At 35.0% G+C, this 144179-nt stretch overlaps 5 protein-coding genes and 2 long non-coding RNA genes across 29 annotated transcripts; 6 read left to right on the top strand and 1 right to left on the bottom strand.

The window, feature by feature from the left end:
- Positions 1-666: 666 nt before the first annotated feature.
- Positions 667-4258, top strand: LOC130049425 (uncharacterized). Of its 2 annotated transcripts, none has more exons than XR_008797919.1 (2): positions 667-1387; positions 4050-4258. It is a non-coding gene; the product is annotated as an uncharacterized LOC130049425 (long non-coding RNA). The 2 variants fall into 2 exon arrangements; XR_008797918.1 differs by having other exon boundaries at positions 1989-4258.
- A 1752-nt stretch (positions 4259-6010) lies between these two features.
- On the bottom strand, positions 6011-9808 carry LOC130049423 (uncharacterized). The gene is made up of 3 exons (XM_056146952.1): positions 9456-9808; positions 8954-9075; positions 6011-8174 (listed from the first exon to the last, which is right to left on the bottom strand). Exons 1-3 carry the CDS (start codon positions 9569-9571, stop codon positions 8050-8052), a joined length of 363 nt encoding a protein of 120 aa, XP_056002927.1. The 5' UTR covers positions 9572-9808; the 3' UTR covers positions 6011-8049.
- On the top strand, positions 9689-10939 carry LOC130049607 (uncharacterized). Its single transcript, XM_056147450.1, has one exon. It carries the CDS (start codon positions 9689-9691, stop codon positions 10937-10939), a length of 1251 nt encoding a protein of 416 aa, XP_056003425.1.
- Positions 10940-12909: 1970 nt separating this feature from the next.
- On the top strand, positions 12910-13736 carry LOC130049424 (uncharacterized). The gene is made up of 2 exons (XR_008797916.1): positions 12910-13041; positions 13139-13736. It is a non-coding gene; the product is annotated as an uncharacterized LOC130049424 (long non-coding RNA).
- Positions 13737-14106: 370 nt separating this feature from the next.
- LOC125662866 (uncharacterized) lies at positions 14107-16402 on the top strand. Its single transcript, XM_048895218.2, has one exon. The coding sequence runs from the start codon at positions 14933-14935 to the stop codon at positions 16400-16402; it is 1470 nt and encodes a 489-aa protein (XP_048751175.2). The 5' UTR covers positions 14107-14932.
- A 3305-nt stretch (positions 16403-19707) lies between these two features.
- LOC125660688 (uncharacterized) lies at positions 19708-42270 on the top strand. 2 transcript variants are annotated; one of them, XM_056146951.1, is made up of 8 exons: positions 19708-19778; positions 20587-20649; positions 21986-22059; positions 22765-22892; positions 26291-26610; positions 35277-35474; positions 37303-37353; positions 38785-42270. In XM_056146951.1, the coding sequence occupies exons 5-8, from the start codon at positions 26349-26351 to the stop codon at positions 39048-39050; spliced, it is 777 nt and encodes a 258-aa protein (XP_056002926.1). In that variant the 5' UTR covers positions 19708-19778; positions 20587-20649; positions 21986-22059; positions 22765-22892; positions 26291-26348; the 3' UTR covers positions 39051-42270. The 2 variants fall into 2 exon arrangements, with proteins under 2 accessions (XP_056002926.1, XP_056002925.1); XM_056146950.1 differs by having other exon boundaries at positions 19709-19778; positions 37303-37359.
- Positions 42271-48982: 6712 nt separating this feature from the next.
- Positions 48983-123844, top strand: LOC125660681 (tight junction protein ZO-1-like). 21 transcript variants are annotated; one of them, XR_008797909.1, is made up of 38 exons: positions 48983-49281; positions 60505-60727; positions 61621-61711; positions 62160-62189; positions 77920-77967; positions 79668-79792; positions 82694-82796; positions 83716-83806; positions 84478-84581; positions 84751-84889; positions 86316-86555; positions 87655-87814; positions 88342-88371; positions 88553-88709; positions 89276-89378; positions 89601-89652; positions 90198-90368; positions 90778-90923; positions 93022-93072; positions 93539-93634; positions 93808-93893; positions 94615-94825; positions 95694-96025; positions 96519-96567; positions 96663-96809; positions 99291-99478; positions 99900-100138; positions 102495-102731; positions 105380-105760; positions 108549-108692; positions 110561-110725; positions 111194-111379; positions 111700-111786; positions 115204-115383; positions 116590-116690; positions 117476-117586; positions 118566-118838; positions 120237-123844. XR_008797909.1 is itself a non-coding variant. In XM_056146928.1 (38 exons), the coding sequence occupies exons 1-38, from the start codon at positions 49002-49004 to the stop codon at positions 120338-120340; spliced, it is 5529 nt and encodes a 1842-aa protein (XP_056002903.1). In that variant the 5' UTR covers positions 48983-49001; the 3' UTR covers positions 120341-123844. The 21 variants fall into 21 exon arrangements, 20 of the variants coding, with proteins under 20 accessions (XP_056002903.1, XP_056002902.1, XP_056002904.1 ...); XM_056146928.1 differs by having other exon boundaries at positions 102498-102731; positions 118566-118709; XM_056146927.1 differs by having other exon boundaries at positions 118566-118709.
- The last annotated feature ends 20335 nt before the right edge of the window (positions 123845-144179 follow it).

The raw sequence follows: 144179 nt of genomic DNA, 5'->3' as shown, positions 1-144179 counted from the left end.
CAATACAAGGAAGTGTATCATAGGGAAATGGGATTCTTTTTCTCTTGCCATTATTTTGACTTGCACAGCAATTTATATTTTTAGCCTAAATTTCAAATCATAATACTGTAACGGGAACCAGTCTGTTTCCGGCCGCAAAGTGTACTCAGTCTGCCCAAAGCATAAAAACTATCAAAGTACCCTTAAACTCTGTACTGAAGGGCGTAATACTAAGGAACAGACTAAGTCCACTGACAATGTCAATTTACAATGACTGGTCCTGTTTTTGTTCAACCCAGATTCAGATAATATAAGATTCCCAAATTATGATCAACACCTTGGACTAAGAAGAGAGTTTGAAAGTTTTAACAGATCATTTATTATAGTATAATACTGAATAATTTGATTGACAACAAATAACATATAAGTTTTCAAAATAATCTTCAAAAATGTAAATAAAATAGAAAGGTATATGAGTTAGAAAACGAAGATGAATTGACCACTGAGTAATTAATAACCAAAATGAATTTAAATAACAAAAATAAATAAGGGGAAAATGAAAATATTACGGCCTAAAAAATATCAAAGGAGAAGGGAATAGGCTTCCATACAACACCTAGCAAACCCTAAAGCACATGGTGGCTCGCTATACCAGCACAACTGTATGTAAATTCCTAAGTATCAAAAAGGCACTAAGCTCAGTAATTTCTCTACATAAAAAAATAACTACAATGCTATATAAAGTAAAGTTGTAAAGGGACATCTAATTCAACCCTGAACCAGTCTGACTCTATCCAGGGACTAAATTACATCTTAAAGAATTTAGACTATTTCCTAAACAGGTAAAAAATAAGACTGCACGAGCAGTCCGGGATTTAACCCAAGAGAAGAAGAGAAGAATAGAGAGAGCACGAACCTGTGGGTTCTTTAGCCCCTAGCAAAGTGACTTGAAACTGCCGCTGTCACTGTTTATATACTAACTCTAACCAATGAAAATGACTCTAACTAAGAGACTTTGAAAACTGCAGGGTGAAAATCTAAAACGATTTCTGGTGAGTTTAAGGCACTAGCTTTAAACCAATGAAAAGTTAGGAAACAAATTAACTTTGGAATGATTGACAAGATGGAGGCAAATTCAACAGTATAAACAGCACATGTGAGAAAAATAGTAAAGTGAACAATTTACATCTGATTCAGAGTTTACACAAAAATGATGATCTACAGTATGTATAGTAGCATAAACATAGGTAATGAATTAACAATTTAAATGTCAATTAAACCAAAACTGTCACAATATATATTTGTGCATGTGTCTGCTTTCAGTGTACTTTTTGGGGACTTTGAGTGATTCACCACCCTTTGAACAAATGTATTTTGAGATCCTCAAAGGAATCCTAGATTTGTCAAGGTATCGCATCTTCCTATATATAAATTGAATGTAATGATTATGTTTTCAAGATTTTAAAGGAGATTATTCTGTCTACAAAGCGAGATAATTTTATCTGTCCTTAAATTTTTAACCAAGCTATACACTGCATGCAGATAATTTTGTTTCTTAAAAAATTGTTATAGTATTTAAACATCTTTTTATGCATGGTTGTATATGTACATGTAACAGAACTTATGAAGTACATGTATATGTGTTCAGTGTTTTATTATATAAAATCTACTTAGGGGTACAACTACATTTACAAATTATGTACATGCATACAAAGGCACAAACACAATTTCTACCTCAAAACTTTCATCAGATACAAGTCAAAAAAATCAAGATTATAAGAATTAAGCTAATAATTATACATGTAGCAAATCTTAGAAATATTTTCATGAAGAGATACATTATTGCTTATGCTATCACTTTGCCTGTCTTGGTTGAGTATATAGTACACTTGCAGATGACACACACTGTTTCATGGAATACTGAATCTTAATTACTGACAAATCGTATAATTTCATAATATTACATTTTTTGTTACATACTAAATAAGTGCATGATTTTTTCCTTTTAGAAGCCATGTTTTAATTGCTATCCATCAAATAGCACTGTGTCTTGCATGTGTAAATTGCAAATATTATTCAGTGTCTTAGTATAAATCATTAGTATTTTGAAGCATGATGTTACAGTTAGTTTATTATGTCTCCCCTCTTCCAGGGGGATCGAGACATTGTTTTTGTATTTTCTGTCTGTCACAAATTCTTGTGAATGCTTCTCCTCCTACCGTATATGGCTTATCCGCTAGACTTGAAACTTTGTACAATGCTTCAATGCCATATGGAGATGTGCATATTGTTGGGACGGGAGGATCCAATTATTTTCCTAAAAGTTATAGTGGATCTAAGAGGGGTGGAAGATGTTTAAATAACTTGTGAATGCTTCTCCTCTGATATGGATTATCAGAGTTAGACTTAAATTTTTCACAATACTTCAATGCCATTTGCAGATTGGCATATATTGTAGGGATAGGAAGATCCAATTGTTTTCTTAAAATCTTAGGGGTGGAGGGTATAAAATAATTTGTGAACACTTCTATATGGCTTATCGGAGTTCATAAATGCTTATATGCTTCTGCTCATGCTTTCTCCTCAATACCATACAGTACAATAAGGGGCAGTTTCATTTGGAGAACTTCCAATTTGGGGAGCTCAGGGAGACATTTGTATTTCCTAATAAACAATCTTTAGTTTCAAATTGTGATTATGGTATTTTTGTTTCTCTTCTATAAAATGTTAATTATATTAAATATCTATTTTGAAAAAATATCATAAAATATATATGTAAAGTTATAATTAATTTTTTTCTTTCTGGTACAATAGGCATAGTGTATATGCAGTGTAGGTAGAGATAAATCACATAGCAAAGAAAAATTCCAAATTGATTTTAGCTCACATGAGCTGCATGAAAGCTTGAAAGAGCAATTCTGATCACTTTTTGCTGTCATCAGTCCATCTGTACAACCTTTTCAACTTCTTCTCCAGAACCATAGTGTTAATTTTAGCCTAACTTGCCACCCTTCACAGGGGAGATAATCACAAAATAGGGTGGGTTCATTAAAAGTCTTCTCAAGAACCACAGGGTCAGAAGAGCTGAAATTTACAAGCAAGCTTCCTGGCATAGTGTAGATTCAGGTTTATTAAAATCATGACCCCCTAGGGATAGGATGGGGCCACAATAGGGGATCAAAGTTTTACATGCAAAGGTATAGGGAAAATCTTTTAAAAATCTTCTTCTCAAGAACCACTGGGCCAGGAAAGCACAAATTTACAAGAAAGCTTCCTGACATAGTGCAGATTCAAGTTTGATAACATCATGGCCCCCGGGGGTAGGATGGGGCAACAATTGGGGATCAAAGTTTTACATACAAATATATAGGGAAAATATAACATATTCTCAAGAACCAATGGACCAGAAAGTAAGACAAAAGTTTATATTTACATGAAAGCTCCCTGACATAGTGCAGATTCAAATTTGTTAAAATCATAGCTCCCAGGGGTAGGATGGGGCCACAATAGGGGATCAAAATTTCACATACAGATATATAAGGAAAATCTTTTGATTTTTTTTTTTTTTAAAGAATCACTGGGCCAGAAAGTCTTACATTTATGTCAAAGCTTGCTGACATAGTGCAGATTTAAGTTTGTTAAAATTATGCCCCCCCCCCCCCCAGGGGAAGGGTGTGGCCACAATAGGGGATCAAAGTTTAACATACAAATATATAGGGAAAATCTTTTTCTCAAGAAGCCATTGGGACAACGAAATTTACATTCACATGAAAGCTTCCTGACATACTGCAGATTCAATTTTGTAATAATCATAGTTACGGGGGTAAGTTGGGGCCACAACAAGGATCAAAGCTTTACATGCAAATATACAAGAACAATATGTGCCAAGGTAACTCATGTGAGCAATGTGGTCCATGGGCCTCTTGTCTTTAATGCTATTGATACTAAATTGAAACAGAATAGATATCTAGAAGGAGTAATTAAGACAATCAATCAGTATTCATATTTCATACTGGAAAATAAAATTTAGATAGCTTATATTGATCATTGTGAATTTTTTTTTCTTTCAGAGATTCATTTTGAGGAAATAGGTGGTGTGCAGTGCACATTCCTAAATGAATTCATCAGTTTACATTAAGGATCTACCTTCAAATCCTGTAATCTGGGATGCTCTAAAGTGCATGTCACAGACTAAAGTTATAAAAATAACTTCCAAGAATTTTTAAGAAATTGTTATATACATGTATACTGATATTGAATTAAATTTTATAAAATTTCAGCATTTGATTTTATGTATATATAGACATATTGTAAAAATTTTCCACTCTAAAGGTTAAATTTCTTTAATACTTAAGACAAAAAATTTTTTTGCAGATACAGTGGTGTAACATTGTCTTACTTTCTGATCAATACATATAGATAAGAAAACTATGTATATTTCAATAAATGTGGAAAATTTTCAACCATTGAATTTTCATTTATGAGTAGTAACTTGTACATAGTACTTCTTAACCAACTTTGATACTGTATAACTATAACTACCTGCATGCATGCATTGCAGAGCACGTACAGCCGTAGTAATAATTCACATTTGCTGATGAATTGCTTTAACATAAAGAGTAAAATTAGTACGTTAAGTTTTAAATTTATGAAAATGCATTTTAGGCTTTTCACAGATATTTCTTAAGATATATAGAAAATATGTATACATTCATATAATTGTATAAATCCTGCTAATCTAGCTTCTTCCTAAGTGAGGTGTATAGCACGCCATATTTATACAATGTATCTACGGGGTATTCCTTTAAGGATTTCATACATAATTTATGAAATATCTTCTATTTCTGATAAGATATCTAACAAATCTTATAAGATATATATCTCATATAATATATAGTTTATAAAATATTTAAGATATAATAAATTATGAAAGATATCTCCTAAGCTTTATAAGATATCTTGTATATCAAATGATATAATGTTTAACAGATATCTTATAAAACATAAAATATCTTAAATGTTTTATAAGATTTCTCACAAGCTTTATAAGTTATCTTACATATCTTATAAGATATCTCATAAACAATTTTTAAAAAAATATAGCTCAAACTTTGATATATCTTATAATCTTATAAAAGTAAATTCATATGATACATTATAAAGTTAACAAGATGTCTTATAAAATTTCGTTTTTGAGATATCTTAAAAAATATCTTATTAAGTTTGAGATATCTTAAAAGACATAAGATATATGTTTTAGAAGATAACTTATAAACTATATACCATATTTTATCATCTTTTATCAGATATCCAATTATAAAGGATACAATTAATATATTTCATAAACTTTAGAAGATATCTTGTAAGTTTAATAAGATATCTTATAAAATTTATGAGATATCTTTAAAGAGGAATAAATCTAAAAATAGCATGCTATAGAAGTGTAGTAATAGAATCTAACAATAACATTAATTTCATTTTTTCTGTGACGTTGATGATTACCTTATAATGTGATATAGTATTTTGTGCAGTTTATATGAGTCGCAATTATACTATAAGGGAGGAATCGCACATTTTCTTCACCAATTCTATTTTCAATGCAAAATATTCTCTTTTTGTAACCAATGCTGAAGATAACTTAATTTGTTAAAAATCCTTGACAAGAGAAAAAAAAATTGTTTTGTCCTGTGACTTGCCCACTCTACAAAATCCTAAATCGGGGAGGGGGAACTTTTCTCCTAAGTTCGAAAAAATTCATGATTTCTTAATTCGGAGGGGGGAGGGGGTGTTAAAAACTTACTACCAAAGATAAATTTTTTTTATACAAATTCTCCATGAATACATGCATATATGTTTGCAGTTCTGTCTTTACCCTAAATACTACTATATAAATGAAAAATGGAAGAAATAAGTCTCCCCAATTTCTTTATTTGCATATGTTATAAACAATGGAATTATTACCGTTCCCCCCCCCCCCCCCCTCATGACACGACAATAAGACTAAATATCAGTTAAACTACAATCTAAATCTTTAAATGACTTTAACTTCCTGAGCTTTTCACTATTTCACAATAGTATGACAGTACTAAATTGAATTTTCTAATTTGCATTGATGATACATGTCTATTACAGTATATAGAAAATGACTATAGCTTTGGCAGATTTATTTCCGGTTTCCTTCACTGCGGAATTTGACCTCACCTCTAACCTTTTAATGGGTCAAAAACCCACGTGGTGTAAATTTAAATAACAATAACGTTAGTATGGGTGTACGTACTGATGCTCTGACACACGTCGATTGGTCTTTTGTTTACAAAACTGAACAAATTCGAGCTAGATCTTTGTTGTCAATATTCAGCGCATGCGCAATAGCGATTTCTAGTCAACTCGTACCCTGACCGACTCGTACCCAGGTCAACTCGTACCTAATAGGTCAACTCGTACCCAAAAAGCAAAAGTCAACTCGTACCCAAGAATCTGGCCATAATGCAATATATCTATACGCATATAAGTGACATATCGCTTAGGTACGAGTTATCATCATATTGAAGAGGAGGAGTCAACTCGTAACCAGATTCTTGGGTACGAGTTGGCTAGTCCTACAGATTCCTCAATCGTAACAACTCAGCTATTTCCGTAACCGACCGAGGTCTCAAACTACCAGAAAATGGAGGAAAATTCGCCTCCATGAGGCCATTTTTTTAATTTCATATTTTGTTACCATGGCAACCAATTTTTTCACATAATGTATATGCATCTTGAAAGTACACATATGAAAGATTTTGAAGGTCCATGATGACACCTACTGCTAGCCTGGTAATGGGTTGAAATACACTCAAGCACCTGTCATCCTGAGAGTAAAATGTCACCAAAAATGATGAGAATCGACCCATTTTCAAACCCTCGTGATTCCCCTCAAAAAATTTTCACAGTATAATGACAGGTTTCAACTTTTAGCAAAAATCCTAACATTTCCAACAAGGCCAAATTTGCAATAGGGTCCTTGATTCCTTTTCGAGATATTTTGCATCAAAGATGTATCATGCTGTTTTCAACTTACCGTTTAAAGTGAAAGTAGAAGTACCCATCTACAAGTCAAACTCTCCTACATCTCACAGTCAGTTTCGAATCCCATTAAAAGGCACCAGATCAATGTAGAATGGTCACCTCCCTATATTAATACAGATATCAACTACAATGGAACTATTTAAATTCTATAAAATACTCTTTTAACATATTTACATTTTAACCCTGGTCACTTTAGCTTCGTATTGGCAATTCGCCAGGTATATTGAGACTTTAAGGTCTCAAACTACCAGAAAATGGAGGAAAATTCGCCTCCATGAGGCCATTTTTTTAATTTCATATTTTGTTACCATGGCAACCAATTTTTTCACATAATGTATATGCATCTTGAAAGTACACATATGAAAGATTTTGAAGGTCCATGATGACACCTACTGCTAGCCTGGTAATGGGTTGAAATACACTCAAGCACCTGTCATCCTGAGAGTAAAATGTCACCAAAAATGATGAGAATTGACCCATTTTCAAACCCTCGTGATTCCCCTCAAAAAATTTTCACAGTATAATGACAGGTTTCAACTTTTAGCAAAAATCCTAACATTTCCAACAAGGCCAAATTTGCAATAGGGTCCTTGATTCCTTTTCGAGATATTTTGCATCAAAGATGTATCATGCTGTTTTCAACTTACCGTTTAAAGTGAAAGTAGAAGTACCCATCTGGACAAACACCACCAAATGTTTTCCCATAGACTTCCATACAAATTCCAATCACTGTCAATTATTTATTAAGCCAATTTTCAAAAAATCAGTCACCATTCAGCAAAGTTCATCATCTCCCCCTTCAAAATTCCACCAAAAAATATATGGCTTGCCGTTGCGTTTTTCCTTCAAATTTTGGCCTGTTTACAACTAGTGTAGATCCGCACTGAATGAAATTGTCCATCCAAATATCACCTCTCCACTCAGATCTTCCCTTTATAACTTCTGTATCTTTCTACATATTCTGTTATGTCACCTGTCATTTTTATCACTTATATTTCACTATTAAATTCCATCACAAAGATTTTCTGTTAATGACCAATCAGATCTCCTGTCAACTTTTCTTCTCCGCACAACTTTGGGTGTCCACAATGGCGGCGCCCTGTAGCTAGGCAATTCTGGTGTTTTTCCTATAACCAAATGGAAAACAAAGTGAAAAAGTGGCCAATTTGACATTTTTAGATAACATGCACATAGTACATGTAAAATATGTAACATGAAAAAATTACATGAAAAAACATGTAAATTATGACTATCTATATAATGTAACCCCTCACACATGATGAACTCAACTGTGATATGAAGCTGTGTTGAATGTCAACTTTATAATGACTTTTTACAGTGCTTATTGAAGTAAAAAATGTAAATAACAGTCTTATTGTCTTATTTTTTATGTTTTCAAGAGGATGTGAGGATTCACATGTAATTTACATATTCAGGGTACATTCTACCCGGTTTTTGAAAAAATGGCCAAAAAATCTTAATTTATCAAGGAAAAATGCTTTCAAAATGCATTTACTTTTCCAATTCAGAATAAATTCACTAAGCTGCTGACAGCCAATTAATAGAAGGTTATCAAAACATATGAGGGGTAATCTGATCTAGTAGTGTTGTTTCTCTGTAACAGTAAAACTGTCACTACCCTCTTTAACTCAGATACATTTTGAAGTGAGGGTTGCTATCATGATAATAAATTATTACACGATATCATTTAAACTTGACATGATGCTGATAGAGCACTGGAAAAAGCACATCACAAGTGAATTTCACTTCAGACAGAATAGTCCTAGCAGAATTATATGTCAGTTTTCAAAGATGGGAAAATTCAAAAAAGGGAATAATTATGGTTTTAAGCCAAAATATGTGCCTCACAACAAGGGGAAATTACATGAAAAAAAAGAAAACTCACCTGCACCATTCACGAGAGTTGACAGGGAAACCCTACAACTGGTGATGCATCCACCCTCTCTGTGCGAGGAGCAGGAAATGATGCTCAGGCCTGGGTGCCACCGACTGCTTCGGCCAAGACCCCTGAAAAAGGAAGGAAACCATGAGACTTTAAATCAGGCTGAATCCTCAGGGTAACGATTACAATTCTTCTAACTTTCTTAAATTATGAAACAAAACCTCTTTGAGTAGAAAATATTTTTTCTAATTCTCAGAATAGGCCCACATATGGCCAAATTGGCTGAAATAAGGGGTATCCCTAAGATCCTGTAAATTTAATTAGCTTAATTAATTTTATAATTAATAAACTCTCTAAATTATAGCAACATTACAATAATTGTTCATTCATATGAAGAGAAAGTTACAAAAAACAGTTGTTAGGGACTGTGATGAGCCTCTTGACTCAACTTTGAGAACAAGTATAGTCAAAGGGAAGTAACTCTAATTTCTGAAAATGAACTTGCCTGGTTAGGAAGTAATCAGGTACATAACTGATTTCGGCAGGTGTGAAAATGACTCCTACAGACTGCTGCATCTGGAAAAGACATGTGGCATGTTCAACGCAGAGTTCAAAGAACATGGGCGGGCCAATCCAGGCTGTAATGGTGACCTAACCTGGGACTTGGACTCTGAAGAGAGGCGTGGCCTGGGCACTAGGTTACGGCTTAAATGTAACACCTGCACCTACGTGTCCAAAATGTATAGCCTCTATGTCGAAGTAGAATCCGGTTCCAGGGGAAGGAAAGCAGCAGCAATAAATTATGGCCTACAAATAGGTCTCAGTCAAACCCCCATTGGCAGTTCTTCTCTTCGTAAAATCCTCATGTCAACCAACACCCCACCTCCAGCCGAGTCTTCTCTACAAAAAACAAGCAACACCATTATGCAAAAAGTAATCACCTTAAACAAGTCTGATATGAAAAAAAGATGTAAGAAATTAGTTGATATTAATAAATTGAGGGGGGCCAAAAGTCCAAAAACCATAGGAATTCAGTGCGACGGGATGTATAATAACCCCCTATATTCTGGGGTAGGGGAAACCCCCTTCCAGCCAGCTACACAAACCGTCTTCTCAATTGCAGAGAATGTGACCAGTAGTCACGAAATAATATCTTTAGTAACTAAAAACAAAATATGCCCCAAAGGACAACATCTCAAGAACAATCCCAGTCATGTGTGCACTGAGCAGACATGTGGGGCGAATATACCTATGGCCAAAAACATCGGTGATGAATTCACCTGGGCCAAGGAAGGCATGGAAGACCTTCTCAAGAATGATTTATGTGTCAAGGACATAACATCAGATCCTGACAGCACGATATACAAGGCCGCAGAGTCTTTGCATGCTGAAGGCAAGCTGCAGGACAAACCGAGACATTTTCTCGACACACGGCATCTTGCCGAAAATGTCAGAAAGGCCATCAAAAAAGACCAATCTGTACAGAAAATCATGCCCAGAAATTCAAAAGCAGAGATAAATAAACTACTACATAACTTTGCCATAGATTTTACAGACAGGTGCACTGGTGAAATAAACCAGGCACAAATAAAGTGTACAGGTCATGCGGGCAAAATTAAGAAGCAGCTCTCTTATGCAAGTTATGCTATAATTTGTTGCTACATGGGTGAACATGCCTTATGCAAAAAACACTCTTTAGTCTGCAAGGGTGGTAAGAAGAATTGGCTTAGTAAAAGTGCTTACCTTGATGAAAACTTCAGAATTCCTTACTCCAGGGCCAATGCAAGGATTCTTAGAGCCTGTGTCAATAAACGGCTTGCTCCGTCAGTGCTAGACAAATCCATTCTAAATAGCAATACACAGAAAGTGGAGAGCTTTAATCGACGTCTAAGGCGTTCACTACCCAAGAATGTCAGGCAATTCTGGTGTTTTTCCATCTACAAGTCAAACTCTCCTACATCTCACAGTCACAGTTTCGAATCCCATTAAAAGGCACCAGATCAATGTAGAATGGTCACCTCCCTATATTAATACAGATATCAACTACAATGAAACCATTTAAATTCTATAAAATACTCTTTTAACATATTTACATTTTAACCTGGTCACTTTAGCTTCGTATTGGCAATTCGCCAGGTATATTGAGACTCGAGTGTTTTACGTAACATGTGTTGTAGAATATCCATCACTAAAGGGACGTTCATGATCCGTTTGTTCAAAAATGCACTTTCAGTGAAAAAAAACACCAGTAACTAAAAGATAAACATTACTTACGAAAAACACTGTCAAACTTTGCGCCATGTTGGATGCAGAAGGTGAAGGTCAGAAATCCTGAAGAGTAAACATGGAGTCTTTATATCCACCGCTTCCTTACTGTAGCATCGACTAGGAACCTAAATAAACTACATGGCAGGGTTTTTCCAGTCTCATGTATGCAGCCGATCGCTTAACAATACACCAAATTACATATTGGCGCCGATTCTCTGTTACGACTTTATATATTCCACATTATACCCGGAAGTAATAAAACCGAAAGTGAACTTACAGACCCTATGAGTAGGTCAAGCAGGAAGTAAAATAATTCACGTTGGGAGGTTTTCGGATCACCTCGGTCTATTCCATCTAACATTACAGTAGAGTACCAGAATGTACCGAATGGGCCAGCTAGTTATAGTAGTTTAAAATACTATATAACGCCAGTCACGGAATTTATTACAAAGGAGAACGATATCAAGGTAATGACAACTTTTCTATGCAAATTGTTTTGACTTTTACATTTTATTTTTGTTTGTTGTTGATTTCTTTAAAAGAACATCAAATTAATGTATAGTATGCTTTAATTTGCACATCTTCGCAAGATAGCTTAAATTGCACTGAGTCGGAAATTCGGAAATAATTCGGAAATATATTCTGATCGTTTATATCAGAAGTGTTGACTGATTTACGATTTCCCTCAAAATTTTGCTTTGCTATAAATGATTTATTGAATATTGTTTTACGTCCCTCTCGAGAATATTTCACTCATATGGAGATGTCATCATTGCCAGTGAAGGGCTGCAAAATTTAGGCCTATGCTCGGCGCTTACGGCCTTTGAGCAGGGAGGGGTCTTTATCGTGCCACACTTGCTGCGACACGGGACCTCGGTTTTTGCGGTCTCATCCCTATTTAGTCGCCTGTTATGACAAGTAAGGGGGTACTGAGGACCTATTCTAACCCGGATCCCCAGGGAATGAAAGTTTACCCACCCACCCAAAATTAGATCTACATAGTACATGCCATTTTTCGTAACATGTAATAAAAAATTGACGAAAATATTTGTAAGCACGTGCTTACAGTGCTAAAATGTAGCTACCCATTGGATATAAGTTTATATATATATATATATATCCGACTTTCGTGACGTTGTAATTTTTGGTTCAATCGGCATAAAATTGGCAATTTTAAACTCACGATATTAAAAAAAATATGTTTAATTCTGTCATAATTTTTTTACAAAAATGATGAACAAGATTTGCTGTTTCGACCAGTACCATTTTTCTTATTGTGTGATTTTTCAGGGCCGTAAATTAACCTTCAATTTGGAGGAGGCAGGAAATTAGGCGGGGGTCTGGGCTGAGCACATTTTGTGCACACTGAACACGTTTCGTGCAAAATCCTTGATTCTAGGGCCTTCTAAGATGTTACTTGACAAACTCATTCTAAAAGAAAGATTTGGAATGCTTTTTATATAAGGGAGGTATCATGTTCTTAGTTATTGGAAACAACATAAATTCTAATGAACTTTAAATTTTAATTTTTTTTTTTGGCTCAAAAGTTGGAGGAGGCAGCTGCCTCCTCCGCCTCCATGTAATTTACGGCCCTGTTTTTATTTAATAAATTTCCTTAATGGCAATTGAAGCTATCTAATCCGTCTTTTACCGTCTGTGCGTAACTCGGGTTCACCTCGGGCTCTCCGCGAGCTATTTGTCAAATCGACCAATGAAAAGAAAGATTATAAATCGCAGATTGGAATGATACCTGATTTGCTACATTTCATAGTAAACAAAGCAGAGAATAAACGTTTCTTGGAATACAACGCATATTTTAAATGGTAAGCGGTATTTTAATGAAAAGAATTCACATATATTTTAAAAATTCAGTTTCTTTTCTATAGAAATCTTTATTTATTGGGCTGATATATTAAACAGGCCGCCCCGGATCCCCCGGTGGAAAACGACCTCGCCAGTGTCAGAGACTGTGAGGACGGCGACATCGGCGAGAAAACGACGTCGTCGAACATCATCATGACAAATAATGTTCAAGGCAAGATTTTTTATGCATTTTGTCACGTCTAAATGATTATGATACTGTCAAATTTATTTTATAAGAATGATGAAAATGTACATGTACATGATTGAATAAGAAAGTCTTTCGAATTTCCTCGACACATTAAAATATATTGAAAAGTGTTTTCCATGGGTAATAGTAGACAAAATTAAGCAGTGCGTTTTAAAATGATATAGTAATGGTTATAGTATTTCAAACTTCTGAATTCGCATTTCATGTACACAGATTTTTTTGCTGCACCTTATTTTTATATACTTTCAGAAGATTGTTTGCTGGTCAACATCTTGATGAGTGTCACTGCTGGTCAGTGGTCGGTGAGATAACTAAATGTAAAGAACTGTAGATCCATGTTGGCTGTGATATTTGCTGGCAAATATCAAACAACCACAAACCAGATTATATTGACTGCTGGACAGTGAACTGGTTTTAAATATTAAGGAATTAAATAATTGAATTTCATCGTTATGTCTTTGTTATGAAATTGTAGATGTGGATAGAAAATTTCCTACAAATGGAGATATCATCAGTTGTCTTTTTGATGGGAGGACATTTCCTGAAAACTTTAAAGTCCTTAAAACAAAGTATTCATCTTCCAAGTGGGAAAATTGTTCAGTGCGTGTGTTTCGCACAAAAATATTTAGGCTAAAGAACAAAGTCAAAGAGTTAAAGAGGAACAAAAATGCAGAGGCATTATCAGACCTTCTGAAACAAAATTTTGAATTCCCCATGCCAAAGGTTGAGATGCCCATATTTGACGATGACAGCAAATCTCAAAAGCTGAATTACCTCGTCAACGAAACAAAACATGTTGTATATGAAAATAGAAATCTGTAGCGGGAACTGCTTGATGAACAAGAGCATCAAAGGAATTTAAATTTACAAATTTATCATTCTGAAAAAAAGATTGATATGTTGAAAGTTTTAGATTCTTGCACAATGAAACACCAAAGTGCATTGTCTAAAACTAAAGATTTGAAAGTAATGGAGAAAGAGTGTGAGCAGTGGGAAAGAAAGTACAATGATCTGTCGGAGAAGCTGGATAAAACTTTAGAAAATTTTGTTGCTTTGAAAGAAAGGGCTAAGAAACTTGATGTTCGAAACTCAAACAAGAAATTGAAAAGAAGAGATGAGAAAATCAGAGAATTGAATTGAATGATAAGAATGAGTTGATAAGGGAGAAAGAATTAGTTATAGAACAAATGAGAGAAGAGAATGAAAGAAAGGATGAGCAAGTAGAGAACCTGAAAAAGGAAAAGAGAAATTTGTTAGTTAAGATTTGTAGACTGAACAAAAAGCAGAAAGAAAATTCTGAGTTTGACAAATTTATTGCAGAAAATGAAACAAAAATTATGAATTTTAAACAAGAAATACTGGCCAAAGAGGAAAAGATAATTGAATTAGAAGAGATTAACAATGTTTTGCGGGACTCTGAGATTACTTGCTTCCATGATGGTAAATATACCAATGAGATACGAGAAACAATCATGGCTTTGACAACAGAATGTGGTGTTAGTTGTAAGAAAGTTAATCAGGTTATTTAAACTGTTTTGAAAAATGTAACAGGTAAGACATTGTCAAGACTACCAAGTGCTGGTGTCAGGTCAAGGTTGCTTATTGAAGCAAAACGAATTGCCCAATGTCAGGTGGCAGAGGCTATGATCAATTCGTCAAATATTGGTGATCTGACAGGTCATTGCCTGCATCAAGATGGAACATCTAAGTTCCATCAGCATTTTCAGTCTTTCCAATTGACTACACCAGATCATAGGACATACTCAATTGGAATGACTGAAGTTGGTAGTGCTGATGCAGACACTTTAATGAAAGCTTTTGAAACTAACATATCTGATCTCTCAAAATGTTTGAGAAATGATGACAAATGTTTTTCAAAACTTGTCTCCAGCATCATATCCACCATGTCTGATCAAGGTGCAACCAACCCAGTTTTCAATAGACAACTGGAAGAACTACGAGAAAATCTTCTACCTGATGTCATTGAAAATTGGGATGAAATTTCAGAGGTGAACAGACTGGAAATAGGAAAAGTTTCCTCATTTTTTTGCAAAATGCATGTATTTGTGAATATGGCTAGTGAAGTAGACAAATGTTTAAATGTTTTTGAAAATAATGTTTGTTTGGGTAGAAATCCTTATAGTTTTGAGTGGAAGGAAAGTGGTGCCTCAAGACTGACTAGAACAGTCAGCAAAGCATTAACAATGCATGGCTGTGAAAAGTCAGGGGTGGGATCCCACTTTTCTACATACCTAAAAGATAAAGGTGCAAAAAACAAACTCATAACATTTCGAGGTCATCGGTTTAATCACCTTTTCTATGCAGCTGGGGCTACTTACCATCACCTTGAAGATATAAAAGTATATCTGGACAGTTGGTCAGATCCAAATGATTTACTAAAGAGCATTTCTTTTGACATCAATGAAAAAGCATACCTAAGCAGTCTCAGAGCTTTAGGCATTATTGACAAGGTCATAACAGGTCCCTTTTGGAGAATCATTGAGAGAACAGCAAATAACCTGGATTTAAATCCTGTGTTACTAAATTTGAAATTGAGTTTACAAGATTTATCCCATGATGCGACACCTCTCTTAGAAGGTCACCCAATTTTTCCAGATGAGAATGTCCATAAGGATGAGATTTATGAATCATTATTTGAAAACACAAATGATCCAGCATTTGAAATGTATACACAAATGGCTTTAGAGTTAGCTCTGGGTGGCATGTTGTTGATACTGGAGAGGCAAGCAAAAGATCAACTTCCAGGGGGAATATTTCATGAACCATCTGAAAATGATCAAAAAAGAGCCTCTGCTGTACCAACAACAAACACTTGTTCTGAAAGAGATTTTGCCCAATTGGATGTTTTAATGAGACTTAAGCCATCAGCATCAACAACAGCGTATGAGTCTGTGATCATGTGGACAAACAATAAAACAACCATTTGGCTAAATTCTCTCTCAGATAAACAAAGAAACTCAATTATTGATGATGCAAGAAAGTCTGCACCTGAAATGATGGAGATGACAAAACAGAGACAAAGGTGTTTGTATGAAAAGAAACTTGAGATATTAAGAACCAAACAGGAGAAAAAAAATTATGCAAGAAAATAAAATGTACAACCAAAAGGTGAAATTAACAAACAAACTGGCAGAGTTGGGTGGTTTATGGCAGAGTCAAGATGACATTCAATCCTACAAAGTAATGGTCTCCGAGAAGTCAAACAAAGACCAGCTCCTCGGAGAAGGGTTAGTGGCACAACTGCAGTTTAGGAAAAATGTACTTTCTAGCAAAGGTCAAAAAGAACAATTTCAACAAAGCAGTAAAGGTAGAATGTATTCCCTTGAAGATCTTGAGCATAATCTTATTGACATCATGAAGCTCAATGAACATTTGGAAGATGTTTCTGAAAATTCTAAACTTTCTTACTATCCCTTAAGTCAGGTAGAACAAAAATTTAATGAATCAAAATCAAATTTGGCTGACAAATTGAAAGGAAATAGGAGAAAAATTACAATCAAACAACAATCACATCTTCTTCCAAGTTTCATTGAGGATCCTTCTAAATTAGTTGGAAAGAGAATTCTGCATAAATTTAAAGAACAAAATTCAAATGAAGTTTGTTGGTATAAGGGAGAAGTGCTGCGTATCAAAAAAAAATGAATGGAAGACTTACAAAGTATGAGTGTTTGTATGAAGGGGAGGAAGAACCGTGTGAATTTCCATTGTTCATTGATATCCAAAAGGGTGAAATTGTAATTAATTAATGTCATATGCAGAAATAAATCAATATGACTGACAACTTCATATCTGTCTTTTATATGCACAGGTATATATATATATATATATATATATATATATATATATATATATATATATATAGTTTGCAATGATATGTCATAGGCATAATACATATCCAGTTGCAACAATATCCTTGGAAAAAAATTGAAATGCTTTCATTAATTTAATTAACAAATTAATTTGATAAATATTTTCTATTAATTTCATTCATTATTTGATTGTAAATTATAAAATTTTACAGATTTTCTTTAGTTTTATCATAACTTTTCATGCTTACTAAGGTTTAAATCATTCTCTACCCAGAGTTCCGTGCGCTCCTCGCACTACACCTCTGTCAACGGCTTTTTACAGAAATCTTGTAAAAGTTTCTTTGATCCAACATTTATGTTTTGGACTAAATATTTAGTCATATTATGATATGTTTTTGGTGCAATCAAATTGATGCTTACTGTAAATTGACTAAAATCCCCGTTTTCTGATCATAAATTTGGAACTACTTCGTAATATGCGTATGAATGTAGGATATACACGTGGTGGAGATTTAAATGTAAACATGGAATCAAAAGTAAGAAAGTCTGTAAAAATACGATAAAACTTGTAAAATAAGAGACAGACGCACTTATTAAAGTGTCAGTTGGCTATGAAAAGAGCCTGATGTATCACCTGTTGCCTGAACTTTTAAAGGGAAAGGAAACCGAGAATGATTGTTTATATCATGTGATTATATTGTCACGTGATTTCAAGCGTTGACAGAGGTGTATGTGATGCTTGTGTAATGCGCACTCTGGTGAGAGAATGAGGTTTAAATATGTGGATATTTGGTTGTGGTATTGTGTCGGCCATTTTGGATATATGCTAATTACCGCCATATTGGGCAGCCATTTTGAAATATGCAAATTAAGGTGCAATAAAATTTTAGCTTAATTAATAAAATTTCCAAAAATATAAAGTTTGCCTATGTTCTATTCATTTGTCCTAATTTAAATTGCTGATTTTACCAAATAATCCTGGGGTCTTTTTGATTTCGGTGCCATATACACTCCAGGCGCGTAGCCAGACAGAAAATGAAGTGTACGCAAAGTAAGGCAGGGGGTCTGGGGGCCGCCTTGAGGCCCCCAGTGGGTCCAGGGCAAAGCCCTGATAGGGGCCCAGGAGGCGAAGCCCCCGAAAGCTCCTGGGTTTTATTGATTACAATCACCAATTTTTTTAGTATACAACGGGTTTTTTGGCTGTCAATTTCCGAAACAAACGAATTCAAACAAGACAGAAAAAGAATCACAGATTTGTTTTAGGAAGCTTGATATTACCAAATCACCAAATGTTAAATTGACATTTGCTTTACGAACTGCGTTGATTTATTTATTAGTTGTTGCCGACAGGTGTATGAGTAGAGTATAGACACACATGGTATATATTGCTAATAACAAAGGGTATTCCAAATCCGTCTACTTAATGTACATAAATGGTGTACACTAAAATCAATTCGACATTTGCTGGACCAGGTATTAATAAGGGAATTATGGATACGTGTACAACACAGACATAATTTCCGGAAAGGGGGACCCACATATGAAATTGAAGTATTTCAGTCATTTTGGCCAAATCTGGATTTTTATTAACGCTATTTTGTAAATTTGTGGGAGGGGGGGGGGGGGGGCTCTCCTTGAATCCACCACTGATATCTCTTTATTTGGGATGGGAATTTCCAATTACATTCACTCTATTATTATTATAAGTATTTGGTAAGTTCTTACCTTTGAGGAAATCGGAAACCATCTAATTATTTCCACAACCCCTGTAATAAAGCATTTTTGACATTTGTGTCCCGGAGATCACTCACACTGAGTAAATCAATGCCCGGATAATCCGGTGTGTTGTTTGATTCATTTGAATTGGATTTTTCCGGAACTGCTGAACAGCTTTGTGTTGATGAAGACGGCGATGGTAGTGTTGATGATTTTAGGGATTTGAAATTCAAGAAGCTTTTTAAATTGGATTGAATAGACATGATGATTGGAGTTAATCATAAATCGGAAATACATAGTGCAAAGTTACATTTAAGGCAATGACACAAAAATGTAAAATAATTTCTCCGAATTGCTCTCTCTCTCCCTCCTTTTTTTTTTTTTTTTTTTTTTTTTTTTTTTAGCAAATAATGTGTACGCATAATTTGCGTACTTGCGTATAGGCAGCTACGCGCCTGCACTCTATATAATCTATACAGTATAAAATTTCAAATATGCCGCTCAATGCTTGACTTTAAAATGCTGTAACTTTCATTCTAGTAGGAATATTTTGATGAAATAAAGTTTTTTAGTTTTGTTTAAGTTTGCTCTTTCAATGTAAGTTAAAAATTAAAAAAATAGTCAATTAGAAAATTCACTTGAACTTTTGGTCTGTTAAAAATTAGGATGCTGTCCGTGAATAGTTCGGATACTCTACATTACAATATGAATAGTTTACTAATTTGTTTGTAATACAGAGTTAAGTCCAACAAAAATTAATTTTGTCAGAAATAAATGAGGAGGTCCCCCTTTATACCTCAAAACTCCCATTTCTCGGAACTTTAAATATAAAACTAGTAACTCCCGAGAGTTCCGAAAAGCAACTTTATCTAAGGCGTTTTATTTTCACCAAAAATGGCGACGACGAAGAAGCGTTTGAGGTCGACACGATCAGAAGACTGAAGTAAGTTTCTCTGATTTATTAACCCATTAATAGATGTCTTGCTTAGTTAGAATTGATTAAAATGTGTATCGTGTCAATATATATATTTTTTTAAGTAATTGTATACAAAATGAAGATAAATATTGGAACAAATAGACTTGTCTATATTTGGAATTATCCTCTGTTCTTATCAATTTTATATGGGGTAAGCTGCATGTAGAAAAGAAGAAAAAAAACCCCGGGTTTGATGGACACTAACGGGGTAACGGTGGGCTAGAGGTCCAAGACCACTAAAAAATCGGAAGGTTCACCTGAAAATTTGGTACCTGAGATTGCTGGCAAGTCCAATCAACAATCTTACAATGATGATATTGTTCAACTAAATTTGTAAATTGTTTATTCTCTTTAAAAAAAAAATTAAAAAGCCGCCTTGTCCGTAAATCCTCACCATATAAATCATTCGACAGCACTACTATCATAGTTTATTTTTTAAAACACTCCAAAAACATCGCCAACTTTTCCCATAAATTCGAATTTCCTCCATTGTTGAGTATGATTATGTACGTGTTATAATCACTTATTGTATCCACTTTCTAAATCAACTTGAGAGTTGTTTGGTAAGGATATGAAGTTATTTCATAAAGATAAAATATATTTTCAATGCATTTTGTGTTTATTAGGAAATAACTCTTTGAGGCTTGTACACTGTTTGGGGAATCTAATCACCAGAAGGGGGATAGTTAACTTTTATAATTTACCAATAATTACAATGAGATTAAAAAGCATTATTTTGTTAGTTGTGAATTTAAAGTTGTTCTATATTTTAAAGGAATTTCAGGTGTGAACATAACAGAAGATATGCTAGAAAATGTTCCATCGGAATTGGACAGTAGTAAGTAATCAATAAAAAACAAATCAAGAATAATATATATCAAACATAAGCATATCTAAATATACAGCAATAAGAACTCCTATGGCGGCATTTTTTACAGATTAAAATATGTGACGGTCCCACATATAAATTGTTAATTCCTATGTATTGGTTTGATAAATTTATGCTGATTTAAGTTTATTTTATTCATATTATAAATTGGAATCGAACGTAAGAAGTTTTTAAATGATTTGATGATCAACAAATATACTATTATTAAAAAGTAGGCAAAGCGTAACTATTTCCTGAAATCTCGTCGAGTTTGAGCCTCTTGAAACTTTCATTTTACTTTGAAGTGAAACATAGAAGTGTTGCATTTTGAATGTTTTCGTGATATGATTTGGACGGTTTGAACTTGACATCTTTCATTATTAAGATGTAATATGCAATTTAAATCAGTGTATGGATTTTTACTGAAAAACTTTGGAGACAATTTCTATCTTTAGAAATGAGTGAATAATAGGGGTGAAACGATACAGTACCTTTTCGATTCGATTTTCGATACTTTAGTCTCGATTCGATGATTTTCGATTCGATACAATTGCATGTACCAAATCCTTCATAATGCTAAGATTTTTTCATGTTTCGTTGTATTTATTGCTCTCTGCAAACAAATTCTATCTAATGTGAAAACGTTTAACATAGAGTAACACTCTCACTTGTCCTAAAGCCGAAATCAGTTTGTCGCCATACCCAGGATTTGTACATTGGGGGTGCATTTTTCAACTCAACTGCATCCATTTTGATACAGCAAAGTTTACTCGTATGTTGATTGGGCAATTTTCAATTCCTTTGGCTAATCAGAAACCGTGTTATCAAGAGCAATGTGTGCTATGATTTTAAAACCGTATCGAACCGAAACAGACCCTGAATAAATCGAACATCGAATCGAGGCCACTTCATCGCGATTGCCGCATCGCGATGTATCGTTTCACCCCTAGTGAATAACAGTAGAGCATGTACATAATGACTAGATAACCACCTTTTTTTTAGCTCGCCTGTTCTTAAATACAGAAGAGTTACTCCTTACGCTGTGCATCCGCATCAATACTTTTCTTTTCATAATCAGTATGATAACTTTTCTATGTAAATTTTTCCTAGTGTATACTAGCATTTTACTGCATACTGCTTGTTTGTTTGCACTATCTTATATTTTATATTCCTTTGATGTTGTTTGCTTCTGTCAAATATGAAACATTTGTCTTTAGGGTGCCTGGGGATTTGGTTCCTATAACTTAATAAATTGAAAAATAATCACATTTTAGTTATAACTATGTGAATATATCTTTCTTTTTAGTGGTAGAGGAAGCAGACCTACAGAAAGAGGAAGAAGAAGAGATATCACTTCGAAGGAAAAAACATGTTCATCTTGTAAGTGCATTTTTATTTCAAGATCACTACTTGTAATCTTCTCAGATCACAGTCATTTGTATTCTATTTGACTAACTTTTCTGATTTTCAACTTCTCTCTAGGTTGGTCAATTTCAACCAAACTTTGTGCAAAGCATCCTTTAATAAAAGTGGGAGGGGTCAAGTGTGTCTCTGTCCATGTAATATAATTAGAAAGTGATGATATATGTTTGGGTCATTTAACAATCTTCTCTAGTAGAACAGTTAGGGCATAAAAACAATATTTACATTGAATCTTTATCATGTAGTGTAGAGATGTTGCAGATTGTACTGTATTGTACTGATGAATTGACTTTAGAGATCCAATATTTCCAAATAATGATTGTAAAAATCTTGAAAATTCTCATTCTCAAGAATAAAAAACTACAAATTATTAGATTAGTATGCAGCATCTTTTTGTGTGTTGAATGTTGATTATACATTTTGCTCAAATCATGGCAGTTGGGGGTAGGGTGAAGCTGCAATAAGTATGCTAGACAATTATACATAAAAGAGAGAGCAAAGTTGATCAAATTGTGCATTTGCTATTTGAGAACTTTATCAATATATATTTGCGAGTTAGTAATGTACTTTCTTGGTGTAATTCACAGAAAGACTGATCTTGCTGTATACAATTAAGAGACATTTTATAAGGCATACAAATGTGTATTGTTTATCTACTTGTAGCATGAATAAAATGGACAGAGGCAGAACTGAATGAGGTGCATGAATATATCGAAGAATGTCTGAACACAAACACCACTCCAGGAAGAAAAAGATTGCAATATGGCAATAGAGAAGTTTTCCCAATAGAGGTGCCATACAGTTTAGGCCAAGGGAGACCCTGAACAAGAACGTATAGAACATAATCCTGAAACAAAAATAAAACCATTTTGACATTTTTTGTAATCTAGGATTAAAGCCCCACGTGTGAAGTTTTGTCATGTAATGATGTCTAACTCTTAACATTATTTTTTCCTCTATTCTAATTATCAGGGGTGTGATTTTTCCTCTTTTCAGAGGAAATCCTCTGATTTGCTCAATTTTCGGAAAAAAATTAAACACTGGATTTCATCTAAAGTGGCAAAAAATTACATTTTTCCAGGTAGGGTGAGGTGTTATCCTCCCTTTTTGACCAGTTTTCCTCTGATTTCTGAGGAATTCAGTCACATCCCTGAATTATGTACAGTGAATATCTGATCAAATATTTTGATCTAGCTTTGTGGAAAAGATTTTGACAGTGCATAAGTTTTGACACGAAGTAGTTCATTTCTTCACTTGAAGTAATGGTGAATATCACAAGTCATTGCTATTATGCATTGTATCTGTATTAAGGTATTCAATGTATAATGACCATATTTCATATGTAATAAATGAATGGTGGAAATTTTGTAATAATGGTATCATTTACCATAGGAATTTTCAAACTTTTGTTTACTGCTTGATTTATTTCACCTAGAATTTAACATTGAAGTATATGGGAAAAGCATGTTTTATTACAATATTTTAAAAAGAAATTATATTTTTATGCAAATCTCTTGGTAGAAAGTTACAAACACTTTCTCTTAATGAAAATATGAAATAAAATTAATCATTGACCACGCACATTTTTAGTAAATTAGATTTTTCTTATGTTTACAAAGGGCAGATAACTCTTCCAAAACGTTTTAAGTGCTAAAAGGCCAGCTTCTAATCATTTACCAGTCATGTGAATTTCATCTGCTTCACTTTCATCATTATATAACAAAAAACATTTATGTTGATCTAAATCCTTCAAAATTGTTCATTATCCTTTCATTATACATGGAATACCTTAAATGGGAAACTGAATAGTAGCATGTGATCAGTTTGAGAATTTTTTCGTACAATGGAAAACAATTTTCATTGACCTAAAAAATGATTGGTTTATGATGATATTAAGCAATTTCATGGATTTTCTATACATTTAATGTGAATTTCCTTAGATAGGAGCAACTCGTAACCAATATGTATGCAAGGATGCGATCTATTTAACAGTTTGATAAATATAGAATTATATAACAATATTATGGACTTTCTACTGTTGATGAGAATTCCTTTAATTATAGCAACTGATAGGAAATATGTACCCTGGAATCTGTTTTATTAAGGACTATGTGAGCCTTCTATCTTTAATCTATCTATGTGTCAATGCTTAGATAAATGTTGTTCTGTGTTTTAAAGTTAAAAATAAAAAAGAGACTATTTCTTAATCTTTTGGTACAGAGACTACAGTGTACATGATAGAATAATTTAATTCTTATTGTATCCTTGTCTCTGATTGGTCAAATTCCAATTGAGGAACGCAAGTTATTTTTGTATAACCTGGTCTGGTATGGGGACACACCCCCTTGACAACCAGATGTCGGAACTATTTTTCTCTCTCTCTCTAAATTTACATCGCAGCACTGTTTTCAGCCTTCTATGGAATAGAAAGTCGACGTGCACAATAAGATACTTCAGTTTGATACACATTTTGTTTTCTCGTTGTCAATATTAGCATCTAGGCCTATACTTGTACGCAAATCACTTTTGTAAAACATCTTTCTCTGTATGTATGGTCGAATAATACAATTAATAGATTAAAACAAAGATATTATATTTGAATTAATGATTTGCCAAGTAACCATTACCCTGTTCATTTTGAAATACATTTCTCACTGGGGAAAAGGAGGGGGGTGCGTTGTTTCATTCCTTGATCCGTCTTTCAACAAAGCAAACAAAAATTCATACGTCACATTTTATCACATGACGTCAGACACATTGACATGTGGATCGCTATTTGTTACTTGCTTACATATTTTCTTGTGTCGGATTTACTATTAGCGACAACATTGCAAACAAGGGTAAGTTTTCGTTTAGTAGAAGTTTTCACAGAGTTGAAAGCCGTAAATTATTGCATTTTCTGATATTTGAAGATTTATTTTGGGTAGGCCTAAACAATGCAATTTCCCGTATTTTCTCAATCTGTCGCAGATGAGCGACTTCAAAGTCGATCTCTATCTCTAAAGGGCAGCAAAATACTCATTACATGGATAGCCTACACATATTTTCCATCATGATAAACTTCACTTTCGATACAATATTTTGATAAATGGCTAGGCTCCGTAGAACTAAGATTAAAGATGGCGGCCTTTGGCTTCACAGCTAGACGCTTCGTGTCGCTGTTGCTAAGTAAATCATTGCGCGGCTTGGTTGACTTGTATTTTTCCGAGTTTATGTACATTTTGATAAACGAATGTTAGCATCTTTGTCTCTTGCATTAAATTATAAGGAATGACATTAATTCTGGGGCAAGTTATACGAGTATAACCTGGTTTGGGTCAGTTTACGCTTTTTTTATAATCCGCTTCGCGGAATATAAAGTGTAAACTGACCCAAACCAGGTTATACTCGTATAACTTGCCCCAGAATTAAAGTCATTCCTTAATAAAATAAAGGTCTGGGGAAGAAATATTTTCCTTATGTTGCTCTAGATTTATTGAGTTAATGCCAAGTTGCAATATTTAATTTTCAAAATTTGTTTCATTTGCATTAACAGCCAAATAGTGTACATGCAAAATGCTTATATGCTGTCCTATCATTTGTATGATTGATTGATTGTATATTGTTTTACGTCCCTCTTGAGAATATTTCACTCATATGGAGACATCACCACTGATAAGCAAATTTTGGTTGACCATTAGACAGCATTGTAAATAATAATTAAAGTACTGAAAAGCGCTAAGCTGACTTCATGAATTCTGTCTGTAATGTTAATGAGCAGGAACAACAATAATAAAAGCTCATGCATTATTCTTTATTTTCGCACAACTAAATAATACATTTTCTTTATTTTAATATAAAACTATTTTATATATCAATTTAAGGTTATACTCTGTATGACATCACGTCACAAGATGGTGATTTAAATGTTTTGTGAAAGTACTCTAGCATACTCTGTTTAGTAGTACCCTATTTTTTTATTTGAATATGACTGCGATTTTGAAAATATTTGATAGGTGTACTAAAGAGGACTGAAAGTAGCACAGATATATTATAGAACAATTATGAAACAAAACCAAAAGTGTTGTGTATCTTTTCAGCTTTTTTAATGGACAGATGAGTTATGTGATCTATGGGGATCTTCTTACTTGATCTCAGAAGCATGGACATTTGTTTAACATATTTATAAAATAATTTATATTATTTCTAGGTAGAAGATATCATAACAATTGTACTCCTGTTGGCTTTTTGTGGCAGCAGTTGCTATCATGGCAATAGTTTTCTGGAGCTCCCAGCAGTTTGGAAGAAGGCCATTTATTCGAGACATTGAAACAGGCAACTATAGAAATTACGATAATGATGCTCTCCCACATGAGACGTTTGGATTCCAAGTCTCTGAGTCTGAGAACAACGCCCCTCCATTTCTGGACGTCACTGAGGAAATGTCCCAACCTTATGTGCAGTCTTGCAAAAAGAAATATGCAGAAGCAAATGTGAAGACTGGAATAAGATACCTGAACTCTCTTGGCGGTAAATTAACTTAGCTTTTTATGTCACCTGAGTCACTCACGTGACCTATTGTTATTGTCTGCAGCTGTCGTCGTCCATCTTGCGTCATCCATTAACAACCTCTTCCCAGAAACTACTGGGCCAATCTTGGTATGTAGCATCTGTTGGTGAAGGAGACCGGAAATTGTAAATTTCATGATCCTCCCCCCGGGGCTTTAATTTTGGAGTAAAATTGATGTATTTCTTTAACCATTTTCTTCTCTACTCCTGGGCATCTAGCAGAGAAAGTGAATATATAGTGATGATGAGCAAGGAAGCTTCTACCAAAATTGTAAATTTCATAACTCCTGGGGTAGGTATTCTGAACCTTGGGATCAAACTTGTTATATAGTGTTTATGTATAAAACACTTAAATAACATCTTCTTTAGTGCTATTGATACTAAATTGAAACTAAATGGATATTTGGAAAGAGCAGATAGTCCTTTACTAAAATTGTAAAAATTGACCCATGGGGTAGGGAATTTGGTATCCGGGTGGGGTCAAAATGGGATGTTATTATATGTGTGAACAATAGAAATTTTAAACATTTTCTTGATAATTACTATTCCAATTCTTTCCAAATTTAATTTGAAGCATCTTTGGGACAAGGGGACATAAACTGTAAATTTCAGGATTCCTGCACCCCTGGGGACTTACAGGCAGGGCAAAAACTGCCAAAAATTTATCAATTTTCTAAAATCTTCCTCTCTACAACCGCACATGTTTAAGAAAAACTAAATAAATAGTGATGTAGAACAGGAAAGCCTCTACCAAAATCGTAAATTTGATGATCTCTGGGGTTGGGGTTCTAACCCCAGGACAGGGTCAAACTTACTACATAGTGTTTATGTGTAAAACAATTAAATACCATCTTGATTCAAGTTTGTAAAAATCATGTCCCCAGGGGGTTGGTTGGGACCACAATAGGGATAAAAGTTTTAAATATGCAAATATATGACTTACTTGACAGTGACTTGACTTAGTCCTCTTCGTCCCTTACGGAACATAGGGCTGAAACAATCCTCCATCTAACTCTGTTTTGAGCAATTTGTTTGGCTTCTCTCCAGGTGGTTCCAATGTTCTCTAGTTCTTTCAGCCTCGTTCTTCTCCAGCTGTGTGTTGGTCTCCCTTGTCTCCTGTGAATTCCAGTCCAACGCCTGTTTAGTTATGTTGTTCACAGGTTTTCTCAAAGTACATGTATGTCCAATCCACTGCCAAGATCGTTTTTTAATTTGTTCATTCACTGGGTCTTGCTTTGTTTGAATATAGAAGTTCTTGTTACTAATGGTTCGAGGCCACCATATTCTACATATATAACGAAGACATTTGTTGACAAACACCTGTATTTTGTGTTAGAGTCCTTTGGTAAGTCTCCAGGTTTCAGATCCATAGAGTAGAACAGATTTTACGTTTGTGTTGAATATTCTGATTTTTGTATTTCTAGTTAGTACATTGGATTTCCATACAGGCTTTAGCATGGCAAATGTCTATCTTCCTTTGGTTATCCTAGAATTATTGTCTTCTTCCATCCCACCTGTTTTGCTTTTCAAGTACAGTAAAATATCTCTATCTCGAAGTCCGAGGGACCTCGAAAAAACTTCGAGATATCTGGGGGTTCGAGATATCCAAAATCGATCTGGGATATTTTTTTTGAAGGAGGATATTTGATGCATAGTATGGGATTTGCATTATAAACAAAAACCCCGTTGCCGTTTCTTATAGTTTAATACAAGTTGATAAATTAATATTGTGGAATTTCAAAGACAAACATTTTGTTTTTTTTTAATATATATAAACATCCAATTGAATTCACAATGTGTTTCAAAATTAAGATGATTGTGCCTGTATGCTTACTTTAAGTTTACTGATGTCCAGGCTCGACTGGAATGTATAGTTATTGCGATGTAATGAAAGAACCTATCACGTAAGAAACAAAAAAGACGGATTTTTAAAAAAAATCAAACTTTTAAATGTTTATTAAATAAATTTTCGTGTTTTCTCTGTACTAGTTTTAATGATGAAGCGTGTACTATTAAATGCATTATCTATATTAAGAGCATTACCTTCAAGCGTACTTCGACGATTTCGTGCGTTTATCTAACCCACATGTTAATGATAGAGCGTGTGTCATTCAAAACACCATCCCTGGAATTGGGTGTGTTAGTTCATAATTGGCGGTGAACTTTAGCCGTAATTTTGGAAGGCTTCACTAATCATCCAAGCTGTTGAACCATTTATTGCGACCTGGGTCTACCCGGAAAAGGCGAGCGTGGATTAGCGGTCATTAATTATAATTGATGTAGCCGCGGGTGTGAATGTGTGACTTAACGACGCCAGGTATGGTAAGCAGAGCATAAAATTGACTGCACTTCGAGATAAACCAGGTGAATTTAGGGTATGGGACCTTGAAAATACTTTGACATAAGCGGAGTATTCAAGATTACCGTTTTCGAAATATCAAAAGTTTTTTTAATCATTTATATAGGGAAAACGGCCGGGACCGGCGGTTGACTTCGACTCAAGCGGGGTATTCGAGATAAACCATATTCGAGATACAGATATTTTACTGTATGTAAATTGGTCTACTTCCTCAATGTCTTCACCTTCAACTGATATTGTTCCCCCTTTCCTGGTCATAACTTTCTTTATTTTGGTCTTCTTGATGTTAACTTTCAATCCGATCTTTCTTCCCTTTTCATATAGTTTCTTGATTTTGTCTCTCATGTCTTTTATACGGTGGGATAGCAATGCTAGGTCGTCAGCAAAGTCTAGATCCTCAAGGTTGTTCACCATTGTCCATTGTATTCCTCTCTTTGAATCAAAGGCCTGTCTTGTAACCCAGTCAATTACTATAAAAAACAAGGTAGGTGATAGACGGTATCCTTGTTTAACTCCAGTTGTTACTTGAAATGGTTCAGTTAGGTTTGAATCATGTATTATTTGTACATTGAAATCTTCATATAATGCTTTTATCATGTTGACTATTTTAACTGGCAGACTGTAATGTCGTAGCGACTTCTACATTCCATATCTGTTTACACTATCAAAAGCTTTCTCAAAGTCTATAAATTTTATATATAGTGAGGACTGCCACTTTACAGACTGCTCGATGATGATTCTGAGTGTAGCAATTTGGTCTATGCAGCTTCTGTTTTGTCTAAAGCCAACTTGTTCTTCCCAGAGAATCTTGTCTAATGCATTTTTAATCCTGTTCAGTATTATACGACTCAGAACTTTGCTTGCTGTTGTAAGAAGGGTGATACCTCTCCAGTTTTCACAGTTACTATTAAAGATCACCTTTCTTTGCTAATTTGATTAGTAGGCCTTTTTTCCATTCTGATGGTAAACACTCTTGGTTCCATATTTTGTTCAGCAATTCGTATAAGTATTCGATAATTTCATTTCCACCTGCTTTCAATGCTTCTGATGGGATTTCATCTATGCAAATATATAGGGAAAATCTTTAAATATGGTCCAAGGTGACTTGGGTGAACGATTTGGCCCATGGGCCTCTTGTTGGTTATAGCCTAAGAGAATTCATTGCATTTCATACACTAAATTAATGACAAGCAGTTTAATTGACACAAGGCAAACTGCATGGTGCACGGGATATTCACAAAGAAATCTTGAGGAGTTTCTATAGTTGAATGTGTACTTGCTGTTCCATCAATCTGACAGCAAATTGTTGAGTAATTATGAAATGTTTTATGAGTAAATACTAATAAAATATAAATAGAAACACATCTATGCGAGCCAAGGGTTTTCACCCCTCTTCTATGGAGCAGAGTGAACCAAAAATTCTTGGTTAGGCCACAAAAAAAATGTTTGTTTCAGGTCACCTCCGATTTTAAAAAAGGGTCGGTAGGTAGGTTTTTTATTTCTTTTTTAAATATATATATTTTTATGCCCCCGAGATTGAAGATCGGGGGGCATATTGTTTTTGTCCTTTCTGTAAATCTGTAATTCTGTCATTCTGTCTGAAACTTTAACCTTGCTAATAACTTTTGAACAGTAAGTGATAGAGCTTTGATATTTCACACGAGTATTCCTTGTGACAAGACCTTTCCGTGGGTACCAACATTTTTGACCCCGTGACCTTGACCTTGGAGTTTGACCTACTTTTTGAAAACTTTAACCTTGCTAATAACTTTTGAACAGTAAGTGATAGAGCTTTGATATTTCACATGAGTGTTCCTTGTGACAAGACCTTTCCGTTGATATTAAACCTTTTGACCTTGACATTTAACTTACTTTTAATTTTTTTACATTGGTCATAACTTCTAAATGGTAAATATTAGAGCTTTCGTATTATACATGAGCATTTCTTTTGACAAGATCTTTCTACTGGTACCAAGATATGTGCCCTTGTGACTGGTCATCTTTGGAATTGGCCATTATCGAGGGCATTTGTGTTTCATAAACACATCTTGTTTAAAGTAGATATGTGTCGGAATTTTTTGGCATCATATTTTGGGGAAAACATCTACTTTTCAGCATTGCCCATGATTGGGAATGGGGCCGAATTTCGGCCCTCTACAGACCTTAAAAAAATCTCTGCACTGCACGGGCGTTTTGGGGTTGAAAAGAGTGGTGGGTCATTAAATTTTCTTCATATGTCGCAGGAACTGCTACTGGATCAAGTGTGAGATAAAAAATAAAAACGTTCGACTATGAACGGGGTCTCGTGTGGTGCTAGCCCTTACTTCAGGTCTGCATAGAAACTGTCCACCTTAAAATCTGCGAGTGATGCGCCTTGAATAGGTTGCTTAATATCGATTTGTGTAAGACAGTTGTCATAATATTTATGGGGTTTCTGATGCTGGCATTTATGTAACTTTATTGCCAACACCGAAGCAGCTTCTAAAAGATGTGCTGCCATTGTTGTCGTCGGTATTGTTAACTCGTACCAAAATGATTTCGGGTAATAGTTCGTACATCTTGAAATTGGAAAAGTGAAAAACAAATATATAGGGTCAGTGGATATATTTAGGGTCGGTCAGGCGACCGGAAACAAACATTTTTTTATTTTGGCCTTAGCAAAGATGACAGAAACAATTTAAAATGTTTCAAATGTTTTGTTTTATGGGAGATGAAATTTAAGATGGAAGTCTCAGGCCACAGTAGGCATTGAGAGAGAACCATCACTGCTAAAACAATGCATACAAATATAGGTCAAAATGTGAATTTGCTTTATCAATGGGACGCTAAACAAGCAATCCTGTTATTACTAACATATAGTGATGTATTTCTGTTTTTCTCAAGGATATAGCAATACATGACTGGCATTTAAGAAATGAACACCACTTTTTATACTATTACACTATTGCTATTGGTTGTCATTCGTCACCATGCGTCGTCCGTCATGCATTAACAAATGAACATTTTTAACTTCTTGATAACTACCTGTCCAGTTCTTTTCAAATTTGGTATGAAGCATCTTTGGTACAAGGGAGACATAAATTGTAAATTTCAGGATTCCTGCACCCCTGGGACCTTAGGGGCGGGGCAAAAACTGCCCAAAATTGACCAATTTTCAAAACTCTTCTCAAGAACCGCACATGTGCAAGAAAAACTGCATGGAGATGGAAAGCAGGAAGGCCTCTACCAAAATTGTAAATTTCATGATTCCCGGGGTAGGGGTTCAGTGTATGCACTTTTGAAGGCAGTGGAGTTTTAAGAACACATCTTGTTTTCAAAAACTTTAACCTTACCAATAACTTTATCAGTAAGAGCTAGAGCTTTGATATTTCAGATGAGCATTCCTTGTGACAAGATTTTTCCATATGTATCAACATTTTATACCCTGTGACTTTGACCTTGGGGTTTGACCTATATTTATATGCCCGAAGACGGGACGTATTATGGTATGGCGTCGTCCGTCTGTCTGTTTGGACCTTGTGGGCAGGATACAGACTGAACCATAAGCCCTAGGACTTTACAACTTGGTACATTTGATCACCATGATGAGAGGAAAATGCCTATTGTTTTTCAAGGTCAAAGGTCAAGGTTGTAGTATTATTAGGAAAACCTTGTGGGCAGGATACAAACCGAACTGTAAGCTCCAGGATATTATAACTTGGTATATTTGATCACCATGATGAGAGGAAGATGTCTATTGTTTTTCAAGGTCAAAGGTCAAGGTCATAGGTTTACTTAGTAGGAAAACCTTGTAGGTATACAAACTGAACCGTTGGGGCTAGGAGTGTCAAATTTAATACGCATATACCTTATTCCAAGTGGAGAAAGCCTATTGTTTCTCAAGGTCAAAGGTCAAGGTGGTTGTAGCAGGATACAAACAAAACTGTTGTGGCTAGGAATGACAATACTTTTCTTTTTCAAGTTTAAAAGGTCAAGAATGTTAGATGGCATGCTTCACTTGATAATTTGGTGCCAAGTATAGCTTGTCAACTTCCAAGTTATACTTTATTGAAGAGATATTTCTATATAATTTGAGATTCTCCTGCAAAAAAAATGGTGATCTGCCTCTACAAAAATAGTTATGTTCAATATTTTTGACCATTCTACAATTGACAATTTGACCATATTCTACAAGCATAATAATGAATTAGCTCACAGAGAACAGTGCTAACTTCACTAAGATATGAATCCCACTAAAATATGTTTTCCTTGAGCAAAATCTACGGGCGTATTACGCTACGTTGGCGTTGCTCTTGTTCAAAAACTTTAACCTTGCCAATAACTTTTGATCAGTAAGAGCTAGAGCTTTGATATTTCAGATGAGTATTTCTTGTGACAAGACGTTTTCGTGGGTACCAACATTTTTATATCCCCCGCAACAAGTTGTGGGGGGGTATACTGGAATCGGGTTGTCCGTCCGTCTGTAGACGCAATGGTTTCCGGGCTCTAAAGCATTATCCTTTCCACCTACCGTCACCATATCATATATATGGACTACCCATGGGATGAAGATGTTCCCTATCGATTTTGGGGTCAAAGGTCAAGCGCACTGGACATCAAAGTAGCAATATGGTTTCCGGGCTCTAAAGCGTTATCCTTTCCACCTACCATCACCATATCATATATATGGACTACCCATGGGATGAAGATGTTCCCTATTGGTTTTGGGGTCAAAGGTCAAGCGCACTGGACATCGAAGTAGCAATATGGTTTCCGGGCTCTAAAGCGTTATCCTTTCCACCTACCATCACCATATCATATATATGGACTACCCATGGGATGAAGATGTTCCCTATTGATTTTGGGGTCAAAAGGTCAAAGGTTAAGTGCACTGGACATCAAAGTAGCAATATGGTTTCCAGGCTCTAAAGCGTTATCCTTTCCACCTACAGTCACCATATCATACATATGGACTACCCATGGGATGAAGATGTTCCCTATCGATTTTGAGGTCAAAATGTCAAAGGTCAAGCACACTGGACATCGAAGTAGCAATATGGTTTCCGGGCTCTAAAGCGTTATCCTTTCCACCTACCGTCACCATATCATACATATGGACTACCCATGGGATGAAGATGTTCTCTATTGATTTTTGGGGTCAAAAGGTCAAAGGTCACGTGCACTGGACATCGAAGTAGCAATATGGTTTCCGGGCTCAAAAGCGTTATCCTTTCCACCTACAGTCACCATATCATACAAATGGACTACCCATGGGATGAAGATGTTCCCTATTGATTTTGGGGTCAAAAGGTCAAAGGTCACGTGCACTGGACATCGAAGTAGCAATATGGTTCGGTTTGTCATGCCATTTGTTTTTACACTCAGAAAAGAGGTATTTTATACCTATTACCAACACCCTTTGGGAGATTGGGGTAAGCGGGGGGTATTCTTAGTGAGCATTGCTCACAGTACCTCTTGTTTACTCTGTGACCTTGACCTTGGAGTTTGACCTACTTTTTGAAAAATTTTAACCTTGCTAATAACTTTTGAACAGTAAGTGATAGAGCTTTGATATTTCACATGAGTATTCCTTGTGACAAGACTTTTCCGTTGGTACTAAACCTTTTGACCTTGACATTTGACCTACTTTTTAAAAAGTTGACATTGGTCATAACTTCTAAATGGTAAATATTAGAGGTTTTATATTGCACATGAGTGTATCTTGTGACAATATATTTTTACTGGTACCAAGATATATATGTACTTGTGACCTTGGTCGTCTTTGGAATTGGCCATTATCGGGGGCATTTGTGTCTCAAATCTTGTTTCAAATCATTACGCTCTCTAAGTCGCGTGCTTTAAACTAGTTCATAATCCGTTCATATCATAGTCAATATGAACGGATTGTGTTGCATGCTGAAATTGGTTGGTTCATAGAGGAAAATGCAATTTGTAATATAAATAAGGGGATGAAGACAGGTTATACATCATCATGTATCATATTGTCTGAAGTTTCAACTATTACCTGTTATTCAAAATAATGCTAAATTATTAAGTGATTAGTTAATACTGTCCACAATCAACCTTTAGCAATCAGATTAATGCTAATAATGCTCTGACAGTGAAAAAGCAAGAAAAATATTAAGCCCAGACAGTCTAATTTAAAATTAACATTATCCTGGTAATGTTGCAACTGCAAAAAAGATGTAAGCTTTTCGACACATATCCCAGCTCGAGAAAAAATCTCAGAATGTCCATTATTACAAAATTTTATAATTTAATTTTCCAGGTATATCTCAACATAGGAACCACAAAAACCTTTCTAATGCAATAGAGCACGTTCTTCGGATGAGAGAAATAAAGCGTATCAATAGCTTTGGACTTCCGGATGACTTCTCTAAGGAAAGTCTTATTGAAATTCTTGTCAGAATGGGAAACCATGAATTGGCTGATGTGATTCATGCCGTAGATCAGTGCCGCTGTGAAGGTAGGGATTCATGAGGGCCCTATCTATAGGCGGGAACTGTATAGCGATCAGTCTGTGCCTCCGTAAATCGACAGTTTTTTGTACTTTTTTTTCAATCTATCCCAGCAGCTATTAAATTGAAAATAATCATAATATGAATTCATATCCATTTTTGGCAAATAATTCAATTCTGACACGTATGAACATCTATCAATGGTTTACAGATCAAGTTTGAGTTTGGGCTTTCGTGGCCTATTTTTGAATGAATTTATATGGACCTTAATTGAATATAGCTAATTTTTGAGGATTATTTTTTTTAACTCAAGTGAGCTTTTCAGATTGCCTATTGTCAGTCGTTTGTCCGTCCGTCTGTAAACATTTTTACATTTTCAACTTCTTCTCCAGAACAACTGGGCCAATTTCAACTAAAGTTGGCCAAAAGCATCCCTGGGTGAAGGGCTTTCAAGTTTGTTCAAATGAAGGGCCATGTCCCTTTCAAAGGGGAGATAATAACAAAAATGCAAAAATAGGGTGGGGTCATTTAAAAATCTTCATCTCAAGAACTACTGGGCCAGGGGGTTGGATGGGGCCACAATAGGGGATCGAAGTTTTACATGCAAATATGTAGGAAAAATCTTTAAAAATCTTCTCAAGAACCACTGAGCCAGAATGAGATTTACATGAAAGCTACCTGACATAATGCAGATTCAAGTTTGTTCAAATCATGGCCCCCGGGGGTATTAATGGGGCCACATTAGGGGATCAATGGTTTACATATAAATTTATATGGAAAATCTTTAAAAATCTTCTCAAGAACCACTCATTCCGTGTGTATCCGGGTTAGAATATGTCCTCAGTACCCCCTTGCTTGTTGTAAGAGGCGACAAAGTGGGACGGTCATTCAGATGAGACCGCAAAAACTGAAGTCCCGTGTCACAGCAGGTGTGGCTCGATAAAGATCCCTCCCTGCTCATTGGCCATAAGCGCCGAGCATATAGGCCTAAATTTTGCAGCCCTTCACTGGCAGTGGTGACGTCTCCATATGAGTGAAATATTCTTGAGAGGGACGTAAAACGATATTCAATCAATCAATCTCAAGAACCACTGAGCCAGAAAAGCTGATGTTTACATGAAAGCTTTCTGACATATTTCAGATTTAAAATTATTCAAATCATGGCCCCCGGGGGTAGGATGGGACCACAATAGGGAATCAAAGTTTTACATACAAATATATAGGGAAAGTCTTTAAAAATATTCTTCTCAAAAACTACTGGGCCAGGAAAGTGGAAATTTACATGAAAGCTTACTAACATAGTGCAGATTCAAGTGACAATAGGGGATCAATTTTTACATTAAAAAACCTATAGGGAAAATCATTAAAAATCTTCTGATTAAAAATCACTGGTCCAGAAAAGTTTACATTCACATGAAAGCTTCCTGACCTAGTCCAGATTCAATTTTGAAAAAATCATGGCCCCCAGGAGTAGGTTAGGGTCACAATAGGGAACAATTAAAGTTTTACATGAGAATATATAAGAAATTTTTTTAAATATGAGTCAAGGTGACTCAGGTGAGCGATGTGGCCCATGGGCCTCTTGTTTTGCTATCCCTGGAAACATAAACTTAGTATATCAATGGGATACAGATCAAGTTTTTTCTTCTTCATTAAATGGTGTCACAGAGCGTGACCCTTTTGTGGTGCATGCCATGGTGTTTAGTTTACCCTTCGTTTTTTAAACATTGGCATATAAACTTTCCAAAAATTAGAATTTGATGATTTTTGCTCTAGACAAATGATTCAGTAATTGTATTGTAATTGATTTCAACCTATCATTTATATGCTTATCAGGTTTCTTCCCTGAACCAGAGGAATGTGCTGAAAAGATTTTTACAATGAAAGGTATAGGTGAGAATACAATTCTACAATATAATTTGGAATTATTCATTGGGATATATCAGCCTACTTAAACTCCTTTGATTTTATATGTTAAATATAAATTGTGTTATGAAATACACTGTATATATATGTACATGTATATTAATACAGAACTGCTTTTTGGACTGGAAAAATCCGTGCTCTATATAACGATTCCGCTTCCAGAAATTTCTAGGTTCAGAAAATGTCTATGCATATTATTTTACGAAATATCTTGTTTTGACTTTGAATTTTACATAGCAGTCAGTATTACCTCATTGTATTCTTCTCGTTGATTGGTTGAATCATTACGATATCACCCAATCAGCAAAATGTACACTTATCATAAACCCGTGGGCCTTACTAAAATGTCTGTTAGTACAAAGTAATGTTTAAGGCCATTGACATGTTCCAACTTTTAAGGAACCTTTTAGCCAAGTGTTGGTAGATTGTAGAGGACCATTGTCTAAGACTACATGTGTAGGTTAGGGAACCAATACTTACCTACTATTGCTGGCATTTTTATGAAGATCTAAACCTCAAAATTGGTTCACAGAATTCATTTTCTGAAAAGCTTTTTAGCTCACATGAGCCAAAGGCTCAAGTGTGCTTTTCTGATCAAAATTTGTCCGTTGTCTGTCGGCGTCATTGTAAACTTTTCACATTTTTGACTTCTTCTCAAGAACCACTGGGCCAATTTCAACCAAACTTGCCACAAAGTATCCTTGGATAAAGGGCTTTCAAGTTTGTTCAAATGAAGGGCCATGTCCCCTTCAAAGGGGAGGTAATCACAAAAATAGGGTGGGGTATTTAAAAATCTTCTTCTCAAGAACCACTGGGCCAGAGGAGCTGAAATTTTCATGAAAGCTTCCTGACATGGTGCAGATTCAAGTTTGTTCAAATAGCTGGGAGCATATTGTAGGTTGGGGCCACAATAGGGGATCAAAGTTTTACATAGAAATAGGTATGGGAAATCTTTAAAAATCTTCTTCTGAAGAACCAATGAGCCAGAAGATTTACATGAAAGCTTCCCAACATAGTGCAAATTCAAATTTGTTCAAATCATGGCCCCCGGGGGTAGTTTGGCTCCACAATAAGGGATCAAAGTTTTACATGGGAAATTGGGAATAAATTTAAAAAAAACCTCTGGGGAGAACCACCAGACCCCCTTTCTGCTTTTTTTACATTTCTTTAGAATCATGTCTGATACAAATTATTCATAGAGATATACCATTCTACTTGAACTCCCTTGATTTTACATATAAAATTCCTTCTAGAGATTAGTACAATTGTATCAATATCAAAGAGTTTTAAAATACTTTTTGAGCACTTATATGCATAGTCAAGTAGCAAGTTAAAAAATGTTGGTAACATTTTTGGTATAGTTGATGTAGATGTGTCATTTCATTATTATAGAGGAGTTAAGGAATGAAGTGGAAGAGAGAAATACTGAAATCATCCATAACAGCGAGGTTTTTGCACAAAGTCAAAGTGAAACAATCCAAGAGCGGGCAGAATGTAATCTGATGATAAGAGATCTAAAGGCCAAACTTCAGGAGAAGGAATGCACCATTCAGGAGAAGGAACGCACCATTCAGGAGAAGGAACGCATCATTCAGGAGAAGGAACGCATCAGTAAGGAGCTGAAAATTAAGCTAAAATATTACGAAGATGAACAGTAAAAGCAAGAACAGTCTAGCGAGTTGAACTGTACAATACAAGATGTTATTGATGCTATAGATATGCATGTGACTAATTTTTTTTTAATTCTACATTTGATACATCATTTTTCCAGTATGTTTTGTACTGCTGTATCTATATGTTATAACATATTTCAAAGCAACGCAGGCATTTCTATTTTTTAATCAATTTTTTTTAGTTGATGATCTGTAAAAATGTAGTCTATATTTGTAGAAAGCAATGCACCAAAGATACTATACATGACAGAATCTTATACTTATAACATTGACCATGTTTGTCAATCTGAAGTGTGTACATCTCATTTTGCCAATAGCTCAAACTACATGTACAATCAAAGATTTTGTCAAAATGTTACGTACAGATGTATTAACTTTGTGTTTTTGTCATTGTTGTGTTTCGAGTGTTGTTACAAACTGTATGTGTATATATTAATAATAATATTTATGCATTTTAATTCTGACACTATGAATATTTTATTCACATGTATGTGCATATCAATTTTATATTATCTTTTCTTTCACATTTGTAAAGCGCTTTAGAGAACTAATGTTGATAGGGCGCTATATACCTTAAATCTTTTAATTACAATTACAATAATTACAATTACTTATTTTAGTGCATTTGAAATTTGGCGTGGTTGGATCCGATGCACTGTTTGGTGTAATCATGATTTAGACTTTCTTCTGTGTATGGTAATCGATAAGAGAATTTTATATTTTAGCACAGCTATGATTTAATACGCTTGCTTCACCACGAAATCCACCAAAATTCAAATCCCACATACTGTGTATATGATGGCTAAGGAATGGCTGTGATAATTATATACTGCTTTTATATGTAGAAATGATGTGCCATAATAATTTTTAGCTCACCTAAGCCGAAAGTGCAAATAAGCTTTTCTGATCAAGACTTTCCGTTGGCATTGTGTCGTCATGAACTTTTCATATTTTCATCTTCTTTATAAGCAATTGGTCAATTTCAACCAAACTTGGCAAAAATCATCCTTTGGTGAAGGGGATTCAATTTTGTTCAAATAATGGGTAATGCCCATATGTAAGGAGAGATAATGAAATAAACTGACAAATTTTAAAACTCTTCTCAAGAACCATCTGAACAATTTCGACCAAACTTCGTACAAATCATGCGTTAGTGAAGGGAATTCAAGTTTGTTCAAATGAAGATCCATGCCCACTTCTAAGGGGAGATAATGACAAAAAATTGCAAAATTAATGTGGGGTCATTTAAATTTTTTCTCAAGAACCACTGGGCCAAAAAGTTCAAATTTACATGGAAGTTTCCTGACATATTGCAGATTCAAGTTTGTTGAGGTGCACAATAGGGAATCAAGATTTTACATGCAAATATTTAAGGAAAATCTAAAAAAAAAAATTCAAGAACCATTGGGCCAAACAAGTTTAACTTTACATGAAAGCTTCCTGACATAGTGAATGGCCCCTGAGAGTAAGGTGCGGACACAAAAGGGAATCAGAATTTTACATGTGAATATATAGGGAATTTTTTTAAAACATGGTGACTCAGGTAAGCGATGTGGCCCATGGGCCTCTTGTTTAAGAGACTTGTTGTTAGTGCTTTAAGTTAGTACAAAACAGATGCATGAACAATTCCCGAAATTAAAGCCAAGTAAAGTTAATAAGTAGATTATCATTCAAACTTCACAAAAAAATGGGGCGGGTGGGAGGATTTTATTTTTTATTTTTCGCCATGGTATTCTTGACCTCGAAAATGCCTTCTCTCATTGAGAAAAGGCTTTATAAATCATAATTACATGTGTATTTGGGTTTCTAAAAGGCAAAGTGAAACAAAGTATGTTTACGATACCGGACCGGACATAAAAATATCCGGAAATCGTAATTTTGAAAAATAAAAAAATCGGGGCGGGGCGATTTTCGAGGGCAGGCGGGAATGATAATCTACTAATTAATTTTACTTGGCCTAAGCTTTGAATATTTTGTTTTGAGGAACAAAACCTCTTGCTGTGTATGGTATAAAAGAAATCTATCCAATTATCACTTTGTTTCTCCACATAGTTTTAAATAAAGTATCGAGCCTCAGTTAGAAAAGTGTGCCCTGTGTAAAAATTATCTGTAGAGATTTTATGAAAATTAATAATACTTTTTATTAAGCTGACCTATTTGTTACCAAACAAACTGATATATTTGTGTGCACCATGATGTACATTATAACATACGTGGCTCGTCAATAGCAAATCTTGCATGTAAAAATTCAAACTTTTAAAAAAGAATAATTTATAATGATACAGAAATTGATATATTTTAATATAAAGAAAATTCAACCTAGGATTTCTGATATTTTGGACTTATCAGAAAATTTGATTAGGAAAACATTGTCACATTTGGCAAATGACACCATAGTCATACACACACACACAAATATGTATATATATTTGTGTGTGTGTGACCTTGACCTTCATTTTGTAGCTTATATTTGTGACCTTAGGTCTCTACTTCCTACACAACAAAAGTTATGTTTCACTTTATGATAGACAGTTAATTGAGTTAAATCTCACAAAGATGAAGTAATTACACTCCCACACCCAAAATACCTGTATTGGATGTCTCCTATATTCAGAATATGCCAAATACAATTGTCATGGATTATATTAGTTTGTTCAGAACACCACTGAATATTATTATGCCAGAGATTTTATTTATCAAATTGATGAATTTAAGAAAACTGATTTACAGGTGTCTGGTACTACCTTAATTCCTTGTTTTTATTTCTGCTATTCTTTCGAAAATCTATTCTTTTCATTCTTTGAAGAAGTTTAATGTATAGGTGCATAAAAGTCATTCCATGCACCCTCATTTGAGGTCATGATTTTGCAAAATCATTGATTTATTATGGATTTATGCATGATGGGAACCTAAATTTTGATCGAGTTATTGTGCAAAAATCTTGTAAAGCATAAATATTTCAAAAGTTTATATGAATGATCGTAATAAGGTTTTATAAAAATATTAGATCCAAGAGCAATAACTCTGTTTTTATGGATTTCTTTATCAAGTCAGTTATGCAATAGATTTCCTATATTTTTCACAGACAATCTGTATATTTTTGTAAATAAACCCTTTCATGATATTGTTAAGAATACTGTTTTATTGTTTGATAATTATATATATATCATTTGATAATGTATTCCAATAAATGGAAATAAATACATTTTCTATACTTTTATCAGATAATAATGCAAGTATGGAGACATACGAGGGATGTTCGATATGTAATGTGTATTGTACCACAGCGTGATAACGCTTTGCACGATTCCGTGGATGATGATACTCTTGAATAGCTCTATCCAATACCTTTCCAACGGTATAAACATGAGCATTCAGCTCCATATAGTTTAAAACTTATAGTCATTTCAATAGAGCCAGTCGTTGACCACTGTTGTAAAAATGGTTGGGAAACAGAAAAAAAAATCGCGCAAAACTCAGTCATTCGGTAATGCGGATTTTTATTGAATTGGGGGAAGTTTATGGGTCTGACAAGGTATCTTATGAGACAGTTCGTAGGTGGAGAAAGACATTTCTGACTGGCGCATAGTCCGTCAAAGAAGCAGCAAACTCTGGCTGACCTGTGACTGTAACAGACAAGGCAAAAGTCGGAAATGATTGAAACTGATGGCAGATACACGATTCGTGATATTGCCAAAGCTGTTGGCATTTCATTTTGAAAGTACGAAAGATTTCTCCCAGATGGATATCGCATATATTGACAGATGACCAAAAACGGGTACGCGTACAAACCGCTAAGCAGTTGCTCAAAATGTTTCCCAAATTCAATCAAGGACAATTTACAAACATTGTTACTGGTGAAAAAACTTGGGTTCACTATTTCGAATCAGTAGGGAAAATTGGAAACAAAATATTACTAACTAAACACGGTAGAAGGCCTGTAGTTGTCAAAAGAACCATAAGCAAAAAGAAGGTTCTTTAATGCATATTCTTCTCATATGATGGTATAGCCGTATATAAATTCCGGTGCCGAAGGGTTACAGGTCGGTATTACCGAGATGTTATACTAAAAAAAAAAAAAAAAGCTCACGAAATATTATAAACGACGCCCCGTGTCAGGATTTAGGCATGTCCGTCTACTTCATGATATTGATAATGCTCCATCACATACATCTGAGCTTGTGAAACAATTTTTGAAGTTGGAGAAGGTTACCGTCTTGCCGCACCCACGATACTCTCCAGCTCTAGCCCCATGCGACTATTTCCGTTTTCCAAAACTTAAAAAGTTCTTATCTGGTCGTCGTTACAAGCCCTTGGCTCAGCCATCAGTCAGTGCCTCAGAGGTGTACCCGTGACGCATTTCAGAAATGGATTCCATAGGCGTAGCTTGGGTTCGAATATTACCGAGGCAGGGGGTCTGGGGGCGCAGCCCCCCAGAAGCTATCGACATTTTAACAACGTAAAAGGTTGGGTTTTTTTTTTTTTTACCGAGGCAGCTGCCTCGGTTGCCTCAATGGAAGCTACGCCACTGGATTCAGAGATTGAAATTATGCATTTCAAACCGCGGAAAATACTTTGAAGGGATGTAATATTCATTTCACTATTTGAGTCGAATGCTTTTGAGATATAAAATGTGTTTTTATCTACCCTGGGTCATGATAGGAAATGATACATCATTGTCGTGATTTTTTTCTTCAGAATTTTGACTTCTCCGGAATCATTGGTCTAATTTCAAGCAATATTGCCACAAAGATTTCTTTTGGTTTAGAGGATTCAAATTTGTTATAGGGAAATGCTGTGCTCCTTCCAAGGGGGAGAAAAATGGTGGAAATGTGATGTTTTGAAAGAAAATATTTTCAAATATGTCCAAACCAGAAAATTTTAAAAGCACCTTGTATAACTTTCTCGGTAGAAGCTTACAAGTTACAGTAGGTATATAATGAAGATTTGTTAAAACCATGATCTTCGGATCCAGGGTTCGAAGTTTTGTATAGGGGTAGATTGGAAAATTCTTTGAAACATCATTCGCGAAAAAATATTTCTCGCTTTTATTTTTATATTGCTAAAATAAATGCAAAAACCTTTGATCAACAGAGCATTCGCAAATTTGTTTTCTCGCGATTTGCCCGGACGTCCATGATCGAGTCATTTCGCGATAATAAGTACTCGCTTAAAATAAGAATCTACAGTATACGGACCGTGGATATCGGCCTGGTAAGTCTAGTGGTTAGAGCACCTGACAAGTAATGAAGGAGTCTCGGTTCGATTCACATTCCGGTCCAATCGTAACTACTCGGCTATTTCCGTAACCGCAAATGAACCTTCTTCTATCTTCTTACCGGTTACGGAAAAGGGCGAGCGCGTGATCCGATTGATTCCGGTCGGGTATGTTCTCTCCTATACTTCAATTGGTGCCGTTGACCGTTGACCACCCATGTACTGCAGGTTGTCCTGCCAGGGGCAAAAATAAAAATAAAAATCTGGGTTTGTCTTCAGAGGGTGAAGACAAATTAAAGAAGGGAGGAATGTAGTAGTTAGGACAATATCGGCCTGGATAGCTCAGTGGTTAGAGCACCTGAATAGTAATGCAGTGGTAACGCGTTCGATTCCCGGTACAGTCATAAAGTCTCTCCTTTCCTATACTACAGTGCAAAGGTCAACTTTTCAGTTTTACGAGTGAGTTTTCCCAGCAGTGGATATTTAGTTTTATTTGAACCATGTCTTTTGGGCCGTGTCAGCACCATATTCAATATGGGCCTAATGTTTTATTAGATCTCTCTCTCTCTCTCTCTCTCTCTCTCTCTCTCTCTCTCTCTCTCAAAAACTTACAATGTATGGATACAGTTAGTTAACTGATATGAAACTAGTGACTAGTGTTAAGAATGGGTCCACAGTATGGGTTTCAAATACAGGTCTTTGAATATCTTTAATTTATATGACCATTTGCCGATGTTTCTTTCTTAAATTCTTTTTTTTTTTTATATTCTTCCTTCTTTTTTTCTCTATTTTTTTGTTGTTTGATATGATTTATTTATTTGCTATTTGCTCAGAAATCCTTTCAAATTAAGGAGTACACGAATGATTTCTGAGGTTTCTCCACTGTTATAGGACTTTCCTTTAAATTTTTGTACTTGAGAGCATTTAATAGTTTTTCTATCAATGCATCAACTCAGAGGTGACAGGGGCAGATCCAGCAAATTTTCAAAAGGTGCAATTCAAGTTTGAACACCCCCTATGCATCAACACGGTGGTGACAGCAAATTTTTAAAGAGTGCGATCCAAGTTTGGACACCCCCCCCCCCCCGGGGGGGGGGAACGGTTAAAGACGCCAAACTGGCAGAAAATCACCTTTTTCAATCATGATTGACCAAAGGAGGAGGGGGTGTAATGATTTCAAACCAGTACATGTATGTCTATTTTTTAAATTAAAATTTTCAACAGACCGGAGAAAGTGGTGAAATTGAGCAAGGATTCTTGGCTTGAGAAAAAGAAAAACTGGGGTGGGTTGCAATTAGTTGTCATAATTTGGTTGTTTTTAAAATATTCAACCGAGCGCATTTTTGATCGTCTTTCAATACTAACCGTGATAACCATCTGGTATCATGCGTGTCTGATATCATTGTTACATGCGTGTAACAAGGTTGTGTTTTTTACGACTGAAGGTACTCTTCTTCATGAGATTTCATTCCACTGGGGCTCGGTTGTCAGACATTGAAGTTTTGTATTATTTGTTCCCGAATAATAAATTAAATTTTGCATTATTTGTGTCCGAATAAATTATATAAGTAAAATCCACCACCAAAATCCACACCCTTTTTAAAACGACGAAAAAAGCGAATTTTGGTAGTGGATTTTATGGGGGGGTGGGTGCTTCATAATTTTGCTCGGTTGGTGGAGCGCCAAGCTTGAGGTTTAGGGGGCTGGGCCTGGTCCGTTACATGTTCTCCCCTTTCTGTGTTACGTTTAGTGCAGTAGACCAGCCCCTAGCTGGAACTGACAGGTGAAAATTTTAAGGTAGCTCATTACACTAAAATTTTATTCAATGGCTCGTTAAAACACCTCTTATGAAGTATGATTTCACCATCGAAAGAGTGATACAAGCTTATAATTATTTGATATGAATGTTTGTGATTTATCCCGGAATGATTAAAAAGGTACTTTATTTGCAAATAAGATAACTCTAGAGACGAATTTCGCTGTGATTTGATGCATAATATGAATATCTAAGAAAACATGCCCGACTCAGATATTCTAATTTTTTAAATAAAAAATATTTATGAAAATTGAAAACGTTATTTGCTAATATTCTTTAAATCTACGGATAAAATTTTCAAAAACCATGTCCGTTAGAAAAAAGATACATCAGAAAAATAAATCTTATAAAGAAACTGAAATGAATTGGTCAAAATTCAGAAATATTACGATTTTTTAGAATTTGAACTTCATAAGATGCGTTTTAACGATCCATGAAATAAAAATGTATAGTGTAATGAGCTAATAAGGGATAAATGTGGTGGTCAGAGGGGTTCGATCGCAGTTGGCCATATGGCTTGGTAGGTGGAGCGCCTGACCGGGGGCCCCGGTCTGGGCCGTTACCCGTCTTCCCGTTATAGCACTAGTGTTCATCACGTGTGTGAGCTGAACTCAGTGGATAAAAATAGTCTGTAAATGTAAAAAAAAAAAAAAAAAAAAAATAACTACATGTATTTAATGCTTATGTTTACATGTTCTCAATGTTTCAATACTTTGATCATGTTCTGCTTACTCTGTGTATGTTGTACTGATAGCAATAATCACCTCCTGCCGTTGATCTACATGTATACCCGTTTTAAAGTATTTTGATAATACCGTGGAATGGGTATACATGTACATGAATATCATTTTAGATGTAGAAAAAGTATTTCGGTTTGTACAGCAGAAATACCAAGAGAAAGGTCTTATCACAAGGAATACTCAAGTGAAATATGAAAGCTCTAGCACGTACTGTTCAAAAGTTATTAGCAAGGTTAAAGTTTTCAAAAATAGGTCAAGGTCAAGGTCACAGGTTAAAAAATTTTGGTACCCACGGAAAGGTCTTGTCACAAGAAATACTCATATGAAATACCAATTAAAGCGCTAGCACTTACTGTTCAAAAGTTATTAGCAAGGTTAAAGTTTTCAAAAAGTAGGTCAAACTCCAAGGTCAAAGGATCAAAACTTTGGTACACACGGAATTTAAAGGCCTTGCCACAAGGAATACCCATGTGAAGTATCGAAGCTCTAGCACTTACTGTTCAAAAGTTGTTAGCAAGGTTAACGTTTCAGACAGAATGACAGCACAAAACAATATACCCCCCCCCCCCCCCCCCCCCCACATCTTCGATCTCAGGGGCTTAAAAACGTTTTTCAAATTTTACGGAAAAAGAAATACGCCCGTTCGTTCAAAAGATGTAAAATATGATTATAATTTTTGTTTTAAATTGTATTTACATCCTCGTGCACTATGCCTGCTGTAGGTCTGAAAAGTGAGCAGTCTTTTCACAAAGGAGAAAATAATGTGACTTAAAAAGAAAACTCCCTGTCATATTAAATTGGATTAAATTGCAGTTTACCAAAATAAAATATTAGATGTTGTCATAAGACAGTCATACAATGGACCCGCACGTAATTATTCTCCTTTAGCTTCGTAAATGGCTATAATTATCTTACTCTCACCACCTCTAGGAGACACTGCCAGTGAAATGATATGGATGAAAAGTGGAGAATATATACAACAATATTTTGAAATTTAAAACTTTCAAGTTTACCATTTTGTCAAAAAATGCAGTTTTAGCAAGAAACAATCCGGGGAAAAAAGAAAAGAAAAAAAAAACTCCTGCTGGACTCGTACTTACGATCTTCAGTTCAGCAGTCGACATACGTGCTAACCAAGCTGTGTATTTAATGAAAGTTTGCTCAAGCTTGTTTATTGTTCAGGTGAGCGATGTGACCCATGGGCCTCTTGTTTTATTTGTATTCTTTTAATGTTCAATCAAGTTTATGGTTTCTAATGAAGGAAGTCTTAGTTTTGGACCACCTCCCCTAAAAGATTGGCAAGAAGCACCACAGTTTCCCCACGGGCACTGGAAGTTAATGTAAATATATAGTATGTGCATGTATAAAAAGGAAGGGTAGGACACTCTTTTTGAGGCAAATTCGGGTTTGGGTTATTGTGGGCGTTTCTCAAACGGCCTGACGCGATGAATCGTTCACATATACCTTACTTTCAATATATGTACATACTATATATTTACATTAACTTCCAGTGCCCGTGAGTTTCCCCAAACTTTATACAGCATTTATGAAATGCGCTTCTCGCCGCTGCAACCCAAGAAAACAAAACCAAACTTACTTATCTGGGCTACATGGATTGTACCTAAACTGCAATAGGCTAAGGGTCATTTACATGTATATTACGTCTCATTATTAAATAAATAAATAAAAGAAACCAGAAATATTGGCTGTTGAACGAACGGAGGACAGATTCCACTGTTCATGTTATATAATTATATAACTTACTGAAATATTTATGCATTAAGAATAATGAAAATAACAAACATGACTGATGAAGAGCTTTATGAAACAGAAGAAAAATCACACAGCTGATTTATTCCTCTAATCACCCGTGTAATAAACATCAGCACATGGAACACGGTTTACTTTCTAGGTGTCGCTCCGTGTAGCGTCCACAACTTCGCATGGGGCGCCAGTGGGATTGAGAAATATAATTAATATATTTAATCACTATTTAATAAAAGACACCATATTTGGTTTAAGGGAGAGAAAAGATTGCTTGAATTAAAAGTAACATTTTTATAGTATGTTAATTTTAAGTGGAATAATTAATGCAGTTTTTCGTTTTGTTAGTTTGTTAGCAAATTTAATCGCAAATATAGATTTCCAATCAAAACTTTCAAGATGGCGGGGAAACAAGGAGTCTCGAGACTCCTAACCCGTCACAAAGCTTCCCTCGTCCGTGATTTGGACACGAATAAGATTTTACCCCATCTGGTAGCTAAAGAGGTTATATCTACATCCGAGGAGCGTCAGGTGCTCGAAGTTAGTGACCGAAGAGAACGGACAGAAGTCTTGTTGGACATTTTGGGGAAAAGGGGGTTAGGTGCTTTTCACGACTTCTGCTCTTGTTTGGAGAAAGTTTCTCCACACCTGCTGACTGGCTTTCTACTAGACAATCCAGGTAAGTTCTACGTTGGTTTTAAACGGAATACCAGATTCATTCTTTATCTGTGATGTGACTTTCAAAACTTGTTTATTTGCACTAAACTTCCTCAACGTATTGTATTGGTGAAAGTTTCAAACTTCATCTTGTGATAGTTTTGAGTTTTACGCGCTACCTGCACAGAGCTGGACTTTTGTAAGTTACACTGGAAACAAAAAGTAAACACTGAATGATTTAAACCAGATATTGTGTGTTGTTGTGTTCTTTCTGAAGTTTAAGCAAATTTTGTTTTAATCCGTTAGATGCAGATGCAGGATTTACCTCCCTTGCATTAATCTGATGAGCAGTTTAAAACTTTAATTTTATTGATGTAGTCTATAAACTAATAATTTTACCAGGAAATTTATTAGCATATGCAGTTGAATACATATTACACTGTATCACCAACTCATCTGAATTATATGATGTCAGAATTTTGAAATTTTTATTTTAAATCTATTAGTAATTATAAAGTACCAATAAGAAAGAGTTTATGAATTTCTGAATATGGGAAAGTTTGGGTTTTTTTTTTGCCACAGTCAAATATCTTAGAAATGGGGTACATAATGATTAATTAGTGTAGAATACATCTACTTATTTAATCCATATAAAGGACTTTCACAACAAAAAGGAGGAATTGATATGTCCAGAAAAAAAAGAGAAAGAAAATTTAGTAACTACAATCCAAGATCACCAATGACCCAAAACTTCATAAACCTTTCCACATAGTTTCTGTATCGTAAGAAATAACAGGTACTCCATGAATTGGTGCCAATATATTTAATGTTGGATCTTAGATCCTCCTCACATTTTAGCTGTATAGGGAGTGCGTAGGGAGATCAAACTTCTTTGAATATTTCTCACATTGGAATGGGGAACATTGTTCTTGCATACCAGAGTCTGTGGATCGAATGCCCTTTTCACATCAGAAACAGGACTTGAATTGCTTCACTCTGAAATATCAGACTTTGTATATGAATTTACCCTCAATTGACCCTCTTGATGAGTCTTGCTATTGGTTTCTGTTTCAGAAAAATGAATAGTCTTGCAGCGATTTTTTTCTACCCACTGGTACTGGTACCGGTACCCATTCGATTGGGAAAAATAGCGTCAAAATCGAACAAATTGGAAATTTTCTACAAATGTTTCAGCAAATGATTTTAACTAAAAGAAAAGAAAAAAAGAGAACAAAACAAGAACTATTCATCTCTTTACAAACTTTTTACGGTAATATTTGCTGTTGTGAGACATAAGGAATCGCTGTTGGATTGTTTAAGAATCGCTGTAGCTCTACAAAACATGCGCACTGCCATGATCTGTACTTTCCATTTAATACCAGAAGTGAACATTTTAGTTAACTTGTACAACGTTTCAGACTAAGTAAATTACGATGTCAACGGTCTATTTTTCGGAAAGTAAGTTGGGAATTTTTAGTCTCAAAATTGGGAAAAATCAACAGTTTTTGGCATTGGGAATGGTACCGTTTATCGGTACCAGTTATATAAGGAAAAAAATCGCTGTCTTGATTTCAATTTTTAGTGCCCAATTTGAAGCCCATTGTGCATGTGGTCAGTCTTATTGTTCTGATTTGTTCATGTAGATGGGGTCAATCTTATTGTTCATGTAGATGTGTTCGTAAAGTAACATTGATCCATTATGTCTGCATAATACATTTAACCATTTGTTGACCAAACCAATGCATCACATTCGCATGTTAACCAAAATCAGTGCTTTTTATGTATTATTTTTGTCCATTGGTCACTTGATTTTATAAGTCGTGCATCAAGCGCTGAGTGGGTGATCGATTATGATGGGCGTTTATTGCTACCATGATAGCCTATTCTCTGGTATTGTCAACTTGATGAATATATTTTGAGGAGAAAAACAGATTTATCATGGAGAGATTTGACAATATGATGTGGTTGGTACCAGAGTAAGAACTCCCATTGGCAGATTTTATAAACAATTTAAATTCTGAAATTTTAAATGAATAATTAGTTGTATGAGTTTGGATGGAAAATATTTTTTTATTAGTGATGTAAAATACAGTGTATTGTGGTTTACTTTTATTCTGAAAGTACAAGTTGTGTCATAGGCAGGCTGGTGAAGTTCTCACTGCAAGCAGACTGATAATAGAACTGTATGGTACTGATGACATCCTCACTGTAAGCAGACTGATAGTAGAACTGTATACTGATATCCTCACTGTAAGCAGACTGATAGTAGAGCTGTATGATACTGATATCCTCACTGTAAGCAGACTGATAGTAGAACCGTATACTGATATCCTCACTGTAAGCAGACTGATAGTAGAACTGTATACTGATATCCTCACTGTAAGCAGACTGATTGTAGAACTGTATACTGATATCCTCACTGTAAACAGACTGATAGTAGAACTGTATGATACTGATATCCTCACTGTAAGCAGACTGATAGTAGAACTGTATACTGATATCCTCACTGTAAGCAGACTGATAGTAGAACTGTATGATACTGATATCCTCACTGCAAGCAGACTGATAGTAGAACTGTATACTGATATCCTCACTGTAAGCAGACTGATTGTAGAACTGTATACTGATATCCTCACTGCAAGCAGACTGATAGTAGAGCTGTATGATTACTATGATACTGATATCCTCACTGTAAGCAGACTGATAGTAGAACTGTATACTAATATCCTCACTGTAAGCAGACTGATAGTAGAACTGTATGATACTGATATCCTCACTGTAAGCAGACTGATAGTGGAACTGTATACTGATATCCTCACTGCAAGCAGACTGATAGTAGAACTGTATACTGATATCCTCACTGTAAGCAGACTGATTCTAGAACTGTGTGATATAGGTAATATTGGTATGTACACGGTATAGGTCCATTGAAAATACCAATATATAGGCATGATGTATTGAAACAAATCCATTTACTGCTTACAAGTATCAATAAAATTAACTGACAGTGTGTGTTTGGAAAATAAATTTCTATTCTATTGAATTTAAAAAACAAATTTAGAATGGTATGATATGTCACTGACAAAAGCCCATTAAAAACAGTTTCCAACCTGAGTTGATCATTTTTAAAGAAGTAAAGCTTTGATATTGTGATGTCTATACAGCGATGATTGGTCTGAGATTTCCCGTAGCTTGTCCTGCTGAATGTGTACAATATGAAATACTGATAATCATAATGACATGTATCAATGCCACTTGTGTTCATTGATCAAGAACATTGCTTTTGAGATGCTTTCACATTTTACATTGTGGTATGTAAACTTTTGAAATGGTCCCCAGCGTAGCCTCACTCTTGTCTAGGTGATAGTATAATGTACACTGTGGGACTCTGTGAAATCTACACACAGGTAAATCTGGGTCAGAGACGCGTAACTTTCAAATCTTCACAACAGACAGGTAGAAGAATCTAAGAAAAAGTCCTTTTTATTGAGCTGACACTTTTGGAAATCTGGGATTAGGATTCTTTTTTTTTTTTTTTTTCTTCTGAAGAAAGCGTACATTAATTGTTGTGGCAAAGGTTTACAAGGAACTAAACCTGGACCTGTTTGTGAAGTTTAAATTTGTTTGTTTTTAAATTGAGCACCAGATCCAAGTGGATTACTGTTGACGTTTTCAGTGCAGGTAAGGGGTTGATGTATGTTTTAAATGTTACTGTGTCAAGGGGTTTTTGATTGTTATAAATGATGCGATAAAGATTTATTTTTAATTTTGGGGAAAAGGAGTGAGAGAAGGTTGTATTTGAATTTGATGCTTTTTTTTTTTTTGGTGGACTGGAGTTCCTTATCATTCAGATGGACACATTGTGTAAAACTTTATTCGCTCCAGGTCCGCGATTAAACCCTTTCTGGTAGCCATTTCACACAGGCTGAATACTATAATTACTTTCAGTTCATTGACTATAATAAGGATATTGTCACCAGTGCAATTCATATTCCTGTACCCAGGTATCAGTCCTACCACAGGAAAAAGTTGTACTAGATTGATTTTACGCTTTTCATTCTGTTCACTTTTGAAATATCTCCTGTCGCTTTCTACTGTGGGATGTAATGATATTACATAGAATAAATCAGATATTACATAGAATAAATCAGATATTGCATTGAAAGTCTTTGGAGAAAATGTAAATCCTGGATGCTTAGAAAACTATAATGGTCCATCTTATGCTAAGTTAATTTATTGTATGTATATTGTGTACCGTGATAACTAGAAGGTGTTATACAATTATTTTATTTATATTATGTACTGTGATAATCATTATACACTTAGAGCTACTAGTTATATGTGATAACAGTCGGATGCTGGTAGTATTGACATTTAAGAGACTCGATCAGAGGATATTGCAATACATGAATTTAACGTGCAAAAATTCCCACTTTCTGGGATAGAATTCCTGAAAAAAACTGCGCACAATTCATGATAATTTTCGGTATACTTTATGCAACTATTGCATTTAAAATTGTAATTTCAACAGTTCAAATTAAGTCTGTGTTAAAAAAAGTTTAGAAGTGATGTGAAGGGTGGAACATTTTAAGAGTGTTTGATTTCAGCCAGCGACACGGATAGGGTATTGATTGGTAGGGACTAATAATGCCCTTGCATGCAAACATGGAAAACATTTCAATACATTTGAAAAGGCAGAAAGACCAATACAACTATCTGCTTCCTTAAATAAGGGTTTGTAAATGGTAGTAAATTCAGACCTACTTAAATTGTTAAAGTCTGCTGTTGCCAATTCTAGGGACAATTAAGATGCAATCTCTAATTAATGCATGTCATTAATTGCAGGTCAGGCATTGTATGATTAAATATGCAGTGTGCTATCTGATGTTCCAACTCGTAAATGATTGTAAACAGTTCCAGAGATGATTTTATTACACTGCTGATAGTAAACAGAGATAGAACATCTAGTATCAAAATAAGCTGGTAATTAATTAATTGAATACATCATTTGATTACTAACTAAATTCATGCAACCTTCTAAATACTGCAAAATTTGCACTGTTTGCTATAATCGGAATTGGGCTACTAATTTACATATACTGTTAGTATATGAAGTCTATATATGCTTGTTTAGAAAATGCTGATTTCAAATAAAATTCGAAATGACTCTTAGGAAAGTAAACACATTGATTGCAACAGTATATTTTAAAAAGTACATGTACAATATCTAAATCAGACACAGATTTGTCTCCTGGTTTATTGGGGGTCAGTTTTGAGTGCATGGTTTGAGGAGAAGTACCAAGTAGGGGTTGTTCTGCAGGAGGATATCAACAATGAATTGAACAGAATTGATACACCCCCCCCTCCCCCCCATGATATTTTACATGTTTTATCTGACGGGTTTATATCCTGATGCCACGATACATTAAATCGTGACATATATGTTTTAAGGAACAAACATTATTATTTTTTTCTTTGCATGTAAAGAGACGATGCTATTGTGATGTCATGTTATTTAACACACACACCCCCCCCCCCCCACCCCCCCACCACCCCTGCCTTCAGTACGGTGTGTGGAAATTTACACCTGGCTTGTTCATTAAAATATATTTTACAAGCTACATCTAGGGATTAAGAAGCTGTATATAAAAAAAAAACCCACTAAAATATGTAAAAAAACAAAAAAAAAAAAAAAAAACAAAACAAAAACAACAACAACCCTGGAATAATACTCAATTGAGCTTAACATAGTGACTATATGAACAGTAGCAAGACTATAGATTAAAGATAATCTAAGACATGATAGTAAAAGTTGATGAAAATGGTATTTTTGTTGTTGAATTTTTTATTTAGCATATTGATAGCAGGTATTCTGATACAGTTGATAGAGAACACGGTCACTGTGACACGTCTCCCTGAAGTAAAACGTTTTAAGCTGCTGTACTCTACAGAATCTTCTAGCACCCCCCCCCCCTTTTTTTTTTCTGAATGCTGCAGTGCATATAGGTATAAAGATGTCAAGTAAGAGGATTTGTAGGGCTTTATGAGCAGACAGAGGTAAGCGGATCTATGGAGCCTGATAGAAGAGAAAATGACTTATATTTTTGTACATGATATATTAGTTTTAGTTTTCAGTTTATTTTTAGAAGAAGTGCCATTGCAATAAAATCAGGGAAAATGCAGATAAGTTCTTTCACCTCGTTTTCTTTTGAATTATCTCGATTCCTTTCATCAGTGTCATGCTTCCTTAACATGTGTTTAAGATCGGGAAATCTGGAGGCTCGAAGCATCTTATAAGTTTTTCTTGAGATTTGGTTAAATAGTGGAAGTTGGTAAGTTTTTTTTTTTAAATATAGAACTTTGGTAAAATGAAATCTCTTTTACACAGCGAGGATCGTTTATATAATGCTTATGATTTTGACATTTAGAAAAACAAAGAAAGTTAGCATAATTAGTAAGGGAGAGCTCCTGAGAACAATGGCCCTCCCTCCCCTCTTCAATTCATTGTGGATGGGTGTTAAACAAAAGTTTGATGACCATTCCTAGGAATTTTTCAAGGATCAAGTGATATTTATAAAAAAAACAATGAATTGTATCAACATCCATGTTAAACTATCATAAAATCTCTAAATCCTAAACCTACATACCGGTACCAGGTAATGTAGCCATCTAAAAAAAAGATGGGGGGGGGGGGGGGGGGGGGGAGAAGAAATCTGGAGCTACTATAATGTTCGACAATTCTGGAATGCACTGAAATCTCAAATTCACAAACTGTCTTTCTATATATATATATGTAATATGCTGTAATACAAAGGGTCGAGCCGTGGAATTTTAATTTTCCTCCACGCATGCAGCATAATTCTGTGCACCTGAATGTCTGTATCAGAGTGTTCTGAAATCAAAGTAGATAACATTTTCCTTGTAGAGATAAATTACGAACCCGGGCCAGTATATTCTGTCTTCTTCCTACCTGGACAGACAAAAGCTGGTGATTGTTTGCTCTCTGTTAAGTACACTGGGCTCTTGTTTGTGTGTAAGAGATGTCAGATAAGGGAAAGAAGCAGACCTTTAGAGATGAAACAGACACAGAGACAGATAAAGACTGCTCTATTACAGAATGGTGGAGGCTAGCTGGTATAAACATGTCTCTGAATGCAGTCTCCTCTCTCTGTATTGTGGAGATGATCGGTTATTTTTTTATTTTTTTTTTTTTTAGGGGTAGATATATACATCTTTTAGTAATTTGATGTTCAGAAAGAAAAGCAATTGATGGAGATATGCTCAGTTTACAGAAAAAAACATACAGTGATTTAAATTTCAGAGCCCAGTATTGGCAAACTATAGAGTTATGTGCATGAGAAAAAGACGGTGCCAAGGGCTAAATGACATGTGCAACAGGATTCTCTCACTTTTTCTACCTCCAGAAATTTTTACTGAGTTGCGGATTTAAGGCATAGTAATATATTAAATGTCAATTTCTACTGATAGCATGGATAAGAAGATTTTAAAAAAATATTGACAGAAACAGATTGGAGGTAAAGTGAGACAGGATCGCAGCGTCTGTAGCACCAAAGGAACTTGTTTGGAGGGAACCAAATTATGCTTGAAAACGTACAGATTGTCACTCTTTATCGGGTCAGCATTCTCTGCTATCTCCACACAAGCAATTACGATGACCTAATTTACTTATTTGAGAGGCATATCATCCATATCTATGATAACATATTGAAATGGGTCTAGGCTAATTTTGAGAAATCTGCATATACATGACCAAATTTCCATAGAATGAGCTTGATATGAAAGGAGCTAGAATTGGGGGTAACATAATGTTGAATTCCTGCCACAGCTATTTTTGTGAAGATGGGGATATTCATTACGGAAGTTTATTTCTTCCACTTAGATTGTGATGGTGGATTCAGGTTGCATGGCAGTGCTTGTCTACCAGTATAGAGAGCTAGGTGTTTCATTTACAAAATGGACATCAAATCTAAATTTTTAAAAAAAAAAACGATAAAGAAAAAGTGAAATTTTGTGACATGTGGTAAAATTACCCATTCGTTGCTCATGACTGTTTATAACCCTCAAGTCATATATGAAAAGTGATTAATACAGAGAAAATGTAATATGTACATGTATTATAACTTGCTTGATTCGCTGCGATATAACTCCTAAACTAAAATGGAGAAATGAATTCGTCTACATTTAATCATGAATAATAATTAGGTGTCTATCTAACCACTGGTCTGTCCCGTTAACGATTCTCTCTGCAGTGTGACATTAATATTTGAAGAACTGTGTATTTTTATGGTTGTTTTGCACTGTTTGACATGACTATAGTCACACCACTACTCCCAGCTATTTCTGGTCACAGACGGAGAGACACTGATACACAGTCAGTCTGACTCATTTCCACCTCCAATAGTTTTTGGGCTGTCTTTGTGGTTTGGGGTCTGTATTGGTGTTCCTGTGGTGTACACCTGTCCAGGTGCATGTATGTTCAAAGGCACAAAAATTTGTGTAACTGTGTGCCCCCCCCCCCCTTCCATCCAAAAAAAAAGTTTCTGGCTTTCCATGGCTACGAGTTTGAGGTCAGTACAGGTGGGGAGATATTTTTTTTTTATCTTTCATGTTTGTTTGGTTTTGATTGGTCATTGTTGACCTCTTGGTTGAACTCTTGTTGCGGAGAAAAAGTAACTACTACCTGTTTGTGTTGAGCATTACGGACTAGGAACAATCTATAGCTACGTTACACTGTACAGCTGGCACATGTCACCACATAAAACATATTCCCTTCAGGTGCAGTATAAATGATACTAAATGAGAAAAGAGAGTTCTGGTTGTCTCAAGGTCATAGATCAAGGCCACATGTGGGGGTGGGGTGGTGGTGTTGCTTCACAGTCTGCGATGATCGATCCTGAAGTTTAATTTTATTTTACCAGAATATATTCATAAAAAGAAATCAACACACATGTAAATGTGATCATTACAGCTAATTTGAAAATCTTTTAAAATGAAAATTCTGCAAGCTTTGTACCTGAACATTCAGTGAAACACAACCTTTTATTGGTTTGATAACGGGGCCTGATGTCATCTTTCAAAAAATTAGTCTTGTTTGCTTTTGATAAGACACAATGCAGTATTGGGAATTATCTGTAAATCTAAATGCATTTAAATGGTTCAGAGGAATTGTGAGAGAAAAGTGTGAGAAAATCCTCTCACTGGATCTGTGTCGTCTTGTACGGCTTTACAAGGTGCTTGTCAGTGTCGATTTCGTTTCCTTTGGGTAAAGGTATTGAATTGGAACGCTGATGGTGAAATCCAAGTCGATTGAACGTTTTGTTATTTTTTGGTGGGTATAAGCTTTTCTTTATAGTGAATGAATCATCTCGATTTCGCAGATCCGTGTGTTTTGTAGCTTCAGGTTTGTATGGACAGGAAGAGATGAAGTGACTCAGGAGATTGGGGGGGGGGGGGGGGGGGGGGGGGGGTTAAGAAATTAATCTGTTTGCCATATTTATAATGGTACACAATTATTCTCAGTTCATTTTTTTGGAGATTGTATAAAGTATATATACAGAGTTTTTACATAGAGTGAATGCACTGGAATATACCCCAAGAAAACAATTGGATACTAGGAATAAAAATTCTTTGAATGCATCTCATTAATTAGCAAATTGTGCACACAAAGGAATAAGTTTTATAACTGTCTGTTTTGGTTTTTGTGTGTGTGTATTTTTTTTGGGGGGGGGGGTAAGAACAATTGCAATATTTGCTATGGAGTATTTTTTTCTCAGACTGTGATATGATATTTTTTGTCTTGCATGCATGATGAGTTGCATGATCCAGCAGCGTCCCCTATGTAAATCACACTTATTTTGCTTTGTTTGGGATTTATCGAGAGAGACATGATTTTTCATGAACATTCACTTTGTTCATCCAATTTATATAACAGTTTAAATTATTCAGGAGAACATTATAATTTTTGAGTAAGGTCAACCTCATGCATGTGTGTAAAAATAAAGTTTTCATGAATAAGAAAAAGAAAACATATTGCAGTATTTTGTTTAATGCCTGTAGATCTGTGAGTGAAAATTAATTGTTAGTGTTAATTAATGTGAAATATTTTGCACACTCATTGCTAAAAGTTTTTTGCACAGTCACCTCCCTCTAACCATGCAGGTTTGTATAATATCTTAATTAGGTGGTTTTGATTGTGTTATCTTAATGGGAACGCACCAGGGACCGTTTGACATTGGTTGACATTAGTGTCTAAATTGTTTGCCTATTCTTTTTTTTCCAACACAGATTTTGAGATAAGTGCATGTATGGGGATTTTACTTTTTGTTATTTTTTTTCAGAGGGAGAATTATCTCATTTCTGTAGATCAACGTGTGTCAATCTTAACCTATAATTTACAAAATAAAGGGTTCTGGATTTTCAAAAAGTTTTGTTTAATTTTAGTTTACTTAAGGATTCAGTTATGGTCGACCATGAGCTTATTTTAAATTAAATTGTTATTGGGAGGGGGGAACTCATTGATATAAACTAAATTGCATTCACAAAGGCAAATTTATTTTTAAGAAATTTGCGGTGAATGTGTAATTTGGTTACTTACTTTAAAAGTACAAACAGATGTCTGTTGTGTGATGAATTGTTGAAATTATTGATGTGCGAGTTGTTACCGTTCTTGCATGGTGCACTGGTTTTGGCTGCGGGTGTCTTCGTTTGTCTGGTTGGGATGTGGGGCTCGTGTCGGGTTGTGGCCGGATGGCGGGGAATGCTTGCTCGTCCGGGATGCCTGATCCCACTTCTGGTGTGTCCGGGGGTCTGTGTTTGCACAACTTTCTATTTTGTATTGCTTATAGGAGTTGTGGGATTGATCGCTTGTTCGTTGTCATCGCCTTTTGTTTACAGGAAGGGGGATTAATTTTGACGTTCATATGTTTGTGTGACAGTAGCATTTTCGCAAACAAAGCCATGTACTTATTCATGAACATTTGACTTCTAAAAGTATAAATATTCTTTTAAGTTAAGTGTACATTTATCTTGTGTGTACAATGGCATGCACAGTTCCTGATATTTATATTTGTGTTTTAGCTGGCAAAGCACCTTGGGTGTAGTGTTGCAATTTTAAGTAAGGGAGCTTACTCCTTTTTAAAGAGAGGAGCACAATGATTTTATACTGGATATTTTATATGGAATGTATTTGAAATTAAAAGTATTGATTTTGAAATCTCATTTGTAGGAAACCTTTCCCCTGATGGAGAAGAGAAAAAGCCCACCCAGGCACTACAACTCAGTCTCGAGTTGGCTCTCAACGAGAGAGATCTCATGCTGAGAGAAAATGTCAAAGCAGTAGAAGAACGAGATCAGGCTATCCGACAACTTGAGCAACTCAGGAGCGAGCGCAACTCAGTGTTAACGAGTCTAGAGAATATCACAGGAAAACCGTCCAAAAACACAAACTCGTAAGTTGTTAGAAATAAAAAATTTGTGAGTTATGGACACCACTTTTGCTACCTTGAGATGTGAAGAGAGGGTATTTATAGGTTCTGAGATGGTGAGGAGAGGATATTTTTAGGTTTTGAGATGTGAGGAGAGGGTATTTATAGGTTTTGAGATGTGAGGAGAGGGTATTTCTAGGTTCTGAGATGTGAGGAGAGGGTATTTCTAGAATTTGAGATGTGAGGAGAGGGTATTTATAGGTTCTGAGATGTGAGGAGAGGGTATTTATAGGTTCTAAGATGTGAGGAGAGGGTATTTATAGGTTCTGAGATGTGAGGAGAGGGTATTTATAGGTTCTGAGATGTGAGGAGAGGGTATTAATAGGTTTTGAGATGTGAGGAGAGGGTATTTATAGGTTTTGAAATGTGAGGAGAGGGTATTTATAGGTTTTGAGATGTGAGGAAAGGATATTTATAGGTTCTGAGATGTGAGGAGAGGATATTTATAGGTTCTGAGATGTGAGGAGAGGGTATTTATAGGTTCTGAGATGTGAGGAGAGGGTATTTATAGGTTCTGTCAGTTGCTTAATCCTTTTATTAAATAAGATATATATTAACTTTTTTTGCTTAAGAAATCACTTATTGTGCTTTTGGGAAAAACTTCAGAAAATGGGATCATTTTAGTGTACATTTTACAAAACAAACAAAACGGCAGTAGTGGAGGATATACTACATTTAACACGTGTTAATGAGTACTGTCTGTATACACGTGTTAATGAGTACTGTCTGTAATTGTTGTCGCCAGAAAATAAAACTTATTTAGTTTTATACTCTTTAAGCCAGTAATGATAGGTAAATAGTATATACAGGAATACTGTTTTCTATGGAGAGCTGATTAGTATTTTTTTTAAACACAGGAAGTCGGAGTTGAGTCCATCCACAAACCGTAAAAGTCAGAAATTACTGGACAAATTCAAAGAAATGGAGCCAGAAATGGACCAGGAGGATGTGAGTAGTGTTGTCATAGTAACGTGTAAATAAAGTGACCACGACTTTCACAATCACATGGAACAGTTTCAGAATTACTATATCAATTTGAAATGTAACTTTAAAAAAGATATAGCGTGCCAATACATTCTTAAAACTACGCATTTGGAGAGAGAAATGCATTCATATTTCAAGCTCAAAGATAAAAAAAATTTAGAGGGTAAGATAAAGCTTTTAGTCAGCTTTTTTTGTTCTTTGAATACACAATCAGTGTACCTGTGTTTGCACTTCACAAATAAATGAAAACAATGGTGATTTAAATACTTTACTGGGAGATGAATGCAGTCACGTACAAGGGCTTCCACATCTGCATAGTAGATATATATCTTGAATAGAGTTTTATTTGAGTTGTCTCCCTTTGACTGTGACAAACTGCTTTTAAGTCGATGTATTTTAATTCATTATGAAGGGCTTTGTGAAAAAACCTCAGAAAGTGAAGGTAAGACTTATTGTGCATGATGTGGTAACTTATCCCCCCCGCTGGCTGCGATGTCATGAGATTTAGGTCCGTGAAATCTCTCCTATATAACAGAAAGATACGGGGGGAAAAAAAATCATTACTCTCCATACAAATTACTCTTAAAGTAGAGAGATGTTTGAGAAAAGATAAAAGTTAAATTTTGAAAATCAGAGAACATTTTATAAATTTCTTTAATTTCATGATGTCTCCCAGCCTTGTATCCCAGTGTATTGTGATATATTTGTAACCATGGTGATATTTAACTGTGTAACATCTCTGGATCGTCTCGTTTTCCCCGAGATCACACATGGTCACTACTTTTGTGATGGTGTTCTCTTCTTGCATGAAAACTATTCTCTTATTTAAAGTAATGAATAACTATTGTTTCTATTGTTGCATGCTTCAAAGTGTACTGAAATTTTGAAATGTGTTTTTATAACTGATGAGTGCAAATAACAAAGGTGTGCAGTGTTGATGACACATGGTGTGTAGTGGCCCTGAGATAGGTGATCGAGGGCAGAGAGTTTTTGGTTTATCTGTCCTCAAACTTTAATCTTTAACCTTTTTAATGTCAAACTTGGTAAATTAAAAGTTTAAATCTTAAGCATATTGATTGCTACAAATCATTTTACATTTCAAGGTCAATATATTCATTATTTATTACACATCAAGGTAAAGTATATTGACTTTTACATATCAAAGTCAAGGTTAAATTTCTAAAATTCTATTGAGGCATGCAAAATAAAACAAGAATTGTAATTTAATTAATTAGTTTAAAATAACATACACAGCTTTTGGAATGAAATCTTGAATTCATGTACAATTGATTGGTAAAAAGTTTTTGGACACAGAAGTAATTGTGCTGTGGTTGCAGAAATTTGCCTGTCATTTACCAGTCCCATTATCAGGTGACGATAATTTCTTAATTCCAAGTCACTTAAAAGCTTGGGTGGGTCTGTGATTTGGATGCTAATTGTGCTAAGTGTCTGGGCTGTATCAGAAAAACACTGTCATGACCCTGAAGCTTAGTGATAAAATGTCTCTAATTCAGAGCTCCACTATCAGCTTATTTAGGAGAAAAACAATTAAAATTACATGGCAAGCCAGGCTGATTTGAATATATTATGGAGGGGCTCTAAGACAGGGTTTGAGAAAATAGCATAATCACATAATGTTGTAAATGAACATATTGTAAAGTACTGTAAACTTATTTACTCTTAAAGGTTCATGTGATATTTTGCTTAAAAATACAATAGAATTTAATATTTTTTTTTTTACAGTACATGTTTATTTCGATGAAGATAGTAAAAAAAATTCTGTTGTTGTTCAGAGGAGTTTTTTGGATTCTTTCTGATCCAAGTAAAAGAATGTTTAATCTGTACCAGTAAATATTGACCATGCATGGTGCTGGTTTTAATTCTGTAATCAATGTCCACTATGACCACTAAAAAGAGAGTTTACCAGACTAGGTGAACAAACCTTTGCGTTATTGGCCAGTAACTTTTCTGCCTGTCAATCCTCGTTACAAATATGATAAATGACGGTATAGTAGATATTCCACAGACAACCAGGAATGTGGGTAACCCAGAGGGGGCCCCAGGAGAAAAAATGTGTATCACATCCACAAGACGCAGAAGGCAGACACCTTCAGGGCCCCCCCAGTACATGTATATTCCAAAAATGCTTCACCCCTGTTAGACAGCAGGCAGGGGTGAGGCAAGTTGTATACTCTCTGTGTAGTGTATTATATTGATAAAAGATCTACAGCTGAAGGAGGGACTCCTCGGAGGGTCAAATACCTGGACAAACACGTGTCAGGGGTTATTCTGTTACATGATTTGATTTCATGAACCTGAACACTGCAGCAAATTGATGGAGACAGTGAAGAACACTTGTTCAAGTGGTGTGTTTACTTTGAGTGTGATGTAAGAAGTTTCTGTGTGGAAAGAGTTTCTGAAAAACATCAATGTCTGTATGAATGGAGAATCCTTTACTCAGTATTTGAAGATATAAATCATTGATTTCTTCATTTTATCTGGACAGTCAGAACAAGTGAGAATTTTGAAAAACCTATGAACTCAAACGATTGTAGAAAATAAGCTGTACAATAACCTTTGACTTTATTTGTCACTAACTTCAGGTGATTTGATTGGCAATTGTACATCAAAGACTAAACCTTAATTTAAATATAAAGAGCATTTACCCTTAGTGGGATCAAACACTGTACGAATGGATTAGTCTCTTTCTACAGAGAAACTTTAAAAAAAAAAAGAAGAGAATTCAGAAATAAGTTTTCCGCATAACAAGAAAGGACTTGTGATTTTATCTGCTGAATAGGAAGAGACAAGAAATATTTCTAGTGATTGTTGTCTTAAATCTGTGACTGTTTATTACTCAACCTGTTAGAAAAGCGGAAACTTAATCTATTAAGGAATTTTTTTTTTGTCGTTTGTTTACATGTACCTGTTGAAAGGTGAGACATTGGAGAAGAAAAGCATAACCGCGTTATAGCATTTTAACGAGGACAGCTTCAATAAATTACATAATTTCTACTACGGAGATTTCCTCTATGCTGTGCTACAGGACAACTGCAAAGGATCTGCCACTGAATCTGAGAGGGATTTAAATCCAGCCAAATAATGACTTAAATTTCCGAGTGATTGTTTATTTCGATTACTGCACAAGTTTTCACGTAGTGCTCTGGTACTGACCGGTATAATCATAACACGTATGTGTGAAATTTTGTCTTGTTACAGAAACAATAGGTTACAAATAGCCCCCAGGATTAAAAGGTATCTGATTAAAGAGTCTTACTCTCAGTTTTAGATAAATAACAAGTCTATGACTATTGAATAGATTCCATTTAGATGACACATGGCGATTGAGAGATATAGGTGTAAAGGGTGATACTGGATAGAGTTTAAACATTTTCAATCCCCTAGGTAGAAGGAATTTCATGTCACAAAGTCTTCAGCATTGAGAATTTTTTCGTGACCCTCGAAAAGATTGAAAGGGATTTGCAGTATCGATCCTTGCATGTTTCTAAGTTGCTGCATTGTAGCAACCTGACAATCCAGCTGAAAAGGGGGGTTTCCATTAGCCGTGCACGATTGGAATATATATGTGTTAAAGAAAAAATTAATAGTTCATCTACATGCAAGGCGTTGCAAGTTGGACACAGCTTTTTAAATGGACTGTCAATTATTGAGCGAGATTAAAGCTATACACTTCATTTACAGTGTGTGTGTGTATATATAGAGGATAATGTGTACTGGAGTCTGTTGTTAGAAAAAGTCAACACACATATTGTTTGAATTCAAGACTTACGGAAGTGAACTGCAAGAAAGTTCTTACTTTAATTGTGTACATATCATTCCATTGACGAGCGTTTGTTGACACGGTATGTGAAATCAAACTTTGGGTCTAAACAGCGCGGGTGATTGACGATGGATCGGAACAATCCCTTGCGATGGTCCAAGAGTCTCTCGGACCTGAGAGCCAAGAACATTAATTTCTGGCAGAATGTCTTAGATTCTCAGGTAAGGAGGAATCAATAATGCATGTTGGAACGCTCTCCTGCATTCATTTTAAGATGAGGGGAGTCTCTGTATTGGTGGGGAGGGGGGGGGGGGGTGTCATGGGCGAGCAGGGAGTCTGTAACAGTTAAGCTAGAACAAAAAAACAAAAAAATTTAATTATTATAAAACTGAAGAAATTTCTACATTGATGTGGGACTTAATTGCCTATCTTGTTGATAATAATGATAAAATTGAAGCATAGCTAAAATTCTATTTCAATTATTGTTGTATAGTACTATATGCAGTGCATTTAGTTCAGGGAAGATAAAAACTGATAATTGGTAATTTGAGGAAAAAATTTATTAGAATCCAAACTTGTGATGTACATCTAAATGTCTCTCTTGCATTTCGTTCTTGACGTGTGTTGTAAGAGTTGTAGTAATGGTTTCTAAACCCAAAGTTCGTGGAAGTGTTTCCGAGTTTATAGATTAGTCTGTTCCGGGCCTGCACTATAATCAGCTTTGACTGCATGGTGGCTATTAGAAATGAACAACAATGAACACCTCTAGTCCGAGACAGTTCTTTTTAATTGTGTAGGGCTTATCATTGATATCCTTAATATCTATACACACTAATGCTCTTACAAATCTTTCATAATATTTATATACACTTGGGACATTGTAAGTGCATGTACAATAACCGGAGTGCAGACTAAACTTTGTTGGTTTTTCTGTTTTTTTAATTTCAGTAATATATTTATTTTTTCAAGTGTAGAACATTTTTATAGGAAGTCTATGTAATACTGTTTTTGGGGGGTAAATTTTCCCTAACTTTGCAGGCTTACTAACGTCCATTGAAATATATGATTTATAGACAGTGAACTTAGAGGAAACATACCCATGAAATAAAATACCAACAAAACTATAATATGAGCAGTTCATGAAAGTTGGCCACCCAGACTTTAATGAGATTTTATAGCTGCAGAGTTAATAAACCAAAACAATTCCTCAGATTTTGTCATATAACTTGGTCAGCTGCATTGCTTGCTTCATTTCAATTCTTATTGTTTCATTTATAGAGTTTTTAGGGGCCTTTTCAGTGAATTTTGCGAAATCTTCTTTGAACACTTGATGCCCCCCTCCTCCCCGTATAATCAAGGTATTTAGATAATTGCTAATTATATCTACTTTGTATAATGCACCTGAGGCCAAAATGTTAAGTACAGTTGTCAAAGATAAACACCCTGTATCATTGGCCTAAATGATATTTGATAGTAAATTTAATGTAAGCGCTTTGTCCTATGTGTATTCATTGCGGACTTTTAAAAACATTTCTCTCCGGGCTATACTTTGTACGCAGAGTCTTATAATCTACTAATGCCGTCAATTATGTGATCAGGAAATCATTTGTAGGTACTAAGTAGGTGTTATCATCAGAAAGTTAAAGGACTGGGCTCTATCAATTGAATGAACACCCAACTGTCCTAAGCCTCTAAATTTACATTCTCAGTTTCAAAGCAGTGTATAATCTCTGACACTAAGTGTTTATACCCTCGAAGTTGGAAAAATGGAATCATTTTCATATTTGTGATAAGTGAATTGTAGATTTTTTTCAATTTCTGTGAGATAATTTTTGTACAGTCATTATTTTGCCATGTTAATTACCCTGAACTCACTAGATAATTAAGAATTACTCTTAAAGATTTGAAACGAAATATCTTTTTAAGACCCAAAATATTGTTGTGTTTCTCCTAACATCCAAGACAATTAACCCTGAACTCACTAGATAATTAAGAATTACTCTTAAAGATTTGAAACGAAATATCTTTTTAAGACCCAAAATATTGTTGTGTTTCTCCTAACATCCAAGACAATTTAACCTGGGTAGATCGGTATGAGAGGGTCTTGTGTAAGTTGTTAGAACTTGTCCCCATGGGAATCCTTTTGATTTGATCAAGAAAATATGTTCAAAACAAACAGTTGGCATTAATTTATAATTTTTCCTCAGACTCTAGCTGTTTTCAGATTACCTAAAGAAGCATTGTGGTCAGATACTAGTACTATCTATACATATTAACCTATTGAACACGAGGGACTTTACGGTATTTCTCGCTATTCAACTATATATGCTTTGATATCAATTACTTCTAAATCAATGAGGTACTCTACATCCTCATTATGGCTGACTACCTTTTAAAACATGAATGAAAATATAAATATCAGCAATATTTGTCTATTCATTTCAAATACCGTTGCCTCTAGCTGAGTAGCTCAGTAGGTTAGCATGTCGACTGCTGATCATGGGTTCAAGTCAAGCAGGGTTTTTAGATTTTTTTTCAGATTGCTTTCTACTAAAACTGCATTTTTTTGACTAAGTAAAGTAAAATTTGAAAGTTTTCAATTTCAAAATATTGTGGTACATATCTTCCATTTTTCAGCCATACAAAATTTCTCTGGTGTAGCATTCCTCCCATCGTTGCAAACCACGTGTTATGTTGTTTCATTCTATATCACAAACCAATAACTTGTGGTTTTCGATGATGCATTCATCCTTAAGTTCAACTGTCAACTCCAAAACAATGTTTATTAAAAAATCTCGTGAACAATATAGGCTAAAAGAATTTGAATGGATTGTATAATGTAGGGTGGGTTAGGTTAGCGGAAACACAGCCACTTTTATATATATGCCCAGTAAGTAGAAGTATTAGGAACGCCCCTTACAGAAATTACCTATAAAAAGTACATGTATACTAGACTTAATATAAAAGAAGTATATACTTAATTCTCGTATATTGCAAGCATATGACAGTTATGCTTGGCTACAAAAATATGTGAAATAGTACTTTGCAGATAATACTCGATCTGATCTTATATTCTAATTAAAATTTCAATTGGTGTCTAATGACATATAGCAGTCTATGGTATTGTATTTGTATATGATGCTGGGCTGTCTAAGTTAATGTCCCTTGGATAGAATGCTTTGGCTTTGTGATATATACCTTAATGAACAAGTGTAAACAAAATTTAATGTATATATATATATATATATATATATATATATATATATATATATACATTAAACTGATAGGGTTGAAAATTTGTATAATTATTTCATAAACAAATGCATTTCACTTTTCTCTGTGTGAAAAGTATCCTATTGAAACCGGAGACCATCACCTTAAGGACCAGCTGCACGCAATGTCCAGGTGTGGACATGGAGCAGAGATGATGACAGGAGTGTCACCGGTACCCTGATTGAACAAGGTGGAGAACTGTCACAATGCTGAAATTCTAACCAGATGTGTTAGCTTTATTGAGTGTCTGGTGAAGATACTACTGATGAAACAAGATTAGCTGGAGATGACATAATGGAGACCGATGGGGTTTTGTTGTGGGATCATGTTGTACATACATGTAGCTGATGGTTGTGTGAAAAGTTAAGGAAATTTTAGAAATGGGATTTATGAATCTTACTGATTTTAAAACTTGAAGCATTACGGATGTCGGTCTAATCATCCAGTAGGCCATACTTTGTATTTAGACTGGCCCTAACAATGAAATAGTACATGGAATTGGTCTATTTCTGTTTGCTTCAAAAGAATTTTTGTTGGCAAAACCATGACTTGGTAGTGGTAGTTTTCAAAAACTTTGATTGTAACAAGGAACATTAATTATATTTATATATTATATTATTATAGATATTATTGAATATATATATATATATTTATACATTTCTTCACCTCCCGAGAGAGAGAGAGAGAGAGAGAGAGAGAGATTGAGAGATTGAGAGATTTTATTACACCAAGTAATGTAAGATGATACAGGTAAGCTATAATTATAGGAGAGGGAAAGGTCACATGATGTCAATATGTCTCTGTACATACCTGATGGTCACTCATGCAGAACCTTACAATCAAAGGGGGGCTCCGAAGGGGAAATATCAAAGCGATGTGTGTAAGGAATCTGGAATTCAGGAAAATAATGATTTATGAAGTGTTTGCGTTTAGATTTATTTATAAAAGTTGATCTTGAGAACTTATATTGATTGTTACGGGCTTTGTTAATACAGGTGAAAGTCTTACCTAAATAAAAAGAGATTGGATACCGTAGCACCATAAAATGTCATGTTTTTGTAATGAGATTTGGCTTGCTTGCAGAGAGGGGCTTCCATTGTCCTCTCCCCCATGTTATGATTTTTTCTTAGATATATTGCTTTATTTTTGAAGGGGTATGTATTTGGATTTAATCGATATAAGTAAAACTCAGAGGAGTTTTATTGAAAATTGATCAGTTTAAAGAGACTTCAAGATTCACTTTTAGATTTAATGTTCAAATTTATTGCTTTAATTAAACTGGAAGTTTGAAAGAGAACATTATTTCTTTGCAGTAGGTTGGGTTTTTTAATTTTAAAGAAGAAATTGGACAAGAAGGCAGTTTTTGGAATAGTTATGAAGAAGTATTGTTAAAAAAAAAAATGTCGTGCAGAGACCTTGTATCCTTGTACATCTCTCCCTGTATTTGATGATAAGGAGACGGTACAAGGTGATTCTTTGAAGGTCAAACATTCTCCTGTATTTAATTTGGGAAGAGATAGTGAGATGGAGGTCACCTTGAAATTGTTGCAGGGGCTCGATACAGTTTGCTTTCGATTTTAAAATTACTATATTGGTTAACTTTTATGCGTAAGTGTCCATAATATATATATTAATTAAACTCCAATGGACAAAAATTTGGTCAGAATGTTAATCAAGGAAGAGGTGCTATTGAGTGCCATCAGGTCCTGTTGAATATACTGTGCTCTTTCTCACTGGGTGACTTGTCTGAGAACTGAATTCTTTTTTTTATCTTCAAGCTGGAAAATTCACTGCGAGTTCAAAACTCGGCATCAAATTGAATTGATCTCTTTGATAGAATGTTTCAAAATTAGGAAAGTGATGAATATTAGAAAGTGCAGCTTCATAATTAGGACCCAGAGTGACAAAACTGACATATTAATGATCGAAAGTAAAGAAATGTAATTGCATCGATCTCGTTGACCTGCAAAACGCGGACACATTCGTTTGTCTGTGAGTGCATGGAGAGTGGTTGAATCCTCGATCAGCAAACATTTGTACCATTAAAGCACCTGCATGTGACAAAGTTCAATTTTAACGAATGAAACAGCAAAATGCATAGGCTGCAATTGTGTGTTTACTGAACACTGTCCGGTAAAAATGCTATGCTACCTATGATACTTGTCATGGAGGTTTGCTCATAGGTGTTTTACAATTAAGAATATATTATGTCCTTTATTTGCATTTGTAAATATTGTAATACTATGCGCAAGTTAAATGATTTTTTGTAGACAGTACTGATTGTAAAAATTAAGCGGTGTGGTAGTTGTTTAGGGTATGAGTATTTTGAAGGTCGTTTCATTGAATTCACCCGTCAGAGGGCCCCATGATGATGACAGATAAGTTTTTACACAAAAAAATTCAATCGGGAACCATAGACCATATCCTATAGTGTTAAAGTGCCCCTTTCAGTGTGCAAGGCGTGTGTATTAGGATACGATTGGGATTTAGATAATGTGGATCGTGGACTTGGATTTAATTAATAAGGAGTTTTAATTACAAACTATACTGTTGGTAAGTGTTCGTTTATTTTAGTATAAACCTCAAACCTAGTTTGGAATTAACGGAATAGAAACGTTTTAGTGATTTTCACAATTTAAAAGATAGACTGTAACTGTTTTCATTGCTGCATGTACATGTGCACCGAATTTCTGATTTGCATTGCATTCTAATGATCTTTTCAATGGTCTGCAATGGATTGCTTGTGAGCATTTATTAGAGTTGAGAACTATTATATTCCTTGAACTTGTAATAATTGCTAAATGTTTCTTGATTTGAGGCTTTTCATTATTAATGATTAATTTCCTGCATGATCCACATGAGTAGAAAAAGTAAAGTGTTTGAAATGTTGGTCTCTCAAAACAGTACATGATGCTATGTCAGTCATTATTTCTTGTATTACCGCCTGTTGTGGATTATTATATTAACCATCAGTGCTTATGTGCATTAATGTTTACCAAGAAAATTCACGTACTAAAAGATGCACCTTCGAGTTGCAAGTGAATATGAGTCTGATTGCCGGAGGGGGTGAGGCAGATGGATTTTAACCCTGCAGCCAGACTGATAGATATTCACAGGGACAGTAAGAAGTCTGACATACCACTTGTCTGTTGCAACTGGATTTCACTTTTCTAGTCTGACTTTGAGACAGCTGTCAGTTTGACCTTTGACCATCATTTATATACCAGGTTATCCAGTTTGTAGACAAGGTCACCTTCATTAAAAAAAAAAAAAAAAAAGTGAAGATGATGTACCCAGTTTTCTCCTTCTTGACACATTCTGATAATATGTTGAATTTTAACTGGTAGATGGTCAGGAATCATGACATTAAAAATGACTATGACCTTCAACAAAGGTCAATGGAAAGCATTTTTATTTTATGAGTTTTGATTTGATTTGGGATTTTTAGAAAAATCGTATTGACCTGCAGATTCTTTGATAATATGGTAGTTCCATTAAATTTACATATTTGTTCCATACAGAATGTCTCTAAAGTACTTTTGTCAGTTGTCCAGTCTTTTGAAAAGTTTACAGGTAAGATATCCATGTAAAATCAAAATTGTGGACATTTTCAAAGAGGTACTGGAGCATCAAATTTAAGGTCTGACATATATACATATTTCACATCCTGTTTTCGGATGGGAAGATGAATGCTTTGGAAGATATTTGAGATTTTGTTTGTCATTGGAAATATTTCTTCTCTAATTTGATATGGCCTGATTCACAAGTTGCATCAGAATTTAAAATGATGTATATTATAACAGCTAGCTGTTACATAAGAAGCCTGGACCAATGGAATGTGATCATTCTTCAGAGCACCTGGTCGTTAGTTTCTTTGAGCAGGGAGGAATCTTTATCGTGCCCCACCTGCTGTGACACTGGGCCTCAGTTTTCATGGTCTTATCCAAAGACCACCCCATTTAGTCCGCATGCATCGTACGACAAGCAAAGGGTACTGAGGACGTGGACCTATTCTAATCTGGGTCCCCATCTGACAATTTAAAAATTAATATTCAATAGATAAGAGTCAGTAAGACCTATTATTGTAAAGGAAAGTTTAACAATAAAGTTTCATTTACATTTTGATATCTATTTCAATGTTTGTTAAAGTAAAACATTTGACTGGAAATATTTCAAAACAAAGTTCTATATGTATAGCCCCCATCCCCTTCAACTTTCTTGTAAGCACCCATGACATTCATTAGGATGAATATAGCTGCAGTAATGTAGCCCTATCTGACTTTTTTTTATTCTGAAAAAAAAAAAGAATTGGAGAGCTAGGCTACATTATTGCAGCTAGGATGAATATGGTATTATTGATGAGGTCAATAAATGAATGGTAAACCTTGTCTTTGAAACTTTTTTAGTAAAAAAATCTTTTATCGCACTGACTTAATTGATCATGAGTGTTAATGAGTACAATATAGACAATATATAAATACTGGATATTTCTTCGACTAATTCAAAAATCATTATGCAGAAACTTTTGTTTGGTAAGAAAATGAAATTTCATGATATGAGAATTTTTTTCAATTTGTTATCATTTGATTTCTATAGCACTTGAATTTTATGCAGTGCTGTATGTAAGCAAAACCTCCTCAGTCCATCTTGCACCTGTGAGAAATCTAATTGTGAGGAATTCACATAAAATTGTGTATTGCTGGCAATGTTACGGCAGATCTATTTATAGCTGCTGACAGCTATAGTCGGCTATATCTTCTGTGTGTTTGTCCCAGCATGCTCGGGAGGAGAGCAGTGTAAACAGACATTGTGAGGAATCTCTGTATGTTTTAAGGCACTCTTGCCTAACTTTTCGAAGAGGTCTCCTGATCTTTTGTTCTTTCGTGTTTGAGGGGTCCTGCTGTCATTGACCTGACACCTATTACTCAGGCAAGCACCTGCAATTGTGAATATAAGGGGGGTGGATCATTTTCTCACTTTGGTGGACAACCTTGGAAGATCCCTTGTCCCAGTGGAGAATCGAGCAGTTGGTTGGACAAGGAATGCTGGACTGGTTTGGTTAATTGACCAGCATTGAAATTCACACCTGTCTAAGAAAATCTCCATATTCATTCAATGAACTTCAAGGAATCCAATTTTTGTAAAGCATGAGAGAAATTAGAGTCTGGCACGTGCCATAGTTTTTTTTCTCTTCTCATTTTTGAATGAGAGGAAAGAAATATTGATTTTACACTTGACTGACAGAGGAGAGTTCTTTGTGTGTCGTTTTCAGTGATGGATTAATTGGTCGGGTATGCCCTCTGCTGTGGTTCGGATTTAACATAAAACAAAACGTGGAGATTTAGTTTAATTCTTTCCTTACCATGAAACTTCCAAGCAATATCTTGAGGGAGAAATCATTACTTGAACTACAGGTAAAAATGCATGTAAAATAGAAATTCGTAGATCTGTGAATATGATAGCTTCTGGACAAATAAGAAGTTGAAATTTGTAAATTATGGAAGTTGATCATTTTAACCTTGAGACTGAGAGCATGTTGTTATACACTAATTTTTTTTAACACATGATTTAATGGTGCAGTCTTCAGATTCACTGCATGACCTAATATGCTGTTGAGTAGTAACCAACCCTCATGTTATACTTGACAGCAAGTTTTGCAACATTTGCCAAAAGAAATGAAAAAATGCTGTTACATGTCTTGGGATTTTGGGCGTGCACCAGCTGTTCTGAGATACTGTTGCGTAATAAATAGGAAGTGCTAATGTAACTGATTCCTGTGATCATTTGTTAAATAAGCTCTTTTCTTTTGGTCAAGGTTGCTGTGTTTTGTATGATATGATATATGATAAGAAATGTTTATAATCATGCATGTAGAATTAATTATATTATCTATCATTTTGACATACATTATATGATTAATATTAAAGTAAATATGCACCCAATAAGTTCAATGCGCCATGTAACAAAATGTTTACATATTCAATCCACTGAAATTGTCCATTTTCGTGATATTAATAGATTTATAGACTGAGGATCTTGCTACCCCCACCCCAACACACAAACACACTTTTGCTCCAAAGTGAATGATGATAATTGTAACAAATTTTTCAGTAATTCTGAAAATGAATGAACCTTTTATTCATAATTTATATTCAATTATTTATGGATTCACCAAATATGCTGACATACAATCATATGTTTCACAATTTAAAAAAAATTGAAAAAAACCCACGAACCCAAGACCAAAAATAAAAATTGATTTGTTTGATGTACTCCGACCGACCCATGAAAATCGCCCCTACCCAATCATTTTTTTCAGTACTTTTAATTTTTAATTTTTTTTTTAATTTGGTTTCCAGGGAAATAGACATTGTTTCATTTTAAAGGTTTATATTCTCTAAGAAACTTTTTTGATGAATGTTTTATAGCAATAATTATTAAATCTGTCTTGTCCAATGTTTAATGAAAACATCAATAAATTTTTAAGTCTGCGTTTTTATGACAATAATCAATTTTTTCGATACTGCCAACAAAAAAAAAAAATACCTACCTACCTACCCACCTTGAAAAATGTGAGTACATCAAACAAAAATATTTTTAATGATGGCCCAATCTGAATACACGTACATAGATTAGTATTTATTTGTGAAGTCAAGTCAGTTATATTGGAGTGGAATTCAAAACACTCACACAAACATTCACATAATCTATCAGCATGAACAGATGAACAAAACATTGACAGGATTTTCATTTGATGTCCTCATTTAGAGTAAATGTTCAAATACTTTCTCCCTATATTTTTATATAAAGCACTCGTATAAAAAACATGATTCGTCTTCAACAATACTTTTGCTCAGGCAATAAAAAGTCTTTTGGGATACGTGGTTTTGAATGTCTGCCGGTTTTGATTTCTAAAGGATGTGCAGAAATTCTTAGTTTTGTTATTTTATATAGAAGCCGAACGGCTTTTATAGTAAATGAATATTCTTATAATTCATAAAATCATTCATAGCTGTTCCAAATTTTACTATAAAATAACTATTTTCTATGTTTAGAAAATTTTATGCTTTGTACAGTGTAGTTGCCTGTAGACATTTTCAGTACAGAAATTCTTTAAATAGTTGCTGAATTCATTTTTTATTAATAAATGAAATGTTTTGATATTGGCCTCAAGGCAAGAAAAATGTATATATATCACGGGAGAGTTTAAAATAATGAAAAAAAGCCACATATTTATTTCATCCAAACCGTGAAGATGCCAAACCTTATATGTCAGTAAGATGGTGGCCTGATTCTGTCTTCCCTTTGATCTCCACATGATAACTCCCTCCATCCTTTGATCTCAGCATGATAAATCAGCTTTGTAAGGTATTAATGTTGAAACATGATATACTTGTGTAAATTTCTTTACTAATTATGGATTTAACAGATCTAATTTTTTTTTTATTAGTAAACAAATAAATAGACTGATATACAGGTTCCCTGGTGATGTGAAAAGGGAGCTTATTGGGCATCATGCTGAGTCATATATAAATATAGTATGAACAACTTACATTATTATTCACAAACTTTTCAAAGAAATCATTAGATACATTCAATTCATTTTTTTTTTAAAAATAATTTCTTTTTGTAAATTATTTTCTTTGGTTTTACTAGTGTGACACACATACTATGATATGGATTTTTGTTTGGAGGGGAGGAGGGGGTGGGGTAGGAGGGGAGGGAAGGGGGGTGGTGGTAATTAAGGTTAATTGTACTAACCTTCTGTTGTGTCTGTATTGAGTAGTTTTTACTAGTGTCTTGTAAATCAAGCACACAACCAATGTATTAACAATCCATTCAATTGAAAGTTATAAGAAGAAAAAAATGATAATGATCTTCTCTGTATAAATTGGCTGTCAAATTATAATTTGTGTGGAGTTGTGTTCCTAAATTTACAATGGTATGGCATTTTATAAGTAATTATCTTCTTGTTGAAACATTTGTTGGTCTTGTCTGAGGAAGGAAAGAAATATAATTGCCAATTATTCAAGGGGGATTACTCTGTAACTGCTCTGAAAGGTGGTAATTGTCAACCTGGCAAATTGTCTGTTGGAGTAGTACTATAATGGTGTGATTTAATTGACTTCAGTCAGGAATGCAGATTATTTGTAATTTTAAGTTATTATCTATGAATAGGAGTAATTAGAGTTTATTATTGTAATGAAAGAATAGAAAGAATAGACAGATTGGAGAATTGCATCTGTCCAGCTTTAGGTTTGAGGGTAGGGTTGAGCAAATTAACATGCATTTTCCTTCCAAAGTTGCAGAGTGACACTGGTTATTATTGCTCTGCTGTAAAACAGTATAATATGTGTTTGAATAATGAACGTTGGATATCGTTTTGATGTGGGAAAGACTCTCAGGAATATAATGCACATCAAAGTTAGGAATTCCTTCTACAGGCAGGTAATTCCAGATTGTCATGTACTTTACCGTAAGGCCATTAATTTTTGCTGGAATTTTTTTGTTGCTATTTAGGCGAATGAGGGAAATTCACCCGAAATGAGAGTATCAATATTTCTTTTCCGAGATACTCGTGGAATGAAATTATGTCAAAAAATGAAGTATTTATATTTCTCAAACTATTTTGGGCGGAAATTTTGATAAATATTCCCAATGCCAAAATTGGCTGATATTCTAAGGGAGTGTGTGTGTGTGTGTGTGTGTGTGTGTGTGTGTGTACAATGCAAACAGTTAATATTCATTAAAAAAATTTTTTACAATGATGACCTAATGCTAACATGTAGAAATAGATATACTTTCAATTATGCATGCATATTTTCGGAATGATTATTAATACGCTGTTTCAGAATACACCTGTTATAATTCTGACAAGACAGTATACAGGGACATTGACTAAACTATCATATCACATTTTGCTATTTGTGAATATGAAATCTATATGTTTTTACGTGACGTTATCCGGATAACCAGTTCTGATGGCATAGCATGATTGCATAGACGACTTTTCCGATTAATTTGTTGTGGTAAAAAAATGTTTCTCTGTACGAGCGTATCTTTAGATTTCAGCATTGTCTGCCATGGTGATTGCAGTATGTTTTGATTTATTTTGTAGGGCCTTGAAAATGTTGCCTGGGAAACCCATACCGTCACTCTGAGAAGAGTAAGTCTGGGTTTTTTTTAATTTGTTATGTTTCTCTATTTTTGAGGTTGGAAGGTTGTACATCTGCTGTACTTAATCTCAGGTAAAATGATATTAATTATTGTGAGTCCGCTTAATAATCAAATCAGGATAGGATGGTAGGAAGTTTTTTTTGGATGCATTGCTGGAGGGGGGGGCTTCTGAGAATGCAATATCTCACAGAACAAATGTGCAAGGTACTAGGTCATTGATTACCAATTATATTAATTTTCTAGAGTTAGTGTGTATAGGGATTAACTCCGGGTTTTATTCCATACAGTCGCAAACCAAATGCTCGCTTCAGCAGAAGACAGTGTAATGAAAAAGTTTTAGATTTGGCAGATATGATTGATGCTAATTAATGATGTTTGAAAAAACACTGTGCTAATATGGTTCTGGAAAGGAATATGAATGAAAGGTGAAGATAACAAACAGTGATCAATCTCATAACTCCTATAAGCACTACAAAATAGATAGTCAGGCAAACACGGACCCCTGGACATACCAGAGGTAGGATCAGGTGCCTAGGAGGGTTACACATCCCCTGTCGACGGTCACACCCGCCGTGAGCCCTCTATCCTGAGTACTGCTTCATTCTTTTACACTATGTCATAATTATTTGGGAACTGAAAGGTCAAGGTCATTACCCTGTGACTGTGGAAGGTAGAAGTGATTTATCAAGGTTTAAGGTCAAATGCTGTAATTGAACATGGCCACAAACACATTTTGTTGTTTCCTAGTCTAATGTATACATTTGTAGTAAGCCAGATTGCTTTGTCACAGGCAGTGTCGTATGCCAAATTCTTACATGATTTTTGTATCGTATATGTGAGGAATATGCCAAATATCTATCAAAGGCAGTGTACATGCCATGTCGTATGCCAACATGTCGTATGCCAAATTCTTACGTCAAGTATTTTCCTGCCAGCTGAATTTCCGAAACTGTTCACGGTTTCAAATTTCTGGTGTTCAATGTTACAACATTTCTCTGATACATGTATACTTCTAATACAATATTAATACTAGACTATACTAAGTATATTTATTTATGTCTGTAAGTCTATTGTGCAAGTTCCCTCACAGAAATTACCTTAAAGTTTATATATAATTAGATACATATGAAGCATTTTGAGGATATTATTAGAGGAGAATTGGGGGGGGGGGGGGCATCTCCTTCCTTCTACCCCTATTTCTCTCCTTCCTTCCTCCTCCCTCCCTCCCCCCCCCCCCCCCTTAACTTCATTACAGTTAGAATGAAATTGTCCTACAGGTTTGCATACAAGGCTGTCTGAAAAATAAAAATTGATTTGTTTGATGTACTCCGACCGACCTGTCAAATTTGCTCCTACCCGATCATTTTTTTCAGCAATTTTAAATTTCATTTTTTTTTTGTTTGGTTCCCTTGAAAAATAGAAAATTCTCCTTACTTTAAAACTAAATACTTAAAAAATTTCATGACATTAAAAAGCAAAACAAACAAAAACACCTACCTACCGACCCACCTTGAAAAATGTGGGTTGGAGTACATCAAACAAAAATATTTTTAATGATGGCCCAAGGATTCAAATTCAGTATCATGATGGAGCAGTTTGCTTTAAAGCCGCCTAATTTTATCACAATATGTAGTATTTCTGTTGATTTGTGAAAAAGCATATTCCTGATTCCATTATTTCCATTGATAGGTGCCAGGATTTGGATTTGGTATTGCAGTGAGTGGGGGTAGAGATAATCCACATTTTGCTAACGGAGATCCGTCAATAGCCATATCCGACGTTCTCACAGCTGGACCCGCAGAGGGCAAATTATTGTAAGTACTGACCCAGGGCAAATTATTGTAAGTTCTGACCCAGGGCAAATTATTGTAAGTTCTGACCCAGGGCAAATTATTCTAAGTAGTAAGTACTGACACCGGGCTAATTGTAAGTACTGACCCGGGGCAAATTATTGTAAGTACTGACAGAGGACAAATTATTGAATGCACTGACACAGGACAAATTATTTTAAGCATTCTGACACAGACCAAATTATTGAAATTGCTCAGACAGGGCATATTACAAGTATTGACACAGGGCAGTTTATTGAAAGTACTAACACAGGGCAAATTATTGAATGTACTAACACAGGGCAAATTATTGAATGTACTAACACAGGGCAAATTATTGAATATACTGACACAGGGCAAATTATTGAATATACTGACACAGGGCAAATTATCACTGAGTATTTGCAGAGGGGAAATAACTATGTTACACACAGCAGACACAGTGACTGTGAATACAAGTATATTGAGGTACTGTGGTGCTCAGAGCTAATTACTATTAGAATTTAGGTACTGAGGTGCCCAGAGCTAATTACTACTAGTATTGAGGTACTGAGGTGCCCAGAGCTAATTACTACTAGTATTTTGCGGAGATGGCTTGATTATCCATAGAGGATGGATGCTGTATCTGTTTGCAGAAGGAAAATTACTGTAGTACTTCAAAAAGGGGGGGGGTATTTAAAGCGGACACATTTACCGTCAGAATCCCGGGATCTTCAGGAATAATACTACACTTGTAAGTGTCTTGGTATCATTAGAATATCAATCAGTACCGCAGTATGTTCAGAATAAAATCAAGTATCCCGATATCGTCAGTATAAAACATGATAAAAAGTACATGAATAAATATCTGGCTGTCGTATCATATTATATTTTTTTGCGAATATTTATCTTCAGCAAAATATCCAGATTAACAGTCGAGAGCTTTAAAAAAAAACAGAAAGGAAAAAAAACTCCCGTAGAGCTGACAAATTAATGTAAAAACGATGACAGAATTCGGTTAGACACTAGAGCTAGAACAAGAGATTTGTGGAGAGGGATCAATATAGGTGATTGTAGAGGAATGAGGCTAAAGCAGGCTTAATTTCTGACTTCCTAATGATGAACATTGATTTCTGGGGGTTTTCACCTGGTATAATGGGCTTAGAAAATGATGAACCACTGATCGAGCTAGTTAAATTGGACACCAGAGTTCTTTTGTTTCATAGAGCTTGTGATTTAATCAGAGAGAGGGGTGGGTGGGTGGAATTTCAACAAGAGAGATGATTAAAACATGTTTTTGACCATGTAGAATATTTTCACACCGGGGACATTGCAAGAATGCATGTAATTTTTATTGGAGAGGATATTTGTAACAGTGGCTGATGGCTGTCATTTTAAACAACCTCATCAATAAACTATGAGCTGCTGTTTATGTTTCCAAGTTAAATGAACTGTCGGTATGTGTGGTGTGGATTAGATTTGAGGGTTAAGTTTCTGTGGGAAGAGACTTTGAATGATAGGAATTTTTTATTATTGTACATGTATTAAACAAGCATGTTATAGAAATCATTTCTCTAATTCCAGGTGGAGACAAATTTTTTATTTTTTTTTTTATACATTTTGTTCATTTGTCAGTCTGTCTGTCACAAAATCTTGTAAACGCTTTTCCTGTATGGCTTATTGGATAGACTTGAAACTTTGCACAATGCTTCATTGCAATTTATAGATGTGCATATTGTCAGGACAGAATGATCCAATTGTTATCCTTAAAGTTTCAGTGGATCTTAGAGGGGTGGAGGGTGTAAAGTAGATCGAAGTTTTACAAGTGAATATGCAGGGAAAATCTTTGAATATGGGTCCAGGTGACTCAGGTGAGTGATGTGGTCCATGGGCCTCTTGTTCATGTACAAGGGCATGTTGACTTTTCTTATGGTACTTCAAGTTCAGCATAACAGTCATTATTTTAAAATGATACAACAATGACATTGGTCACATCGATGTTGAATCTTTTCTCCATCTTTCTCCTCAATGCACAAAGTGCAGTTAATTTTTCCTGCACATGCTTTGTCCTCCATACCAAGCAGTACTCTAAGGGGAGGAGGTTGTAATTTGGAACAGTTTCAGTTGGGGAGTTATCTCTCCTGGTATTGAAGAGTGAATGCTGACCTTATAGCATCATGCTTATTTAAGTACACAGCATCATTCGATGTTACAAACAGGGGTGTGATTTTTCCTCTTTTCAGAGGAAATCCTCTGACTGGCTCAATTTTCCAAAAAAATGAAACACTCTGGGTTTGATCTAAAGTGACAGAATTTATGATCTTTATCAGGTAGGGTGAGGTGTTTTCCTTTCTGACTAGTTTTCATCTGATTTCTGAGGAATTCAGTCACAATCCTGTACAAATTCAAATGATTGTTCTTACATGAAGTAATTATACATTTTTGTGTATGTAGAATAAAACCAAAAAGGAAGTTTGTGTGATCTCTGTCTAGACAGATGATGACCTCCACCATTGTAATAGCTGAATGTTATTTTAGGGAGCCTCTGTTGCTAAGTCCCAATTGAGAATTCTCTGCTCTCTCCAATCTCCAAAAAAAAAAACCAACTGTATCATGATTTTACATCTTTTCCTTTAAATTTTTCATTATTTATTGATATATTAGGAATTTCACTGAAACGATTTATACCTCACTCATTGTCTTGGTCTGGGAGAAAGCTGAATTAAATTACGGATAAATCAACGTAAATCAGTGTGATTTTATCATAGAGAAAGGTTTTTTTTTCCAGCTGGACAATATGACAATTAGAATTTCCCAATAAGTAAGGCCCAGCTTGGTGATAAAATGCACTGCTGTGATAGAATTTATTTTCAGAATTAAAATTATTGTTTGCGATTAAAATTTCAGAATTAACGACAGAGTAATGAGCGTGAACGGCATTCCCCTGGAGAATGTGGAGCACAAGCAGGCCATCGGTGTTCTGAAGGACAGCGGCAACAAGGTCAACCTGGTCAGTATTACAGGACTGTAAACAAACTTGTTACAGCTGAAATCTGCTCAATTACAGTACTGTAAACAAACTTGTTAACAAGATGGCTAAAATCTGCTCAATTACAGTACTGTAAACAAACTCGTTTCAGTATTGCTAATGGATTACAGCTATAGTCTGATCAATTACAAGGTTGTAAATATACCCGTTACAAGATTTATAATGGATTATAGCTAAAATCTGCTCAGTTACAGTGCTGTAAACATACTCGTTACAGTATTACTAATGGATTGTATCAAAAATCTTCTCAATTACAAGACTGTAAATTAACTTGTTACAGTATTACCAATGGATTAGTCTGCTCAATTACAGTACTGTAAACAAACTCATTACAATATGACAACTGGATTACAGCTAAAATCTGCTCAATTACAGGGCTGTAAACAAGCTTTTTACCAGATATCTAAGGGATTAAGGCTGAAATGTGTAATTTATTTTTGGAAGTAGCACTATGAAATTAGCAACCTTTTTTTTTTTAAAGATGCTGCTATCAATTTAGTTTTTAGTATCAGATTTTTTTGTTCCGAATTAACTTTTCTTGAAATTTTATGGGTTAATTTCCTCGACCTTCAAAATTGCTGAGAATTTCTCCAAATCGGACAAGACGTACAGTACACAAAGTGATAACCTTTACAAAGACCATTAAAGTGATTAGTCATATAGCTTTATGAAGATCATCAAAGTGTCAACATGGTTAATCCGTGATAATCTTTATAAAGACCATAAGAGATGTGAATAAAGTTGTTTAGTCATGGGATATTTGTGTGCTAATTTTATTTTTCCTAATACATGTTTTAGCTATACATGTTATATAAAAGAAGTTTAAATATTGTTTAAACATTGGATGTATGTCATAGATTTTGTCATTTTTTTTCTGTAGGTCATTCGAAGACGAGTGTTGATCCCTACTTACACAGAAATGGAAAACACGCCTCTCAAAATCACGCTCTCCCGTAAAAATAGACGCGAGGGTAGGTGTTGTAAAAATAGACGCGAGGGTAGATGTTGTAAAAATAGACGCGAGGGTAGATGTTGTAAAAATAGATGCGAGGGTAGATGTTGTAAAAATAGACGCGAGGGTAGGTGTTGTAAAAATAGACGCGAGGGTAGGTGTAGTAAAAATAGACGCGAGGGTAGATGTTGTAAAAATAGACGCGAGGGTAGATGTTGTAAAAATAGACGCGAGGGTAGGTGTTGTAAAAATAGACGCGAGGGTAGGTGTAGTAAAAATAGACGCTAGGGTAGGTGTTGTAAAAATAGACGCGAAGGTAGGTGTTGTAAAAATAGACGCGAGGGTAGGTGTAGTAAAAAATGACACGAGGGTAGGTGTAAAAATAGACGCGAGGGTAGGTGTTGTAAAAATAGATGTGAGGGTAGGTGTTGTAAAAATAGACGCGAGGGTAGGTGTTGTAAATGGAAACTTGTGTTTCTTCATATTTTCAAAGGATATTTGTAATTCGTAAATTAGAAATTTCAGCTGTATAAGTTATTGAATGCAACTATGTCTTTCTATTATGTTTCACAACTAACAGTGATGTGTTTTGGTAACTATTTCTTTGTTTCACGACTAACATTGATGTGTTTTGGCATATGTATTTCTGTATATTTCACGACTAACATTGATGTGTTTTGGTTTATGCAGATGTTGGTGTAGTGTTGGGCTGTAAGTTTTACATAAAAGAAATCACAGGAAACAGTTTAGCGGCTCAAGATGGCGGACTCAAAGAGGGAGATGTGGTTCTGAAGGTTTGTGTTCTAAGCGCTTTCTTGTATGTTCCAGTCAATGATTAAATGATTCACATACAAATCACAGTTTAAACTCCGTAATTATCTGTATTTTTCATGAGCTCTTGTGTTTTATAACTGGTATGCCTCGATAAAGCTAAAATATCAAGAATTATTTTTTTAATTGTAGATTAATAGTACACCTGTGGAAAACCTCTCCTTGGTGGACGCCAAGAAAGTGATCGAAAAAACAAAGGATAAACTACAGCTCTTCATTACAAAATCTCGCTACGAGGACCGCTTGCCATTAAACAAAGCCCAGGAAGATGGTAAGAGTAATCTCTCTTTGAATTCACTTGCTTCTCTCTCTCACAGATGTTGTGATTTTGGATCCAGTATTCTATATTCTGAATGTTAGCTTATTTAAATGAAATTTTAATTCTATACAATTCATATTCAACTTATGTATAATTTTTTTTTTTTTTCAATTTTCTTTCACTGTTATGTCGAATTTAATCATCCTGTATTTTATTATAAGGAATTGATGATTTTTTTCATCTTTCTCTGACTATGGTTATTATACCCCCCGCAACAAGTTGTGGGGGGGGTATACTGGAATCGGGTTGTCCGTCCGTCCGTCCGTCTGTAGACACAATGGTTTCCGGACTCTAAAGCATTATCCTTTCCACCTGCCGTCACCATATCATATATATGGACTACCCATGGGATGAAGATGTTCTGTATCGATTTTGGGGTCAAAAGGTCAAAGGTCAAACGCACTGGACATCGAGGTAACAATATGGTTTCCGGGCTCTAAAGCGTTATCCTTTCCACCTACAGTCACCATATCATACATATGGACTACCCATGGGATGAAGATGTTCCCTATCAATTTTGGGGTCAAAAGGTCAAAGGTCATGCCCACTGGACATTGAAGTAGCAATATGGTTTCCATTTAAATTCTTTAATGGCTTTTTTCATCGCATGGAGATGCTGTGTTCCTAGATCCCTTTTGGATCATAATACTGAAGTTTTACCTATTACCAACACCCTTTGGGAGATTGGGGGAAGCGGGGGGGTATTCTTAGTGAGCATTGCTCACAGTACCTCTTGTTAGACTTGTGAACTGTAGCCTTATTTCTCCTCTCCTCTTCCCCTCTCTCTTTCCTTAGTATTTTTACTGTCTTCAGTAATTAATACAATAGCACTGAGAATGATTTCACTATTGGTGCACGAGACAGGTGCTATTGTCCTTGGTACTATTTTACTGTAGTACTACAGATCTTCTCTAGTCCTCAGTACAATCATACTTTTACTTAGTTAATTACTCTCGTTTCTGTGATTTTTCATAGCATGATTAGTCCCTTGTGTCCTTGACAATGTGTCAGAATGCATACACTGCATGTGTATACTAAATTTAAAGCTGTATATCATACTAGATATATATTGTCCTAAAGCTATATATGTGTAAAACTAAGGCTGTATATATTCTACTAAAGCTATTTACAATACTAAAGCTGTATAATATACTTTCTGTACAGCTGAACTGAACTTCATCTTTGGTGTCTCCTCTACCAAATTCCTATTATAAATTTTGTAATAACAATCCCTGCCATTCTTCCTCATAAAATTTCTTCTGCTGCAAGATATAAATGTTTAGATTGCACCCCTACCCACGCAGCTCAAACACCCCCACCCCCATGATAATGCGGTCATAAACAAGAGGAGGAATCCCATTTCTTTTTACCCCTACAGAGTATTCATTAGGCTATGGCACTTTACAAGGGACACTGCAGACCAAGCGGTCGGACATCGACAACGTCAATATCTACCGTCCGTCCCTCAGCGGTCCGGAGGAAGAGATGTACAAGAACCACGATAACTACCAGGAGATCCCCCCAGGCTCGTACCCCAGCTCTGAGCATGCCCGGTATGATGGAAGGTACATCTACGACCACGAGGCTCCTCCTAGACCCCCACTACCGGACGAGACAGGTGAGTCAAAGGTCATTCATGACATCATGGAAATGCACAGTTTTAGTTTTAATGAAAAAGTTCCAGGAGTTCCCTTTTTAGCTGCAGTTAAATGGAATTACTGTAGAAAAATCTACACATGATAATGAGCAGTAGTAGGTTTTGGCACCAACATTAAATTTCAATTATACGTATGTGTATGGACTCTGAGATGTGTACATGTATGTAGATGAATATATGATATATTAATTTGATATGAAATGTGATAGTTGAATAAATATTGCAAATTAAAAAAAAATAAAAATTCAATTATACTGATTAATTTTTGGGATTTTGAATTGTTTGCAGCTCAGTGAAATTGTAAAGTACAAATAAATGAATATCCTTCAATAATTTTAATGTAGATTTCAGTGAAAACTGGATTAAAATGCTGATCTCATAAGACGCGATTCTTATTAATAATATTCATATCATAAATCAGTACTACCTGATGGGTATTACTAAGTAACCAGATATCCTGTAATTCCTTGAATATCTCTAATACATGCAAGACTGATAGAATCCTTCATTACTAGAATCCTTCATTAATACGGGTGTGGAAATGAGACTGATAGAATCCTTCATTAATACGGGTGTGGAAATAAGGAAATTCCACCGAGGGGACATGAGTCATAGTCAGGGACGAGGCTTTAAGACAAAGCTTCATCAAGTCATGGACAGGAAATCTTTTTCCAGTGGTGGAATTTCCCTATCCCACACGAGTAAATGATGAAGGATTATTTTTCTCACATTTTATCTACAGGTCAAGAGCATAGACAACATTCAAAATTATGAAAATCCTGGTTTTAACTTCAGTGTAAAAACTAGTAACACAGAAAGAGCATACCTGAAAATGGTTTTACACTATATGTGAAAACTACAAAACCCAAGGTTGTCTCCCAGAAAGCAATGATATTATTTTTTTTTTACTCTGAAATGTTAATAATAGTCGATGATGTTGAAGCAGTGCAGCACAGAAAATTCTCACGTTGATGTATGGAATGGGTAGTGTCAGACTCACACTGGCGCAATTTTGTGAAAAATTGTTTAAAATGATGTTTATTTCTTTTGTTCCTGACAGACGCCCCTCCCAGACCCCCCAGCCCAGGGAAGGAGCTGTTAAGGCCAGATGATTTTTACTCCCCCAGAAGTCCCCGGGCTCCCCACTCGCCCACAGGGGACGGCTACATGAGTGATCATGGTAGAATGGACCCACACATGCAGCGAAGGCACCACGATGAGTAAGTACAACCCTACACAAGTATTGACCCTGACCCCCCGGGGGAGGGGAGGGGAGGGAGGGTATGCAATAGGTGAGGGAGGAATGTGGAGATAATGATCACCCAGAGAGACAAGGTTAGTGTTGTCTTGTCATTGATTAGGCAGGGAAATGTGGCAATGATAGTTTTTCAAAATTAAAAACTGTTCAAATTTTAAAAATCATTAAATTTTGTTGTTATGTTTATCATATGCTGATGTCGACAGCTGTTGGAGAATAGCGATATCATACGGTTATACATTTATTTTTAATGAATCCTAATTTCTTATTCGAATATCAACTTATCGAAGGAATATTCGAATATTCGTTGACATCCCTAATGATTAGCAAATACAGTTGATAGTTTGATTTTAGAATGCATATGATAGTTGTTAAGTTGTTTCCATACATTTACTGGTTTAGTATTAAACATAAGTAGAACCAAACGTGGAATAAATGATTAAATTTTAGTATCATGTATCTATAAATGCATTGGTTTTCTTGTTTTAGGAGATATGTGGGAAAGAGAAAGGACATTGTGTAAGTACATGAGTAAAAAATACTAAAGTACATTTTCTGCAGAAGGTTATCAATTTTAAAGATAGACAGTAGAGCACTTAGCTCAGAAGTTTTTCTTGAATGAAGACGAGAGGGATGGATTGACATGAAACAAGAACAGTGAATGTCCAGTTAATTTTGGGCTAATCTGTTTTTTTTTCAGGCTTGAACCACGGTTTGTGTACTTTGAGAAGGAGCCAGAATTTGGTTTGGGACTGAGGCTGGCTGGAGGGAATGCCACTGGTATATTTATAGCATCAGTTCAACCGGGGAGTGGTGCTGAAGCCGTGGGGCTCACCGAGGGGGACCAAATATTGAAGGTGGGAAAATAAATCTGTATTGAGAATTACGTCTGTATATATACTGTATAGTTATGAAACTGTCAAATCTTTTATTCCAAATTCAAAGTTTGTACATTGAAGGAATTCACCTTCTATTTAGCTCTAATGTGTTGTGCATCACAGGTACTCTGTAACATAAATCTGGAAACTTCTGCGTAGATTTATTTTTGCAAAATTGGACCAAATTGATTCATTTTTGTGTACTTAGATCTTTTGAACTAGTTTTGTTACTAAAGGACAGTATAAGATATTTTGTTTTTTAAGAAAACTGATTTTGTGAATTTCACAGACCTGCAAATTTGTCAAAAATTTATCTACAGCAGAGTCTGACCTGTTATATAAATGTACATCACTTGTACTTTACAAAAAAGATTCTGTGGGCTCGCTTTTTCAGATTTATCACAATTAACATCATTCTCAGGAATTCTCTATTGTGAAGTACAGCGCATGAGAAACTGAGATAAACTTCTTGTGAATAAAAAAGTGATTTTCAAATTTTACTGAATGTGTTTCGAAAGTGTAATTTTAATTTTGAACATTTTCAGGCTAACGATATGGAAATCCCGGGAATGACCAGAGAGGATGCAGTGACCTACTTAACAAGTCTGGAAGGCCGGGTGTCCATGGTTGTCCAGTACAAAAGAGAAGGTCAGTGCGAGATCCCACAAAGGGTCAATTTGAAACTGTTGTGTTTGGCCAGCAGAGAAGCAGAAATCATTATTTATGTTGAACTGTAAATATGAACTTTTAAATACCCAGACCACATTTTAAACAAGAAAAGTTATTTTTTGTATGTGTCTCTTTTATAAATGAATAAAGAAAAACAGAATTGATATTAAAGAATTAGTATTTCGTATTTTTATTTTTCAGAGTATGACAGAATTATTTCAAGTCATGAAGCCGGGGACAGCTTTTTTATCAGGTACACAAAAAGAAGAAAATATCGAGCTTCATTTGACAGAGGTCAATAGAGAACATCCAGTACACAACTGAAAATTCCCTGTAACACAGGCCAATAGAGACAGTACACAACTAAAAATTCCCTGTAGGAATGAAGCCTTTCTTCCTGGCATTCTTGAATGTAGAGTTTTTATGCCATGCAAGATTTTGAAAACTGCACGTTCAAAGGTATTGCAGGTCTGAACTTCCTTCCTGACCTGCAGAGAATGGCATTTCATTGCATTGCTAGGACTAGTAAAAATTACTGAAATTTACAACATACGAGAGAAAGATTTTGAAAAAAAGTCTTTTCATCATGCAAAATACTGTAGGAAATCAGATTGGCTGTGTACATCAGATAGAGAGAAAAAGACCTGTTTCTCTTGTCCATGGTTTTCATCTTTTATGCAGAAAAGAAAATAATATTAACAAAACTTTGTTGAAATTGGATTCACTATTGTCTGGCACATTGACTGAAACTTTTGATGTGTTTTACATGACATGTTATGCACTGTTGCCTATTTACAGGACACATTTCGAGTACCAGGCGAAAGACATGGGCGAGCTGTCCTTTACAATAGGAGACATATTCCACATTAAGGACACTCTGTTTCGCGGGGTGGTGGGCTATTGGCTGGCCATGAGAATCGGCAGAAACAACCAAGAAACCCAGAAAGGATTCATTCCCAACAAAAATAGGTAGGTGATCATTATTGTTATTATGCTTTCATGTGAAATGCTCGAATCTGATTGGTCAAGAAACATATTGTTACCCTCTGAGAACATGCGCTCCAGGGTGATAGTATCTAGCAACGGGTAACAGTACTTGACAACGGATGATGTTAAAAAAAATTATCACATGTCAAATTTATGCGTGTATGGTTCACCATTGATTGTTAGACGTTGTTTGAGCGTTTATAACGTGCTTAGCTGTTTATACTACATTCAGTTTAATAAAACATAAATTGGATGTAGTTGAGGGTAACATTTAAAAAATATTGTTCAAATAGATGTATACTTGTTTTTTACACTGGAAATATTGGAATTTTTGTTGGACAGCGCCTGAATTTACCAAATTTGTTCAAAATGATTTTTTTTTTTAAAATAGTGCTGAACAGCTGTTTTTGTCAACAACACAGACGGAGTCGGAGAAGGAAAACACGCCCACTAAGAGTCGCAGCCTCATCTTCAAGAGGAAGTCCGCCAGACGCAGCAAATCGCTGGGCAAGGATCACTGGGAAGACGTTATTTTCTGTAAGATTTCAATGATTTGTCGGATCCATTATCTTACAAGAGTCGTCACAATGAATGGGCGGATCTATCAATTTCTCAAATGAAAGTTTATAATTTGTCATATTTTGTAGTGGTTTTATGGGTAACATATAGAAAGCAAAAACAGAGTTTTGTACGAACGATGATTAGGGAGGGGTGTGTTTGAAATGTTGCATTAAAAATGAAATTTCGTGTTTGGTTTTTCTTAGCTGAAAATGGGGGTAAGTTAGCCAGAGTTGTATTCCTTGCTTGTTTCATTTCCCATACAACATTTCAAACTGTAGAATGATTTTAATGCAGTTTTTAAACTTTTATTGAAGCACAAATCTTGACAATGCTCCTGCAATGTAGTGATCTTTTTGAAATTTTTGTTGTGTTTTTTTTTTTATATCATTTTTTTTTTTTTTTTTGTATGTTGTTTTTTATGCCTTTTTATTTGTTATTTGATTTGTGAAATATATTGAGTTGTTAGAGCACCTGTTTAAGAGCTGTTATCAGAAACTGCACTTATAGAGAAAATCAAAATATATCAAGAGCTTCTGTCTCTCAAATGCCTCAAATTCAGATTGCAATCCTGCTAGGGTTACAATCAGTGACATGCAGTCTGGCGTGTCCATGTTTGGATTTGTGGAGGAGTTGAAACCATTGAACATAGATGCTTAGCTGTTGTGACTGTAGATCTATCATCATTTATCAATGCAACGTACATGTATATTCACACAAATTTTGCATTTTTCATTATATACATCTTGTTAGACTTTCAAAGAACACTTTTTCCCCTGCTTTTGCTGTCACATTTAGCCTGAGGAGCACCATTTATGTGCCTGCTTTTCTCTCTGTGATTAGTGAAGACGTCATGCCCCAATATTTGAAAAAGGCAGATATATATTTGTGCGTCTTTCTGCTACCTCTCGAGCAGATTCAAAGGACTTTTTTAAGTGAAAGGTCAAGGTTATATGGTTTTTCGTCAGGTCAAGGTCTAATGTGAAGATCAGAGGGCACAGCTTGCCACTTCATAATTGTGTTTTACAAACTCATTTGTTCATAGCTGATGATGGCAGTATACACTTAGTTACCTTTACTGTAGTTTTAGCTAATCATAGACATTTAAAAGTAGATTTCTCTGCACAATTTTCACAATTTTTACAAATTACGAAAATTTTGAATTAATAGTTATGTAAAGTCAAAAGAATCGCAGTTCAGTTTCAGGTATTTTTTTGTACAAATCACAAACTTGTACTGTGTTTGAAAGTTATGCCTGCTAAGTACTGTACTGGAGTAGTTTTCTTATTCTCAACATAAACATTAATTGATTGATCTAAACATTACTGACATACCGTGGGGCTAAAATATGGCAATTTTCAGGCTCAAAGATGCGCAAATAATTCTAACGGACAAGGAAGACTGGTCTCCCTTGTAAATAAGGCGAGTGAAATTTTGGCGGAAAGTTATGTAACCACTAAAATAAATCAAATTTACAACCCCGCGGAAAAACCTGCTACATGGTAAATGATTATCGGTAGGCAGACATTTATTGATAGACATAAACATTTATTGCTAGACATAAACATTTATTGATAGACATAAACATTTATTGCTAGACATAAACATTTATTGATAGGCATAAACATTTATTGCTATCTAGATATCTGGACTCGTGTATATGTGTCATCATAGAAATTACCATGACTACATACTGTACAGTAGTTTAACCAGTTCTAGTTACACTTTACAGCATTAACAGGTATCAGTCAGTTTCAAAGTCTGAAAATGACACTCTTCTGTGTATATAGTCAGTCCTTCATGGTATCCTAATAATCTATTTCTCAAGATATGTAGAATATTGGAATACTTACATTATGTAAATATCATCAGAGAATTCTTAAAAAAGTGGAGGGGAGGGGGGGGGGGAGATGTTTTAATGTTTGTTATAAGTAAGATGCAGTCAGATGTTTAAATTTAAAAGTAAAGCACAGCTGTATGAATTTAATCAAATACAATTAAAACCCTACAGCTGTATAAGGATGAAATTATCGTGTAAACTATGTTGTGATTAATTTGGGATTTTTTTTTCCTCCAGCCAATTTGACAACGAAGTTCCCAGCTTATGAGAGAGTGACTATCAGAGATCGTAAGTGACCATTTTATCTTAGGAAGGCTTACTAATGACAATGGGAGAAGGACATATTACATTTAGATGTTTTATTCCTGTTATAGTTATGTGGGTTACTGTTTAAATGGTTGAAGCAGTATTATGTAGTATGACTTATACATATCGTGGTTTGATCAATATTTGTGGGTATCAGTCTTGTTGCAACATATTTCCATAAACAGCTACCCCATGCTCCTCCTTTATGAGTAAACAATTTCTTTCTTTATGTATTTGTACTTGATTTAATGATTTGATATAGCCATGAAAACAATGAGAAAATTGTGTTCAACAAAAAATAGTGAAACCACATGAACTTAAAATTTGTTTGAGATATTGAGAAAGGGGTATTCTCTCAGTAGAAAATTTTAGGCTCACCTAGACACAAAAGAGACTGCTGTTTTTCTTTACACTTGATGAAATTGAATATTTGTGATCTCCTTTTTAGCTGGATTTATGCGACCCGTGGTCATTTTTGGTGCACTGGCTGATGTTGCCAGAGAAAAACTCTTACAAGAATTCTCTGATAAATTTGAGTCGCCACGTAAGTATTCTCTTAGGTATCCAATGGGAAATTACTGAACAGAGTCTGTAATTTAATTCGATAATGTGTTAAACGTTTACCTTGTAAAGCTACAGTCGAAATTTTAGATATCCTAGAAAATGGAATAGGAGTTTTTGGAGACATTGTTTTTAAAAAAAATCTCCAAATTTCAGAGGCAGACACAAATAGTCAGGGAGGAAATGATCAAAGAAAATCAGGGATCATCCGACTTGGTGCAATCAAAGAGATTATCAGCAAGGTGAGTTTTATAGACTTAATGAGATTATCAGGTGAGTTTTATAGACTTAATGAGATTATCAGTAAGGTGAGTTTTATAGGCCTAATGAGATTATCAGTAAGGTGAGACAGACCAGATGAGATTAGCATGTGAGTTTTATAGACCTAATGAGATTAGCATGTGAGTTTTATAGACCTAATGAGATTATCAGGTGAGTTTTATAGAGCTGGTGAGATTATCAGGTGAGTTTTATAGACCTAATGAGATTAGCAGGTGAGTTTTATAGACCTAATGGGATTATCAGGTGAGTTTTATAGACCTAATGAGATTATCAGGTGAGTTTTATAGACCTAATGAGATTATCAGGTGAGTTTTATAGACCTGGTGAGATTATCAGGTGAGTTTTATAAAGCTGGTGAGATTATCAGGTGAGTTTTATAGAGCTGGTGAGATTATCAGGTGAGTTTTATAGACCTAATGAGATTATCAGGTGAGTTTTATAGACCTAATGAGATTATCAGGTGAGTTTTATAGACCTGGTGAGATTATCAGGTGAGTTTTATAGAGCTGGTGAGATTATCAGGTGAGTTTTATAGAGCTGGTGAGATTATCAGGTGAGTTTTATAAAGCTGGTGAGATTATCAGGTGAGTTTTATAGACCTGGTGAGATTATCAGGTGAGTTTTATAGAGCTGGTGAGACTGATTTTAAGAGGTCTGTACTCATTTCTCTCTATTTATCAGAGGAAACACTGCCTGCTAGACGTGACCCCTCACAATGTGGACAAACTTAACTACTCCCAATACTACCCCATTGTGGTCTTCCTGAAGGCCGAGAACAAGACGATAGTCAAGGAATGCAGGGCCAAGTTTGCCAAGGGATCGACCAAAAACCACAAGAAGCTGTTTGAACAAAGCCAGAAACTGGAGAAATTATACCCTCATTTATTTACTGGTGAGAAATTATACCTTTATTTATTTACTAGTGAGAAATTATACCTTCATTTATTTACTGGTAAGAAATTATACCCTCATCTATTAACTGGTGAGGAAATATTCTTCCATGCGTGTTTGTATTAAAACCAGGGAGCTAGATCATAAATTGTGCAATCCTGATTTGAGTGCCGTAAAACCTGTGTATTATGACATGCATTGGGAGACTGCCGAATTAGACAAGATGTTGAATAAAACGATGTAAAGATCGTAACAAGAGACTATATTTGAAATGAAAATAAGATTCGAAATACACAGGGGAAACTATACAGGGGAATAGGTATCACAGCAGGTCGACTACACAGTTTAAACCTAACAGTTTTGGCAGTAGATAATGTCGTGGTTGAAGTTGGTTCATTCTTTAAATTAAGTTTTTCCTGATCGTGAAAGATCAGAATTCTGAAGTACTGTGCATGTAATTACCTGACAGAAGCAACAAAGATTAAACCACTTTGAAGATAAGCAATTTCACTGTTGATTTAATCTTCTAAAAAAAAATTGAACTTTAAAAGGAGAATGCTTTTTGCTTCATGTAAAACTTATATGGTACCAATTTTGATGCACCAGATGCGCATTTCGACAAATAATGTCTCTTCAGTGATGCTCAACCGAAATGTTTGAAATCCGAAATAACTATGAAGTTTTAGAGCTAAATATAGCCAAAAACAGCGTGCCAAACAAGTGGAGCCAAATTCGTCCAAGGATAAGAGCTATGCATGAGGGAGATAATCCTTAATTTTGAAATGAATTTCAGATGATTATAGCTCTTGAAGTAACAGGTACTAGTATATTGTTAGCTAGCATTAAGAATGTGCTGTTTTTGTTGATAGCCACAATCAGCCATAATAACACGGATATCTGGTACCAGAGGATGCTGGAAATGATTCACCTGCAGCAGAATCAGCAGATCTGGATGTCCGAGCACAAACCCGAGGATAACGTAAACGACGACTTCCTCTTCCCCATGGGCAGTCGCATCGGCTACTCCTCCGGCCAAGAAAACGAGCCGAGCACCCCCACCAAAGCTCCTAAAGATGACTTTGATGCTTCCCCCAAACACAAAAAGCGACTTGTTCGTTCCTCCTCCGACCCCAGTATTAACACCACCGACCGAGTCCCCGGTATTCCCCCCTATCCAGCACCCCCCAGCTACCACCGATCTGTGAGTTGTTCGTTGTGTCACCCACGGTAGTTCGCAGTTTTAGTCACATTTCACAGCAGCTACCCACAGAGTTAAAAGTTGATCTGTTAGTTATTGCAGTGCAGCGGTGGGACCATGTCACTTTTGTCACAGACTGTCAGTTTATTGCTGGGTCACAAAATTAGCACCAAAAGTCACTGAAAAATCAATGCTTATACTCACAAGCAAATATTCCGCCATCCATAAATTTGTCTCAAAATGAATTTATTATTTTGGATTAGGAATTCTCATTGAATATTTGTATTTATAAGAGGCAGTGTTTTTCTATAATCATTATTAAATTTGTAGACTTTAGTAGGAGGTAGAATTAAAAAAACAAAGATGTTAACTAATAGGAAATTATGTTGTAGATTTTGTAATCAGAAATTAAATTTTATTGTAAAAGGAAACTACATGTAGAAGTAAGCTTATTCATAGTAAACCAATAGTTTACATTCTGTTTCGTCTGTTACAGCCCGTTTCTCCGCACCGAAATTTGATGGATGATAGAAGATATGTGGATTGTAAGTGGAAAATTTGCATGTTTACATTTATTATCAATAAATATTCATGAAGTGTTGCTGAAACTTGTCTGATGAATATTCATGAACTGTTGCAGTTGACCGCCAATCAGAGGATCGGTACTTCCCATCTTATTATGCATCAGAGAGTCTTCCTCATGGCCAATTTCCACATAATCGTTCCGTCAATCCCTACGCCACAATCACTCCACATGAACGTCTACGCAGCAAAATTCCTGAAGATGGTATAGAACTATGTCATACCCTCAGCTCCAGTTATCACTATAGCATATCATATACACTGTATCTTGTGTGATCATTTTTTCTTGAATTAAAGTTTAAAGTTTTGTTTTACCGGTGACATACATATGTATATGTACAGTACCCGCAACGTTATTCTTGACATGATAAACGATAGAACACGATACACGCACGATAGGATAGGATACACGCACGATACGATAGGATACACGGTAAACCTGATAAACACAAAACCTGATAAACGATCTTCACGATAGACCTGATAAACGGAAAACACGATAAACGATCTTCACGATAAACGGAAAACCTGATAGAAATGTTGTAAATTTAGAAACAATTTAGACAGAACGAAAGTTTGATACGTACAAAATAATTTCATTATGTTGATAATAATATTGAAGGATTTCAATACTTAATATATACCTAAAGTATATAATGTAATTATCCACGGTTGTACGTTTATTTTTTTATTTTTTAAAAATTCTATTTATGTTTTCTTTAACGTCATTACAGCTAAAATCCGGAAGCTAAACTATATACGGTATTGAATTCATTATTTGATATCTATATGAATTTTCTCAGCCAATGATTCTAAAACGTATATTGTCACCTTGAATGTTTAATATATGCATCATAAATGGAGTTATTGATTTTTATCTTGCTTAACGTCTCGCTCAAGAATATTTCACTCATGGAGACGTCACCATGACCGGTGAAGAGCTTTTAAATTTAGGCTTAAGCTCGGCAATTACGGCCATTGAGTAGTGAGGGTTTTTTAGCGTGCCACACCTACCGTGACACAGGCCGTCTGTTTTTAAGGTCATCTCCGAGGATCCGTGGTATTCACACTTGATGCCGAGTGTTTAGCAATTAAACAGGGAATTAACAAAATGGAATATAATGTAGTGATATCATGCTTCAATAGCTCTATTATTCTGTTGTCTATTATCTTGGATATCAAATAAAACTAAGTAATATTTTGTGTGTAGCGAGGAGGGGGGTTATTTTGCATCAAGCTCTGAGTTCACCACTCTTTCAACAACTACAATTATTTTCATAATGACCGCTTTAAATTCAATCCACTGCACTACACCATATGCTCATATGTTAGATATTTCTACACTATGAGTGATAATTGATAGTCATAAGTAATTGGAACATATTCATATGAATTGATATTTTGTTAACAAAAAATAAATAAACTATTAAAAACATATACGAAACCCGGCTTGATTTAAAGTCGCAATTTAGAAACGCTTTAAAATGTTTGTGTTTAGCATGTAAAAAATTCAAATAATCATCAAAACCGGCATACATTTCCAGTATCTACACGTACGACTATTGGTATATGTGTACATGTACATGTACAAATAAAAAAAAAAACAACGATGACAGCTGAATCGTGCCCAATTGAGCAGAACTTTGGGAGATGCAATATACCCTTGCACTCTTTTAAACTTAATCTTCTAAATGTGTGAAATACAATGCCCCTGAGAATGTTTACTGTCAAAACACGGGTGATACACAAAATCAGATAGATAAGAACGCGCACAAGTTCAGTAGTTGATATATATTAAGTTGAATACAGGTGAACAAAATCGGAAGAAAAAGAACCATTAATAAAATATATGTAATAAACAATGTAATTTACTGATTTTTCCTTTCAGATCGGAACTTTCTATTTCTCTGTTAGTGTTAATTACAAATAATTGTTTCTAGACAAGGAACTGTTTATGAACTCCAGATGAAGGTGCTTTCAGTTTTATTGTCCTCGGTTTGCTCAGCAAACCACTGCCTACTTTCCAGACAGAATGAAATTGCGATAAATTTTCACCCTCTCTGGACAGACATATAGCTCTTTATGTTCTCCTTCAAATATACTGTCTTTCCTCGATTCCTAAAAATAGCTTCTTTAACAAAACGAATAAAGCTTTCGGAAAGTATCTTAATTTTTCATTAGATTTAATATACGATCCCGATAGTTTCCGAAGCTACACGATAAACGATTTTCACGATAAACGGAAAACCTGATACACGCAAAATACGATACACGATAGACCTGATGAACGCAAAACACGATAGAAAACGGAAAACCTGATACACGATAGGATAGGATACACGCACGATACGATAGGATACACGCACGATAGAACACGATAGGAATGTCAAGAATAACGTTGCGGGTACTGTATGAGAGATATCATATTTAATTAATGTAATGCTTACAGTCCTATGATAATCAGTTTGTCTATTGACGCTTTGATTTCATTTTCAATTAATGTACAATACATTGTATATAGATAATTAATGTACAATATATTGTATATAGATTATTGTATATAGATTATAGGATGAATCGTCAGTGTCACCATTGATCCTGTTTTATTTTACCTTTGATGAGATTGTGAATTTTTCTAGAAAATAGTAACATTTTTTAGGATTCTGCATTTAAACTTTTGTTGTAGGCCAGTGGTACAACCCTGCCTATGATGACCGAGGGCCACAGAGGTTTAACCCCGATTATCACCGCTCTGAGCCAGATCTGGGTCGTCAAATCAATCCTAATCGTCCATCCACCACCTCACTGCCAACACCCCAGCCCCACCAAAATCATGATCCCACCCAAGGTCCACCCCATCCGCAGCACTCACAGGTGGGTGAAAACAGTGCCACACAGTGGCAGTAGGTGCAGATCAAATATTGCAAGTTTATGATGGAAAAATCCCAATCTGTAAATATTCGATTCCAGGTGTTAAAAATTATGATTCAGATTATTTTCCAGAGAGCAAAATCAGTAATTTTGAAAAGAAAAAAATTTACGGTAAAACACGCTTAGAGAAGTGCTAGGGATTAACAGTTTTGATTCATTAGAAACATAATTCAATATATCCAACAAGTTCATAATACATTTTAGAGTTAAAGGGAATAAAATTGACTTCACTATAAGCGAGAATTTATTATACGTGTGTTCGCTATTCGCTGTAAGCCTGTTTGACTGTTGTGCAAGTTTTATGAAGTACCACTGGTGGCAAACTGCAGCCAGTATTTGATCATCCTGATTCTCTCCCTTGCAGCCATTCCAAGAAAATGCCTCCAGTTACAGCAGCGATTCCTACTCTCGTTACACGTCAAATCCTGTCAACCGACACGATGATTCAAAATTACGGGAGAAATTCGGAAGTCTAGCAGTGGCAGCAAAAGGGGAGAAGACTACTTCCCACAATCCTTACAGGTTTACACGGAGTACCGCAAATCCGGTCAACACAGCAAATATTGACAAATCAAAACTGTCGGATCTGTCCGCTCGGTACAGGTAGGTAGCTCTCTTCTGATTGGTTGCAATTTACTAGAAGCGTTTCTGCTATGCTTTGAAAGATTTCGTATGGCAGTTAAAACTCAGTTCTTCACATTAGATACATATGTATGCATGCAAATGCTGAGGAGGAATAAAATTAATGTATGCCCTGAGAAAATTTCTTTGGAAATTTATTAGAATCTATTAAAGAGTTATCATTTTCATGCTATGCGTGATTTATTTCCATAAATTCTGATCTTTAAAAGAAGAAACTGATTTAAGATTTATTGATTTGGCCTTATATTTCTAAATGTGTTGTTTGATATATACTTTTATATTTTAATCAAGTCTCATATTTAAGAATTTTTAATCATGCTAATCACTTTTGTGTTGGAGGTGTGATAGAATGATTGGTGAATTTTATCTCTTTGTTCTGACTCTGGGGACAGTGATCTCTTAATGTGTGGAGTGGAATGACTCTAAGATATTTTTCTTTCATCTCCTTCACTTATAACCAACTAAACACACATGAAGTTCGCACAGCCAATATGAATGTTAAAAAATAAAATAAAATAGGTATGGCCCCGATGCTCCTGCTGGAAGGCAGATTAGGAAAGTAAGATGTAGAGTTTGAACGTTTGAGTTGATGTTGATTGTGTGGCTAGAAAATTTAGTTATTGTGGGCTATTGTTGATCTGATTGTCGTCAAGGTATATACACGTAAATCAGTCATTCATCTAGTGATGCAGTGAGAACTCATTAATTCATATCAGCCAGTATAGTAAAATAGTATTCGGTAATATTGAAATTATTCCACTCAATGAACAATTTCTCTTAATCCACACAAAACTGATTACAGCTTTAATGTATCCGGGACATTATCTGTTAACATGGGTAACAAGAACAGATTCTTAGTAATCAGATTTTATTATGGAAGCATTGCTTAGAAATATATCACGATTTCCTCTGAAAATAATGTCGTTAACATTGATTTTCAGGATTTCAGGAATCTTAAAATTGTCTTTTTTTATAACTTTGAGGGGAAGGGGGAGAGCATGGTTCATGAAAACTGAAAAAAAAATTGTGGGGGAGGGGGGGATGATTTTGCATTCATGAATTTATTTCTTGGGAATGTACTTTTAATTGTTTCTCTTGTGAATTCTACTTAAAGGGTACACTATTAAGTACCTCTTAATCTAATGGAACCACATTATCAAACGACAATCCAGGATATAGTAAGGCCGTCATAATCTACATATGCATGGCTTTCACCAACCCAAAACAATCCAAATGTCAAACTCCCATATGAATATTATAATGGACTTTAGCAAAGGTGTAGATGGGTAGTTTTGAATTTTATAGTAGTCTTGATCGTGATTTCAGTTATGCCCAGTTTGGAGAAATGTGAATTTGATAATAGTACGGATCATGGTTTGAGTTAAGGTTTGGAGAAATGTGGATGTGATAGTAGTTCAGGTCATGATTTGAATTGAGCCAAGTTTGGAGGAAAGTGAATTTGATAATTGCACAGATCACCTTTTCGATTAAGCCAGATGAAAAGGAATGTGAATCTTCGCTTGTTCCATTAGATGTTGAAAAATAACTAATACATTTCCTGGAAGTTTTCTGCAGATGATGTTGTTGATTATGAGATTTTGATCAGTATTAGTCCCTTAATGTTGAGAATTTTTCTTTTCATTTTCATTTTCTGTTTTCATACGTGATTCTTTTCGAAAATATATTAAACATGATATTTTATAATCTTGTTAGAATCTTAATTCGGGTTACTGAGTAAAAAATTATTGATTTTAGATAAGGATGGAACTAGTATTCAATGTCTAGTAAATTTGTTCAAAGTGGAAAGAAACTTATTCTTTTCAATGATTAGACATTGCGTATGAAAATTCATAATAATTGAAATACTAGATTGGATTTTTCTGAGGTTAGAAAACACTTGAAATATTTCAATTTTATTATTATTATTATTATTATTTCTACTTTTATTTATTCATTTTTGGCATTTTGAAGATGATTTTTTGAAATTAATATTTTTAAGAATTTTTGACAGAAAATACTGTTAACCACTTTTTATTGCAAGATCCTTATTTCAATGTAAATTTGGGAGATTCCCCTTGATAATAGAATGATTTCCATTTGTATACATAAAACAATAAACAGTGCGGATATGGACGAGAATTATGTCTTTCTAATGAATCTGATAAGGCAAGATGATGGAAAATGGATTTCATTCTGAATATATAGGTGATTTACAGTGTAACAGCTGTAGGGTTTACATAGAGGTGTTTCTGAATTCTCTGACATTGCCCTCTTGACAGTAAAGCTTCAGAATTTGTAAACAGAATGCTTTTTTCAGCAGAAAAGACGAGCCACTCCCATCACGCAAACAGTCACTTCCATCCCCCACCATTTCACCCCCAGTCAATCAGCCCCCTGTATCATCTGCACCTTCCCATCATGTCCCACTACAGGACGGGGCACCACCTAGGGTGAAAAAAGAACCACCACCTGTTCCCATCAAGACTTATCACCTGAGAGATAGGGGAATTGAACCAGATGATCTCAAAATTCGAAATTATGAAAATTCCAACAGGTACCATACACAATACCCCCAATTTGAATGTTTGAAGTTTTGTAGAATCTGCAGGTACTGTAGACCTCTCTCTACCTGTGACAAGAGTGTAAAAAGGAAATTTGAAAACAAAATGTACGTAAAAGGACGATTTATGATAACAGCTACAGTAGACCACCAAGAATCTACATGTAAATATGAGAGGTGTAAAGGTGGACAACATTTTCATTTATTCCATGAAATAGATAAATATGCAGTATAGTTTCCCATATTCGTTTGTCTCAGATTATTACTCTCATTTGGAGTACATATCATCTAAATTCACATCATTTCTCATTTGAATTTAGTTAAGATAGACAGTTTTGTGAACTTTTTCTCTCAGAAAACATATACTACAGCTTTAGGCAAACTAAATTTATCTATCAAACATGTGTACTATTCATGTCTGTGGTGTGAAAATAAAGTTTGTCCCAGTCAGCACTTTATGTTTTCTAGAAGAAAAACTGCATGATAAATAGTCATGGGTTTATGTCAAAACAGCAGTAAAACGTCATGTCTGTTATGTCACAATCTCAGTTCTATGTCATTTTGATCACATGGAGAAAACAAGTGATAGTGGGATTCTTGGGTAAAATACACCAGTTTTTGAAAAAAAAATGCACAAATATTGATTTAAGTGGATGAATAGCAGCGTTATCATACAGAGTCCTTCATTATATCAGTAAGTAATGTTTACATAATCTTTGTGTGTCAATTTGTGAATATCAGCTTCGCGCTTACGGATTTGTGAATATCAGCTTCGCGCTTACGGATTTCACCTGGTACTCCATTTATAAAATTTTGATAAGAAAACAATGAAGCCTGTATGATCTGGACAAAATTATGTACATTTCCTTTTTTTCCAATTAATTTAAGGAGAATATATATATCTAGTCATATGCCTGTACATTTGATTTTTACACTGTTTTTGATGTCCGAGGTAGAGATTGGTTTACAGCTTCATATAAGGGGGGATAACTTCCTCCTGTAGCCTCCTCTTTTTCCGTCATTCTTATTTCATTTGCACAAGGAAAGGTTTTTGTCACTGATGTAATTGGCTTAACAATTGATCATTAATACTTTATTAACGAAATATTAACAATTGATAATTAATACTTTATTAACAAGAAAAGAGAACATTCCAAGTTTGATTTTTGTTTAGCACCCCCATCCTATAATTCCTTCTCCAAAAATACTTAATAATGAAAAGAAAACATAAGAATATGATCAGAAATTGATGTAGGATTTCTTACTGTTAGTGCATGCTTTTATGCTTTGTCCCTAATTCTCCAGAAGAGAGACATAAAATGAAGCCAAAGCTTGGAATGGTCTCATCAGAACTAGTCAATGGCTGCTGCATATGCTTGCTGAAATAGAGACATGTTGACATATCGTATATACTCGTCTATAAGTCGGATATAGAGACATATGGACATCCCATATATACTCGTCTATAAGTCGGATATAGAGACATATGGACATCCCATATATACTCGCCTATAAGTCGGATATAGAAACATATTGACATATCATATATACTCGCCTATAAGTCGGATATAGAAACATATTGACACATCATATATACTCGTCTATAAGTCGGATATAGAGACATATTGACATATCGTATATACTCGCCTATAAGTCGGATATTGAGACATATTGACGTATCGTATATACTCATCTATAAGTCGGATATTGAGACATATTGACGTACCGTATATACTCATCTATAAGTCGGATATACAGACATATGGACATCCCGTATATACTCGCCTATAAGTCGGATATAGAGACATATTGATATATCGTATATACTCGCCTATAAGTCGGATATTGAGACATATTGACATATCGTATATACTCGCCTATAAGTCGGATATTGAGACATATTGACATACCGTATTTACTCGCATATAAGTAAGATTTTTTGGGAGTTAAAAATTGGTCCAAAACTTTATATCTGACTTATAGGCGAGTTCTAAACGATTATCATTTTTCTGGACAGCGTAATGTATAGTATTTTTAAACAACTTCATATTCCAATGATTATCATGATTAACATTGAGATTTTATGCATAGAGTACAAGTACATGTATTTACATATGTTAATGATTTTATTCATCTTAAGTATATATTATTGAAATTGATTCGTTGAGAAAATGACTAAATATAAGCGCATTTCACAAAATATTATTTGAAATGGAGGTGAAAACGTTAGAAATTGTCAACCAATTCTTGAGAAAAAGTTATACTGACTTATAAGTGGATCAATAGCAAATCCCTCCAAAATAGCCTACAAAATATACAACCAACTTACAGGCGAACCGACCTATAGGCGAGTATATACGGTAGCATTAAATGTGTTAAGAGGGTAATTTGTTTGATACCGACTGTTTACAGTTTGTCTATATTTGATATAATTTTAATTTGAAAGTTGTAAATTCCCTACAAGAAGTTTTAGGATCCACACCCCAGATTTTACAGTACATTTATCTTAGACAAGAAAAGCTGAACAGATGAGAACAATTGCGCTTTTAAATTTTATGCGTAGATTGAGAATTGGATGTGATCCGAATTGTTTTTAAAATGTATGTGTGATTTATTCCGAATTTGTTTGATTTTTGTTCCAGAGCCTATAATTACGCTGATCCGAACGGCTTCCCTACTCAGGACAAGAAGCACCAGTACAACGAGCAAAATGAAAATCCCTACGATTACGTAGCCCCCCGGCAAAATATGTCCCGAACCCGGACGTCGCCCAATCAAAATGCAGTGTATGCTAGACCATATGTGTCGCCTGATAAACATGTAAGAGAGGGGTCTTATGACCGGGGCAGGTCAAGAGAGGGGTCTTATGACCGGGGCAGGTCATTCATGAACCAGATATACATGGACACGGAACAGCTGCAAAAGTTAAGGTCAAGGCAGGAGAACGTGTCCCCCGGTCACCACGGCCAGAGAGACGCAGCACCCACAAGGGATTCTGGATACCCAAGTCTGGATCATCCTAGGTGAGGAGGGGTTTGTGACGGAATTAACTGCCACGTTTCATGTTTTCCTTTTCCTGTTTGTTATGCGGAATGTGTAGAATATATATCTTTCCGTTTTCATTATTTCGTCAAATTTCTCATTTTTTTACCCTGGGTATTATTGATTTTAAAAAATTTTCACAAAAATCAAAATTTTACAGGAATAATTGAGTATGCATTGTAATATTACGAAGGTAGTGGGATATTAAACTTCTCTGATTTATTGTATAAAGTATAGACTTTCGACCTCTGAAACAGAAAATTTCAAAACTATTTTTATATGTTCCCTTTATTACAATATCCAGGATTGATGGAATTTTGACGGAATATGTGTGTTTATTATGCAATGTGTATGCAAAAAATATAACCAAGAATGCATATTATGTATTACATCCTTATAGAATGATGATCTGATGCATTAACAAATCTCTTTAGTTTCATAGATTTTAAAACATGCCTGTAAGGTGTTAAACACATTGAAAGTCAGATATATCTTTGTATTGTTTATGTGGACTTTAAATGAATCCAGTCAATTAATTTTTCTTTTTTTTTTGCATTAATATAATTTTTATTTTAAGTAAACTGATAGGCACATATATTAGATATTTATTTCATTAATCAAATTATGTTAAGCAGCATGAAATGCAAGTTTGTGATATTAATATAATTAAGGTTAGACAGCATGTTTTGAATGGAATGTTAATGAATGAGTTTATGCATGCAGTCCATCAACATTTTTTTTAGTAGAATGTTTGTTTAAAAAACTATCTGTGCAACCCATAATATATGATTTATTTTATTCTGATTTCATGTGTACCCAAACACTGATAGGATAGAATAGGAGGGAATTCTAAACATATACACTTGGGAAAAAAAAGAAGAGAAAATTTTTGCACCTGGTGATCATCTTGATGATGAAGGGTGATTTTATAACTGAATAATGTTTGGGGTACTTTGTACTAACTCACCTGCCTGTTAATCCTAAACCACCACCACACATTTCAGGATAGATTTGATCACACACTCTCTCTCTAAAAGAGCACCTGCTGTTAAGTTGCCAGTTTGCAATGATTTACAGTGACAGGATTATATGGTATATATGAACTGAACTTTCCCTTTATAAAGTGAATTTAAGACTGTATGTATTGGAATAGAAGAAAGTTATTGGGGGGGGGGGGGGTGGGGTGGGGGTGGGGGCTCATTGGAGGTGAAAATTGTGCTTAGAGCTATTGTTAAATTTGTCTTCAAAATGTATGCATCATTGATTGAGATTGTAAAGAAGGACTCGTTTTATCCAGGCCAAAGACATTCATGGTCATGTTCTGCAATTATGTCACGTGTTCTGGCATTACTCCATTTTGTATGGTTCTTTATTGTGTTATAATAATTCTGCTATGAACCCCATTGTAAAATAAAACCCCATAGCATACATGTATGTTTGTCTTTACAAACCTTTAATTTTGGACATAAGACATACACAAAACAGAAACTGAACGGTTAAATTGAAGAGTTCCAAAATGCCACAATTTGAGTTGGCCATGGTCAGGTGTGGTGCTTTACAAACACATGTCCAGTTGGACTTCTTTTGGGTACTCGTGTCAAACTTTCGATCTTTTGGTTATACACAGTTTAAAATATTTTTATACGACAGAAACGCTTTGTACTGTAAATAGAGTGCATTTTCAAGGGAATTAAGATGGGTATGTGTATTTTGTAGAAACAAAATTTTATTTTCTAATCATTGCTGATACTATTTTTCTGACTGTTTAAATAAATTTTGAAGTAGAGCTTCCTTCAAAATGGAAATATTGATTAAATTCAGTGCAATAGGTTTGTACAAAATACCAGGGAATTTTGATGGAAAGAAAATGATTGAACTTGCATCCATACCATGTAACAGAGGACAGCATTGCATTCTTGTTGAAAAATAATGTCAAGCCATCTATATTTACTGCCAGTCGTATTTATATCTAACAGGAGAAAGATTTATTGTATGAGCTTAAGGCCAAGTAAAATTAATTAGTAGATTATCATTCAAACTTCACCAAAAAAATGGGGCGGGTGGGAGGATTTTATTTTTTATTTTTCGCCATGGTATTCTTGACCTCGAAAATGCCTTCTCTCATTGAGAAAAGGCTTTATAAATCAAAATTACATGTGTATTTGGGTTTCTAAAAGGCAAAGTGAAACAAAGTACGTTTACGATACCGGACCGGACATAAAAATATCCGGAAATCATAATTTTGAAAAATAAAAAAAAATCAGGGCGGGGCGATTTTCGAGGGGCGGGCGGGAATGATAATCTACTTATTAATTTTAATTGGCCTAACAGAGCTGTTCACCTTAATATATTCGTGATAGCTTTACCGTTCCTCCTGTGTATGGAAGAGATGCTTATCAATAGTTGTATGCCCTAGCATGTTTGTGTAATGCTTTGTTATATATGTTTTCTAATAAACTCACTGTCATGTTCTTTGGTGTAGAGTTTTTTTTTTGTTTTTAATTCAACAAGAATGCAATCAGCTGATATCGAGAGGTACATAGGACACAAACTTCACATATTTATTTTAAGCAGTCAGTTTTCTTATTCACCAAACACTAGCAGGATTTAAGAACCCAGGAGCAGGTGAACTTTTTTTTGTTTTAGGTTTATTTTTAGGTATATAAACTCGATGAAGAATGAACTGAAGAAAAAAAAACATTTCACTTTCTTCACAAATACACAATGCTTCTAAATTGATTCTTATTGTCTTATGGAAACAATTTTCAGAGGAAGTGAGTCTGCGAGGGGACCCGCCGATTCTGGCGAGGGGATAAGTGGCAATACAACAGGTTTCTCGTCGTATAAGAATCTCATAACGCCAGGTTTTTACGGCTCCAAAAAGCCCACCTATTTTGTGCCAGACGATCTTGGGTAATTTGCACACATTCTGATAGTGAAGTCTTTACCTTGTGGTGGCTGGACTTGTACATATAATGCACAGATAGAAATAATCTCATATTTCATTACAATAACAACATCATGCCATTCTTTTCAGTACAGTACTGAAATTCCCTTGAGTACAGTGTTAAAATCAGGACATTTTCCCTTGAGTAAATTAAGATAAGGAAGTTTTCCCTTGAGTACAGTATTAAGATCATGACATTTTCCCCTTGAGTACATTATTAAGATTAGGACATTTTCCCCTTGAGTACTTTATTAAAATCAAGACATTTTCCCCTTGAGTACATTATTAAGATAAGGACATTTTCCCCTGAAGGAGGAATACTATACCAGAGAAATTAACTATGAATGAAAAGTGGAGGTTATGTACAACAAAATTTTGAAATTGAAGAACTTCAAAATTTACTTTATTCGGTCAAAAAATGCAGTTTTAGTAGAAACTAATCTGGGGGAAAATAATTAAAACAGCTGTTGGACTGAACACATGATCTAAAGTCCAGCAGTCGACGTGCTATTCTACTGAGCTACTCAGCTAGGTAATTGAATTTAAAAGGAATAGACAAATATTGCTGATATTTATATTTCCATTCCTGTTTTAAAAATAAGTCTGGCATTATGACGATGTTGTGTACTGTCTGAAGTGCAGTATTAAAATCATAACATTTTTCAATAGTAGTGAGTACAATATTAGAATCGGGACATTCTCCTTTGAGTACAATACATGGATTAAAATTAATACATTTTCCTTCGAGTACAATATTAAAATCGGGACATTACCACTTTATCATAGTATTAAAAGCTTGGCATTTTTTTTTAACTCTTATTTCATCTCTCAAATGTACCACAAAGTATATTTTTGAAAGATCATTTGACACAATGGCACAATCTAATGTGAATTATGATTTGCTTCTCATTTGTAGACCCATATCATGCGCCATAAGTAATGTTTGTTGTATTGTAAACTAATTTCTACCACTTGTCAATCATATGAATCTGAGTGCACTATTGTCCCATCCAAGATCGTGACATTGGAACAAAATTAATACCATTTCCATTCACCTTTCAATATTACATATGAATAATATACGTATAAATTTGCTTTCTCTTAACTCATTTTCTCTAATTTATTTGACATTGATGCATTGCACATTTTGTCATAGTAGTATGTTAAGGGCATAAGAAAAGAAGAGACTCTACCTTATTCAGCAAAGATTTAAGTAAAGTGTTGTGTTTTGGAATTTTATGATGATATTAAAAAGAATGCCTTCACTCAATGCTCAGATCTTGGGTATTCTATTTGCTTATTGTGATCTTTATTTGTTACAAATAATATGGGAGAATTTGATACTAGTTCCAACTGTAAATCAGTTTATATTCTCAAAAAAAATATTTTTGCATAAAATTGTGTTAAGGTTGATTTGAAAATAAGATGCTGTAGGTGAATTTAGACTAAGTATATATATATATATATATATATATATATATATACATACACCTCTGAGTATTGATTGATAGACAGAGTGTTAACTAAAGCTTTCTCACAGATAGATCTCTCATGAATTGGTCATGCAAAAATATGTCTTTGTAAAATACAGTTGAACTTCAGAATCTCGAACACCGATATCTCGAATACCATGGATATGTCGAAGTGATTCGGTAGTCCTAACTTCTTATTCTCTAAGTATTTTACCCTCGATTACACGGATATCTCAAAGTTTTTTCTCCGTCCCATCGAGTTCGAGATAACGAGGTTTTACTGTATCTGAAGAGAGACAGACCTGCAGTATTACAGGATGTAATCGCTATTTAAGAGATAGACGAATGCTACTTTTCTTCAGAGACCAAACTCGAAATACAAGTCATGATGTCAGTGACCGGGAGCGAAGCAGTCATGAAGACAGTGATGACCACGGGAGCGCATTCGAAGCGTACAAAAAACCAGCCATGTCCACGTTTGGGAAGACCTCTGCTGTTCGAGGGTTCGAACCTAGCAGGCATATCAGGTAGGGCACTGGTGTGAATGGGTTGGCAATATCTACATGTTAATTATCCACAAGTTTGATTTTGTTTCACTTGATATACATAGTTGTGGCAGCAGCATGCAGACATGCCCAAATAGACTGCTCTGTCATTCGCTCAACAAATCTCTCTCTTTAATCTTATGACTCTCTCAACCAGGTAAATCAGGCTTAAACTTTTTTATAATTAAATTATTTTAAAAAGTGTTAACTTTTAAGACATGCTAAAGATGAAACAGTGTAAAATATATCCTGTGACCATGGGAGATGTATCCGAAAGAATTGTACATTTGAGCGAGTAAAATATCACTTTTTTCCTATCTCACAAACTGCGGGTGGATTAAAATCTGCAATACCTCATGTGTATTTGTATTTTACCCACCATAAGAATTTTAAAGTAGACCAGTTAGATATTTCGTATTTTAAAAATAATTTCTCTGGCGTTATATTTAGAACCTCCAGTCCTAGACCGGATAGTGTTATAAATAAGATAAACGTAGCGACAGGCGATGTCAGGAACTCCCCTAGTGTGGCGTCTAACACACCACCAGAACAACCGCAGAGTGAGGTGTGTGGTGGACACGAGATGCCACGTGGTCATGCCTCCTCCCCGGAAGACCCCGCCGCATTAAGGAAGGGGTAAGACAAGCAGTTAACCCAGAGAAACAGCCGTAATTCAGAGTGAAAGGAGAGGAGTACTGAAAGGTTCAAGTCGTTCAAGATGGACCTTTCACTGAAAAAAATATTCTGTCTTGTTTCAGTTGTCTCGGAAATTTTCAGGTTTCAGATGATGGTTAATCTTGATAATGAATGTTAATTCTCATGATAGCCTAATATCTATTATGGTTTTATCTCGCATCCTTATTCATTATTTTACTCCAACATCGTAAATCTTTCAAATGAAAGAAATTTGTGAGATTTAGGCATTGTTTTTACCAAGTTAGTTGTGAAACTTATAGAGAAAAGAAGGAAGGAGCTGATGTCGATGATCTGTCCGATGAACTCCAGACGGTGGATGACAAGAACAATGATTCTCATGATGATAAGTATGAACTCAGTCCAACAGAAAGCACGGGGTTTTCAGCGTCAGTCTCTGGTTCTATATATAGTAACGCTGGTATTGGCGCATATGAAGTGTATGTCCATTCAGACCAAGCCTGCTCTCCTAAGTATAGCATTACAAGTGTAGCTGCTGAACCTTCAGATTATCAAATGCACGAACAGGGAAATTACGGTCAAAATACACGAGAAGATGAGATGGAGACTGAAAATGCCGTTACTTCAGGAAATGAGTGTGTCAGGATGCTTTCTGATCAGCATAATCATTGTCCGGAGCAAGACAATCAGTTGGATGATCGTGTCAGTGGTAACAAAGGTATTGTAAGCGATAGTGATGGCTATGCAAATTGGAGCAAAGCAGAAATTTCTGAGGAGAGATCAGTGGATGAGGTGTCTTCTTCAAAACACATTTACCCAACCATGCAAGTGTCTGGCCATCAAGACGGAAAACCAGAGGAGGCAGAAGAGAAGAGAATACCACCAGCTAAAGCATTTAATTTTCCAAAGTTTAAGTTGGATAGGTATAAATTAAAAAATGACGATGCCAAAACATCAGCACCTGGAGGTGGAACTAATAGATATAGAGGTTTATTGGGAACTCATGGGAAAATGCCATCCTACGAATATCAGAGATTGTCTAAGGATATTGATGAATTGGAACCAGGAAGCCGCAAAGTACAGATTCATGATGAAGTAGTCCCAGGGAGCAATAAGGCCCAGATTCATGATGAAGTAGTCCCAGGGAGCAATAAGGCCCAGATTCATCATGAAGTAGTCCCAGGGAGCAATAAGGCCCAGATTCATCATGAAGTAGTCCCAGGGAGCAATAAGGCACAGATTCATGACCAAGTAGACCCAGGGAGTAATAGAGCACAGATTCCTGATGCAAGAGATTGGCAGACTAAGGATACAAAAGAAAATGTTAAAGTTGAACTGCAAAATTTTTCAAAGACTGAAAATGCGAACAGCCAATCAGCCAACGTTGCATCATCAGATGTGAGTAGTGCTTCTCCCAGTGTCGAGCAGCCGGAGAGCGACACCGACGACGAGGAAACTGAGTCGCTCGTCAAAAGTCCATCCAGCAATACCTTGGTGGAAGATGGCGGTGATGACTCGTCCACCGACTCGGCGTCTAGTGATGGCTCCATTGTAAAATGTCCATCTGATAACAAGCTTGCGGAAATGAATGAGGAAAAGATCGACAAACTTCGAGAAGACGCTGACCGTCTCCATGTTAAGAATTCTATCGATGCCAACTCTACTATGTGTGAAAGAAATGCAGAGCATCTAAGAGAAAACGACAAACAACTGTCGACTGTCAATGGTGATTCTGTCAAAGTGTCTGAGGATTCATGTACCTCAGAGATTCAGGAAAAAGACAGAAACAGAAGAGAAAATGGCTTTGAAGAACAACTCCATGTTATGAAAGGAAGGGCTGTGCCACCCATTAGCAGAGATTCTAAAGATGGTTTGACGGTTAGAACGAGCACGAGGGAGAATACCAATGATAAGACACCCAGACCTAATACTGATATTGCTGCAGATCAGGAAGTAATGGAGATATTGGATTATGATAAGATGTACGACCGACCTTCCATTGGGCATTCTTTGATTCGTGGAATCAGTCATGAGTCTCCTACTGAAGAATGCGAAGGTCAAGAGGTCAGAAAAAGTCAGAAGACCATCGAAGGTCGCAAGATTGGCAAAGGTCAAGAATTGAGGAAAAGTCAGGAGCCTCATCAGACTGTGAGGCGTACACAGTCTGCACAGCGAGTGGTAGAAAAAGAAAGAAAACCTGATACAGAAAACAGGGGAAGGCAAACCATTTATAGAACGTACAGACGGAGCCTCGGAATTACGAAAAGAGACGTCTTGACTTACAACCGAGACATTAAGGAGACTTGTGTAGACGACATATACGATGAAGTCGACGAAAACAAGAATAAGAGTTCAAGGGACGTACGTCCTCTGTTTTCCAAATCCAGTGTAACGAACGGAGATGGCATACTTTCTAAAGCGGCTGAGGAAGAACCGTTCTCTGTTAATAGTGAAACAAACGGAGGCGGCGTAGATTCGAAGACAGCGGAGGAAGAACTGTTCACTGTTAATAGTGAAACAAATGGAGGCAGCGTAGACTCGAAGACAGCGGAGGAAGAACCGTTCACTGTTAATCTCAAACGCTTGCAGCTGGATTCTTACAGCGTAGGGTAAGAGTTGGTAGTAACACCAACATATTGGGAGGAAGCTCATATCCTATTACTGTATATTGATTTACCCAGCAGAAATTCAATATACTGGATTTTAAAACCAATCTATATCTGAATATCAAGAATATGGCTTTAAACATATATGTATATATGGAGACACATGTATATCAACTACAGTGCAATATCGGATTTTATTAATTCTTTTCTCGTGTCATAATTAGGATATTGCATGAACCAATCAGACAGTTAACTCAATTCTTTAAATAAACTGCTTGATTCATCCGGAATTTTTCTATCCAAACTATAAAACTTTATAAATTTTTAGTGTATTTTTAAAAAAATGAAGTGTTTTAATTTTGACCTCATTTGATTAAATAGAATAATAGGCTTAAATTTTCTAGCAAACAGGTTTTTTTTTTTAATTTGAGTCGCATACAATGCAAGGTGATAATAAATGATAATGCCCGTCGATCGTCATGAAAGTGTGTCCGAGAGACTGCATTATTACACTGCAGGACACAAACACTCTTAATTCAGTTTCATTTCTTCTGTCTTTATAGCATAGATTGCATGATTGTGCATGCTAGAACTATATTGCGATTGCATTGTATATTGTAGTATTGCATCAGTCGTTTCTTTTCTCTCTGCTATATATCTACTAGTGATAGGCCTTAGTTAGAGTGCTCTGTCTTTGCACAGTCTTTTTATTTCTAGAAAAAAAATTGAGAAGACTACGTACTTCAGATTGAATTTTATGAATATTTTTAAAGACTGTGACATAGCATCACACTGTTATTTCTTGAAGGTGTCAGAAATACAACATTCGTGAATATTAGTAATTAAAATTAATGGAGGTTTGAAATAGATTTTCAAAAAACAAAAAAAAAATGTAATATCAATCAGGATTAAAATCTCTGTTGCGTAATAAATGCTTACTCAGCATTGCAATCTCATCACCAATCATTAAATACCAATATTCAATGTTTCACATTCTGCAAGATGATGCCATCTGTGAAATAAATTATTTAGGAGGGAAAAATGGAATAATTTTACTTATGAATGAATTGAAATAAAAAGAAATTGGGCAAAACCACGCACTTTGAAGCTTACAAAGCCTAACGAGCTCACATGAGAAATTCACGGGTGTTTATCTGACATCACTGTCTTTTTTGGTTTGGTCTTTTTTTCTTTCTGTAGTGCCACACTCTCTTCCGATACTAACCACACTACATCGCCTTTAGACTCTGCCTCGGCAAGAGAGACCGAGGAGAGTGCGCAGAGGTCAGAGGGTACTGACCCAGTGACAAGCGATAATGTGACCAGGGGTGAGGGGTCAAGTACAGAGCAGACTTCTGCTTTGAACACGTTTATTGTTGGGTAAGCTAATGTATGTTTTCATGTATTCGTAATCCACCGAATGAATTATTTTTCTTTACATTTACACCGTTTTCAAAATTTTTGCATGTTTTGTTAAATGCATAAGCATATATAACAAACTGAATTTTGCTTTGGTTTTGTGAGAATGAAATGTCATACTTGCTGTTTTCTAATTGATACACTCCAGAGCTTGGATCTGAGATGGGAATACTTACATGTCACATATGTATATATTGACTTGAAAGTTTTGAAATGCGTTCTCGATGAGATGAAAGTAGTCAACTTCTGACTATTTGTACAAAATTGTCCTTGAGTTCGGTTGTGGAAGTGAATTTGTCTATTTTAATTTCGGAAAGTTTAGCTGAATTCTACAGAAATGGAACACAATACTTAAGTATTTATTTACGTACATTACACAAGACATTATATTCAGGACCCACATGTATCAAGGTGAGGTGAAATTTATCCCTCCATGTTTAAACTTTTTTGAGGTAATAATTTTAATGGGTCATGTGGAGCTGCAGAACTATAGCTCTCTGGGAAAAAATTGGGACAGACCCAATTCCACCCCACCCCCCTTTCCAAGAATTACAGTTAGAGTTCTGCAGGTACATGTAGGTCACATGATGAATGTAGATGTAGTCACATCATAATGAAAGTTAACTATTTAACAGATTTTTTACTCAACTAAAGCCAGAAAAGAATATTATTGATAATTAATATTGTAATCAGGATTTAACCACACTATAACTTTGTATGCTGTAGTTTATTTAATACTATAAACCAACTATTATTCATGTGCGAGAAATTTTTGTGAATATTTCTTGCTGCGAACCAGTCCTTTAATGTCTTGTTTTTTAAAGATTCTCTCCATCGTGAAAATTAGTTGCCGTGAACCAGTTTATCATATATAGATCATGAACCAGTTTATCATATATAAATCGTGAAATGGAGCCGTCACGAATACAAGTTGCTTTACAGTATTGAATTAAATGATATTGTCTGAGAAAAGATGTTAGTATGTGAAAGTTTGACTGCAATAATTTACTGTATCATTATTCTGCTCAGGGATAGATAAATATAATAAAAGTGTAGTAGAAAAAAAATAGTAAAAGCAATTATAGATAGATGAAACATCTAAGCCTATGGATGAGTTTCATTTTGTAATGCATCATTTGTTTTAAATGTTCGGCAATTGAATTTCAGGTCGGACACTGGTCAGTCCATAGAAGGGAATCACACGGTAGTGGCCACGGCCAGAGGCGTGTTTGACCATCAGGGAGGGGTGTTACAATCGCCCGAGACAGGTGATTTATAGTGTACTGTTGGTGTACGATAAGTAAGAAATTACTTCAAGAAAGTTGGTGTTCCTTTTGCATTGTCAGGTAACACTTCACTGTGAACAAGATAAATGTTCATCTTGTGTTGATAATGTTCACTGTGTACAAGATGGGTGTTCATCTTGTGTTGATAATTTTCACTGTGAACAAGATAGGTGTTCATTTTGTGTTGATAATTTTCACTGTAAACAAGATAGGTGTTCATTTTGTGTTGATAATTTTCACTGTTAACAAGATAGGAGTTCATCTTGTGTTGATAGATATATGTTCACTGTGAACAAATTAGGTGGCTTTTATGTGTTGACAGATTATATGTGTGATGTAACAAGTTATTACATTACAACGTAAGTGTTAGAGGTCTGAAATGAATTGTATAATTTTCTAAATTCAAAGATCTTGGTGCAAATTGATTTTGATTTTTGTCTGTTGAAGGTGATGTACATGTAGACCAAGATGCAAGTGTATATATATACTAGTGTTAACAGGTTAATTTCATTCTGTTATATACTGTATACAGAGTTATTTTCACTCCCTGTTGTTTTCACCTTTCTACACTTGTAGACAGTTTTGCCCCATTTTGAATTTGCCCAGTCACAGTTGTATTAAAAAAGAAAAACGATTTCGCCCAGTCTTAAATTTGCTCACTGACAACAAGGGCAAAGGGGACAAAAATAAAATGGGGGGGGGGGGGGGGGGGCAATATTTCCCTGTATACAGAAATAGTGTTTCAAAGTTATTTTCATTGTCTTCAGGTGTTAGTATAGTCATTCCAAAAGGTGCAATCCCAGACGGTGTAAAACAGGAAATTTACTTCAAAGTCTGCAAGGATAACAACATTCTCCCACCACTGGATAAAGATAAAGGTTTGTTTTTAGAATTCAGTGTTCTATAAGCTATATATTTCAAAAAGGAGAGAGAGAGAGGAGAGAGAGAGAGCAAAAGCAAAAATAGAGTGAAATGGCATGTGTTGAGAGAGAGCATGTATGGAGAGGGAGCATGTATGGAGAGAGAATGTGTGTAGAAAGAGAACATGTGTGGAAAGAGCATGTTTAAAGAGAACGCATGTGAGGAGAGAAAAAGCACGTGTGAAGAGAAAACATATGTGGAAAGAATGAATGTGTGGAGAGAGCCAACATGTGTGAAGAAAGATAGCATGTGTGGAGAGAGAGAAGCAGCATGTGTGGAGAGAGAAAAGCATGTGGAGAGAGAAACGTGTGGAGAGAGAACATGTGTAGAGAAAGAGAGAAAGGGTATGTGTGGAGAGAACGTGTGGAGAAAGAGAGGGAGAATGTGTGAGGATAGAAAGCAAGTGTAATGGGGTGGATGTAGTAACCACTAGATTGTCCATCACTCTGGCAGAAGCAGGAGATATTAATTTGGGTTTGTTAGTCTGTTTATCTGAAACACCTTGGTTTCCTTGTGCAGGTCTGAACTACACTGTAGCAATAACACAAACTGTCTTTAAGGAATGATCCCTATTGTTTCTGAAAGTGTTAAGGTCAACAAATGCGTTGTGCGTTCATTTGTTGGTAAATCTTACTTAGAATTCTTACGAATTCTTACGACTTGCCTGAGAAGTATTGTAACTGGCAGTAATTGGTGTGGAATAGGCTGTGCTTTCACTACCATTAAAACCTGTCTGTTTAAGTTTATAAAATGTTTGCAATAGAAGAGGGTACCAAACATCTCACCAATATTTAACCAGCACAAATTATTACGATTTTGCTGTAACTTTTTCTTTCAATGTTAACTAAAATAGAGATTGAGAAAGTATTACATATTTTAGATTTGAATAATCTGATAAATATTGAATTGGCACTGATACAAGGAATTTCCTTGCAGGCGAGACCCTCCTCAGTCCTCTAGTCATGTGTGGTCCCCATGGCCTGAAGTTCCTCCTACCCGTGGAACTGCGACTTCCCCATTGTGCCTCCGTCAATCCAGACAGCTGGTCCTTCGCTCTCAAATCCAGCGACTCACCAACAGGTAATACAATAAATCCAGCAACTCACCAACAGGTAATACAATTAATCCAGTGACTCGCCAACAGGTAATACAATAAATCCGGCGACTTGCCAACAGATAATAACAATAAATCCAGCGACTCACCAACAGGTAATACAATAAATCCGGTGACTCGCCAACAGGTAATACAATAAATCCGGCGACTCACCAACAGGTAATACAATAAATCCAGTGACTCGCCAACAGGTAATACAATAAATCCAACGACTCGCCAACAGGTAATACAATAAATCTAGTGACTCGCCAACAGGTAATAAAATAAATCCATGGACTCGCCAACAGGTAATACAATTAATCCGGCGACTCACCAACAGGTAATACAATAAATCCAGCGACTCGCCAACAGGTAATACAATAAATCCCGTGACTCGCCAACAGGTAATACAATAAATCCATGGACTCGCCAACAGGTAATACATTAAATCCAGCGATTCGCGAACAGGTAATACATTAAGTCAGCGACTCGCCAACAAGTAATACAATTCATTAAATCCAGCGACTCGCCAACAGGTAATACCAATAAATCCAGCGACTCACCAACAGTTAATACCATTAATTTCTCTTTCATTTTCAAGACAACCTTGGACGATTTCTCCTTCATTTAGAGACTAAAATTTTCTTATTGCGATCGTAAAAGAAATATACAGATTTTCAACTTCCAGCTATTCTAATTCAGCTACTTTAAAGAATTTAAGGATAAAGTAAGTTGCAGAAATTCTTTGGCCTTTATTTCTGCAATGTCATGCTGTGAATTTTGGTTATGTATTCTATTTAATCAGAGCCTTTTGCAAAAAGCAGCTAGCACTAAATCAAGTACATCACTAATGTATTTTCATATAGCACATTAGGAAAGTGCTAAATTGAATCTACCCCAACTTGTTGAAAAATCAATTTCCACCAAATATCTTACATGATAAATATAATATACATATATAAAGTAATTGTAAAGGAAAGCAATATAAAACGGAATGACGGGGGGGGGGGGGGGGGGGGGGGGGGGGGGGGGGGGGGGGGGGGACTTACAAGTAATTGTGTTCTGTCAAAGATATTTTTTGCAGTAAAGGTTAGACTTTGTAAGCCTATCATAACACCATAGGGTTTTCTTCTGACATCACAATGCCAATCTCACCAATCAAATTCAAGTAAAACAGCTATACATGTATCATTACTACTGATTGGTGGCTGTTACATCATGTTGACTGATGAATATGTAAATTTCTTGAAATTTGAAGATCCAAGTAAACTTTCAAACCATCATGCAAATGTAAGCGGTGCATAATTACTTTTTGATAACAAAATTTAATGAATGCTATAGGTGTTCCATGGACAATTTTTGATAGTCTTGCATTATTCATTTGTCTGTCCACTTTATGGCTATCATATCATTCAGTGTCTACAGAAGATTTCATTATGTAAATTACCGTCATATATTGTATTAATTCCCATGTTGATATAAGGAGAAAAATAATAAAAACACCATTTTTGTAGGTCATCCAACCCAGTGGCAGAACATGACCTTGGCAGGGATGGATGGGGTAGCCCAAGGTCGAGTGGGCAAAAATAGTGTATCTGTTCTAGTGGACCATTTCTGAGGGGGTGGTACATCAGCCAACAAACAGTCAGCCAGCAAACATAGTCAGCCATCGAAACATAGTCAGCCATGGAAACACAGCAAGGAGATTATATAGTGTCAATCAAGGCTGTTAAAATGCATAGTTAATGTGCATAAAGGAACATGAAGGGATTTATGTAAACACTGAACTCAGACTTGATAGGCATTGGAAGAATGGAATATGCGTGTTGTGTAGGATACATAGAGTTGTACAAGTGAGACGCTAAAATGTTGCTATGGAACCAAATATAGCAATGTGTGCTGTTTTCTGATCACTGGGAAATCAACACTATGTGACTGCCTGACCATTTAAACAATCGGAATGTTTTATATGAATGACAGTTTGAAGACCACACAAAATTACAGTGAAAACTCTTCCAATTGAAATGCGAAGATGTTATGTATGGTTGTGAATATATTCAGGATGAGAATGTTTGGATTTTCTCATCATTTGGGAATTCTCATTGCCAGAGAACTCTTATCATTCTCATAATTTTGGAATTCTTGTTGCCTGGGAATTCTTATCACCTGGGAATTCTTGTTGCCTGGGAATTCCTATCGCCTGGGAATTCTTATCGCCTGGGAATTCTTGTTGCCTGGGAATTCCTATCGCCTGGGAATTCTTGTTGCCTGGGAATTCCTATCGCCTGGAAATTCCTATCGCCTGGGAATTTTTGTTGCGATATCATTAGAGATTCATTGGATTCGGCAAACTGATTTTTATGATAAATTGAAACTGTGGCGTCTGATATACATAAAAGGTTGTGCTTGTAAGATTTGACTCTTTGATTCAATGGAAAGGTTGGTGGTTAGACTTGTGATATTTTTATTTTACTTTCCTTTTGTGTACAAGTCATTACTCTATGTTTTATCATGTCTATGGTTGTTAAAGAAAACAATATACAGTTTATTTATAAACAGTTCAAACTAGTAACTGTGTGTTGATCAGATGTGTGATTTTTGTGTGTGGATTTTTTAAACAGGGCCTGAAGCACTGCAGATTCTGTTTTTATACAGTGAGGGTACTATTAATTTGTGTCTGATTTCAGAATTATAATTTTGTTGGGTATTTAAATTCCAGTAATTTGTATGCCTTGATAGTCGAGAGGAATAACTGCTGTCTGACAATCTTGCCGTAGATTTTTCGAATCCTGCTGGAGCCTAGCTGTTTTTACGCTTCTAATATGATACAAAGTTTTAAGGACTTGAGTTTTTAAATGATTTTTCCCTTTTGGGTTTTATTGCCACACAATGGCGTGATGAACAACAGGTTGAATGTGGGTTTCCTGCCAAAAAATTATCAACAATCTTGAGTGTGTCAAGCCTCCTCAACTTACGAAAAAATCTGAATACAGGAAAAAATCCAAACTGTATTCGCATATTCTACTGATTAGATAGGTATGATTATTTTTCTTGTTATGTTTAAAGAATATTATTCATAAGAAGTTGATATTGATTTAATCTTGTGAATTTTTAATTATATATATATATATATATATATTATGCAATGAATATACTTACAACAAAGAATATATATAATATCAAACAAGTGCCCCTTCTAAGTCATTTGATTACATCATGCACAAAACGCCATATGTATTTGGGTGATTTTTTGAAACAGTTCAAATTAGTTTTGTATTATGCACATTGAATTTTGCAATATTATATTGATATACTTAAGAGTTTTCAAAATCTATCAAAGGTATTAACCACCGGTAATGCATTCAAATCATATTTCATTGTTAAGACAAGTAAAAAGATTGATATGAATATTTTGAAAACTGTACACTTTGCAATAATGCATCAATAGAGATTTTTAATTCCATATTATATAATAGAAGCAATGTTCAACTGAACCAAGATTTTAGTTTTCATTATGTGTTATGCAGATGGTAACCATGGTGACAAATCCTATATATAGGTGAAATTCCAATACTGTAGATTCCCTTATTTTACATGAGTACTTGTATCGCAAAATGACTCGTAGATGGTCTGGTGATCAACAGCTCTAGTAAGGTGTGTATTTTAGTAACAGAAAAAAAAAAGCCAGTAATTTTATTTACCTAGTGATAATAAATTCCTCGTGTATATTTAGGAATCAGCCTACAGTATCTCGCATGCAAATGGTAAGCAAGTAGTGAATTTTCTAACATTTAACTTAATTTCGGAGAAAGTTCTATTAATTTGCTAGCCCATTGCTGCGATCTGTGGAAAAGAAGATATACATTGCCATGTGTATAAATGTCCAGCAGTGCGATTTTTAAAAATTATGTATGTGTGTTTGTTATTGTTCAAGGTTCATATCTTCATGCTGTTCAAACTACTGACCATGTGAAAAATGCAATACTGACACACCCACCTTTATATATACATAGGGGACGTATTATTTACCTGTATATATATATATATATATATATATAGGTAACGGGAGGAAAACAAATCAATGGTTGTGAACATTTTGAGCTCTTTGATTCGTGTCTGATAAACATCAATTTTGTTATTTTTCTAATGTTGTGTAAAGTGTGCGGGTAAATCATCTACATCCCTTCAATGTTTAATGTAACACGTACTCTATATCAAGATGAGTCATGGGGAAAATACAACATTGAATTTAAAGCATTGGAATTTCACCTGTACTTCCAGTAAAATAATTTTGTGGGGAAAAAAATGTCACCATACCAAATGCTTCATGTGGAATTTCACTCAAAAAAAGCAATATAATTTTATCATTTTTAAAAATTTTATTTTGCGCATGTGTTTTATAAGCTGTGAAGGATGAACAATTTGGCATTTTTCATTTTCAAAACCAGTATAAAAAAATATAAAAAAAATAACATCATTCTGAAAAAATACTCAAAAATTAGAGACATTTGTACTATTGTGGGCTATTTTTAGTATCATTTCATTGACTAATGATTGATGGTTTCCAGTAGATTATTTTTGAAAGCAGAAAGTTGATAAAAATAATCTACTGTATCAGATTATATTTACAAAAAAATTGTTCACTGTCAATGTTATTTTGTAGAACATGAAAAGAAGTTTGTAATTTTTTTTTTTTTTTTGGTGAAATATGTGCTTATATAAAGGTCAATATATATTTGCAAATATACAAGAAATATGAATTGTGTATTTTCAATTTTGCTTTGTTATGAGTTTTTAAAGGATGATATTTGTAGTGCCCATTGATTCTTCTTCATCATGAAAATGTCATAAAATACACACATATATTACATGTACATGTATGTACGTATTATTTTTGTTGCATTCATTTGTCATACGAGTTAAATATGCATAGTTTAGTCATTCAACAAATGCCACTTATCATTGATTCATTCATAACCGATACAGTGCATTTAAACTTCGTTAATATTCGTGCAAATCCGTTGTATATCGTCAGTTCATGTATATTGCACTCTTTTGGTCTTCCATAGAAACCAAGATGCTTCATGAAGGAGAAAACAATAAAAAAAATATTGGCATTCCATTTTCTTTGTTCCTTTGTTTTTGTACGAGTTGCAGAACATGTAGTAACACCTTAAATTGCGTGTTTGAATACACGTGTCTAGAAAAAAATGTGGACAGGGTAAAGAGGAAGATCCCCAATTGATTTGGGGTCAAGGTCATAGTAAGTGGTTGATATTAAGGATGCGATCAGAAATTTTCCAGAAGGTATCCCAAACCCCACCAAGGTCCCCAGTTAAACTGTCATCACCTGGTTGACTTTGGGGCCGATTCTGCAACGTATCTTTGCACGTTTAGGGAACTTAAGCTTGATTTGGGAAAATCTAAGATAAGTATGTCGACAAGCTCCCCAAACCCTACCAAGCTCCCTATAAAATCCCTACCAACTTCGGATACGTAATATACTGCAAGGTCAAGGACGTCGGCAAGTATTTGACATTAGGGAGGCAAACTGAATCGAAAAGAGGGGGTTGTCTAACTAACATGTTTCGACTTTTCGACTTAAATTCATAATTCCACCTGGATCCTGATATTCTTTACCTACTTTGTCAACGTCCTAAAGACACCATTTGATAATACTTATAAGCCAGGCCCCAGTATCATGTAACAAACTCGGACGTAAGTCAAAATTCCAATCACCTGTAAGATGTTCATCACTTTTGAATTGAAACTCTTGATTTGCAGACACCGGAAGCAATATTGAATAACAATTTCATTTTGGAATCATTGACTTGTGAATTAAGCTTAAGATGTTTCATGATCTCTTGCCTGAAAATAAGAGGGGAAAATTTTAAAAGATATTTTCACAAATATCGTGTTTTGTGTAAGTAAGTTGAACCGATGATTTCAATACATGTGATACATAAGATTTGTTTCCTTTTAAAATATCATAGTGTAGATAAAATGTAATATTTTGATATTTCGTCATAATGTAACCATACGTATGGAACATTTAAACCAAGATGGGGTTGAAAGAACGCAATTCCGGATTACTCTTGCCGAAACAACACTTAGGAAATAAAGATGTACAGGTTTATTAATACTTGTTAATCCAAATTAAAATGCAGGAATATGTGTGACAAAGGTAAAAAAAATTATCTTAAGTTGTTTTACTTTTAGACGTTGAATTTTAACTAATTTTCAATATTTTCCTTTCATTCATATGTTCATAAATTCTAATATTTTTCGATAATTCTTTAATACAGCTTCCAAACATCGATCGACCAATTAATTAGACAATGAACCATTTGTAGCAAATCCCGCACTTACATCAAGAAAACCCTTCACCTTAATAAACCGTGATTTTACTAGAGTGTTTCTCTGTCAAGGCTTTCTGTCATATTTTAAGTTTACATGTATATGCATGTACCCTCTAACCTTTAATCTATTGTGACCTACATTTTGATTGGTTAATTTGGATTTTGAATTTCGAATCTCGTATTTTGAATTTCGAATCTCGAATGAGCCTTTTGGGCTTTGGTATTAGATATAATTGTTCACTTAAAAAAAAGGTCCATATCATGAAAAGTTCAACAGAAGGGCGGGTAACATAACAGTTTTCTAGTATTGGCTTTACCAGAATGTCAGTAACACGAACACAAGGATTTGTTCACAACACTGTCACATCACGTTCACTGAGTTCGGTTCTTAGGTTCTGATATTCTTATGTATTATGAATTACGGACATTCTACGGAGTTGAAAACCATGCGTTCCATACATCAAGCTCTGGTTCCGTTTGTAGCTGTCACCCATATCCCACCAGAAACTAAAAAATAACCTGAAAGCATATTTAGCAAGAGTACTAGGTATATGAAATAGGAAATTTAAGCAATATCATTATTACTGGTAAATGAAGAAATAAGAAAATTAAAGGGAAAAGCAACTCTAACCGCAATGTTGATTTTATGAATAAAATATTACTTACTGATATAGTAAATATCGTAAATGACAGTCTTTAACAACAAAAAATCCTTGATGAACGATTAAATCAATATCAGTCTATCATTTAATTTGAATTACCCGCCGCCATTGAAGTTTAATATATGATGTCACACCGTTGGTTCCGGTTTATTCCACCAGCAGCACAGCAACATGACAAATCACAAACAATTAAGTTTGGACCCGTATACGTTTTAGCCCGTTCTTTCACAAGAAGAAATTGAGAAAAGGAGACGTTCATTCGAGTTGCAGAACAGGCAGACGGTACACGTTTTTTTTTTTTCATACAAATGATGAATCCACAGTTTACGTAGTCCTTTCAGATGACTTGGTTGGCTCAGGAATTTCGAGAGAAAAAATATCACATCTCCCCATCGCATTAGTGCAATTAACAGCTCTACAGGAATGTATCAACCTACTTATTCGTAAAATCTACCACATGCGCATCTTTGATGATCTTAGAATCTAATGAAAACCGGAACAGGCGATGTGACGTCAGAATTATTCATTTTTGTGGTCTTGAATACAAAAGAGTTCCACATGATGACAACCTCTATAGATGACGAGAATGTTAATTTTTAAATTAGTAATGAAGTTTTTCTAGACCATACATCAAAAGAATAGAAGGGCAATGATTTTGTTATCATATAATTAATCCTATCATATATCATGTAAAAATGTTTGGGTTGCCTTCCCCTTAACAATGGCATTTGATAAAGAAATTTTTCGCGATTTATAATGGACCGACTGAGTGCTTGCGCACTGGTTCCCTACCCAGGAACAAACTTGACCATGGGGAACAGTGCTCACATCAAGTTCCAATGCAAAATCGGAAGGCATGTCCACCTTATCAACTGGAGATTATAAACAAAATCCCTATCTAATAATGAATTTCTTTGCCTCAGGATTTAAAGGAGTCGCAAGGCAAACTGATTTAAACTCAGACTCACACACATCGATAGCGAAATGAATGAAAGGTGAAGATAACGAACAGTGATCAATCTCACTACTCATATAAGAAATACAAAATAAAGAGTTAGGCAAACACGGACCACTCGATATACCAGGAGTGGGATCACGTGCCTAGGAGGAGTAAGTATTCCCTGTCGACCGGTCACACCCGCCGTGAGCACCATACCCCGATCAGGTAAACGGAGTTGTCTGTAGTCAAAATAGGTGTGCCAAGAACGGCCTAACAATCGGTATTAAACAAGGCAGACAGCATTTGACCCAAAAATGGGTTGTATTGGCAAACTAGATCGTTATAACGACCATATAATTTGCAAAATACTGACTTTAAACGAGACTGTTGAAACCCCTGTATCATCAACTTGTTTGTCAGTAGCTTGCCTCGATTTAAAAACTGACTGATGTTTTTTTCTGAATGCTCTAATGTTTTTATCTGTGTTTCAAATAATATTTTCAGAATGGTGCCGATATTTTATATTTTACCCAACAAATGAATTTTATATCAATACTCTTATGTATATTTATCTGTGTTTCAATAATGTTTTGGGATATGATATCGATATTTCACGTTTTATTTCACGAATTAAACGGTTACTTTTTGTTTATTTTGTCCATGTTTTTGTTATTTAAGAAATACTAGGCTATACATTATACGCCATCCAGAAAAATACTAATCTCCTTGGAATACTCCTATAAGTCGGACATAGAGTTCTGGATCAAAATTGAACTCCCAAACATCCGACTTATAGCCGAGTATATACGGTATGGATAAATCCGTTTACCTGATCAAGATATATGGCTCATGGTGGGTATGACCTGTCAACAGGGGATGCTTACTCATCCTAGGCACCTGATTTCACCTCCGGTATATTCAGGAGTCCGTGTTTGACCAACTCTATATTTTGTATTGCTTATAGGAGTTATGAGATTGATCACTGTTTGTTATCTTAACCTTTCATTATCATCAATTAAGAAAATAGATTTGGATGAGATTTGTACAATTATCATATTAAGATTAATTTTAATGATATTTTCTTTTTCCATTTTTAAAAGTGTGGAAAATTCATATTTTTTTCTAAAAAATATTGGAATAATCCGGAAAAATGGAAAAGTATCAAATAAAATCAATGGTTGTCATGGAGACGTGTGAGATATTATCACAATGGCAACGAATAAATGACATGAACTTTTCTTGTTATTGTGTATTTTCATCCGTCAAATTGTATTGATATATTTCCCTATATTGATTCACAATTTATTGCCTATTTTTTATTATCGTATTATTGTGTCACCTGCATATGGTATTTATATCTCTCAACTGATTTGATACACAGGAGCTTATATTGTGTATGATCAGTTTTTAAATAGAGGCAGGTGACTGACAAACAAGTTGATATTGCAGAGGTTTTAACAATCTCGTTTAACGTCAGCATTTCGTCAATTCTATGGTCGTTATAATGATCTTGGTTGCCAATACAAGCCATTTGGGGGTCAAATGCTGCCTGACGTGTTTGAAACCGATTGTTAGACGGTTCTTGGAACGCTTTTGTTGACTACAGATTACTCTGTGAACATATCATAGGGCTCACGGCGTGTGATGGGTCAACAGGGGATGCTTAATCTTTTTAAAAATCTTTTTGAAATGACCCTACCCAAATTTAGCATTTTTGGGATTATCTACCCTTTGAAGGAGACAAGGTCCTTCATTTGAACACACTTGAAAGCCCCTCACCAAAGGATACTTTGTACCAAGTTTGGTTGAAATTGACTCTGTGGTTCTGGAGAAGATGAAAATGTGAAAACTTTACTACGACGACGACATCGACGACGACGGACAACGGACACATTTTGATAAAAAAAAAAAAAAAACAACTCCCTGGAGCCTTCGGCTTAGGTAAGTTAATAATGAAAATTTTGAAAAAGATCTATTAATTTCTACAATCTTCTAAATCCTAAATCGGAGATTGGGGAGTTGGTAGATGGAAAGTTGTTGAAAGTCCTGTGTTCAAGCGTACTTTTTAATAGATATTCAAAAGTACTATTCAAAAGGAAGGGGGTCAGCCAATGCATTTAGAAATAATAACAATTGTACATTTGCGAAAAGTGAGGGGTAACCAAACTAATCATTTCCCTAATTCTACATGCCTGCAAATATCCTTTGGATTAAAAAAAAAATTATGGCATTTCTCTCTTTGAAACCCTTTTACTTTCTTTTATGATAAAACCTCGCATCAATTACAAAGGATGTTATTTTTAGAGAAATCCTGTGTAGAACCTCAACAAAGGTTATTGTCTTTTGAAGATCTAGTTGTTAAATGACACATATAAAAGCCTGCATGGAAGTGCTCATTATATTATTGCAACACCCAATTCTTCAGATTGAATCTGTATGTTTAAAAGACTATCGCAGCAGGCGATCAACGTTTGTGATCACGGGGACTTCTTCCGAATTGTGGAGTATGAAAAAATAAAGATATGAACAATCTTTAAATTCATGTTTTGATAAAGATACCGACATGTTTTGGTGATCAATACATCGTTTAATTACAGCCCCTGCAAGTAATATCATATCAATATAAATCTAAGGGACGAACGTCGCCATCTTGGAAAATACCCCCTATCAGTTCAACACCCTTCACTGTATTCTTATACTGTTCAGATTACAGTTAACAACGACAAAATTGCAACATCGAAATACACTATCTTGATTGGAAAAGAAGCGATCGTGCGTTAACCGTTTTAAAAGCCAGATTTGGACATTACACCCGTTATGAGCAAAGCGCTATGGCTGCATCTGCTACTGTGAATCCCAAAGACAAAGGTATGTTTATTAAAAAGTCATTCGCATTTTATTTTTGGCCCAGTTTTATTAATCTAAAGGGGAAACATTTTTTAAAATATATATGGTGCAAGTAAATACAATGAACACTGATAAATCATGCCACCCTGGTAAAGTTCTTTTTGCATGATAGTTGCAGAACTGTTGGTCTCCGAGAAGATAATGAGACAGATCTGTCCCAATATTTTTTCAGAAAGCTACAGTTTTGCATCTAGTTGCATGGTAGGTACAGAGTTCTAATAAAAACAAATGAAAGTTTATCAATTTTACGACAATGTACATCTCACTGAAAATTACATTAGGTTTAATCGCAACTACAATGCAATAGAAAATGTAAACATAAGAAATGTCTTTCGGGTTTTGAAAGTATATATGTTGATATAATTTGAGTTTTTTCACACCGTCATCTTTTCTATGGAGCATTGTAATGATTTCATAGAAAATTAATTTTCCAATTAGGTGATGATTGTAATGTTGATACTACATGTATATATTTATTATTTGTTGTTTTATTTGCATTATCTCACATTATAAATACATGTTGCTTGCAATGAATCTAGTGATAGAAAATGAGAATTTCCATGATTTCGTTAGAGACAATGGTACAATTGTGATTGAGACGCATTTTCGTGGTACAATGATCGCTAACCTATATCATTTTTGCATTTCCCAGAGTGACCATTCACAAACTGCTAGGTATCATATACGAAATATGGAGTCTAACTCCATGTATTAAAAGATAGGAGATTAGAATTAAAGTACATGTTTAATTTTACAGTAAGATCAGTTTTATTCAGGGCATATATAAGTGCGTCTTGTACGTGAATTTCTAATCTAATAAGTGAAAAATGGCGTTAGTTATTTGTGATTTTGGGTTAGACAATTGCCTGATTAGAGTATATATGTAAAGAACATCATACCTAAACGCCAAAGTTTAAAATCCAGGACTCCACCTTAATTCATTTCAACGATCAACATTTGTCCAAATCATTAATAGAACAAAGTTATGTATTATGGATTTTATGCCATATACGTGAAGACATGTTGAGGCTCAACAGTTTGTACTGTCCACACTCCAGTAGATGATTTCTGTTTGAAAATCATGAAATAGAAGGAAATGTATAACTAACTAACAAATACCTTAAATGTTTGTCATACTTTGTAATTTATGGACTGTGGGACCACAATTGATTGTCTTCACGACTCCATCATATGATTGGAGCAGACTATACGTTTACTTATTTTAGGGGAATTTAACTAGCGGACTAGACTGTGATGCAAACGCGTTAATATGCAGTTGCGCTAAAATACGAATTATTCATTATCAAACACAAAACAAGCGATGGATTAGTTCTTATTGCACCAAAATAAGATATATTGAATATTTGAAATGTTTTTCTTTTCTGTTTTATTGACGAATGAATTGGTATACAAAGCACTTAAAAGTACAACATGTTGTCACAAAACATACAGGAAACATGTCTCAATATTCATTTGGGAGACTTCTGTAAGATGGATAAGAATACAACCTGTACCTAGACAATATATAGAAAAATATGTATGGATCTCTGTGTCAACTACAAAGTAGAGTACAGTAAAGTTTGAAAGAAATGCTCGAAGTTAAAGGACTGGAATTTTGAGTATACAGTCATGATGTACATGCATATTAAACCAAATAAATAGCTTGATAAAATTGATTTCGATGTCTCAAAACATTTCTTTGACATTGACCCAGTTTTATCCGGGACGAGATATGGTTTTCGAAAACAAATTACATGTACACCATGATACCCTATGATGATATCCCACAATGTAGGTTAGTTATATAGTTATTTTGTTGGTAAATATTTCAATTCCTATTTTCGTCACATTCTGACTTTTGGATTCATGGTACCCAATATAATATTTAAATGGAACTTCTACATTTTCCATCTCAATTTTGCTGCAAAAGGATAAAAGATAAAATATGGCAGTTTCGAAAATTCTAAATTTCTTTACTGTATGCAAAAATTCTGATTACCTTCTCAAAACATTTATTTGTGCAAGGTTTTCCTACATGTTTTTTATTTGTTGGATAAAATTTGACCTGTGACAATATCTTCGTGGTCTTGAGTGATCAGGTTTTCCAACAGTCTGTTGGAATTCCCATGGGCAAGAATTGTGCTCTTTTGTTAGCTGACCTGTTTTTATATTCATATGAAGCAGACTTTATTCAAAAACTTCTACGTGAGAAGAATAAATCTCTCGCTGTGGCCTTCAATTCGACTTTTAGATATATCGATGACGTTTTGTCTATTAACAATGATAGCTTTCATTTATATGTCGATTTGATATATCCCTGTGAGCTCGAAATAAAGGACACCACAGAGTCGTCCACTTCTGCTTCATACTTAGATATTTTATTGAAAGTAGACATTAACGGCAAACTGACAACTCAACTGTGTGACAAACGGGATGATTTCAGCTTCTCCATCCTCAACTTCCCATATTTGTGTAGCAATATTCCATTATCACCTGTATATGGTGTTTATATATCTCAACTGATTCGATATGCAAGAGATTGTTCTGCGTATAGTCAGTTTTTGAATCGAGGTAAGCTACTGACAAACAAGTTGATGGTACAGGGATTTCAACAGTCTCGATTGAAGTCAGCATTTCGCAAATTCTATGGTCGTTATATCGATCTAGTTCGTCAATATAACCTCGCATTGGGTCAAATGCTGTCTGACGTGTTTCATACCGATTGTTAAGCCGTTCTTGGCACACTGAATTTAACTGCAGATAACTCCGTTTACCTGATCAGGATATAGGGCTCACGGCAGGTGTGACCGGTCAACAGGGGCTGCTTACTCCTTCTAGGCACCTGATCCCACCTCTGGTGTGTCCAGGGGTCCGTGTTTGCCCGACTGTCTATTTTGTATTGCTTATAGGAGTTATGAGATTGATCACTGTTTGTTATCTTCACCTTACCTGTAAATCATATTCAATACCTATCAATATAACAATTTATTTGCATATCACGCAACTAGGTTAAGGGCTTCCATAGTAAAATGCACACTAATCATGGAGTGAAATTTCACCTCAAATTCACAGGTATCATTACACTTGTTACGGTTAAACACCGAAACGATACTACCCATATGTTGACTGTGATTGAGCTACCGTAAATTCCCCTCATGGTAATTTCCCGTGACGTTAGTTGAATATCACGTAACACTTTCTTTTTGAAAATCAGCTAGAGGCCCTACTTGTGAAGAAAAGTTCAGATTAATGAGGGAAACCAGCTGAATTTTTATTGATATACTCAGACAAAATCAGCAAATTACCGGGGTTGTCCACATTCTTATATATATAATACTGTTAATATACAAGACAGAAATTGTTCCCCGCACTTTTCAAACGCATAAATATATCTAGATTATATATCAGAAAAATACATATTGCCTTTTATAGCAGATGAACCTGAACTTTGCCACTGTTTCTGCAGTATGAGATTATTTAAGCACATGAGGGAATTTTTTAAACGCATCAGTCATTCAGATTAGGGGCGATTTCAAGGTCACAATATAATATGAATATCACCTTCCTGTATATTATATATTAATGTCACAGGGTGACAATTGCGTATTTTAATTATCGAATGTTATATGCATTTTATTCATTTCAGATTGTTCAATACACATTCATTCATTCACCTGTTTACTAATTCATTCATGCATTGTCATCGTATTCGTGTTGTGTTCTTGTGTACGTGATGTCACGTGATTGTTTTGTGAATAGGGTTTTGCTGAGTTAGGTATTTGTAGAGTGAGTGAGTATTTTATTAGAAGTTGTAGAACAAGTTTTTAGGGAGTGGTATTAGTGTGCGCATGCGTGTGAGCTTGTATAAAACGATGAGCACGGATTAATTTAGAGATTAACAAGACTTTAACACAGTACATCAGGGTAAGTCTCACACCGCGATACCCTATACGGATATATTCCCTACGGGATATAAAGATATATAACTGGTAAGAACTAAATCCATTTAAATCGTTTTAATCTATTTAATAATAATTTGTTGCTCAAATTATCGTATGTGAGAGATGTATGTGTGAATGTTTCATTTTCATTTTAGGTCATCGTCATATTTATGATTGGAGTATCAGATATGTTGGATACAAATAAAAACCTTATAGAAACCTGCATCAAGAGTTCTTCTTGTTGTAAGACCCCGTGACATTAAAATGGAGAATGATTTGATATCATAAAGGAATACTATATATAATCATTTGATAATATATGTTTTCACGTATATAGATTATCACTTGATAACAGTAGTAAATAACGTCAAAATAGTATGACACTTTCCCCGCGATACAACTATCAGAGCATATAAGCTGTGACGTAGTTTTTCATTGTGACGTCATATGGTGCGACGTGCACAGAGGTACATTTACAACAGCACTGTGATTTTTCTTGGTAGCCTTAACTGAGCTGCGTATCTGAGCCTCCCCATACTTGTAAGCTGGTTTATATAAAATGTTTGCTTTTCCACAGCTAATATTTGAAACTTACAAATCAAACTTTCTTGCTTCAGAATGTTAATTAGATTTTAAATGTTTTCATGAAAATGAGATAATGCATTGTCATCAGTATTGTTGTATCCGAATGATTTTTAAAAAATATGAAAATCATCATTTAAGACTACAAGTATACGAAAAAGCAATGTTCCTAAGTCGAGCCGTGAAGTACACCCTCTCCTCTTAATCTTCCCATATATACTTAACACACCTTGCACTTTTGCACACCGTTTTCTAGTTTTGAGGTAATCGTTCATGTCCTGAACTATTTTTTTCTGATAGACCATATGCTGTTCCTTTACACAGCATAGCAGCATGTGGTAGATAATGTAGTACCTCAGACAGATCCATTATGATTGCTGCAACATTTTTATATTTGTCTAGTGATTTCCTCCAATCATCGAAAAGTGTAGGAATATGTTTGTCAGAGTTCAATTGAACGATGATGTAATACCTGTTGATCTGCACTGTGTACTTTTCAGAAAATGAATCCCCTGGAACGTGTGCTCTTAGTAAACATAGACATTAAATTTTGAAGTAATAAGTACTCTACAGAATTACGTTTGGAGTTTTACATCTGAGTATCTGATTTGGACATGACCCTAGGTTATGCCACTATAATTTTTCTTACTGAAGTGTTTTAAACATTTAGCATCCTTTCACCCATACATTTATCAAAATATATGAGAACAATAAAATCTTCACGAAGCTGTACAAATAAATGTGTTCTAGAATAATGATTAATGCACACAGATCCGACTGTTTCCCTATGAAATTAAACAGATAAATGTTTGAGTTTTGAACTTATGAGAAGATCACCAATGTTCCCGTCTTTACAGTATACTATAAGAGGAGGTGTGATGGATAGTTTGCTGCATAGTTCATCTTCTTGTATGAAAGGTGAAGATAACGAACAGTGATGCACCCTATAGGTTATGCAAAATAAATAGTTGGGCAAACACAAAATCCTGTACAAATCAGAGGTGGGATCAGGTGCCTAAGAGGAGTAAGCATCCCCTGTCGACCGGCCACACCCGCTGCGAGCCCTATATGTAAAATTTATACAGTACAATTTTGTTGCACCAGATCCGCGTTTCGACAAATAATGTCTCTTCATTGATGCTCAAGCCGAAATTTTGGAAATTCGAAATAACAGTAAACTTGTACGAGCTAAAAGGAAAACTAGAGTGCCAAAAACTGGAACCAAATTTGTCCAAGGATAGAACTATGCATGGAGGAGATAATCCTTAATTTTGTAATGAATTTCTAAATTTGATCGCAGCAATTAGATATACAGCCGTATATTCAAGCTAGTAACGGTGTACTTAGCTACTGGGCTATATCATTGTAACGGCCATATAATTTGCAAAATGCTGACTTTAAACGAGACTGTTGAAACCCCTGTACCATCAACTTGTTTGTTAGTAGCTTGATATCGAGCAGACAATACATAGTCTACAGATCGACCGACTGACAGGTGCTAAACAATATATATGTCCCCACTTTTGTAAAGGGAGAACTGATAAATACCCACCACACATACATATGCACTCGATCTAAAACGTTATATCTACATTAGTCTGCATCTTCTGTATTTGTTTTGAATACAATTGAAAATCCTATACCCTATCCGGTGTTGTATTTTATTAATTACATATAAATTACGTTTTAAAACCCGTAATGGAAAGACGAATATGAATAAAAAAAGATTCTGATCGTCTGCTACAAAAATCAATCTGAAGAATATTAAGAATGGATGTTAACAAAGAAATAATGAGCAGTTGCACGTAGGCTTTTATATATGTTAGTTTGACATAATAATACAAATATATTGTCTCCCATATCTTGAGAATCATTAGTTTGATTGAGACCAATCTTAGTACACTGGTTCATCCAAGGGTGCATATGACCCCTACTATTAATCAAATCTTACATGTGTATAACCTTTTTCAATTTTGCAACTGGGGACATACATGTTTCTGATTCATTTCTTGTTTTCCCCTTAGAATTCCCAAGTAATAATCTTATTTTTGAGATATATTGTTGGCAACTATCTAAAGTTTGCCCCATCTTGATCAATCTAATCTGCATTGTTTACCTTCCTGTATTCGGGTTTTGTGAAGTCAATCAAGTTCTATTTTTGATTCAGGAGGTGTCACTGATTTTTCGTATTTCAGGATCTGAATTATACTGAATTATAAGATTTTCCCCACGCAAACTGCTACGTTTTGAAATCAATTATACTGAATAGTATTTTTATTAGAACTGCCACTGTTTGACAGTGCTACACATTTTAAAAGGAAATATAGAATAAATAAAATAAAATTTTCATTTGAAACGTCGAGCATGCTTGTCCAGGTAAGATTTTTATATTAATTGATTAAGATATATTGTATTTTTTTTTACATAAAAGTAGGCAACCTGCGCTGGCATGCACTCATACTTTATTCATTGAATATTCACCAAGGAAAATAATAAATATGGAAAATGTCTGATAGCTTTCTAACTCTGCGGACTCTGAATTACTTTATTTCGATATTCGAAAATAAAAGAACCCATACATATTCATAGTCAAATCTCATTCACTGACATATAGAGATAAATTATTTTCAAGTTCATATCATAAAATGACATAATGACTTATACTGCATTTCATTCTTTGACTACAGGTTTAATACGCAATTCGTAGGTTACAACGGGTGTACTTTTAAATTCAATAGCTAGATGCTACCTAATTATCATATTCAATATTCTGATGCGCATGATATAATACGAAAAGCTGCAATTCACCGTAGAACTGAGTTTTCTGAAAGAATATGGTGTCTTGATAAGAATTTTAAAGAAAGATGACAAATCAGAAAAAAAGTATCGGGTAACAAATAAATATGGGTTCGTACAAAGTAGTGGTTTAGGGTAATTGGTACTAAGCCAACGAAAAAAGCTCTAGCCGTTTGAATTGATAGGGCTTGAAAATTATCAAGGCGGAAATTGTTTGGTACTTATTCATACATCTTAATTTAGATATACGGTTCACGCCGGGTGTCACCACTCAAAGAAAGGATGTTTAATCATCTCAGAAATCTGATCCCATCTCGTGTTTCCAGGGGTCTGTATTTACCTTGCTCTTAAAATGATTTTTGATATTTCTTAAGATTTTGCCTACTTTGTCCTATTTTTGAGGTAATTTTTCACCAATTGAACTGCATTTTGTAAGAGACCATATGCTACACCTTTACACAGAATGGTAGCATGTGGTAGATAATCAAGTGCCTCTGACAGATCTATTATGATTGATTATATTTATCTAGTAATAAACACCAATCCTTGAAAAGCGTAGGAAGAATTAGTTGACATGTCCTGTCGAGTTCTATATTGACATCTATAACCTAGATATAATTGTAGTGGTTCTTCTTTTAGAACGATGTTTATCAGAGTTCAATAGGACGATGAAGTAATACATGAATTCATATGCGAAAATATATATACAGTGAATTTCTTAAACACATTCTTAGCTAATTAAGATTCTTAAGTTCTTTTGTATAAAACCTTTATGCAATATGCCTAATCATTCTTAGTAAAACATATACTGAGTAGTTCACCATTGCTATATCAATAAAATAATTTCTGTTTTCATTTTGATGTAAACAAATCCACGTAAATTACAAATGATAGAGAAAGAGATATATTCTCATTTTTAAAAGATATCCACAGGCCTTACCGATTACCTGCGTATTAGTTTAAAGTATCACTCAACCCAAGGGCTAGATATAGAATCTAGAAAAAATTCTGTCCAACGCACCAAAGCAAAATCAGAATATTCAGCAACAGTATAAAACAAAATGTATTTCTTAAAACGTAAATGCCCATGTAAGACCCTGTACATATGAACGAATTAACATGATAATGTAATATTAACATGATATGATTAATTTGAAGCCGTCCTCGAGTCAAAACACTGTGGTAGAGAAATCCACACTTTTGGTAATGCGTTTTCTGCTTTTTTGAAATCTGCATTGAAGTTTTTTTTTTTTTTTTTTTTTACCGTATAAGCAAACTTAAAAATACAACAACAATCTTAATGCTAATTTTGGCCCAATCCTGGGACCAAAACCCTTACCTTCTGGGATCAAGAAATTTACATTTTGGTAAAGGATTGCCTAATTCTTCTAAATATTTATTAGTTCCAATTTGGTATCAACAGCATTCAAGAAATTATTGAATGTTTTACATATATGCATTACATGTACCAAATTTGTCCTCGCCCTGGTGTAAAACATCTACCCAGGGAACTAAAATATTTACAAATTCAGTGGAATCCTTCCTGCTCTACATATCTATATAGGTATGCATTTATTATTTCCTAAAGATATGCGGTTGTATAGAAGGTTTTGCAATTATTCAATTTCTGAAAAGTTTTCTTCACCCCTAAAGCCACGCGAGTGTAAGAGTCAATTTATGTACCCTTGTCCAAACAAATCTTCTTAAAAATGGTTGAAAAAGTAGGAATGGTATTTGTAGCTATCAAGAAGAAGTTAAAAAATGTATTTTGAGGATTAATGATGTGCACGTTTTGTTTTCAATTTCATTTTTCGGTGTCATATTTTTCGATTTTCAATGTGTCATAGAATTGCTAGAACATGTCTATAAAAACAAAACACACCATTATTAGCAATAAAGACACATCCAAGCAAACAGACATAATGTGGTGACCAACATCTTCATGTTCTGTGTTTTACATTATGATTTTTTATAGAAGGACAATGTTTTGAAGAAAAAAATCTTCATACGTATTTTAAGATAACCCTATATCAACAATAAGGGTATATCATAGGAACTAAAATATGTCATAGCAATCAAAATCTTGAAATGTTTTTTTCTAAAATTTTGACCGGTATAATTGTTTATTGAATGATGATTCATGCATATTTTTCTTATATCCTTCCCCATCATGCCGCCAGTTCCTTAAGCTCTACTTTACAAATAATGTAATAGATACCGTCAACATAAGCAACATGCTTCGTCATAAAAGAGGTCAGTAGTGTATTTAAACTTATTTGAAGTTCAAGTCTACACCCAGTATTTCCGACAAATATACGTCTACTATTGCATCTAAACTTTTTAATTATAAACATACTTTACAGTGCCTAGATATAGACCATATTATACTTCATCCACCTACGTGTTCTTCATCTTCTTTCAACTATAGTCCAGCTGGACATTATTGGTAATGTTGATATAGTTGAAAATGAGACCTCAAATCACTTTTTCTAAAGGGTCCTAAATAAAGAGAACTCCAGCCTTTCAATTTGCGACAGAACGTTATCTTTATTAGGAATTCTGTCGAAGATTATACCCGACGATGGGCTATATATTATAAAAAAAATTAATACATTGTCAGAATGGATGAAAAGTATAAAAGGAATTGTAAAGTCCCGCATTGGACATATTAAAACAAAAGTACGTACCATCTATTCTTCTGTGTTTAGTAAACCAGAAGCGATAAAAGAATTAAACAGGTTACATGAGAAATATGTTTTGGTTTCAACTGACAAAGCTTAAAACATCATTGCCTTTGTTTGTAAGGCTCACCATTACAACTGTATTTCAAACGAACTTAGCATTAATTCTACTTTTGGTAATCGTGGTTATACTCCAACTGCCCTTTCAAAAGATGAAATTCTTAAAAACCATGCTTCAGTTTTAGACACATTTAATATCCAAGTCAATGGGACGGATGAATATGAGTTACCGTACCTATACTGGATTCCTAAACTTCATAAATCCCCTTCAAGCAACGATTCATTGCTAGCCCCTGTCTTTGCTCCTCACGAATATATCAACATCTGTGAAGAAGAAACTTAAAACGTGTCGTGCAATACCTTTGTAATTTGTCAATTATTTGAAGATTGAGGCTTGTCATATTTATTGGATGAATTGAGAAACTTCCAACATACTGTACGACTACATATACTGGAAATGGTGTGAATTGAATGTGGATTCTAAAAAAAAAAAACTTTTAGTAAATTTGAAATCACAAACTTTTTCTCAAACCAACAACAAAGCGTATCATTTTTCAACACTTTACATCACCAGTACTCATGATAAATTTAAGACTAGACTTTTGACATCATAGACAGTTGCTTCTTCAACAAAAATGGAAGACGGAAGTATTCCTAGCTAGTGATCAGTCATCCAAGTAAAATTACTTCGTTAAACGCCACTCTGATTCCACGCAAAAATACTCTGAAGTTGAAATAAAAAATATGCTAAAATTCCCCATTGAGAATATCTTGATGGTCTTTGGTGATCGGTTCTTCCAACAGTCTGTTGGAATTCCCATGGACACAAATTGTGCTCCTTCGTTAACTGACCTATTTAAAAACTTCTGCGTGAGAAGAAAAATATCTTGCTGTGGTTTTCAATTCGACTTTTCATCTATTAACAATACGAGTAGTAATTTTCATTCACATATTTATCAACTTCTGCTTCATACTTAGATATTTTATTGAACGTAGATATTAACGGCAAACTTAATAACTCAACTTTATGAGAAAAAGTATGATTTCAGTTTCCCCAACGTAAACTTCCCATCTTTATGTAGCAATATTCCATTATCATCTGCATATGGTGTTTATATCTCTCAACTGATTCGATACGCAAGAGTTTTTTCTGCTTATGGTAAGTTTTTAAATCAAGGCACGCTACTGAAAAAAATAACGATGGTGCTAGGGTTTCAACAGTCTCGTTTAAAGTTAACATTTTGTAAAATCTATGGTCGTTATCACGATCTAGTCTGCCAATACAGCCTATCATTGGGTCAAATGTTGTTTGACGTGTTTTATTGTTAGGCCGTTCTTGACGCACTGATTTTGACTACGGATTTCGCCGTTTAGCTGATCAAGACATAGGGTTCATGGATGGTGTGACTGATCAACAGGGGGTGCTTACTCCTCCAAGGCACCTGATCCCACCTCTGGTGTATCCAGGGGTCCGTGTTTGCCCAACTCTGAATTTTCTTTTCCTGGTAGGAGTTTTGAGATTGATGACTGTTCATTGTCTTAACCTTTCATTACTCAGATTGGGGCTCACGGCGGGTGTGACCGATCAACAGGGGATGCTTACTCCTCCTAGGCACCTGATCCCGCCTCTGGTGTGTCCGGGGGTCCGTGTTTGCCCAACTATCTATTTTGTATTGCTTGTAGGAGTTATGAGATTGATCACTGTTCGTTATCTTCACCTTTCATTGAATGTGCATGTTAAAACCACTATCTTAGCAGATGATCAACATTTTTGACAGATAAAAAACATATTGATAAAAACAATAATATAAAATACAGGCATGCTTTCGTATCATATTTTTCTACTACAATTCTTATTAAGAAGGTTTAATTTAGATATATACAACTACATGTAATATAGGGTTTAAAACTGTTCAAAACAAATGAACAAGGATTGAGAAGCTGCAGAATAATGTCGATCAAGTCCATGTGTATTTGTGATTTATCATTATTTTCCCTTTTACATACATAATAAGGAGCTTGTATTTCCCAAGGTATCTCACAGTTTATTCCACATTAATCGATTTCACTTGCATTGATTTCCGTACCTGTATTCGTTTTTTTTTTAGACACAGGAGACATGATTAATTTTGCAATTATTTTGAACTACTGGGTTATATTGGCGGTTAAAACTGCTACCGTTCGGTGGTGCTACGTATTTTAAGGGGGAATTCAAAATTCAGAATGTCTTTTGTTCGTGTTGCTGTAGGTCGTGAACATACACATGAAAAGTGGAATATAAATTTCATTTGAAAAGTCAGGGGATACTTGCCCAGTTAAAAGTTTAAAATGACCAATTCAGATAGAAAATATTGTTTCATCTACGAAAGTATGAAACTTGGACAAGCATGTACTCGTACCCCGTGTTGTTTAAAAAAGACCATGGAAAATAATAAATAATAAAGATTATGCTCTCCATTTTTATAAGAATATAAAATATCATTCGAAGAAACCGGTTTGCTCATGCCTGGCAGATTTGTTATTTTTCTTGGCAATTAACATCGAATATATATTGTTGGTTGAAAATTGTCATTTATTAATGAAGATTGAAAAAGTTGACAACTTATTTACAACCCCTATAATAGGGAGATCCCCGGGTATCAAAACTACAACTCGGAAAACCTAAACAAGAATGACATTGGGATCTCCCTAATTTTTATAAATCTTGATAAATACAAATATAATGAAATAGAAAAATAAGATGGAACATTAAACTGTTTGTCACACAACAAAAATATAGTGGCAGGTACAAAATAATCCATAGAAAACTGATAAACAGCAAGATAAAATGGCACACATTACATTTTGATGAGGGTGGTAAGATTGGGGTGGTGGAGGAAAATTTTTCCTCTATAAGCCCATAAAAATTAATGTTTCCTTTCAGTTGGACAGCTACAAACAAAGACATGATCACGTGACACTTATTCATTATTTCATTGGCTGCTGATGAGGGTGGATAAAAATATATCTCTGAATCAGCTGAAATGATTGGTTCTGATTACTGATGACATAACGTGTAAAATAGATACATGTCCGTCACTTGTGATCAAGAAACTACACAAGATGATTACATACCACAGACTACATAACATGATACATGTATGCACAGCATATAGTCATGAGTAGACAAATTAGCCAAGTGTTAAAAATGATCACATAAAACATATTATTTGAAAAATAATATTTCATTATTTTTATGGAAAACAAATATTTCCCTTCCTCCCCAAATTAGAAGTGTTCCACATGAAACATCCTCCCCTTAATGTACTGCATGGTATAGAGACGAATGCATGAGCAGGAACATAGGCGATGATCCATACAGGATAGGTGTTTGCAAACTATGTTACACCGTCACCCCTCAGATCCTCTATATAACTTTAAGGAAAACAATTGGATCTTCCTGTCCCTACTATCTGTAGATCTGCAAATGGCATTCATACCATTGTAAACAGTTTAAAGTTCATCAGATAAGCCATATAGGATGAGAAATGTTCACAAGCTATTTTAACATCCTTCACCCCTCTTGAATCTGCTACAACTTTTCGGAAAATAATTAGATCCTTCCGATGCAATGATATACACATCTAGAAATGGCAATGAAGCATTATGCAGAGTCTCAAGTCCATCCAATAAGCCATTTAGGAAGAGAAGCGCCCATGATATTTTGTGACAGACAGGCGGACGGGTAGACAGACAGAAAGTAAAAAAGACAAACAGTTTATCTCGCCATGGAAGAGGGAAGACATAATTAAGTTTGAAAAACATTTCAACTTTTCATATTTTAAATTGCTTTATTTCAATATACGAATAAACAAAGTCCATACATATTAAGAATGTTTTATAAATATTATAAATTCTCAAGTCCATATCCCGATATAATATAATACAGCATTCTTAAGGTAAAACTAGTGAATATTAAAATTTAATACCTGGATAGTATCTGAACAAGCTATTCAACACTCTTTATTTCACAATGCATTCAATAAAAAGTCGTATTTCTAATTTCAGAGTTACATGTATAGACACGTTTACCGTCCAAAAAGAGTAATCTGAATAGATATGGTGTCGGTATTCCAATTTAGAAGAAAGATAACGCAAAATAAGAAACGGTATCTTGTTACAAATCTACACCTTTCCGTACAAAGAAGTGGTTTGTTGTATTTGGTACTGGGCCAACATACTAACCTTTAGACAATTGACTTCTAAGGGGTTGAAATTTATGACGATGGTAATTTGTTGCGCAAGATCATACCTGTCACGTTCAAGAACATATAAAAGACGTGATTATGCCTAAGAGATGTAATTGTAAGGACCTCCGAAACCATTATTCATGTAAGTATATGTATCAAGTTTATGTACCGTTTAAAACTGATCAGTCTCTCTTATACGTTTCATATCAAGGATTTCTATATGCTTAACTGAATTGAAATCATACCTACCTAAACAAGAAGTGGGTTCACGGGTGTGTCTGGTAAACAAAATATGTTTAC

The sequence above is a fragment of the Ostrea edulis genome, chromosome 8 (genome assembly GCF_947568905.1).
Source record: "Ostrea edulis chromosome 8, xbOstEdul1.1, whole genome shotgun sequence".
Lineage (NCBI taxonomy): Eukaryota > Metazoa > Mollusca > Bivalvia > Ostreida > Ostreidae > Ostrea > Ostrea edulis.
The sequence above is the reverse complement of the archived record's forward strand: the minus strand, read 5'-3'. Positions and strand labels throughout refer to the sequence as shown.

Coding starts and splice junctions, on each gene's coding strand:
- LOC125660681 (XM_056146927.1), top strand. CDS start 49,002: ATGGCGGGGAAACAAGGAGTCTCGAGACTCCTAACCCGTCACAAAGCT. Junction 62,190..77,919: donor AAAAACCTCAGAAAGTGAAG/GTAAGACTTATT, acceptor TTTATTTTGTAG/GGCCTTGAAAATGTTGCCTG. Junction 96,568..96,662: donor TGATAGAAGATATGTGGATT/GTAAGTGGAAAA, acceptor GAACTGTTGCAG/TTGACCGCCAATCAGAGGAT.
- LOC130049607 (XM_056147450.1), top strand. CDS start 9,689: ATGTATAGCCTCTATGTCGAAGTAGAATCCGGTTCCAGGGGAAGGAAA.
- LOC130049423 (XM_056146952.1), bottom strand. CDS start 9,571: ATGTTCTTTGAACTCTGCGTTGAACATGCCACATGTCTTTTCCAGATG. Junction 9,076..9,455: donor CCTGATTACTTCCTAACCAG/GCAAGTTCATTT, acceptor TTCCTTTTTCAG/GGGTCTTGGCCGAAGCAGTC. Junction 8,175..8,953: donor AACTCTCGTGAATGGTGCAG/GTGAGTTTTCTT, acceptor ATTTGGTTATAG/GAAAAACACCAGAATTGCCT.
- LOC125660688 (XM_056146950.1), top strand. CDS start 26,349: ATGGCAATAGTTTTCTGGAGCTCCCAGCAGTTTGGAAGAAGGCCATTT. Junction 35,475..37,302: donor AGATCAGTGCCGCTGTGAAG/GTAGGGATTCAT, acceptor TATGCTTATCAG/GTTTCTTCCCTGAACCAGAG. Junction 37,360..38,784: donor TTTTACAATGAAAGGTATAG/GTGAGAATACAA, acceptor TCATTATTATAG/AGGAGTTAAGGAATGAAGTG.
- LOC125662866 (XM_048895218.2), top strand. CDS start 14,933: ATGATCAATTCGTCAAATATTGGTGATCTGACAGGTCATTGCCTGCAT.